Raw genomic sequence first — 144,179 nt, 5'->3', positions numbered from 1 at the left:
CACTCACAATCAGAGGCACAACGATAGCCACATTTCGGGGGTGGAAGGGGGCGGGGGAGGAGGTGAGGGCTATTACAAATTTCGGAGGCTTGATGGGGGGCTAATTCTTCCAGCAATAAGCAGGGAGTGTGGAGATGAAGGGGCGGAAAAAACAACAAAGCCTCGTTAACGCGTAATTGGTCTTTAAAAGACCTGTGAAGTACTCGGGTGTGGCTATGTGTGTGCTCAGAGAAGTGCGAGTCGCGCCACATCTGAGCTGAGGCTTCATGCAGGAAAACAGTGATGTTCCCCAAGCCAATGCCCAAAATTACGGACAAAAGGCGTCCGTAAAAGGGATTCTCACGGACAACGGACGTGAGATCCAAATTACGGACGGTACGTGAAATTTACGGATGGTTGGTCACCCTAAATCACACTTAGTATTCACATTCTCAAACAGAACCTGCAAACCGATCCCCTAATCAGTAGCGGTAGGCGACAATTGAAAGTGGTGGGGCAAGCAAACTTACTGGCAAACTGACAACAAGAGAAACCAGCAATGCCTTTGGGCTCAGTGCCAAAGTTTTCAATCGTGGTTCGTTGTAAACAGTGTTTATAACAAGCCATGACCGAGAGCTCTGGGGTTGAGGCTGAAGGCAGTGCGAGTGTCTTACAATGGGTCAAATGGTGTAGACTCGAAAAAAAAATAAACTGCTTGCATGCAATAAACACTAACTAAATCATTGACATGCATTACATTACCGTTTTAAAGTTAAAATGTTTGACTTTAAAACGTTAATATTCACGTTACCACTGGCTGCACGTCCTCTGGTCCTGGTGTTCTTGTCCAGTCGTCCAGCACAGGCCCCAGCCAACTCCCCTAACAAATCCAGACGCTGCTCTCATGCTATTAATCAGCATGAGAGAAGCATCAGGATTGGTTGGCGCCGGCTGGTTCAGCACTCAATCAGGCAATGGGGGCCTTTGCCTTCTTTCTATCAGGCTGCTAAGACAGCTAGGGTTGGAGAGGTTTAAAGTGCAAATGTCAGGCTAGAAGTCGCAAGACAACTGGCCAAAGTGATATGCACCTTTAAATGCCACCACTCCTCCCTATTGTCATTCAGAAGCAATAGCTCGCCCACCTGAACTTACAATCAGCTCAGGCCGACAAAGCTAAAAAAAATGGTAAAGTAATTTTATTACCATTTTATTTTTCACTTTTTCTGCACCCAGAGCAAGGAGAAGCCGCTGCTGCCCCTAATACCGTCACAGAACAATACAGTATAAGAGCAATACAGTTGGCAAAGTATTCTAAACTCTACAGCACTCATCACACCAACATACACCTAAGAACCATTCAGATTAAGTGAACAAACATACTAGATCCTTGTGCAAGAACAGCATCTAGGCTATTTATCTAGCCAACAAATATGTTGTGGAAGCAATCAGCATAGGTTGGGCAAAGGGCAACTGACCACCTGCTCACTGAAAAATAGCAAAGCCATTTGGCACAACCACCCACACACGCAACACACTACAAAGATCTTAAGCAGAATTTAACACATCTTACTTCCACAATAATCAACATACACAATTACTATACTAGAGCAATAACAAAGCATTACATTTTCGAGCAATTTTTTATTATCATTTCCAAATTACAATGGAATGTTAAGAGTGAAGAGACAGAACATTACTACCTGAAACTAAAAGAAAACTCTACTAATTTTGCACAATCAAAACAACCAAACATCCATAGATAAACGCTCAAATGTAATTCTAGAGCCTCATAAAGGGGGAGCCAGATTAAGAAATGTCAACGGTGTCATATTTATATTAGAAGGGGCTATACACATGCTTTAAATATTACATCATGGACAGTTTCTTCACAACCAATTAACATCCCATTCAGGGAAAAAGAGAATTGGCTGTTGGAAATTTTACAGACCTAAGATTTCTTTTCTAAATATATATTTGTGGGACTTTCCCTTTTTGAAGTGTTATCTCTTTGTTATTTATTGACTCAACTTACTTTTGGGTGTGTGCAAGGAAACAGGCATTTTGCAGGTTTCCCCCACACTTTTTTCTCTAGTGCTGATGGTTTTGACTCTGAAAGTACATTGGAGCCTGCTAACCAGGCCCCAGCGTCAGTGCTCTCTTCCCAAAATATGATGCATGTGAACTGGTAACCCCAATTGGTTAGGACTTTAACCCCCTTATATGTCCCTGGTAAGTGGTTCCAGTGCTAACCAGCAGCAGCGGCCCGTGCAGGTAAGAGCAGTGGGGCTGGGTGGGGGGTAATTTCGACAGACAACGATGAGGGAAAATCAATTATTTATTTAATTTCCCCTTATAGTCTGTCAAATCCCCCCACCCACACTGCTCTTACCTACACGGACGCTGTTGGTAACCAGTGCATGGAGTTAAAGGGGTCACCTGCACCTGCTGCACTGATTGTGCCACCCTGAGTGCTCCAAGTAAAAAGGTGACAGCAGGCCTGTCACTGCATTCTGTAGGAATAATGCAAACTGCTCAAACTCAACTTTGCCCTCATCATGAGTGGCAAGATCATAGAGCTATTTTAATATGTGTCGGTCACCACTAAGGTAGGCCTCCTGAGGCTTATATTAAAAGGTTTGCATATATACGTGCAAGCTTATATATCCCTATAGTAGCCTGTTTCCTTTAGGAGCTACTAGAAGTGTTCAGTTGGCCAAAGGATAACATGGGGTCAAACATGGGCATTCCCAGATTGCCAACTTGGTTATGGTCCCACTGAAAAGTGTCATGTTTGGTATCAAATAACTTGCCTCATCAAACCAGACTTTTTTCCAAAGTCGTATTTACGGTGGCATGCATCCATGTGGCTACTTAGAGGTTGCCCACCTGGTTGCCCAGCCTTTCCTGTGCACTGGCTGACATCCTGCAGGCCCTCAGCTGCTTCCGCCAGGACAGGAATATGACCCTCTGCCCGGAGGTGTTAACACGTCAAGGAGTCAGAAATACAAGCCTGCCTGAGGGGTGGAGGAGTCACCTCCCTCCCTGACAGGATGGCTAGTGAAGTGGCACATCAAGGCAGTGATCTTCAAAGCTCCTACCACCTCTAATTGCTATTTAGAAACGTTGCAACTTATGATCAGCAAGTAACAAAGGATAGCTGCAATAAAAACAGTTGCCCACTGAGCTATTTACATAAAATACAATTCTGTGAGCTGCATGTTACACTATGTGCTTTGCAGCAAGTACTTAAACCCTCAATCCTATCTTATTGGTATTTATTCATATTTATTTTGCATTTTAGAATAAATGGAATTGTAAAATAATACTTTTCCACATTTATTTAACTGATAAACATGCATTCATACTTAGATAGCTTTCGTGTTTTAGTACATTAGCCAGTCAAATATAACAAAATACTACACCCACAGGTAAATATTAGCATTATACTGCAAATATATGTTCACATATGTCCATATTTACGTTAATTTAATCTTGTTTTTAACTCCCCGTGCTGTCTATCTGCTCAGTTGTTGGCCTGGAATTCAGACTGCATGAAGAGTGATTCACAAAAAGCACAATTTTCAGTATTTTTCTGCATTTAAAATTAAATACTGACAGGAAACACATTGTTCTCTGTCTGTATTTATCAGTAAAAATCAGTAAAAGCAGAAAACTGTGAGCTTTACTGATGAGTAAAAATTGTGGCTAGCTCCGGGTGTTTTGTGCACAAACCTATACTGATAAGCCTACTTTGAAACTGAAGCGCCGAACCTTGGTCAGCCACATTTTCTGTTTTCTATAATTAAAAATTGGGACTAGACAATACACTGATCACTCCAGCAAGGGCACTGACCACCAGAGTTATCTAACCTTTATTGTTATACTTTGAAAGTTGCTGGACACACAAAAGATCTCTGCAGCAAGTGCCTTAAACCTGAAACATATTGTAAAATGCAGCCTCTCTGTGAACTGATTTATTATCATTTTTGTCCTTTATGCCAATTTCTTGGAAGATAAGTTTTTTTTAAATTAATGTATAAATTGACTGTCAGACTCTGCTTTTCATGACCCCACTCCTGTTGCCACACTTCTACCCCAATTTATGGGTTTCCGGATTAATTTGTAACAATTTACACCCTACTCCTTAGAAGCCTGCAAAGTCATCTGTGAAGTGCCTCAAGCTTCATCGCTCACACACACCCTCATAAATGAATACATGATTTCTCTGCCCAACATCATCAGCATATGCCACATCAACATCCTCTCCTATGGCAAAGAAATGCATCTCATACTCACCCCCTCGGACAAGTCCCCCAACACAAGAAACAAGTTTACCGCCTGTATGACCAAAGTCGCTAACTAGATGAAAGCCAACTGTCTCAAGTTCAAAACAGACACCATACAGAAGTAGTGACCTTTGGCAAGAACACCTCCCCCAGGGACTCCAAATGGTGGCCGGCTGAACTCAGACCCACACCCAGCACCCATGCCAGGAATATCGGAATGCTCATCAACAGCAAAGTGGGAATAACCGCACAAGTCAACATCGTCACTGCATCCTGCTTCCACACCCTGAAGACACTGAGGAAGATCTTCAAATGACTCTCAGGCAACACTAGAAAATTGTCACTCACGCCATAGTCCCCAGCCAGTTGGACTATGGGAACACCCTTTTCACCACTATAAAGTCCTTTCCGTGCTTTCCCTTCAGCAAGGAGAAGCAACAAAGGGGTGATCAAAAGTGGATGGGGTTCCTAAGTGTGTAGTGGTGATCCTCTCCAGAACAAAGTACTCAAGAGAAAATTGAAATATGACCAACCCGTTGTTATGGGAACACCCTCCATGCCGGATTCATCAAGCAACCCACTAGAAGACTACAAACCATCCAGACCTTAACAGTCAGACTCATCCTCACCCTTCCACACAGAGCTCACATCATACCACATCAGGAAGCTCTACTGGCTCTGGATACACAAATGTGCTAATATCAAACTCCTTATACACATTCAATGCACTATACAACTTAGGCTCTACCTACCTTAACAGTTGTATATCAAAGTCAAAGTCAAAAAGTACTTTATTCGGTTAAAAAGACAATAACTATAAAAGCAACAAATTAGGATTCCATTTACAGTGAATAATAAAACAGTTTTTGTCTAAGGAGAAGGAGACACAATTTTTCCCTAAAAGAGCAATTAAAATTCATCCATACAGATCGATTTTCGTAGTTTAAAAACATGTTTAAAAAATTCTGATAGTGATGCAACAATAAAAACAGTGTCCATTCTTTGTAATTCAAGAAACGCTGGGCGACATCTATTTAAATTCATCTCTTTGAGGATAGGGACAATAAATTTCCTACGAGGCAAAGTGTAAAATTTGCAAAAAAATAAAACATGAATATCGGATTGCAGGGACAATTCATCACATGGGCACTTACACAATTCATTCGACCAAGAGTTCATTTCTGGGAAGGTCAGTAACCTAAAAACAATATTAAATCTAAAACGTGTAAGAAGAAATCTATCATAATTGGACATAGGAAGGCTCAGGTATGGCTGTAATCTTTTTTCCCTCAGGTGTTCCATACACAGTTTTTTCAATAATTTTCTGGATATGTGTTCCATTGTAGGTGGGTCCTCATAATATTGTATACAATCAATTTCTGTCAAAAAAGTTTTAACGTAATTTAACCACTTAAGACCATTAACATTTTCAAGTTTTAACACATCCTGAAGTATGGCACGATTTACTACAAACTCATTTATAGTCCATACCCTATGCCACAGAAGAATGGGCTGGGTTCTAATTATATCTGAGATATACGGCTGCCCCAGCTCCGCGTGACAGATAAGGGTCGCAATACTTTCGGGTATGGACAGAATATACCGCATAAACTTGTTTTCAACTAATTGAATTGATTTTATGTTGGCATACCCCCAGAGTCCCGATCCATACAGAGCCACCGATAAACACGTTGCATTATAAATAGTTAAAATTTCCCTTATCGTTTTTTTTATGAAACTCTTTAAGGCCATTGTTGTCTTCGAGAACAAGAGAGTTCTTGCCTTTACCGCACTTGCCCAGGAACCAGTCTCATGAAACAGGATGCCTAAATAAGGAAAGGTGGACGTATTTTCTAGGGAAGCGTTATTTATGAACATCGTTTTCATTTGTTTCTTTGTTCGTGTCCCACAGTTCATGGAAAAAGTTTTGCTACAGTTTATTTTTAAATCCAAACTGAGCATGAACTTGTTGAAGGAAGTTATCAGGTTTTGCAGGACCACGGGGGTACGAGCCATTAAAACAGCGTCGTCTGCATACAAGAGTGCAGGGATAGATCTTTTACCAACCATGGGCATATCCCTGCACTCTTGTAGGAGACGAGGCTCCAGGCCATTTATATAGATCAGGAATAAGAAAGGCGCCAGGACGCACCCCTGGCGTACTCCACGCCCTATCCCAAATGATCTACTACATTCCCCCCCCTTTTCCATAACGAACAATAGCAGTGGCCCCTGAATACAATTCCCTTAGGAAGCGAATGATCGGTTCTTCCACGCCCAGCCTTAGCAGCAGTTCCCATAGTTGTATATCCTTTCACCAGCCACCCAGACACCACTGCTCCGCAGGATTCCTAATCACACATATTCCACGAAATACACAAAACCAGATCAGAGCCGCCTCCTCTCTTCTTGAAATCCGCAAGAAGCTGAAGACCTGCCTTTTCGATAAACCAACCTACCAGAGGCAGGGCTAGGCACACACACCTGCTCAGCGTCAGAATACCCGTGGGTTAATCACTCAAATTCTCTTTATTTCTGTTAATAAAAACCATAAAAGTTACAGCCACACAAGTCATAATTGAAACATTCTGAGCTAAAAGGAACGTTTAAATGGTGAATGGGAAATTGGAAGGTAAAAAATGGCTCTGATTAACATAACAATACAACGTGGAAAAAAGCATTAGGGTTACAATTCCCAAGTGGGTTCATAACTAAGTTGTCTCCGGCACTACAAGGCGGGGCAATAAAGCCACGTCTAAAGTGCTAATGCGTTTACATATATTATATAAAACAGTCACCAAGTTTATAGCCCAAACAAAAGATGACAGTACATAAATGTCCCTTTTCCCCTTGTTAACGCCCTTACTCGTAATCAAGCAAATGACAAGATTAAAATGCATAAAATGGTACCATAAAAACAACTATTTAACAATATAAAAAGTAGCAACATTGGGAATTCAACCTCACTTGTCTGGGCATCAGAATTTCCATTTTGTCTAACAGGGCCAGACAAGGGTGTTAGCAGCGCCCTCCTACTGATCGCCCAAAAGTGGCCTAGAAATTTCGCAGTTGCGCAAGCAAATAAAGGTCTAGGGTCTGATTTTAATATGCGCAAGGCCTCTTTAGAGTTTCGGGTCCCTAGTTGTCTGCACATTGGAGCTAACCATTTGCTCCTTGGTTTCGCATAAGCTGTGCAGGCAAAAAAGACATGGCCTATTGATTCATATGGGCAGGGACAGGAAGGACAGCCCTTGGGTTGGGATTTATTAATTAGCCAGGAATTAGTAAAAGCATTGAATGGTAAGCTACCATGCCTGGACTGGGTATACAATTTCCTGTCGGCTGGGACCTTAAAAATATCAAAATAGCTTTCCAAAAGATAATTGTTTTTCAAGTCTATGAAAGCATCTGTTAGCCTGCCCTGTTGAATTTTCAGAAGTTTATTCTGCTCAACCCATGCCCAGTACAATAGCTTTGCTTAGCCTCAAGTATATGTTGGTGGGTGACCGGTGACTTGTTTTGGCAAGCCAATGCTTGATCTAAGACTATCTACACGTTTGATCCAGCTAATCTTTTTGGTGGTATCCAAAGCAGAGACCTTGCTGAAAGCTGCAGCGTACGGTGCCAGATCAGGAGTGGTGACCAATCTATGCCAAAACAGCAGTGGGTGACGCCTTGCAGGGTCATTAATAGGCTTAATGCCCAGATCAGGTTTAAGTGGGAGGAGAGAGGTACATTGAGAAAGGGATACTAAGTTTCTGAGGAACTTGTTCTCCACTGCTGAGAGATCACTTACATTTGCTGTGGCCCAAAACTCTGCCCCATAAAGAGCACTGCTCACAGCCTTGCAGCTATACAATTTAAGAGCAGGTGCTACTGGCTTAGAATATGATAGACGATGCTCCTGCCTCAGAGCCCCAGTTAGCTGGGAGAATTTCAGAGATGCCTTCTTCATATGGTTCTTCCAGGCCATTCCCTCAGACAGCTTGATGCCCAGATAGTCAAATGAGCTGACCCTCTCAAGCAGGGCCGGACTGGGAACCGAAACCGGCCCTGGCAAAGTGCTCGGGGGGTTGGGGGGTGCGACCGCGCTCTTTGCTAGGGCCGGTTTTCGGCCGATTTTGTTACAGTGCCGTTTTTGCAGCTATGCTGCAAAAAACGACCCTGTAACGAAACCGTCCCCCTGGGGCCCAAAACCAGCCCCCACCCTCGCAGCCGACCGGGGGATTGCCCGGTGCCTGCAACGGCCAGTCCGGGCCTGCTCTCAAGCGGAACATTGTCCAGGAGCAACCTTCCCTTGGAGGACTTGTGAGGGTTCAGCATCATTAACACCATCCGCGCTAAGCGTTTTCCCGCTGTGCGCTAAAGATTCGCAAAACCCGCGGTTCATGACGAGCTCAGCTCGTCATGAGCGTACGACAGGCGTACCTCATGACGAGCTGAGCTCGTCATGAGCGCCGAAGGGGTTAACTTGGTTTTAGTGGTGTTAATAACAAACTCCTCTCATCACAGAAAGCCTTAAATTGATTCAATAATTTTTGGAGGCCCATGGGAGTTTTAGAAATCAGGAGGGTATCATTGGCGAGGAATAGTGTGGAGATTGTGTGATTCACCAAAGGCGTGGCATCAGCTGGGATGGACCACAGGAGATCTGCTAATTGGATAACATACAAGGAGAAAGGGGTTGGGGCTAAACACACCCCACGCTGCATCAGAATACCCGTGGGTGTGATAGTGCACATTACAAAAACATATTACATAACAGCACTGCATATAAGTAGGTTTGCCACCCAGACAGTTTTCTACCGGCACCCACTAGTATTTTAATGTCCGGCCGGTACAAAAAAAACAAATCATCAAAAGCTGGTATTTTTAGCGCCTATCTGTATATACTTCAACAACAAATAGAATTAGAATACACTTTTAAAGCTGTTCTAGACCAGCGTTAATGATCCCTGACTAATACAGTAAATACAGACAGAAAAGTCATGTTGCATAATAAATACGTTCGATTTTATTTATAGTTCTATTTAGCATTGTGTCTTTGCACACTCTAAACCTACAACAAATGGCCGGTATTTCTCTTTTGGAAAGGTGGCAACCATCCTTTTAAGAGGCTCAAAGGTGGTAAGAATTAGACCATGCTTGAATTGTTTCTTGTGGACATGATGTGAGACAATAACCCTAATTATGTATAAGTATGTTTTGGAGGACGCCGCAGACCTTTAAAGGGGGGGGGGCTAAAGCAACATTCTAACCATACACCCTGAACTGTTTGTGTGTATGCGTAGTCAGTTTCCATAATTTATTCATGTCAGCTAGTTGTTTTTAGGTCTCGCCTGACCCAGCGCTTTGCACTGGTCTGGCCAGACCTTAAGTAAGAAGGGCTTGAAAAAATGCTACCGCCGGCTACAGGTTGCAGTGCATGTGCGCGGGCGCGCGCTTGAGCAGAGTCGCAATATGGTGTGATTACTGCTGCGCGCGCGCCAGTCGCGTACATGCACTGCAAGCTATGGCCGGCGGTAACATTTTTCCCCCGCGTACGTTTTACCTTTTGGTTTATGGCGCTGATTGGTGTATGCAGTCGCAGAAGCCTGAGGTTGCATTCTATCTAAGTAATGATGCGACTAAAGCGGTCATTTAAACGAATTTTACAAGCCACGCGTAGGTATCAACGACCATAAAAATACACTGAAATCGTGTAACACACGGTTGTAGTGATTATTTTTAACCCATCCACCTTTCTTCATAGTATAAGAATCACTCTACATGTACACAGGATTTCATATAAAAAGTGCATCTTTTTTTCATAGATACCTTGTCATGTGGTTTAGCGTGGGAAGCATCTCCTGAGTGGAGGTCTCAAAAATATCAGAATCTATTGAGTGGAGGTCTAAAGAAATATCAGAATCTCTTGAGTGGTGGTCTAAAAAAAAATCAGAATTCTTTGAGTGGAAGTCTCAAAAAAATATCAGAATTTCTTGAGTGGAGGTCTCAAAAAATATCAGAATCCAACTTGTGCAGTATTTAGGACTTCATATATGCACAACGCGTACAAGAGTCTAACATCAAATTCCCTCTCATTTATAAATTAAGGGCCCATACGGGTTTTTTTCTTTACTGATCGTCAGAACGCCTTATTTCATACATAAACTCACACAACAAATGTGTGCATGTTTTAAAATGTGATACATGTCTGTGAATTCCTCGACGCACACTTTGGGGCCGATTAGGATGGCGGACGGAAATGGGTACTGTCCGCCATGGTGGGGGAAATTTTACTCCCGGCTGCGCCGCGGAGAAACCGCGGTTGGGATTAGGATATTCATGTCACGAAACTCCGACCGCGGCGGACGGATCACAACCAACACCGTCCGCGGTGGACGGAACACAACCAAGTCCGTCCGCGGCAGACGGAGTCCAATGAACAACCACTGCCGCGGACGGAAATGACCGCGGAAAATAAAACATGTACCGCCATCCCTGAGAATACTCCGCGGCCGCAATTAGGATAAATCCGCCCGTACAACGGAACTCACAGCCATCCACGTCCGCGGCGGAAACAATGCAACGAGAACCACAGCATCAGGGCGGAAGGCCAACACGCACAACATCCCTAGCGCCTAACAAATGTATGAAAGTGCACCGCAAGTCATAAGCAAACATACGAACATTGACAAGGCCCCCCCCCCCCCAGCCCAAGCCACCATGACACGTCCCAATTATCCAATAATGCACACAAGTCAACACGCCCACCTACCACCTGACTCGCAACAACCATTGAGACACGACTACAAAAAGACACCCCCACACAACCACAATCCCTTGCACCACAGCATTGCTGCCAGCAAGAGGGCCATTCGAGACACTGCTAACTCACATAAAATCACATAGAAGACACCCACCCACCACCCTACCACACAAACACCCACCACACAAATCCTACACATCACACACCACACACCTGCACCTCCCAACTCACTCAACTCACACACTGAGCACCACACACCATGGCACCCAAAAAAAACCCCAAATTCACGGAGACAGAGTTGCGGGTAATGGTAGATGAAATTATCCGTGTGGAGCCCAACATCTTCGGGGCCCAAGTCCAGCAGACGACCGTGGCGCAAAAGAACCACATGTGGGACAGGATCGTCACTCGTGTGAATGCGTCGGGGACTGTGCCGAGGACCAAGCACGACATTCAGAGGCGGTGGCATGACCTTAAGACCAGGGTCAAGGGCATCCGAGCGAAAAACCACGCCAGAGCCAATCTTACTGGCGGTGGCACACCCCCGGAGCCCATACCCTACACCGATTGGGAGGAGAAGGTGCTGGTGATACTACACCCAGAGAGCCTAGACGGCCTTGACGAAGGAGAAGAGACTGGTGAGTACAAACCAAGCACCACGATCAGCACGACATGGTCAGGCTCACACAACTGAGATTAAACATCCCCCACGCCCCAAACCATGCACGTCGGACACCAACACACTAACATGTCCATGGCTCCCAACAGGCCCCCATGTGCACGGGGAGGGTGGTGGTGGTGGTGGCGGTGGTGGAGGGTGGGGTGTGTGAGAGGCCCAAACTACAACTCCCAACAGGCCCCCATGTGCACGGGGAGGGTGGTGGTGGTGGAGGGTGGGGTGTGTGAGAGGCCCAAACTACAACTCCCAACAGGCCCCCATGTGCACGGGGAGGGTGGTGGTGGTGGAGGGTGGGGTGTGTGAGAGGCCCAAACTACAACTCCCAACAGGCCCCCATGTGCACGGGGAGGGTGGTGGTGGTGGAGGGTGGGGTGTGTGAGAGGCCCAAACTATAACTCCCAACAGGCCCCCATGTGCACGGGGAGGGTGGTGGTGGTGGAGGGTGGGGTGTGTGAGAGGCCCAAACTACAACTCCCAACAGACCCCCATGTGCACGGGGAGGGTGGTGGTGGTGGTGGAGGGTGGGGTGTGTGCGACAGGAAACAGAAATGTCTACAAATCAATGTAACCATGTACTGTCCACATTACTGACCAGCTCGATCTTGTCCCTCAGGTGATCGTCAACTGACTGGGGAAAGCAGTACCCGGCCGCCAGCCTCGCCTCCCACACCTACAGGACTCTCTGCCGACGACGACACAGGCAGCTCCGGGGCGGAGGATGGAGCGGGACCAAGCACGCAGCCAGGGCCATCTGGCTCACAGGGACTCCCGGGACCGACCAACGTCGCATGTGTGACTCCCGCGGCACCCGTCTCTGTGATCTGCACAGTCCCCACCACCACCAGTACCACCAGTACCACCAGTACCACCACTACCACCAGCACCACGACTCCTGCCGGTGCCACCCAGCATGACCCAGCGCGCAACGCTGGACCAACGGCCCCACACACAAGCAGGGTGAGTGGGCCACAAACACAGGCAACGGGACAACTGCCAATCAGGCGACCCACACACCGCCGGTCAGAGGAGGGACAGCTACCCGAGCCAGTGGCACAGTCCCTACAAGCTCTTGCCAGGTGCCAGGCCTCATACGACCGGTCCCAGGCAAACGCTGATCGTGTTCACCAGGACTCAGTGGACAACACCAACAGCCTGCGCGAGATCTCTGGCATCCTTGGCCAGATGTTGGTGATCATGGGCCAGCAGGCAACGATGTGGAGGGAATGGGTTGCCCGGAACAACCCCCCCCCCCTCCACCATGTGTGTCAGCGCCACCGCCACCGTCACCTCCGCCTCCCCCGTCACCTCCGCCTCCGCCTCCACCGCCGCCACCACCACCTGAGCCCCTGGCGACGGATGTGGCCCATCACCAACCTGCCCTCCCAGCTGCCTCTGTACCACCTCCGAGACGGAGGGGGCGGCCGAGGCAGGAAGTTGCTGAGAGCAGTGTTGGAGCGCCAGGCACACGCTCCAAGAGGGGACGACCTTGACAATGCCACTGCCTGTGCCAGACATTCACCCTGCAAACCATCCTGTCCCACATAGACAATCATTGCCACTGGTCTGCTGGACTAGCCTGACACCCCCCAATGTGGTGTCAGCACGGACATTTCATCTGCCATTACCTTCAACTCCAACTCCCTCCCCCCCACTTACTTGTAAATATTCACCAGCACAAAAGCACAACCTGTCAATAAATTGCATTTACTCACACAATGATGTTTTGCCTCCATGTTTATTCACATGATTGCCATCAGATACAGATGTAAACAGGTACAGGGATCATAGTCGCACATGATCATGGCGCTGCGGGAGTGACCTAGAGAAAACCAGAGACAGCAAACACACGTCAGTAAAGAGATTCACACACATCACAACACAATGCACAGCAACATTACACAAACGACAACCATCACACAAGCATGGGATGGGAGCACACACATCATGGACACTCCTATGTCCAAAGACATGAAGACACACATGTGCAACCATCACAAACCACACCCAGCTGATTAACCCCATATCCACACAACACCAGAAAACATACATGAGGCATTGTCATCCGCCACTAGAGGTAGATACTCACATTCAAGGGAAGTAGCGATCAATGAGCTGGCGCCTCTGGTCCACACCTTCCTCCTCACCACTATCCTCATCAGTCGACATGGGTGGGATGGGAGGCCGAGGAACTCCTTCGTCTTCAGGGTCCAACAGCAGTTCAATGTTATTGCGTACTGCCAGGTTGTGGAGCATGCAGCAGGCAATCACGATCTTGCATACTTTTCCTGGTGAGTAAGGCAGGGCCCCTCCGGTCTTATCGAGGCACCGAAACCTAGACTTGAGCAGTCCAAAGGTACGTTCGATGACTCTCCGTGTCCTTCCATGTGCCTCATTGTACCGCATTTCACCCGCCGTCCTCGGATTACGTAGGGGACTGAGGAGCCAGGGCCGGTTTGGGTAAGCCGAGTCGCCTATGTAGGGGGATGACAGAGACAAACATCAGAACAAGATATGGTGGGTACCCCATGCAACACAGAGATCACAAGAGTCCCCACTGCACACTCACCAACAAGCCACGCTTGACCGGGTGGCAGATTTGCCATGAGTCGTGGGACATTGCTGGTTCGCATGATGTGGGCGTCATGTGCGGATCCAGGAAATCTTGCACACACATGGGAGATGATGTTGCTCGCCAGGCACACCACCTGCACGTTCAGCGAATGAAAGTGTTTGCGATTCCTGAACACTTGTTCGCGTGCCCGTGGTGGAATGAGCGCGATGTGCGTGCCATCAATTGAGCCCACAACGTGAGGTATGTGGCCCAGTGCATAGAAACCAGCTTTGACAGCTGGCAACTCTTCCGGACGTGGGAAATGTATGTACTCATCCTTGTACAGCATCATAGCTGTTAACACATCCCGAAGAACCGTGCTGAACATTGCCTGTGACATACCCCCGGCACCTCCAACTGTATACTGAAATGTGCCAGTAGCGAAGAAATGTAGTACCGCCATGACCTTTGCAGTGGGTGTAAACGAGCCAGGATACGTTCTACGTGGCTGCAGATGAGGAGACAATTGAGCCACAAGCTCCAGCAACCGACGTCGATCCAGCCTGAATTTCCGAATCACCTCCTCGTCTACCATATCCTCCAGCTGAGTGTATGGGCGATGCACATTTGGAGCCCTCCTGTGTGGGAGAGAGATGTAACTTAGGTCAACGTACAAACGACGCATACGTGTACAACTCCATCACATGTGTACCTTACTGACAAAACTCCAGTCGTCACCCTAATGTATCGTAGACACATCACAGACACTCATGCAACTGCATGCACACAAACGATAAGTTTACACACGCCATGTCATCAAGCACAAATGCCACCACCAATGATGATGTGCATACGGTAATGACATGCATGGTGACAGAACGTATAAATCACATACACGGAATGCATGTGTACCACCACCACTGTAGTCACCTCGACACAACAAGAAACTGACAACAGATGCATTAATTGGCCACACAGCCGTGATGTACTGTGTAGTTGTGAAGATGTAACAACGTCTGTTGGGTCAAACCCGACGTCAACACGTACGAATGCACATCTGTTGGCCATTGTGTGCCGACCGATGTCCATTGTATGGACACACATGCTATATTGTATGACATATGACCTTTCACAATCACGCTCACATCCCTCATGACGCAACTGCACACAACACATCACGGTGCAGCGTCTGACAAGATCACATATTTGGCGCCGCCATGGCGGTGCTCAACTTCCGCTACTTCCCAAAGGCCGAATGCGGCCTGCGTCCCTCTTCCCATTGGCTGAATGTGCAGGGACCGTCACGGGCACACATCGGCAACCGCACGTGCAAGCTTCAGGCACGGATGCTTCAGTTGCAACAATGTACTATCACTGGCGCCTCCATGGCGGGGCACGTACACAGCGGGGGAGGTGCAGGCCTATACACCCTGCAGATGTACTCAATGGACATGCCAGTTCATGACCCCCCTTACAGTCACCTTGCATCATCCACCGTACACCGGCCGGAGCGGCCGGCCCATGAACAACCGCCGTGCCCGGCCATGAACAACCGCCGTGCCCGGCCATGAACAACCGCCGTGCCCGGCCATGAACAACCGCCGTGCCCGGCCATGAACAACCGCCGTGCCCGGCCATGAACAACCGCCGTGCCCGGCCATGAACAACCGCCGTGCCCGGCCATGAACAACCGCCGTGCCCGGCCATGGACAACCGCCGTGCCCGGCCATGAACAACCGCCGTGCCCGGCCATGAACAACCGCCGTGCCCGGCCATGAACAACCGCCGTGCCCGGCCATGAACAACCGCCGTGCCCGGCCATGAACAACCGCCGGTCCCGGCCATGAACAACCGCCGTGCCCGGCCATGAACAACCGCCGTGCCCGGCCATGAACAACCGCCGTGCCCGGCCATGAACAACCGCCGTGCCCGGCCATGGCGGTTGTGTTCATGGCCGGGCACGGCGGTTGTTCATGGGCCGGCCGCTCCGGCCGGTGTACGGTGGATGATGCAAGGTGACTGTAAGGGGGGTCATGAACTGGCATGTCCATTGAGTACATCTGCAGGGTGTATAGGCCTGCACCTCCCCCGCTGTGTACGTGCCCCGCCATGGAGGCGCCAGTGATAGTACATTGTTGCAACTGAAGCATCCGTGCCTGAAGCTTGCACGTGCGGTTGCCGATGTGTGCCCGTGACGGTCCCTGCACATGCAGCCAATGGGAAGAGGGACGCTGGCCGCATACGGCCAATCGCAAGTAGCGGAAGCTGTGCACCGCAACAACAGGGCCAGTCATTGGCCCATTTCACGATCACGCTTCCAGGGCTGACCAATTGCTGGCGACGTATGCCACTGACACGTGCTGAGGGCCCTATATATGTGTCTTGGCCAAAATGAAACTTCCTACCCTGGGGACCAGTGCTGCCTGTGACCATCACCTCGACCTGCTGCTGCTGCTGCTGAGCTGACCACCGACTGCTGCCTGTGACCATCACCTCGACCTGCTGCTGCTGCTGCTGAGCTGACCACCGACTGCTGCCTGTGACCATCACCTCGACCTGCTGCTGCTGCTGCTGAGCTGACCACCGACTGCTGCTCTAGTGCCATACTCCGTGATCTTGCCATGTCGAGTGGCAAAGAGATCCGGTCTCGACCCTTCACCGCCGCGGAGCTTGATGTCCTCGTGGACGGTGTACTACGCAACTATGGACGCCTCTACGGCGCACCGGGACGGGTGGTAAGTGCAGTGTGGGACATGTTGGTGTGCATGAGGGGGCCAAATGATCAGGCCTATTTATATCTTAGCTGTGTAGTGTGGGCTAGACATATGTTCCTGATTGTGCATGGCTGCTGACAGTAACGTCTTGCCCCTATGTGTGTGACAGGCCACCTGTCCACTGACTTAAACCCTTTTGTCTCCCATCATGGTAGGTCAAGCTGCACCTTCGCAAGGACCTGTGGAGGACCATAGCACGGGAAGTACGGGCATTGGGGGTGTGCAACAGACGACATACACACTGCCACAAACGCTGGGACGACATTTCCAGGCTGAGCAAGAATGTAGCGGAAGTAACACTGGGCCTGATTCCAAGGACGCCCCGTCTGGCCCGACGCTCCATGACCCCTCTCATGCACCGTATCATTGCAGTGACGCATCCTGAACTGGCCGAACGTCTGAGTGCCGATCAACAGCAAACTAGCGGTGAGCATACTGTCTGTGTAGGATACTTGTGAGTGCTATGCATGTATTGGTGCACAGACACACTATTGAGTTCCGTGTTGCGTATGTATGCCTGTGATGGCATTTTGGTCCCATTGGGTGGTACTCATTTGACATCCAGGTCCGCCATGTTGACACGCCACTTGCTTAGTAGTTGAGTGTTAAAGCACATCCCCTAGTGGTCCATGTCCCCATGGCAGAAAATGTGAGGATGACTGGTAGGGGTGGGCCATGTGCAGGATGAGGGCTCATGAACCTTTGTCTGCTATGTGATTTGGCTATCCTGTTCCTTCTGTACGTGAGTGTGCCCATGACTCACACATCTTTTCTGTGCATTTCAGCTTTGACAGAGGACACTCAGCCACAGACGGTGGAGAGTAGCCGAGGAAATGAGTCCGGCTCAGACTTCGCACACACGCAGACTGACACGGAGGAGGCCAGCGCCGAAGAGGGGGACAGGACCGTCCCTGAGGACTCGCATGTGGAGACACCATCGTCCTCCTCGTCGGACACTCTTGGTGAGCCTGCACTGTTGTCACTGACTGGGAGTGGGCACTCATCACCTTCTGTCGGAAGACAGCACACAGGGCCCACACTTCCGCCAACTGCACCATGTATTGTTCGTGGCCGAAGGAGTAGGGGGAGCAGAGTGGCGTTCGGTGCAGGCACCGCTGCCCCTGCCACGGTGAGCCAAAATGCACTGTGTGCTGAGGCCGTTGATCTGCTGCGACAGCTGTGTGTGGGTCAGACCAATATGACAAATGCTTTCCTGGATCATGATAGGAAGTTGGGGCAGGTGGTGGCATTCATGGAAGGGATGCATGGCGATCTTGCAGGTCTACACAGGACAGTGCAGTCATTGGCAAGCAGTGTGTCGTCTGCAATAGTACAGTCGAATGAACAGGGTGCTACTTCTGTTTCCCCATCTACACCGCTGGATGTCTCAGGGGGTAGTGATTATTCAGAGCAGGACTCAAATACAGGTTATTGCACTAGAAGCAGCGTCAGACAGCACGTCAGGGCACGCAGGGCACAGACCCCATCCCCTAGATCAGCTAAATCTGTTCACGTAGACGACGTCAGATGCACTGGAGTACACACACAGGATCCACAAGTGTTGTTGGGGGACATGCCTTCCAGAGCTACACAGGCATTCAACACGAAAGGTACTCCGAAGGCAAGGGATACTCACATGTCCATGGACTGTTCCTTGGACAAGGCCAGTCAGAAGACAAAGGCACCTACTAAGAGCAGGGAGACTCCCAAGAGCAGGCCCACAGCAGAGGTAAGGGACACTCCCAAGGACAGTGAGAAGACTAAGGCACCTACTGAGAGCAGGGAGACTCCCAAGAGCAGGCCCACAGCAGAGGTAAGGGACACTCCCAAGGACAGTGAGAAGACTAAGGCACCTACTGAGAGCAGGGAGACTCCCAAGAGCAGGCCCACAGCAGTGGATAGGAACACTCCCAAGGACAGTGAGAAGACTAAGGCACCTACTAAGAGCAGGGAGACTCCCAAGAGCAGGCCCACAGCAGTGGATAGGAACACTCCCAAGGACAGTGAGAAGACTAAGGCACCTACTAAGAGCAGGGAGACTCCCAAGAGCAGGCCCACAGCAGTGGATAGGAACACTCCCAAGGACAGTGAGAAGACTAAGGCACCTACTAAGAGCAGGGAGACTCCCAAGAGCAGGCCCACAGCAGTGGATAGGAACACTCCCAAGGGCAGGGACACACACAGGGAGCAGGTGTCTGCTGGAGGCAGGTGCACCACAGACGACAAGTCTGCTGGCAGGAACAGGGCGGCGAGCAGGGCACAGGCTACATCCAGAGACAACACTCCACCTAAGGATAAGGCACATCCTACGGACAAGGCATCTAGCATGGACAATGGCGCAATCAAGGACAGGCATACTTCACCCCTGGGTGCACTGAGGCTGATGTTTTCTACTAAACGCCAAACTGATGTCTCCGCGGCGGAGTCCCCCCATACCTCCACTCCCATCCAGGCCAGTCAGAAGCAGAGGAGGGTGTCCCCTGTTGTTGCATCCCCCATTACACATCATTCCGAGTCCAGGCGGCAGGCACAGAGCAAACGACAAGCAGGCTCCAGCACGTCCCCCGAAACCAGATCCCCGGCAGCAGTTGCTCCACCTATGCTGGGTGGTGATTCTTTGGAGTCCCCACCACTTGGCAGTCCTGTCCTGTCCAGGGTGCACTCACACCTCCCTAAGAAACGCAGACACACACCATTGACACCTGCAAACCCCGATTTGGCTCTAGGTGAGCTATCCCCAGCTCCCAGGCCCACCCTGCCTCCTGGCCCATACAGCCCTGTGGCTCATCATTTCAGTTGTCCCAGTGGCGCTGGTGCAGTTGACTCTCATGTATCAGATGGTGGCACAGTGTCAGTTGTGCCCTCTCCTGTTGCAGGTCCTGGCAGTATATCTGGGTCTATGGCTCACGTGTCAGTTAGAAGATCTGTGGCTGTGTTGCACACTCCTGTTTCTGGTGCTGGCAGTCTGTCTGGGTCAGTGGCTCACGTGTCAGTGACTACATCTGTGGCTGTGTCTCACACTCCTGTTGCTGGTGCTGCCAGTGTGTCTGGGTCCGTGGCCCATGTGTGTGTCACTCGGGCTGTGGCTGTGTCTCACACTCCTGTTGCTGGTGCTGCCAGTGTGTCTGGGTCCGTGGCCCATGTGTGTGTCACTCGGGCTGTGGCTGTGTCTCACACTCCTGTTGCTGGTGCTGCCAGTGTGTCTGGGTCCGTGGCCCATGTGTGTGTCACTCGGGCTGTGGCTGTGTCTCACACTCCTGTTGCTGGTGCTGCCAGTGTGTCTGGGTCCGTGGCCCATGTGTGTGTCACTCGGGCTGTGGCTGTGTCTCACACTCCTGTTGCTGGTGCTGCCAGTGTGTCCGAGGCAGGTAGTTCACGCAGTCCCCCTGAATCTGTGATGTGAGGTGCTGTACACTTCACTCAAATGTTAATTCACATGGTGTGTCCATTGAGAACTGCGTGGCACTCTTGTGGTCCCTGTGACGGGTTGGTAGGGACGCGTAGTTGTGCTGCCTCTGATGTACCTGCTCTGTAATGCACAATGCCCTGTTGATGCTCTGATACTGCATGCTGCCCTCTCGTTACCTGCCTCTGATGTACCTGCTCTGTAATGCACAATGCCCTGTTGATGCTCTGATACTGCATGCTGCCCTCTCGTTACCTGCCTCTGATGTACCTGCTCTGTAATGCACAATGCCCTGTTGATGCTCTGATACTGCATACTGCCCCTCTCACGTGCTGCCTCTGATGGGCCTGTTCTGTGCAATGGACTGTTGATGCACTTTGCCCCTCTCACGTGCTGGCTATGATGTACCTGCTCTGTACTCTACAATGCCCTGTTGATGCTCTGATACTGCATGCTGCCCTCTCGTTACCTGCCTATGATGTACCTGCTCTGTAATGCACAATGCCCTGTTGATGCTCTGATACTGCATACTGCCCCTCTCACGTGCTGCCTCTGATGGGCCTGTTCTGTGCAATGGACTGTTGATGCACTTTGCCCCTCTCACGTGCTGACTCTGATGGGCCTGTTCTGTGCAATGGACTGTTGATGCACTTTGCCCCTCTCACGTGCTGCCTCTGATGGGCCTGTTCTGTGCAATGGACTGTTGATGCACTTTGCCCCTCTCACGTGCTGACTCTGATGGGCCTGTTCTGTGCAATGGACTGTTGATGCACTTTGCCCCTCTCACGTGCTGCCTCTGATGGGCCTGTTCTGTGCAATGGACTGTTGATGCACTTTGCCCCTCTCACGTGCTGCCTATGATGGGCCTGTTCTGTGCAATGGACTGTTGATGCACTTTGCCCCTCTCACGTGCTGCCTATGATGTACCTGCTCTGTACTCTACAATGCCCTGTTGATGCTCTGATACTGCATGCTGCCCTCTCGTTACCTGCCTCTGATGTACCTGCTCTGTAATGCACAATGCCCTGTTGATGCTCTGATACTGCATGCTGCCCTCTCGTTACCTGCCTCTGATGTACCTGCTCTGTAATGCACAATGCCCTGTTGATGCTCTGATACTGCATGCTGCCCTCTCGTTACCTGCCTCTGATGTACCTGCTCTGTAATGCACAATGCCCTGTTGATGCTCTGATACTGCATGCTGCCCTCTCGTTACCTGCCTCTGATGTACCTGCTCTGTAATGCACAATGCCCTGTTGTTGCTCTGATACTGCATGCTGCCCTCTCGTTGCCTGCTATGTTGTACCTGCTCTGGTGCCCACTTTGCCCATGCTCACGCATACACTGTGATTTGACCCCTATTTTGGACAATAAAGGTAGTCTATCAAGTCTCGTGGTCTGTCGTTGTCATTCCTGCTTGCGTACTGCAAATGTGTATTCGTATATGCTTCTCATCAGTGGTTTCGGTAACATGACACTCCCCCTCCCTACGTCACGTCCCTTGCTGGTATTCCCCTCCAGACAGCCAATGGTTTGTACCTTACCTGCGTCGTCGTCCATAGTAGGCCATGACTAGGACGTGGTGGATCGCGAAGAGCATCGGGAAAGCGTGTAGCGCCGGGTCCATGGTGGTGGTCAGCTTGCGGTGGGTATCTCGGCTGTGTCACCTATGTTCGCTGTGGGGATTCCGCCGTGTTAAGACAGGTTGTTTTTCCGCTGCGTTTTTATGTGTGTTTTCCGCCATCTTGATTTGGGGGACGGTCTTCGACGTCAGTGCGTACGGCGGAGCGTCCGGATGTGTTCCGTCCGCCGCGTGGTCGTGTGTAGTTGGCCGGCGGAGCGTGTTTTTCCGTCGCGGACGGAAATTTGACACGTTTTCCTATCCTGATATGGCGGACGGAGTATCCGCGGCAGGCGGACACGGAAAAGGCTTTTTCCGCCTACTCCAGGGCCGCGGTGGCTCTTCCGTCCGCCATCCTGATCGACCCCTGTGTCTGCCCCTAGTACAAAATGTGCAGCCTTAGGTGGGCCAAGGGCTGTAGCAGGTACACATCTGGGTACATACACACAACCACACACACACATAACCACACACACACAACCACACACACAATCACAACCACACACAACCACACCCACACAACCAAACACCCACACACCACACTCAACCACACACACACAACCACACCCACAACCACACCCACACAACACCACACACACACAAACACACAACAACACACAACAACACACAACCACACACACAACCACACACAACCATACACACAACCACACACACACAACCACACACACAACCATGCACACACAACCAAACACACACAACCACACACACACAACTACACACACAACTACACACACAACCACACACAACTACAACCACACACACAACCACAACCACACACAACCACAACCACACACAACCAAACACACACCTCAGCCACACCCACAACCACACCCAAACTCACAACCACACATACAACCAAACACCTAACCACATACACACACACAACCACACACACACATGCGCAACCACAACCACACACAACCAAACCCACACACAACCACACACACAACCACACATACACAACCACACACACACCCACAACCACACACACACAACCACACACACAACCACACATACAATCACAACCACACACAACCACAACCGCACACACAACCACACACACTAACACAACCACACCCACAACCACACACAAAAACACACACACACCACACCACCCACACCCACACCCACAACCACACCCAAACCCACAACCACACACACACAACCACACCCACACACAAACCACATACACTCAACCACACATACAACCACACACAAACACACACACACACGCACACACACTAACACAACCACACACACAAGCACCCACAACCACACACACACACAACCATGCACACACACACACCACAGCCACACATAACCACAGCCACACACACAACCACACACACAACCACACACAAAACCACATACACAACCACACACACACACATCCAGACTCACACAACCACACACACACAACCACACACACACACAACCACACACAAAACCACCAGACACACACACAACCACAACCAGACACACACACAATCTCAACCACACACACAACCACACACACAATCACAACCCCAACCACACACACACAACCACACAAACCACACCCACAAAAACACAAAAACACCCACAAACACACACAACATCCACAACCACACACACAACTACACACAACCGCAACAAAAAGTTTTATGAAAAATTGACTCTTTTAAAAATTCTGATTCCACCAGAATCCGTGTCCTCCACAACACCCTGTTTTTTTGGCTGTCAGCTAAGAAAAGGAGACCAATATTGCCCCCATTTTTATTATTTTGTATCCTCTGTATCCTCTGTTCAATTCTGGGGTGTTTTTTTTAACTTGTCTCTAGTTCACTGCGAAACTTACCATTACTAATTCAAATTGTGTTAGCTTTGGCTTATTTGCAATGCAAACTTTATCTCAATAAGTTGCTGTAACAAGCTGCAAGTCTGCTACGGAAGCCCATTCATTTGCTAATTATTTTCTACATAAGGTTGCAAGACCATAAAGTGAAGTATTCAGGATTTTGAATAGTTTCTTGTTAGAAGATGTCACTCTCTCCTGCGCACCCCACTCCTGTACTAAGGTTACGACAGCCCCGGTGCGTCCATTGGGGCATAGGGGCGTAGCCCCACTTGCCCACATGGACCTGCGGCTGCAAAGGAAATGTTGTACTTTTCTTTAAAAAAAATAATCGCCACCTGAGTATTTTATTAAGCGCCGCCGCCGAGCCCCGCCTGGAATCCGGACAGCTTCCGAGTTTTCCGGGAGTGCGCTGTGCGCAGGGGGGCTGTCCTGCACAGCTTGAGTGACAGGCTGGGCTGCAGCAGCGGAGACAGGTACCCCTAGCGCGCAAGTCAAGCTTGGGGCTGAAACTAGCCCGAGCATGCGTAGTTAGGTCCCCCCCATAGAGAGTGACCAAGGGGGTGCTGGTTTAGCCGGGCAGCAGCCCCCAGCGTTAGGAAGGGCAAGAGGGTGAGCAGTGAGTGTGCCCCCCTAGCCAATCTTGGCGCTGCAGCAGCGCCAGGATTGGCCGGTCACCGGGCAGCAGGGCAGGGCAATCCATTATTGGATGCCCCGCGTGGGTGGTGCACTGCTGCTCCGCCGCACTACATAATGGCCAATCACTGTGTTTGACTTGAATGTAGTCATGCAGTGATTGGCCATTTCGTGGTGCACGGCGCTGCTCAGGCTGCTGACGTCGGATGGCAGGCAGGCTGCAGGATCCGGTTCTAGTCGCCTCGTGGACCTGGTGTGTGAGGTGAGCTGCAATGCGGTTGGAGAGTGGACAAGAACTCTAGGGTGAGTGCCGCCCGCATACCTCCTGAACCAGAGCGCTGACTGGAGAGCTTTCCCTGTGCGTCCGCAGTTGTGAGGGCCCAGAGGTCGGCTTGGGCCTAGCCCATTTGACGCGCAGGCCGGGTGGTGGCGGCGACCCTCTTGCCACAATCTGTGTTGGGCCCCTAGTTTGGGCGGGAGTGATCGGACAAGCCTAGGGGCTGGATCAGGCCTAGGCTGTGTGACGCCGTGCTCAGTTAATTGTTTTTCATTATGGAATCGTCCTTTGAATATTAGCATTTGCATCATTTAAGAAGCTATTTACGATAGAAAACCCAACCGTGAGCCTGTCACGCTGCCTTTGGTTTGACAGTTGGTTGTTTTTACAAGGTTTAAACAATGGAAGACGTTTGTACAAGAGACTCTGGCAAATTAAAGGCACGGTTTTTGTTATCAATAATTAATTATATTACATTGTCTACCCTGCTTTGATCCATTGGACTTTCCTTCTTAATTGAGCTTATGAATGTATTTATCTAGTTTGAACCCAAATGTTTGACTCTTTCAGTGCAGCAATTCACAGCACAAATCTTAAATTGTGTTTAAGTAATCCAAAATCCTACGTTTTTCAACTAATATTTTTAGCAATACTCTCATATTGTGTATCTTTAGTTGTAAAATACACTAACATGTCACAACAAATGGCACGATTTTTGAGCGACACAGAGGGGCTTATTTACAAGTCCCTTGAGCTGCTGGGGAGTCACTTTTAAACTGGGAAAAAGTGAGGTACAAGGAGCTTGTAAATGAGCACCAGAATTATTTCTGCGGTTTAATTTACCTGGCTTTGGCGAATTTTAGTAGTTATTAGTTCTGCAAAATGACCCTGCAGGCTATGACCTGATTCAGGGGAACCGTTGAGTAGATCATAGCCTGCATCCAGGTGAGTATTAAGACTTGCACTGATGCCTTAAAGCCTGTTCTGGCGAGGTAGAGTTTCATGTTTTTTTCAGTAGTGAAAACTGATGCCATGCATTTTCTAGGTGATGTGCTTTTTAAAGGAGTTCTTTCTGGAGAGTGTATCAATCTAAGTGATTTTACATTGAGTGTTAGCTTGGCAGGAAAGCTCTCAAAGTTGATGTCCAATACCCATGTTGGGGTCTGTGGTTGTTTGATTTTGCTGGTGAGCAAGAGTAATTATATCTCTGTCGGGATGAGCTCTTTAGGCAGATCTTTCTGTCCACATACTTAGTAGCAGAGACGTAAAACTTTTGATGTAGCTTGTGAACACCTAAAAGTAGTAAACTTACACAAAAGTGTAAGAGTTGCTTTGAGAATCCGGGCCTGGCTTTATAGAGCCAGTAAGCTGTTGTTGTCTGGACTTGTGGCGATGCATTTATCTTCAGTCCACGGAAGTGAGGTGCAGTTCCTAATACCGTTTACAGCTTTATTACAGCAACTAAACAATTGGGAGAGTTAAGAGTAGTTTCTACAGAAATACAAGATGATCCTTAAACCTAATAAGTGAATAAGTGAATATTATGTGAATATGTGGCTTGTGATTTGAGTTGATGCGTTGTAAACTTTTAAAAATGAGAGAGAGAAAAAGAGAATGATGTGAGGTCTGGTAATGATGTGAGGTCTGGTAAAAGAGAAAGTTGGAGATGTATTACAATACTGCACAAGATATATGTATTTATATTTTTATGTATTTATACTGTATTTATACTGAAATTTGATATTATTGCACTGTACTGAATTCAGCACCTGAGCGTAATAGGACGGAATGTATGAAGCTCTGTGGTTATACTGAATAAAGCAGCCACCTATGTTATGCCATCTATTATAAGCAGCTACCTATGTTATGCCATCTATTAATGTAATAACTGCACTTTCACAATTGCTTTATTAACCTTCCTGCTTTCTCAAATTTGCTTGAAAATGCACGATTTTTCTTCTTTTTTTCAAAATTTTCTTGGGGGTGGTAACCCCCCAAATCCTCCTTTTGGGGTTCGGGCTCGCTCGCTGCGCTCGCTCGCTATGGTGCTGTATGCAAATCACTTTGCGCCCCACCACTTTCAAATGTCACCCACCGCCCCTGGGTTACGAGCGACATGCAGCTGCCTTTCAGAGGTTCTTGCATCCACCCAAGTCTGTATAGACAAATCTCGAAATGTGGTATTAATCCTAGGTTATTTGCGCTTACGGGTGGAATTTACACACATGTATTTAGTTAAGATACTTATATGGGACGGTGCTGAAAGGTATAGAGAACCACCAAACTCTATAAACCTTGAGCCTAAACTCAAAATACAAATTATTACACTCCCCAGCACACGTCAAATTTACCTAAAGGTTTCCCTATTATGGTTGAAAACAGTTCAAATAATCATGGTTAAACAGGCAATTTTTTTTGACAATTTCAATCAGTTATTCGTTGTTTTATTCCATCATTCTTGTCTTTAAAGTAGTCAAAACAGCCAACACGCGTTTCGTCGCATTTGGGGGTCTGTCCCGCGACTTCCTCAAGGCTAATGCTTCAAATCCGTAATTTTTTAAATGTGGTGATGTTAAAAGCAAAACGACAATTATGCACCATCTTGTCTGGCGAAAGTTCTTTCTTTCGTTAACATAAGCCGCAGTCATTTTGATCAACCGCAGCCATTTTGTATTCTGATGGTCACCTCTTTCTCACCTTGCCCTCACTAGCACCCATCTGGCCCTCTGACCAAACCGGTTATGTGTGCTGAGGCCATAGCTAACAGGCATGCCTTTGATGGTATCTTCAAAGAGACATTCTATTGCCACAACAACCCTTAGCGCCCTTTGGCTAAACCACCACCTCTTCCTGTCCTCGATAACTAATGAACTTATGAACTTTTGCATTCTTCTCCCCTCCCCACACTTGTGTACTAACCAAAGATTTCAGATACTAAGATGACCCTTGCAGACATGATTTGTTGCACCGCAAACAGCAAGACTTGTTTTCACCAACAATGGAACCTGTTTTATCAACGGAACAGACTCTTAGATCTGGCCGGTCTCACATGTTTTAGACCCTGAAGTAAGGCCCTGTTATACCATAATATTGTCTGTTTGACCCGGGTGGGAGGAGAATAAAAGTGGGGCTTGTATGACAACATGCTCGGAGCGGGGACTCGAATCTTGTATAAACATGTTGATATAACAAACGTGGGCTGACATGACAACAATGCATTGTGTAAAATCTGTATAAAAGGAAGAGCCAAAATGAGATGCAGTTAGAGCACCTCCTGACGATAGCCCCGGTGGCTGAAATGATGTGTTCTCCTCTAGAGCAATAAACTTGTTCTTCGCCTTCCAACTCCCAGCGCCTGCCTCGTTATTTTGATCGCTAATCTTAAGGTGAATTAAGAGGTGGTTTGCACCAAGCGGCATCGAAAGTCTTGGGAGTCTCGCTGCTTTTCATCAATTGGCACACCAACGTCGGGCCCATCAGCGACACGTTGGTCCGGTGAGAGAGGTCCTAACGACGGAGTGAACATCTAAACGATCGGGAAGTGCACCTGCCTGAAAGAGACCCTTGTCTGGCGGCCGATCAACTGAACTTCACCGGTTCCGAACGGACCTCTCTCGAGTGACCTGCGGTCCTGACTGGGACCTTACAGGAACGCCGCATTTTTGGAGTGAGAGGACAAATGGGCGGTGGAAGGGGACGACGAAGAAACTGTCCATAACGGTCCAGGTAAGGTCGTGATATACGACAAAACTGATTGTATTGAAATTGTTTGCTCGAATACTAGTATTCCGTTCTTTGAAGTTATTGGTAGTAATTGAGGTATTCCCTGCTTGCAAACAAGCGTAGAATAGAAATATTCCCTCTTTGCAGGCAGCGAAGGACAGGTAGTGCGGACCTTTGTCCACGATCTATTGAGATATTTATTTTGACCGTTTGTACGTCATGCCTGTCTTCTCAAAATTGTTTGATTGTTTTGGACCGGACCGTTTGTTAGAGGTCAGTCATCCAGCACCGCCGGAAGGCACCCCATAACAAGGACATGTATGTCAAATATGGAGTAGCCATCGTTGCTTACAGCAAACTATGGCACAAATATACTAGAAAGGACCGGGTAAATCAGTGGCCACTGACGGGATATTTCGATCCCGCTAAAATAGAAGCGCTAGAAATAGCTCTCCACAAAAAGAAAACTACGCCAGCCATGCTTGATAGTTTTGGCCGATGGCAAAAAGAGGCAGCTCAACGAAAGAAAAGAGACGAAGCTAGACAAGATAAAGAAATGCGAAAAACAGATTACCAAGCCTGTAAAATGTTAGAAGAAGAAATTTTAAAAAAAGAAACCGAAAAAAAAGGAACAGGAATCAAAAATATCAGGTCAATACCCTGTTAGAGCACCCTCGACTCTTTACCCCGAGTTACCGGCGAAACAAAGAATAGATGATGATTTATTATTAGGGCCCCCAATTATATACATGCCACCCCCTTACGCCCCTACTCATCCCGTAGTGCAATGCCAGGAACCCCAAAATATAGCTGGAGATTGTACAATTGTCTCGGTCTCCACCGCCTCTGCACCAACCGAGTCTTTTGCACCAAATGCCTCATCAAAAGATACAGTAATAGAAGTAGGATCAAAGGAAAAAGGGTTGCCTAGGGTCCTGCGGTTAAGTAAAAACGAACGAGCAGGCATTGACAAAATAGTTAAAACCCTCATGGATAGAAAAGAGACAGAAGAATATGTAACTGACATTATTCTACTGTTGCTTGTACTATGGCTACTGCTCCCACTGATTGCTTAACCTTGATGCATTGATACACTTGTCCTTACTTTTCCTTCCTTTTATTTTTCCTTCCTTTGGTTTTCTGTAGGCGTCATTTATTACTACGACTGTATTAATCTATGTATTGGAAGACTTACTGTATTGTCTTTGCTTTCTGTTTTTCAATCTTCAATAAAAAAGATTTGAAATAAAAAAAAGAATATGTAACTAACATATGCAACTCCTATGTCAAAAACCACAAACGATACTTTATTGTGCGCCTCTGTTACCACACTCTTACTGCGTATGAAGAGAAATACCAGGATGTAGGGCCCGAGCGACTAGTGGCTCTTTATAGGAAAGTAGACACTGGAGATGAAGGTGACAACGACGTAACAGAACTCTTTTCATCCACACTAGAAGTATTCTGTCATCTCATAGAACAAGGACGGATAGATAAGGACAGGACATCTAAAATGACAGGATCCCCAATAGAACAAGCATTTGCAATGCAGTAGGTCTCGCATTATTAAAGGTAGAGCTATTGGCATTGTAAATGCCAATGCCTTTTATTTATGTTTTTGTTTTCAAAACATAAATAAAAGGCATTGTCATTTACAATGCTAATAGCTTAAACTCTCGCAAAAGTGAGACCTATTGCATTGCAAATAAACTCACAGAGGCACCCAATGCCGGTCAGGTGCCATGCTGCGTAAAGCACAAGATTTCAGTTTACATGTTTAAGCTACGCTCTCTTTGAAGAAATTGCTAGTTACACTTCTTTTGCCATGCCCCTTTTAGAGACCCTTTTTCATCCTATCTGAAGCACTAGGTCTAACCTAAATCGAAATATATGAAGTAATTAATCCAACAACGTACAGTTTCAGCCTTCATTGATAAATGCAGCAAGCTGAACTCACTTACTGTATTGTCATCAGGCTTATTGTTGTGTGACAGGACCTTCTTGCAAAATTTAGGGTCATCAGTCATGTGATGTCACACCTGTGATGTCATTAAGGTCAAACGGCGTATGATGTCCCTTCTGCTACCCCTAGCATTTTGGTGAATCACGTGCATGGAGCCAAATAAAATTATCATGACCTCAAATTAAATGTAACCTCCGTGCATGTTAACAACCCCAACCCGAAATCCTGCACCTACTTAAATGACATTGATAAATCAACGTTTTCAAACAATCCTACACACCATTACAGATCGTGTATGTCTAGGTGAAAAAGACTTGCTCTCAGACTAGCACCTTACATGTTGCATTCTTAGGTATGTTCTTAATAAACGTATCGGATTCGGACAGTGCTCGAAATAAAATATAAAAGAGCAGGTACTCACTATCCCTTAGCATCTGTTTTATACTGAGAAGTGCCAGTATGCTGCCGTTAAAAAGTATTGCACCCCTGCTGAGAAGTGCCTTGCAAATTAAATAGTGCAGGTACCCCGTGCCCGCCCACTATAAGCACTGGATTCCGGGAATTCTTTCGCCAGGCTCCGCGATCCTCACTCTCACTATGTAGACTGTTACAGTTCTCCACACTTGGGCACACTGAAGAGCTGGGGGATTACAACCCATTTAAAAATACTAATGAGTTCCCTGCAAACTTATTCGCGACTCTGCAGAGTCGATCTACGAAACAGAGACACATGCATCGAGTGAGTGCTCCTGCCCGAGTCTTGGTGCAGGGCCATGCTGCCTGCACTCCCAGCAGCTGATCTGCCATGGAAATAGCAGCGGTTACTTATAGCACGGGCAGCACCATGCACACTGAAAGGAAGCAAGCACCACCAGCACTTTATTTCCCCAGCACTGTATACATAAGGCGCCTTTATGGAGCAAGGCAGAGCAGAGCCTGCCTCAGGGGAATACACACGGGTAACTTCCCACCGCCCTCCTACCTGCAAGCGCAGCTGACAGGAGGCTGCTAAGCGCCAGAGAAACTGAGGCAAATCTTATGAAAGTCCACATAACTCCCGGCTTCCGTTGCTCGCCGAGGGTCCGAGAGATTGCCCCTTCCCTAGGGATCTGCTTCACCTTCCGGCCGCCATCCCTGTTCCCACCCTGACCCACAGCTGGTGCCCCACCCACTGCTGGGTGCCCCTCCACGCACGGAGCGCCCTGCGTCAGAAACCCCCTCCCATGGGTAACAAAGTAACTTTAAAGAATGGCAACATCAACATGGCCGCCTCTGTCATCCACGCCTGGTGCCATGTTGGAGTTGGCAACTCCTATGCATACATTTATATGCCCTTTCATGTGCCGCAGTAATGATATACACGTTGAATAGGGTTACTACGTTTTACAGAGAGCGAACCAATTGTCCCTTGTTTGCGGGCGTTTCAAGATCATGTGTGTTCAGGCACTTGAATCAATGTAATTTTGATTTTTACAGCCAATGCCTATATTAAGTATAAAATGTGGTAGGTTATCCAATTCAGGCAAATAGCGCTAGAGAAGTATTACTACCTCACCTGCAATGTATGAAGCCCAGAGCATGGCATAGGAAGATTCAGACGAGCGCCTTGGGATTGGGTCGCGTCGTGAGCTGTTTACGTTACAAGCTCACGCGCGCAACCCAATCTGAAGGCGCGCGTCGAAAGCCGCCTCCTCCATAGACAATGCTGCGCGCGCCAGAAGCCCCTACCCACTGTGCTACGTCAGAGGCTCGCGCTCCTGCCGGGCTGGTATCGTCGACCGAGGCTGGAGACGTAGGTGCTTCCTCCTGCCATGATGCCTGATGACACGCAGCTTTTTGACCCCCGGCTGCTGCTCGACTGCTGCTGCTCAACTGCTGCTGCTGGAATGGAGCCTAAACACGGTGTCCTTACGGCGCTTGAAGGAGGTGGGGGTGAGCGACGAGTGCCGCGGCCGCCAGCTGGGCAAGGGTGTGTGTGTGTGTGCGCGGCGGCGGCGGGGGTGTTCTTTATGTGTGTGTGTGCGCGGCGGCGGGGGGTTTCTGTATGTGTGTGTGTGCGTGCGTGCATGTGTGTCTGCTTGCAACGAGCCATGGGAGACAGGAAGCGCGCGCGACCTGATCCGTTTACGCGCGCGTGCACATCTCTTGTCTCCTGTCTCCCTTGGCTCATTGAAAGCAGAAATTATTGCAATAGAGTCTCGCAGCGACGATCGCTTTGCGATCGGGTCGCAGGTGCGAGACCTAAAAAACAGATAACATGATGCCGATAAAAGAAGCTGCCCCTTATTGGGTTCCTCCTCGAGGACAAGGGACTAATGACGATATAAACCATCAAGACGCTAGAGGAAGGGTGGTCTACAATTGGGTGTATCAGCCATGGGACAGACAGGACATCTTGACATTCCGTAAATCTTTGCCAGATTTACGAAAGAACCCCACCGCCTTTTACACCGAGCTAGGTACCGCTTTGGGATCAACAATAATGACACTTGCCGACATAGACTTGTTTTTTGGGTTATGTTTGCCAGCAGATGTGTGGAAACAGATTAGGAAAGTAGACCAATCAGAACCGTTCGGTTATACCTGGGAACAACTCAGCACACTAGATAAACAGAGGAACCCTGGTCAAAAACCGGTTAAAGCAATATTGGACCTCCCCGACAAAATAGTGCAGAAGGTAAAAACGCTGATCCCAGAGAAAAAGATAGACTGGTCCATAGTAACCGCGTGCCGCCAGAAACCACAAGAGGACGTCTCAGAGTATATCTCAAGATTCGAAACTGTGTTCTCCGATTACAGTGGACAAGACATGTCCACCGCAACCGGACACCACTTATTTGTGCAGAACTACGTCAAAGGACTACTGCCAGAGGTATCCCAAAAATTACAGACCAGCGAAAGTAGTTGGGCAGCATCTAAACCAGCGGCCATCCTCCAAATGGCCCAGTACTATGAGCATCAGAAAAACGAAAATGACAGGGTTACAGAAAAGAAAAAGAAGGACTTGAAGGAAAGGGTAATGATAGCACAACTCCAGGGGGTGAATAAAGGAAGGGAGCAATATAAGGGAGGATACCAGCAGAATACCCCTAGAGTACAGCCACCTAGAAACAATTCATCAACATCATATGTAGGACGCCAAGACCTAAGACAGGATCAATACGCATTTTGCAAGGAATATGGACACTGGAAATTCCGATGCCCAGCTTTATTAGGAGCTGGTAGGGGCAGAGGGGGAGGGATATAGCAAGTGGGCAGAGAGGAAGAGGACGTGGGAGAGGGTACATGAGTGAAGCGAGCGAGGAAAGGCCAGAAAGAGTGAACGCATTTGACCATCCCAGACAGAATCAGTTTCAACAGACAGATTACGACAATACGTATGACTTTGCATAGGACAGCCAGGGGCAAGGGAGGGATCCAGTCAAGCTCTATGTTGATCAGCAAGGCCCTTATGTTACCGCAAAGGTCCTGGGCACAAAGTCGCCATCTTTGGTAGACACGGGAGCAACACTTAGTGCACTATCCAAACGACTGATTCCAAGGGCACCCTTGTCTGGCTCACATGTGACCTCAATAAGATTTGTTGGTACGCCCTCCACCAACCCTTTGTCCAGACCAATCCCTTTTAACCTTGACAACAATATCATTAAAACAACATTCCTTCTCTCTGCTAACACCCCAGACGCCATTATGGGTCTCGACCTTTTGAAACACTTCCATGCGACTATCAGATGCTCACCGGACAGAGTGCGTGTCATCCTGTATGACAACCACAAGAACCATAGAAATAACCCCTCTCAGCACATGTATCCTATCTCTGAGACTGACGCATCCCTACTGGACACTTTGCCATCACACTTATGGGCAAGTGCTGATTCAGACGTAGGACGAATGATGATTGACCCCAGTACACGTAACAATACGACAAGACGCAACCCTACCGAAAGTACCGCAGTACAAAATTTCGCCAGAGGGTGAGAGGGCACTGACAGAGATCATACATTCTTTGGTAGAAGCAGGGGTGGTAGAGGAAGTAGCGAGCAACATTTGTAACAGTCCCATACTACCGATTGTAAAGAGACAGGGAGAGGGAGACGGGAAAGCCTACCGCTTCATCATTGACCTGCGGGAGGTAAACAAAATTGTAGTGCCACAATACCCAGTAGTTTCCGACATCACAATAATTTTGACTTTAATCCCCTCCACTGCCACCACCTTCACCGTGATCGACCTCAAGTATGCCTTTTTTTCCATAGCTATACACGAGGACAGCCGCTATCTTTTTGGATTTACCCTAAATTCTCGTTCGTATAGATTTTGTAGAGCACCCCAGGGGTACACAGAGAGCCCGAGCATCTACAGCCAGTCGCTTAAAAGACACTTGGACGGCATACAATTGCCAGACGGAGTGGCGCTAATACAATATGTAGATGACATCCTTCTAGCAGCAGACACCATACCAATAGCCGTCACAGCCACCATCAAACTACTTCATTTCCTTGCTGAGAATGGTCACAAAGGGCCGATGTAGGTAATCCCAGATTACCGATTCTTAAATACCGAATCATACCGATTCGGTATTTAAGAACTGGCAATCGGGATGTAGGTATTTTTACCGATTCAATTACCGAATCGGTAAAAATCGGTAATTACCGAATCGGTATTTACAGATTCGGTAATTGCCATTGATTCCTATGGGCCTTGAGGCCCATTGGAATCAATGGCAAATACTGAATCAGTAAATACCGATTCGGTAAAATTACCGAATTTACAAGGGGGACAGGGTGTCACTTTGACACCCTGTTGCACCCCAGATTCTGGCTTGTGTGCAATGTGACACACATACATGCCCTTAGGGCATGTATGGGTGCCACATGGCACCGGTGTACATGCACAGATGTGCATGTACACAGAAATTCATAATTTACCACCAAATATTATTTGGTGGTAAATTATGAATCGGTAATGGCCCGTGGCACTGTTTAAAGTGCCACCTACATCTTGATTTACTGATTTGGTAACTGTACCGATTCGGTATTTTACCGAATCGGTAAATTTACTGATTCGGTACAATTCAGGCCACCTACATGGCCAATCCCAAATACTGGTCGGTAACGGCCGAAATCGGCCGTTACCGACCGGTATTTGGCCACCTACATCGGGCCCAAAGTCTCCCGAAAGAAATTGCAGTTCAGTAAATCACAAGTGACCTATTTAGGTCACCTTTTATCAAAGGAAGGGAGGAAAATCACGCCTGACAGGATTCAGACAATTCTAGACACCCCTGCCCCCAAAAATCAGAAGCAAGTCCGCTCTTTGATAGGCCTCACCTCGTTTTGCAGACAGTGGTTACCAAACTTTAGCCTCATTGTCAAACCCCTTCTCTCCCTCCTAGCTAAAGACATCCCCTCACCTCTTCCCTGGACCCCTGAATGCCAATCAGCCTTCAAAGAACTTCGCAATGCCCTTTGTTCAGCACCTGTCCTAGGAACCCCAGATTACTCCAAACCATTCTTCCATTACACACACGAAAGAGAGGGATGTGCATTGTCTGTCCTAACACAATCAATTGGTCACAAACAACGCCCTTGTGCATATTTCTCTGCCACCCTCGATCCAGTAGCCAGAGCACTGCCAGCGTGCTTTCGCGCTGTAGCAGCTGCAGCAGTTTCAATACGCCAGAGCGAAGGAATAGTGCTCTCCAATCCAATCACTGTATTGGTGCCTCATGCAGTGGACACGCTACTAAACCAGACCAAACCCCAACACTTGACTAGCGCCCGACTGACAGGTTATGAGTTGACCCTGCTAGCACCACACATTACCCTAAAGCGATGCACCACCCTCAATCCAGCCACACTGTTACCCGTACCAGAAAATGATCCCAATGTGACTCCACTACACGACTGTGTGACATTAACTGATGAGCAAACAAAGAGTAGAGTAGACCTCTGAGACACCGCCCTTCTAGAGCCAGATGGAGAACTATGGGTGGATGGTTCGTGCATCAAACTCCCCGACGGCACCACCTCAGCTGCATACGCTGTCACCACAGCCCGAACCATTCTAGAAACAGCCCGTATTGCCCAACGTTCCGCCCAGGCAGCAGAACTCATTGCCCTCACACGAGCATGTATTTTGGCAGCTGGCACGACTGTTAACATATACACCGACAGCCAGTACGCCTACGGGGTGGTTCACCATTTCGGGATTCTATGGAAACAAAGAGGGTTCCTGACTTCACACGGTACACCCATCCTGCATGGAGATCTAGTCTCCGCCTTGACAGAAGCAGTCCTCCTCCCCAAAAAGCTAGCAGTGATAAAATGAAAAGCACATAGGAAAGTGACAGATCTAATTGGACAGGGAAATGCGCTGGCAGATGTTACTGCCCGAGCCACGGCAGAAGACAGAACTACGACAAGAATGTATGTGACCAGGTCACAAGCTGAACAATGGACCACTGTAAGGGACATACAGACGACAGGCACACAAGACGAATTGACCGAGTGGGAAAGGGTGGGACTAAAAGACGAGGAAAATTGCTGGAGAACTAAAGACGGGAATAAATGGCTGTTACCCAATGCCTATCTAATTCCCATTTTGACCATGGCACATTTACCAGCACACTAACAGCCTGATTCATCAACGGGCCGGTATTCATGTAGGAATTGCTAAATAAATAGCGCTTCCTACACATTCCTTATTTGCGAGTAGCAAATTGCTAATCGCAAATAAGGAATAACTCCCCATTCATTCCTATGGGCCAAAAGGCCCATAGGAATGAATGGGGAGTATTCCTTATTTGCGATTAGCAATTTGCTACTCGCAAATAAGATAGCGATTTAAAGGGTGCCAGGGGTGTCCAAAGGACACCCTGTAGCACCCCTTAAATGCAAATTGAAACTGGTGTTGCGCACACACATGTCCAAAGGACATGTGTGTGTGCAACATGCAACTTAGAAAAATGCTTTTAAAAGCATTTTTCTAAGTTTTTGCTATTTACCGAGAGGTCTGACCTCTCGGTAAATAGCGGCCCGAAATTGCGAATTAGCAATTTAAAAATGGTTGATGAATTGCATTTAAGGAATCTCAAATAGAGATTCCTTAAGTAATTCCTCGCAATTTAGCGAATTAGCAATTACCGATTTTTGCCTTTGGGATGATGAATCCCAAATGCAAAAATTGCGCTCGCAATGGGCCAGATTCTCAGAATCTGGCCCTTTGCGAGCGCAATTCGGCTTGATGAATCAGGCTGATAGTCTCCACCCCCATGATTGAACTAATCACCAGAGTATGGCATAATGTCAAGATAACAGAATCTGCAAAGCGCCTAGGACAACAATGTATAGTCTGCCTACAACACAACAGGGAAGGGGACAGTAGTACCACGGGGAGGGTTTGGAGTCCCTGACCACCCCTTTGAAGTCCTTCAAATGGATTACATCCAACTAGAGAGATGCCATGGTCTAAAATATGTTCTGGTGGTTGTGTGCGCTTTTAGCAAATGGGTGGAGGCATACCCACCCGCGACAATACCGCCTTAGCAACTGCAAAAGTATTGCTGAAAGAATTCTTCCCCTGGTATGGCCTTTGTAGAATTTTATGGAGCGACAACGGCCCCCACTTCGTAGCCGAGGTTATACAGAACATAATGAAAGGGTTTGGGGTAAAACAAAAGTTCCATGCCGTCTTCCACCCCCAATCAGCGGGCCTGGTAGAAAGACACAATGCAACATTAAAGTTAAAACTGGCCAAAATAGTTGCAACGACTGGGTTGAAATGGCCCGACGCCCTCCCATTAGCATTGCTATCAATGCGCTCCACCCCAACCAAACACAGACTGACCCCATATGAGGTGGTCTTCGGCAGGCCTATGAGCATTTGGGCGGCGCCAAAACCAATCTCCATTAACAATGTCCCGAACATATTAATGTCAGATTACTTGTATAAATTGACAAACGAGCTAACGATTATCCACCAACAGGTGCAGCAAGCCTTACCAGATGGATCCAGGGGCCCGGGACACGAGATAAGGCCTGGTGACTACGTCCTCGTCAGAAATTTCCAGAGGACGAAGAGTCTGGAGCCCAGGTGGACGGGCCCCTGGCATTCTTGATCACAACTCGAACTGCCCTCCGAGTGGGAGGAAAACGAAACTGGCTGCACGCCCATCACTGCAAGAAAATCCCTCCAACGCTGGCAACCTGTTAAGAGGTGGAGGTGCAAGAGGAAGTACTCGCAAAGGACCAACCAGCTCTGAGTTGCTACCCACAAGAAGACACCCTCCAACGGTCTGAATTTCCCGACCCCATGATGCCATCCAAGGAAGGGTACAACCTAAGATCGATGAAAAGGGAGAGCTCCAACAACCAGGCCACTAACTGAGCCAGAGTCTCAGATAGGTAGCACAGACAAACAACGCTATCAGGAAAAGCACCAGACACAATTCTGTGGTCCTGACAGTTGGTGAGCTCCTCGAAGATGATGGAAGAAACGGAACACCTGCAAAGCCACCGCAAAGATACCAAGACTGTTGAACTGCACAGTACAAAGACAATTGCACTTGTAGCCGCATTTCTCACCTGCCTCCTGCTAATGGTCACACTCTGGATCATTGAAGAGAATGCACCTGCATACAGAACATTGTCACCAACCATGCAACCAATCACCAAGAAAGAACACTACCTGGTATCACTGTCACCACATCTCCGAGAACGACGCAAAGAATTCTGGAATAATTCTTTCGTGCAGATGCTGCACCAGCACAATCTTGCCACCAAAGCCACTAACTGTTGGGTCTGTGGGCTGCTACCACATGCCACTGAACACTCCATCCCTTTCATCCCTTCACCCTTTTCTGTTCACGGATCTTGCCTTGCCTGGATGATGCTCCTACAAGAAAGCTACAAAGACAATGCCAATTCCGATGGCACAATTGCTCAATTCTACAGCGAGTTCTGGCTAAACAAAACAGGAAGAACAGCCGCTCCCTTCTGTCCTAACACCTCCAATGCGACATTCCCAATGAATGTCCCCTCCAAAGAACGAGTGGAAATGCAAGTGTTTAATAATCCTAACAGAGCCACATTTTCCTACTTAAAGAAAAGAACTGCTGTAACACTGTCTGTGGCCCTATCTGTGGTGAACGTCTCTGGCCTTGTCTGCATTGAAGGCCGTGGGACTAAGAATGTGGGTCACAGCACTTGTAACATTGTAAAGACTTTGAACACTGCCAACCCTCCAGCATTTGTTGCATCACCCAATATGTACTTGGTCTGTGGAACCAAAGCCTACAACTGGCTCCCAAGAAACTGGGGGGGCACGTGCTACATCGCCTTTGTTTTGCCACCAACCTACATAGCTCCTGCAGAGCACCATCGAGAAAAATGTTCCAAAGACATTGATCAAGCAGACTCTGCTGCATCTCAGTTCCTCGACGCAGCAAAAGGACTCGTCCCGCTATGGGGTCCGATGGCAAACAGCCGAGCCATCAGACATCTGTCTCAAGCAGTAGAAACCGCCCTGAACGTCACAGCTGGCATCCTCACCAACAACACTGCTGAGCTCCAAGCGGTCCGTCTGGTTGCTTTTCAGCTCCAAGCGGTCCGTCTGGTTGCTCTTCAGAATCATATGGTCCTAGACGTGGTACTAGCGGATCTTGGAGGAGCATGCCGCATCATCGGTGCCAGCTGCTGTATATACATACCGGATAATTCACCTTCTGTCTATGAAGCAATCAAGCATCTCCATAGACTGTCTTCAGAAATCCATCAAGGAACAGAGACTTGGACAATTGGAAGTTGGCTTTGGGGCATCTTGAAGGAGTGGGGTTGGAAAATATCAATGATTCTCTTGGTCCCTGTATTAGCAATATGTGGTTGTTGTTTGGGTGTACACTGTATACCACCTTTGTGTTCTCTGTGCATAAGTTCCTTGCGCCCTAAGACTATGGACACTCAGCTAACAAAAATAAGAGTAATGTACGAGCAAGAGGTACAGAACATTATGGAGATCCAAATAGACTGACAAGCTGGCTAGTTATGTTCAAAGGGGCAACTGTTAAAAGCAAAACGACAATTATGAACATTACCTGCGCCATCTTGTCTGGCGAAAGTTCTTTCGTTAACATAAGCCTCAGTCATTTTGATCAACCGCAGCCATTTTGTATTCTGATGGTCACCTCTTTCTCACCTTGCCCTCACTAGCACCCATCTGGCCCTCTGACCAAACCGGTTATGTGTGCTGAGGCCATAGCTAACAGGCATGCCTTTGATGGTATCTTCAAAGAGACATTCTATTGCCACAACAACCCTTAGCGCCCACCACCACCTCTTCTTGTCCTCGATAACTAATGAACTTATGAACTTTTGCATTCTTCTCCCCTCCCCACACTTGTGTACTAACCAAAGATTTCAGATACTAAGATGACCCTTGCAGACATGATTTATTGCACCCCAAACAGCAAGACTTGTTATCACCAACAATGGAACCTGTTTTATCAAGGGAACAGACTCTTAGATCTGGCCGGTCTCACATGTTTTAGACCCTGAAGTAAGGCCCTGTTATACCATAATATTGTCTGTGTGACCCGGTGGGAGGAGAATAACAGTGGGGCTTGTATGACAATATGCTCGGAGCGGGGACTCAAATCTTGTATAAACATGTTGATATAACAAAGGTGGGCTGACATGAAAACAATGCATTGTGTAAAATTTGTATAAAAGGAAGAGCCAAAATGAGATGCAGTTAGAGCACCTCCTGACGATAGCCCTGGTGTCTGAAGTGATGTGTTCTCCTCTAGAGCAATAAACGTGTTCTTCGCCTTCCAACACCCAGTGCCTGCCTCGTTATTTTGATCGCTAATCTTAAGGTGAATTAAGAGGTGGTTTGCACCAAGCGGCATCGAAAGTCTTGGGAGTCTCGCTGCTTTTCATCAGTGATAATTCCAACCCACATTGGGGTTCCAATTCTTGCGACGCGCCAACTTGATTCGTTCAAATATCTCCTTCTTTTATCTTTAGTGCAGGTATCTGTCATAAATGTCTCCTTGTGTCCAGCGCGTCGCTCCACGTTGCTCCCGAGTTCGGTTTACAACAAGTCTGGCCTGGCACTGGTGCATCCCAACCTGGCACACACCGGGTGATGAACTCTGCACCTCCTTCTAGACCCCAGCTACTGTTTGCAGTCTGTCACTCACCCCTCACCTCCCTGGCACTCACCCATCACCCCTAAAGCCTGGCAGTCACTCCTCGCACCTGGCACCCACCCTTCTCACCTCTCTGACACTCAGCATCAATCAATCATTTGTAAAGCGCACTACATACCCGCGAGGGTCTCAAGGTGCTGGGGAGGGGGGCGCTACTGATGAACAGCCAGGTCTTGAGTATCCTCCTGAAGGCCAACGGGTCTTGGGTCTGTCGTAGGCTCAGTCGGAGGGTGTTCCATGTCTTGGCGGCGAGGTGGGAGAAGGATCTCCTGCCGGTGGTTGTTCATCGGATGCGCGGGGCGGTGGCGAGTGAGAGGTCGGCGGAGAGTAGTTGGCGGTTTGGGATGTAGAAGGAGAGCCGTCTGTTGAGGTAGGCTGGGCCGGTCTTGTGGAGTGCTTTGTGTGCGTGGATGAGGATCTTGAAGGATATCCTCTTGTTGACGGGGAGCCAGTGAAGGTTTCTCAAGTGGGTGGTGATGTGGCTGAGTCGTGGTACGTCGAGGATTAGTCGTGCTGAGGCGTTTTGGATGCGTTGTAGTCGTTTGATGAGCTTGGTCGAGGCTCCCGCGTAGAGGGCGTTTCCGTAATCGAGTCTCCTGCTGACGAGGGCCTGGGTGACTGTCTTTCTTGTATCTGTCAGGATCCATCTGTAGATCTTGCGGAGCATGCAGAGGGTGTTAAAGCAGGAGGAGGATACGGCGTTGACTTGCTTGGTCATTGAGCGCGTTGGGTCGAGGATGATTCCAACGTTGCGTGCGTGGTCGGTGGGTGTCGGGGCTGCCCCCAGTGCCATCGGCCACCAGGAGTCGTCCCAGGCTGAAAGGTTGGAGCCGGGGATGAGGACCTCTGTCTTGTCCGAGTTCAGCTTCAGACGGCTGATCTTCATCCAGTCAGCGACGGCCTTCATTCCTTCGTGGAGGTTGGCTTTGGCGGTGATGGGGTCCTTGGTAAGGGAGAGGATCAGTTGAGTGTCGTCCGCGTAGGAGATTATGTTGAGGTCGTGCTGTCAGACGACGTGTGCAAGCGGGGCCATGTAAATGTTAAACAGTGTCGGGCTGAGGGAGGATCCCTGGGGTACGCCGCAGATGATCTCGGAGGCTTTGGAACGGAATGGGGGAGGCTGACGCTCTGGGTTCTGCCGGACAGGAAGGAGGTGGTCCATTCCAGAGCCTTGTCTCGGATCCCTGCGGCGTGGAGGCATGCGTGTAGAGTGCGGTGGCAGACGGTGTCGAAGACGGCTGAGAGGTCTAGGAGGATGAGTGCTGCGGTCTCACTGTTGTCCCGCAGGGTCCTGATGTCGTCTGTGGCGGCGATGAGTGCAGTCTTGGTCCTGTGATTGCTGTGGAACCCTGACTGGGAAGGGTCCGGGATTCTGTTTTCTTCGAGGTATCGGGTTAGCGGTCTGTTGACTTTGTGTGACACTCAACTGTCACCTCCCTGACATTCACCCATTTCCCTCATGGCATTCACTACTCGCCCCCTTGGCACTTACCCTTCACCTCCATGGCACGAGCCCTTCATCCCCCTGGCCTGGCAGCTACCCTTCACCCCTTACACTCACCCTTCCCCTCCCTGGCACTCACCCTGGACCCGTCCTGACTGTTACGTCTCACCTCAATGGCACTCAACCTTCATCTCCCTGGCACTCACCCTTCATCCCCCTGACCAGGCACTCAACCTTCACCTCCGTGGCACTAGCCCTTCACCCCCCTGGCCTGGCAGCTACCCCTCACCCCTGGCACTCATACTTTCCCCTTCTCTACACTCACCCTTGACCCTCCTGACTCTTACATCTCATCTCCCTGGCACTCACTCCTCACCTCTTTGGCACTCACCCTTCAGCCCCATGGCCTGACAGTTACCCTTGTCCCTCCTGGCATTCACTCCTCACCTCCCTGCAGGCGGGCAACTAGAGCCAAATTTCGTTGGGGGTGCACAAAAATATTTCGGGGGGCTAATTCTTCCAACCATAGACAGAGTGGCTGTAAGAAGGGGTGAAAACACAAGAAAAGCCTAATTTACAAGTAAATGGTCTTTTAACCCCTCCCATGCTTGTGACGGAACCGCTCCGTCACGAGCCTCGGTGGGCTGTGCTGGTGACGGAGCGGTTCCATCATGGCCCGCTCGGCGCGCCTGCGCGGCGCGTTCTATCAAGCGGGCGGGGCCGTGACGGAACCGCTCCGTCACAAGCACAGCCCACCCGAGGCTTGTGACGGAGCGGTTCCGTCACAAGCTTGTGAGCGCGGCGTGGCCCTCCTAGCGCTGCGGCGGAATTGCCGCCGCAGCAAAGGGGTTAACCCGTTCCTTGCTGATGACGGCTCCCGGTCGTCATGAGTTACGGTGGGCGTGTGCTGATGACGGCCGGGAGCCGTCATGACCACGCCCGTGATCGGAATGTCCCTCACAGGCGCGGAATTCCGGCCGCAGCCAGGGGGTTAAAGACCTGTTAAGTACTCGGGTGCGGCTGCAATTAGATAGTCGCCAGCCCGGGCTGACACACACGACGGAGGCTGAAGGCCTGTGAGCCCAATGGGTGTTGCACGCCTGCCTCCCTGCCACTCACCCTTGACCCTCTTGGCAGTAGCCCAGTTTACCCCAAGCCAAGAACAAAAAATAACGAGCATTGGTATAGCCAATAGGTCTCTCCTTTGGGACCTTATAAGTGTTTAGCCATACAACAGTTGATGTTGCACCAAGGATGTTGTGCTGCATAACTAAGTACTTAGAAGGTCCCAAAGCGAGACCTATGGGCTATGCCAATGCTTGTTGTTTCTACGGAAGCTGGGCTTAGCTAAAAAATAACTAAGTACGACATACGTAAACAGACTAACACGACACATATGCGGACTGTGAGTGAGTTCCAGTCAACTTGCAATCAGGCAGCACACCGCCGTGGCCAGTTATCTTGTTCGCAGACAGCATACCGTCGCACGTCGTCTAGCCTGACTCTGACATGGCTGACACTACAGACGAGTTAGACATATACATGCGCAGCATTGGAATTGGCACTTTCATGAGTAGTGGTGACGTCTAGGACAGCGCCCCCTTTCTTACTGCCATTAACCTTCTCCTTTCTTGCAGGTTCGCTCTCAGGCCACACCATTTTTTGGGGCGGGGAGGCCTACCACACCCCCAAGGCGTCACAGACCACGTCCCCACGCGTTTGGTCGTGAACATGGTTCGACAGAGACCGCCCCCCGCGCACACCTCCTCCGGCGTCAGAGGCCACGCCTCTCCCGACTGACGTTTTAGTTGATGCTGGAAAGAGCCGGTTCCGCACTGAGGGAAAACGGCAAGAAGAGGCAGCGGAAACCCCAAGGAGCGAGGCGCGAGCACCCGGAGGAGACCGAGGAGGAGCACGAGCCGCCAGAGGCCAGCCGAAGGAGCCGAGAGCAACCATGAGCCAGCGGGATACCTTGCTGCACCTGTTCGCTGGAGGGTGAGGATGACCCCCTGTTCCCACACACACTGCTGCCCAGAGCAGCCCCTGTTCACCGCGCGCCAAAACGATGCCACATCGATGGTACCTGCTCCCCCAAGGACCATGCCTCTAAGACTGTCGCCCTCCGCTTCTGATAATTGTGTCTTCTCCTCAATGTCTGTCCCCCCAAGCGCGCCTCTCCACTGCCCCCCGGACGAACCTGCCTCCCCTCCCGTACGAACCTGCCTCCCCCGCATGAGCCTGCCTACCCTCGTCGCGCACAATTCTACGGTACCCCCCCCCCGTGATTGACACCCCCTCACACCAGAATCTGCGGCCCCCAAGTCTGCCTCCCCCTCTCACCACCCGTGAGGCAGCCCCACCACCCGTGAGGCTGCTTTTACTCCAAACCCCCAGTGAGTCAGATTGCGCCACCCACGGGCCACGACCCCCTCAAGACTGCCAGCTTCCTTCCCTGGCGACCGCCCTCTCCAGTGACTAACCATCCCAGGGGCTGACAAAATGCCCCCCCTTTATACAGCTTCCCTCCTAAGGAATCCATCCGTCGTCCCAAATCCATTACCCCCTACCATTCACCGAGACTGCATCCGTGTTGGATGTAAGGCTCATGTTTTCATGCTGTTTGTTAACTTCATCCTGATGCTAATTGAAGCATACAATGCTTTTTTGTTGTGGCTGTCTCGTAATTTAGAGCCGATTAGCTAACTATTTTGGCAAACCTAGTTTCAACCCGGGTGTGCGGACATAAGCAATTTGCATACGTAAATTCTCAATCCCTGATTCTCACAATCAGAATTTCTATTGAATGTGGACAATTTGGCAGTATGTACTAACGGCTAGTCTACTTTGAAGGGGGGGGAACCCGGGTTCGAGTCTCGGCAGGGACGCTAATTATCCTTTGATTCTGGGCAAATCATATAATCTCCCTGTGCCTGTCAATAAGTCAACTGGTATTCATGTAAAGTCACTGATACATTCGGGTCGAGTTCGCGCTATATAAACAGCCCCCCCTCCTTAAAAAAAAAAACAACGCACACTTGGGGTTATGGATGTGGTTGTGTTCATTATGGCTGGGTCTGCCTGTAAAATGTGGTGTATACCCTCGACCCCGTTTACTGGCACAGCATGTACAGCTAATTCATATGCATGCCTTTCCTTCACTGAGGTACTTAAGAAAATCTAAACTTTTGGTAGGCTGCATTGAAGTCACTTGAGATATTTCATGAATTCCATTAAAGAAAGGAATTTGATCTAAACTGCAGAAAAATTCGAAGTGAATAACTTACTGACTTGTTAATCTGGCCGCTATGTTCATTAGATGGTGCCAGATTGTTTTTTTTTTTATTGTAAATGTTGGAGGCAAAACACTGTTTATTTAAGCAATTCATTAGGAGTACAGTGAAGATCTTTTATGTGGTTCTGTGTAGAATACCCTTTCGGTCTTGTACAAATCATTGCTGAGGAGGGAACATTTTCCTATTTAATTTATCTTACCACAGAAACGATTGCTGGTCCTACTTTTAGAGCAGCTCCTCTGTAACGATATGGGTCGAGGGCGTTCTTGTCTGTGTACATTTTAGATTTAGATTGAGCATTTCTTCCTGAGTCTCTTGACTGTGCCTTCTGTGAAACTTCATGTTTTTGGAATTCACCTCTTGTTTCAATTTGTTTGGTCTGTCTCAAAGTGATCTGCAGTGATAGCTTTGCGTAACCATATAGTGACACCAAACCACCAGTAATTTTCTTCAATAGAATTTTGTCTGACCGCATCAGTCTCTCTCCAAGTCTGTTGGATGATGCTCTAACTTATGAACCTTGAGTTGTTTTGTGGCTAGTAAGTTCAGATTTCGAGATGTGAATGGAAATTTAAATGGATAAAAACAGCTTCTCAAGATTAACCAGTTGGAGTATTGAAGCAAGTAGTATGGGCGAGTCCTGAGTTCTTTCCTGAAGTTCAGCAGTTTTGGGTATTTGGGTCCGGTGGGTCTTTTTTTTTGTGTGTGTGAAGGTTTTAGGTTTGATTTCTTGAGGAAGACTTAAAAAAGAATCATTCCTCAGGAATGTGGACACCACCATTCAACCCATATAGAGAATGCTTTACTTTTTCATGGTTGCAACTGTTCTCTCAGTGTGTGTGTGTGTGTGTGGTTTTTTTCCCCTGTATGCAGCATAACCAGTTCACCACTTACAATGCAAACTTCAGTTTCTGACTCCTTTTCATAGAGCACTTAATTAATTAGTAGTATGCTCTATAAATTTAATGGACAGTAGAGTTCAACTCATCTAATGTAGTTTGTTCGGCAAAGGGCCTAACTCCCAGCAGCCACATTATTATAGACCAAGATTGTTGCTTTAATATGGGATCTTGTGGCCCGACTATTACCAAGCACTTCCACTAGCAAAAAGCCAGCACCTGGGTTTTGCCAATGCTTCTTTTTCTTCTTTTGTGTGTATCATGCAGCTGTGCTGTACAGCATGACTTAAAAACTCGACGAGGCAAACCTTCAAGTTTTTGTCTTTGTGCCAGCGCTAGGAGTTCCTTCTATGAATAATAGAACGTGTCCTGAAAGAAGCGGGCTAATTAAACAGTGAAGTAATTTATGCGCGTGAGCAAGAGGTAACAGTGTGTTTCCTTACTTTCTTCAAGGCTGCGTAAGTTGATTGCATTGTAAGACCTGGATTTCTGCCCCCACCACTCTCCTCCCTACAAGGCAAGGGGATAGGCAGCTTAGTGATATTCAGGCCCAAGACGTGGAGGCTGCACACAGATCACAGAACAAGCATGCAAACCACTAACCTGCATCCCTAATTGACCCCAATCATGTCCGAAAGTAACCTTCTGCCCATCTTACTCCTGGTATTACTTTCTCCTTCCTCTCCAGTCTGTTCCCTTTTTATTTTTTACAAGCATTTGCATCATGCTTCAATCTGAGCTCGCACCATTTTTAGCCTTTGTTTAATCCTGTTCCTGTAATTCTGGCATTATCTTCCATCTGGTTGCTGATCCGCTGCATTAACCTCACCTGGCACTTTTGATGCACAGTCTGCATTACCTTCATTGGCGATATCAGCCTGGGGACACTGAAGATGACGCTACGTTTTCTGATGGTTTGTGTCACTCACTTCTCATTCTAATTCTAGGTGTTTGCTTTTTTTCTACTTCAGACTCGACTAAGCTTTTAGTTGTGTATGAAGGGAAGAGGTAGACTGGGCTGTAGGGAAATTGGGGTAGATTGTGACCACAGCATAACTGGCCTTTTGAGAAAATCTGATTGGCTAGTCCGACTCTAGGATTACTTTTCAGGAGCGAAGCAGGCTGGGCCTGTCTCCGAGGTGTTTAATTCTTTACCTGGGGTTTTATCTATATACCTGAGCGAGGGACAGCAGAAGGGGAGTGGAGTAGTGAAGGCAGAAGTGACCACAGGGAACACTCCAGAGGAAGCAAGCCATCTGAAGCAGTGGCTTGCTAGGAGGGCAGGTTTACTGTCCTGACCTAATGTGAAAGGCCTTGATAGCCCAGAGGGGCTGCTTGCCCTCCTCTTCTTAGCAGACAAGCTTCTGCCTTGATGCTATCAACATAGGGCCTGTGACAACCCCGGTGGGCTTGTTATCAAGTTCCAGCACACACGTTTACCATCAGATCAAATTGGGACTTCTAGTGTCTCCTTATTAGAGAAAATCTGTTTTCAGGGGCAGTCCAAACTCCGTACTGAAGGCCCAGGCATTTTGATTTCCGAGTATCAGACTGTTAAAACCAAGGAGGCCATTGAGGCGGGATTAGCATGGGGCTGCTCTATGGTGTGACCTGCACCCAACGAGTGACACATGACTGAAGTGTCTCACTTGATATCCGAAATGGAGGAAAGAGTTAGTGGCATTTCAGCAATGCTGCCATGGTCCACAGTGGAATCTACGTGTAAAATGGCCCCTCGCATGTCACAAGGCATGGCCCCTCTGGGACGAAACTCCTTGTTCTGCAAAGGAAATGACCTGGTTTAAAGACGTTCAATGCAATTTGAGATCTAGCTGTGCTGTTCGTGTCAGTTAGATTTTAGGAAATTATATGCATGTGAGGTGAACCAACACGGACTGGCATCCGCCGCTGTCAGTCCGTGTTTCTAAATAGGCCTGTTTGCTCTTGACAACCATGAACAGCACAGTGCTGAGGCTCACTCCATTCAGGTTTTACTCACTGATTCCATAGAGTCCAGAAATTGGGTATTAATCTGCTGAAGGTCTTCAGCAGATGAAAGGAGTTTGAATATAAAGCACCACTCCGGGAAAGAGCCGGCATAGGCGTGGTATTGTTTTACACTGATTTCCAAGAAGTAAAATAAAATGACTCCTTTCGGCGACTTGTCCGACCTTGAAAGTTTGGCTCTAGAAGAGTTTTGACGCTGTTCCGGCCTCCGGTAGATTCCAAGGCGCTGGCTGTCCCTCCAGGTACGGACGCCGCCTCTCACCTGTTTCAGGTGGACGGGGGCAGAGGAGGTTGGTGCAAACGCGGCTCCGGTATATTACAAGACCTTGGCGGCTCCCGCCAGGTACGGGCGCCGCATCTCTCCTGTTTCAGCCGCGGAGGGTGGTGCAACATGTGACTGGAATTTGCTTCCCTCTCGGTGTTTGCATCAGACACGAAACCCTGCACAAGGAAGTGATTTCCCTGCCTCGTCAGTAAATAGTATTTCCCCGAACAGCTGCTGCACACGTATAGGGAAAACGCCCACGGTTGCAAGACTGTTTTCCGGCGACTTTCTCGAGTTAAGGGCTTCTCACACCACGCCACTTTGCCGTCCTTGATATGACATTCGCCGGTATGTTGTTAACTGCTTTCTCAAAGGACAACATTGAACCACCTGTTTCGGTTGTGTGACGGGATGTTTTCACGTAAATCACATGACTATTTACATGCAGACATGCATTTTTAGGTCGAGCTGGCGTTGGAGCGCGAAGCGCTCCCGCCAGCGAGACTATAGTCACCTTCCTCCCTGTCAAGGGAGTAACAGCTGTGAACGAGCCCGATACAGACCTGGGCACGAGCCGACCCAGGTCTGTGAACGTGCTTCAAGGTTGAGCAGCTTGTGCACGTTTGTTGGACGTCAGGCGCTGCAAGCCCGCCAGACCAATTATCCCAGCATGAAACTCTACTTCCTGAGGCGCCACAAGACCAATTATCCCAGCAGGAGTCTCCACTTCCTCAGGCGCCGCAACAATTATCACAGCATGAGACCCACTTATCACAGCATGTCAACAGGCGCCCCAGGCTGCTGGAGCACTCAACTATAATTAATGTGCAGTTGAGTACTCCAGCAGCGTGGGGTGGCTCTCTGCATGCTGTGATAATTATATCTTTGGGGCCTCATGCTGTGATAATTAGGGCGGCATGCTCTATTTGCAGCACTGAACATTTTCAAAGAAGGCCAAGCAGTGACATTCATTGGAGACACTCGCCCTCACGCCCTCACCCCCTCACACACCTCCTCACCCTCACACACCTCCTCACCCTCACACCCTCACACACACCCTCACATACCCTTATCAGCACAGCACAACACAACACAACACAGCACAACACAACACAGCACAACACAGCACAGCAAAACACAACACAGCACAGCAAAACACAACACACCACAGCAAAACACAACACAGCACAGCACAGCAAAACAAAACACAGCACAACACAGCACAGCACAACACAGCACAGCACAGCACAGCACAACACAGCACAGCACAGCAAAGCACAGCACAGCACTGCAAAACACAGCACAGCACAGCAAAACACAGCACAGCACAGCACAGCAAAACACAGCACAGCACAGCAAAACACAGCACAGCACAGCAAAACACAGCACAGCACAGCAAAGCACAGCACAGCACAGCAAAACACAGCACAGCAAAACACAGCACAGCAAAACACAGCACAGCAAAACACAGCACAGCACAGCAAAGCACAGCACAGCAAAGCACAGCACTGCAAAACACAACACAGCACAGCAAAACACAACACAGCACAGCACAGCAAAACATAGCACAGCACAGCAAAACATAGCACAGCACAGCAAAACATAGCACAGCACAGCACAGCACAGCACAGCACAGCAAAACACAGCACAGCATAGCAAAACACAGCAAAACACAGCACAGCAAAACAGCACAGCAAAACACAGCACAGCAAAGCACATCACAGCAAAACACATCACAGCAAAGCACATCACAGCAAAGCACAGCACAGCAAAACACAGCACAGCAAAACACAGCACACAAAACACAGCACAGCAAACCACAGCACACAAAACACAGCACAGCAAAACACAGCACAGCAAAACACAGCACAGCAAAACACAGCACAGCAAAACACAGCACAGCAAAACACAGCACAGCAAAGCACAGCACAACCAAGCACAGCACAACCGAGCACAGCATAACCGAGCACAGCATAACCGAGCACAGCATAACCGAGCACAGCATAACCGAGCACAGCATAACCAAGCACAGCATAACCAAGCACAGCATAACCTAGCGTAATAAAGCACAACAAAACATAGCATAACAAGAAAATGGCATAACAAAACACAACAAAACATAGCATAGCATAACAAAACAAAGCATAGCATAACACAACACAACATAGCATAACAAAACATAGCATAGCATAACAAAACATAGCATAGCATAACAAAACATAGCATAGCATAACAAAACATAGCATAGCATAACAAAACATAGCATAGCATAACAAAACATAGCATAGCATAACAAAACACAACATAGCATAGCATAACAAAACACAACACAGCATAGCATAGCATAACAAAACACAACATAGCATAGGATAGCAAAACTAAACAGAGCATAGCATAACAAAACAAAGCATAGGATAGCAAAACAAAACATGGCATAACAAAACATGGCATAACAAAACATGGCATAACAAAACATGGCATAACAAAACATGGCATAACAAAACATGGCATAACAAAACATGGCATAACAAAACATGGCATAACAAAACATGGCATAACAAAACATGGCATAACAAAACATGGCATAACAAAACATGGCATAACAAAACATGGCATAACAAAACATGGCATAACAAAACATGGCATAACAAAACATGGCATAACAAAACATGGCATAACAAAACATGGCATAACAAAACATAGCATATCAAACAACAAAACATAGCATAGCAAAACAAAGCATAGCATAGCAAAGCATAGCATAACAAAGCATAGCAAAACAAAGCATAGCAAAGCATAGCATAGCATAGCAAAGCATAGCATAGCATAACAAAGCATAGCATAACAAAGCATAGCATAACAAAACATAGCATAACAAAACATAGCATAACAAAGCATAGCACAACACAACACAACACAACACAGCATAGCATAACAAAGCATAGCATAACAAACACAACAAAGCATTGCATAGCATAACAAAACAAAGCATAGGATAGCAAAAAAACATAGCATAGCATAACAAAACAAAGCATAGAATAGCAAAACAATACATTGCATAGCCTAGCAAAACATAACATACCAAACACAACAAAACATAGCATAACATAACATAGAAAAACAAAGCATAACACACACAACCACACACACACAACCACGCACACATAACCACAACCACACACACAACCACAACCACACACAACCACACACACAACTATCTATCTATCGATCTATCGCCCTCACTCTGTCTATCTATCGCCCTCACTCTGTCTATCTATCGCCCTCACTCTGTCTATCTATCGCCCTCACTCTGTCTATCTATCGCCCTCACTCTATCTAATCGCCCTCACTCTATCTAATCGCCCTCACTCTATCTAATCGCCCTCACTCTATCTAATCGCCCTCACTCTATCTAATCGCCCTCACTCTATCTAATCGCCCTCACTCTATCTAATCGCCCTCACTCTATCTATCTATCGCCCTCACTCTATCTATCTTTCTATCGATCTATCGCCCTCATTCTATCTATTTATTTAGATACTGATCGCCATCACTCTATCTATCGCCCTCACTCTATCTATCTATCGCCCTCACTCTATCTATCTTTCTATCGATCTATCGCCCTCATTCTATCTATTTATTTAGATACTGATCGCCATCACTCTATCTATCTGTCTATCTATCGCCCTCACTCTATCTATCTATCCCACTCACTCTATCTATCGCATCACTCAGCACCACCACAGCATCACTAAGGGGCACAACAACATCACTATGCGCTACCACAGGATCATTGAATGCCACAGCATCACTAGTCGCCACCACAACCTCTTTCAGCCCCACCACAGCATCAATCTGTGCAACCATTTACCAACAATTGGGTCAAATATGATCTCTCAATGTTTCAAGCTTTATTACAAATGTCACAAAAAGAGGTTAGTATTTCACTTCTGTTCTTGGATTTTCGTCACAATAAAATACACTGAACATATTCTTCACAAAAGTTATTTACAAAAGTTTAAGCTATTGCCATTATAAATTACAATAACTTTTATTTAAGTATTAATTATTAAAAAAATTCACATATTGCATTACAAATGCTATAGGTGTCACAAGTTATAACTATTGGCATTGTAAATGACAAAGCTATTATTTTTGCTATTTTCAAAACCAACACATATATAAAAAATGTGTCATTTACAATACCAATAGCTCAAACTTTCCTAATGCGAGACCTTATGCATTGCAAATGCTTGTGATTATAGATTCTAAGTTGGTTTTGCCGTCTCTTGGATGCAAGTTACATAGGACAAATTACATGAAAGTTTGATTCTCTTTTTATTATGCTCTGGCAAGTGTGATGCTGTGGATTCATCCAAAGAATAAAACACATTCTGGTGGTCTCTTAACGTCATTGCTGGAATTGTCCTACATTATTTCATGTCTTTGGGCCATTATTTAGTTGTTGATCTGCATTTACAAATGCCGTTCGTGTGGTTGATGTAATTTCACATAACAATGAAAAACGAGGCACTTGTCAGGAGCATACACTTAGCAACCTGAAAAGACTCTGTTTCACAATAGGAGAATGTATCTGGTCCTTATTAACTTCTATACGACCAGAATTGTGCAAAATTACTTGCAGTGCTTGCATATCCAGTTAACTGATGCCTTTTTTCAACACAAATTATTTATAACTTCCACCATTAATTTCCCACAAACTTTGATATCGTTGATGGCTAATGTAATAGGTAATACACTGCATTGGTAAACACTTATAAGGTCCCAAAGGCGAGACCTATTGGCTATACCAATGCTTGTTCCTAGATAGTGTTTATTGAAATATGTTACCTTTTTGAGTTTCTTACTGTTTCAATGTGGGTTTAGCAGTGGCTTAGTTGCTGTTGACGCGGCAGGCCAAGTGCACGGGGTGTACAGTTCCGAGGGCACCCTGATAATTGCTGTGTTTTGCTACCTCAGCAGCAAACAAAGGGGCAATTTTCCCTGCTGGCATCCGGGCCACTGGCATCCTTGCTACTCTGCTGTACAAAAGTAGCCACGGTGATCCAAGTGTGGAGAGACTCGGACTTTAAATAAACGTATAGAGGTTTCCATATTACTTTCCAGTGGCATTCAGGCTTTGGTGAGGGCGCAATGCCTGGTCTACGATAGAGGAGGAGGGGAGGTGGAGTCTGGGATGAGCGGGTAGAGGGCTTAGTCTCTGCTTGAAATCCACAGGGGGGGTTGGGAGGGGGCATTTCAGTGAAGTTTCGAATGACGCAAAGTCTTTGCACCATGAGGAAGTTTGGCAAACACCTATGTCATACCCTGTTTTCAAAAAAATCACTAATCTACTAAAAAAAATATCGTTACAAACCGATAAAGCCTTACTTGGCGGCAAAAGTCATGCATGGTCTGTGATGCCAACTTACAAGCAAATTAAACCACAACTCTACCTGCAAGAATGCTTCGGAGACCATTACAGGTGGAAATTAACCTTACTGAGATTGGGTTATTTTTCAAATAAAGATCTTACTCCAAAATGGCTACAGACTTGGCCATCCCTGACTGCCGTTTTTGTGGTAACGGAGCGGACCTCTATATTACATCTATTATGCATCTGCCCGGAATTACATAATTTAAGGACGCCACTCTTAAGCCAATCTTAAGAGAAACTCAAATCTGGATTTGCAGAGTGGCCGTCATAAAATGCCTCCTTGGTTCATCAGTCCAACTGTCTTGCAGGACTGTCAAATTCTTGTCACTAGCAGCACAAGAATTGGGAAAGAAAGATCCAGCACTAGAACTTGGAAGGAAAGAAACACTGAAACAGGAATCTTGGAAGAAGGCCATAAAGTAGACGGCCTAACTCTTTTTTTTAGATTTTTCTTTTTGTACTCCCTTTCTTTCAAAGCTCCTTTCTAGGACAAGCCTTAGGCATAAATACGCTCATACCAGTAAATGTTCCGGGATAGAAAGCCCTAGTGACTTAAGAAACTGGAAAGAAGGTAATTCGTAGCAGTTTTGCACTTTTCTCCTTCCCCATTTTTCGTTGGCATTAGCACTTTACTTACAATGGAAAGCACAGACATGTTTACATTGCTGTTACAATAATCTATTGCACCTTGGTACCATACCACGTTAGGCTTACGACAACTAAAAATGTTTTATTGCAATTTTTATTCTGCATCTGAATTATGTTTTCATCATGGTGGTATGTTCCACTCATTTTATGATTTTAACAAATCAAATAAAGGTATCGTTATCTTTGCACCATGAGGTAGAACATGGTGTGAGGGCAACGGGCCCGTGGATGCTGTGGAGAGGTCAGGAAGAAAGGTGGTTGTTGGAGCAGAGATGACCTGTGAATGGGTGATTTTTTTTTTTTTTACATTTTTTTATTGTTTAGTTAATTAAAACAAAAACAACGTTCCAATATGACCAAGTTAGAGCGAGGGCCATTTTCGAAGAGGTGGTAAAGGACTTCTGCAATGGGCTGAGTAGGTTGAAAATGGGGTAGGTGGCAGGTGTGCTTCAAGGCTTTTGGAAAAGAGTAGCTGATACCTGGTGGAAACTAGGGGGACTTAAAAAAAAAATATACTTTGTTTTTAGCAAAGGAGTGACATCTGCAACTCTGAAGTGTTAACTGGATGGGCGTATTTAGAGGGATGGCACACTTATCATACACTAGCTGTGAGTCTAGCGCTTTAATTTGGGGTGTGGGTAGGGTGTAAGATGGAGCGCTGAGAGACACCCACGCTGACTTGACCCTGGAGATCATTTTCAAAGAAAAGGTTTTAGTGGAGGAGTTGAGTAGGGAAAGAGATTCCATTACAAATTGGGATTGAAACGTTGCACTGTAACCACCAACAAAAGAAGATATAAACTGCAATTGAGTACATGTTCATAAACCTCTTTGGAGAGTAGTCTGTACGTTTACGACTCAGTTGGGTTAAGCTGTTGCGCGCCTGATTGTTGGTCTCTCATGTGGTTAGTGTTTTGGTTGTTTAACTATGATAAATAACACTTTCCCATGTTCACTAATAACAGCAACCCCAAGAACCAGCAAAATGGGTAGTCGATTTAAGCAATGCCAGACATATCCTGTACCTACCATACTAAGCTGTTGCAGTGCCAAAAGCCTCACTTGGCGCTCTGCTTGGGTGTCGAGTGCCTTTATTTTTTTCCACAGTTTTAGATTTTCAATAGATTGCCTGCTAGACCTGTACACCCCTTAGTGGAGCAGTGAGTGCCCAGTGCAATTCAGGTTCTGGTACCCTTCAGGACTTATGTGCTTAAAGTCCATTGGTTGTGATGGTCCTTTTCTAGATATGGAGGGTCAGAGCAAAAACATACTGGGCTTTCCTGTCTTAGAATCCAGCAGTCACAAGCAGCTTTGCGATGGTAATCACAGAGGTGGCTGATGCCAAGTCATGCTGACACTGCTGGTTACTCTAGCTTTTTGCACAGTCGTGAAATGTCCCTCACCCCCCCCCCCCCCCCTTCATGGTGTTGCTTCTGACCCAGGGTGGCTGCAGCTGCTCCTCTGAAGAGGTAGCTGGGACGTGCTGGTCGTAATGATTACATGATTGCATTTCTAAAAAACAAAAAAACGAAGGCTGCTGTTTTCTAGCCATGTTTGTATGCCACCTGCTCTTGGAGGCAAACATCCTAAGTTAAGTCTTGAACTGAAACCTTTTATACAAGTTATCAATGTGTTGTAGGTACGCTGGTCTTTTTTTATATAATCAAAGGAGAAACTACAAAGATGACATCGTTTTTTTGAGGCCACAATCACCCTACTCAAACAGGCCTTGGTGGAATCTAGGTAACCACATTCTTGGAGTTAAATGACTGGGTTCGACAACTTTCTTTCTTATATATATATATATATATATATATATATATATATATATATATATATATATTTTTTTTAGTACGATATGTTATTCTATAACCAAAATTACAACACGTGTAGGTTTTTACTCTGAAATATTAAGAAGATGATAAAGAAAAACGCATGGTTTGTGCTTGTGGCCTACATTGACATTTGTCTGGTTCTGTTTGTACTCTGCCTCTTCCATAGATTAGAATGGTCCAATGCTAATTCATACGAGTTCAGAACCCTAGACCGCTTTAGTTTTTTAGTCAAGCCTAATAGGCATCGCATGCACCGTTTGTTGCAAGGTGTATTGTGGCTTACCAAAAACCGAAAGACTTAGTCTGCCCATTCTCCACCATTGGTTGGATCTTTGTCACTCATTTGCTTTCTTATTGGTGTTCCGGCTTGTCAATTTTGTCTTTCTCTCATGGTGCATTCTCTTTACAATCTGTTTGGCTAGCATTACTTCTTCCACTACTTGCTTTTCAAGTACTACTTTTTTCTTTTACGTGAAGCACTCAATCACAGTGCGTGTTTTCAGACTGTTTCCTTTGTGTACATTTCTCCTTCTGCACTAAGTATTTCTCTGTTCTCTGACTGCTTCTCCCTGCCCCTTCCATCTTGCACTCACCTGTATGCTTCTGACCATTCCACGCCCATCGTGGTGCTTGCCCTCACCACTCGTGTTGCATTTGCGTCCCCTCCAGCCTTCCTTTTGCTGTTACAGAGCCTCCTGTGTTGCATCGGCCTTTCGCCTCCCTATCCGCCTCCATGTTGCCTCTGCTCTCTCCTGCCCGGCTTCTAAATACAAGTTTTTGTGCATTTTATTTTATTTTTAGTTACTAATCCAACTTGGATTGATCCAACTTGGATTGGTAACCAAAAAGAAAAAAGTGCCTTGGTCATTTTATAGGCATGTGTGACATGCTCCTACAAAATGAGGTAAAAAGGGCAAGACCTATTGGCTTTGCCATTGCTTGTTAATGCAGAATTTCCCAGAGGTTTCAGCAGCACACTGCAACATAAAATCTCTGCATTTTCCCGGATCCATGTGTGGAATAGGTCGTCTAATCACAGTTTTCGCTTTGCATTCTGAGACCTATCGTCCCGTTTTCCCATTATAAAGCCAGGACTACAAGTCACAGAATGAAAATCCTGTAGGTCCCAATTTTCCAGTTTGCCTCTCGCTGAACCCCAGCATTACTGTAGCCCCACTGTGTACATTACGCATACTCCTGGCTCTCTGGTCACCTTCTCACCAGTTTGCTAATTTTGTAGTCTGTAGATGGTATAATCCCAAACGTACTTTCGTGTGGAGATCTCTAGCTCCCTCTTCCTCCATCTTGTACTGTTCATGTATCCACCTTGAACACAATGCTTCTTTCTAGGTGCTTAGCAAAGATTTAGCAGGCCTGTCTGGGACAGCGTGGTAGCATTAGTTTCCTTCTTTTTACCTATTCAGATTTTAAACACTCACCACTCGTAGATAATCCTGATCTATGTTCATATCCACGTGTATCCCTTCCTTTCATCGTTTGTTCGTGTCTCACACTACAGACTGGTTGTTATTTCCGTAACTACTGTACTTTCTTGGCCTTGAGTCACACATACAGTGTGCGGTAGTGCCACTTTGGAAGGCTGATGTAAAGTTGCATCATGTCTGGCAAGCTTTGAGCTCCGACAGCTGCTTCTAAACAAGCCACTTTACTTCCACGCAACAGTCAATATTATTAGACCAGATGACTCCTGCATTCCCAGGTGCACCTTGGTCAATTCTGTCCTGAGCAAGCTCTAGAAAGTGACGCCAACACAAAAGCACTAATTAGAGTCTGGCTTATCCAGCAGACTGAGTAATCCAAATAGTTTGAGTAGAGCAGTGCTGTGGTATAGGGTGTGGGGGATGGGGCACGGGTGAATGTGTGGAAAGACTGTGCCAACACTGAGTGACCCGAAGGTTAGGCTGCTGATTATTGTTAACTGTATGGTACCAAGATGGCTGTTTGGGCTCCTGACACCCTACATCTTTAGGTCCATGTACCTGGAAGCTGCAAGCTGCTAAGGATCTTGGTTATTTGAATGTGTATGCTAGCATACCTGCTTGGTTCTGGATCAAGATAAAATCATGTGTGGTAGGAACCAGCTGCTTGGGTCCAGAGTGACCTGGCTATAAGGTGCCTTAACTGAAGTGACTTGTCCAGGCTGTGCTACATCTGTTTGGTACATCAACAGGGGAGGAGCAGCGGCGTGGGCCTGGGGTTCCAGAAGCCCGCTTGTGCTTTGATACTCTTTTGTCTCAAAGGTGGCATGTCTGTCAGACTTATTGTTATGGTCTTGGGTTACTTCTGTCTGTAAGATAGGATTCCTGAAAAAGAAATGCAAGTTTTGCCATGAATTCAAAGTATTTGTTATGTCTGAGAAGGAAGAGGCTGGTTGGGCTATAGGTAGCCCTTGTCTGTATGATACGATGACTGTCAGGGAGCAGATGGTTTTGACCGAGGTGCCATGTGTCTGTACTATAGTATCCCTGTGAGGAGATGGCCTGTTGGGTGCTGGGATCCCTTTGTCTGCATGGTAGGATTTCAATAAGGGAAGGCTGGTTTGGCTCTGGGTACCACAAGTCTGTACAGTAGGATGCTTAGAAGCTAGTTGGTGATGTGGCACTTGGTGCCATGTGTCTGTACGTTATGATTTTATATGAGGGGAAGCATATTTGGCCCTAGGTTCGCTGAGTGTTTGCGGTAGGATGTCTGGGAGGTTGCGGCTGGTTGGGTTCCAGATTCCCTGTGTTTGTATAGGAGCATGCATGCCTACAAGGGACTGACTAGTTTGCTCTCAATTTACTAGTGTTGGCTGATCTTGGGGGCCCTGTATTTTCTGCAGATATGCAAAACAAATGGTAAAAGGTCATTAAGGCATGTACATCATGCATGTGTCTTCAAGGATATTCGTCCTCCAGTGTTGCCTATGCCTCTTTGCCAACTATGATTGAAGAGGGGCCCATGTAGGCTTCCAGGCTAAGCACGTCTACCTTTTGCAGTACTTGCCATTGGATGGTCAGAACAATGCAAACCCCACGATTTCCTGGCAGAGGAGTGCAATCTCAACTATACGTCCGTTATGCAATGCAACTCCAGACTTCTGGCTGGTCAGAACAGTGATTGGCTGTTTATTACTGCTCTGAGAAGTAGTGCTTCTCTGTTACTGGATGGTCAGTGGTGTTCCCCGTGCCTGACTTTTATTTTGTTCTTCAAATTCTTCATTTCGGTCAGTTTAGATAATAAAAGCACGTGTATTAAAACATCAATAAAATGAATTGCAAAAATATAAAAGCGGTACAAAATGCTATATGCAAAACAAAAATGACAACTATCATATGGAGAACAAAAGCAGTTATCGGGTAGACTCAGCAGCATATGCCCACTAAATTCACTGGGGGTATTCAAGGGCACATCAAATTTCAGTTGTCGTCATGATCAATACTCATCATCCTAAGCATGCTAATCCTAAGCATGTAGACCAGTACACAGATGGTTACATCTCGCTTTAAGGAAACCCCAAGGAAAAGGGATGAATTGCAATCTGGTGTAGCAAATATAAACCGACATTGGCAATAGGGAAAGCCAAGGTGAGGGCTGAACACTGGGCAAACTTAGTCTATGCTTCCTTGACCAAGATACTAGGACCTTTTGGAAAATGGTTAGCAATAATTCCTCACCTAAGACTGCACTGAATTGTAATATTGCCCAGAGGCATGGGTGACGAGCTTCAGTAGAATATAGTGCTCCGCTGATAGTGCGTCAGTATGGATAGATCCTGACCCACTCCAATTAATCTAATTTTCTCTGACAGAGGTAATTACAGCTATTGTGATGCGTCCATCTAATAACGCACCTGGCCCCAATGGCATCCATATGGACCGTCGCACGGTCTGGGCACCTTTCTTAACTAATTTTGTTTGTTCATGCCTGGGAGGTTGGCTTTCCAAATTCCTGGAAGTCAAGGTTTATTGAACAGGTGTTCAAAAAGGGGAAGCATCAGGAGCCATCCTGTTATCGTCCTATTTCCTTCTTGGACCTAGTTGAATTAGTGGGGCGAATCATCTTGGATAGGCTGGTAACTTGGCACAGACAATAACATCTTCTCCAAGGAACGGTACGGCTTTCGCTCTGGACTTAGGACGTAACACAGTATCTTAAACTGCATCTCTTGATTCGAAAGAATAAATTGGCCAACCGCAGTTCCATTCATCTTGTTTGTATGGACCTATCAAGCATGTATGTAGATCAAAGCTTTGTGCTCTGGTGAATTTTATGGGGGTCGAGGAGGGGTTGGTGTCCTTATTGCGGGTACTGTATTTCGATCTTTCTACCTCTGAAAATTGTGGATCAGGTATAATGTACTGAGGCTAACACGCAGAGATCGCTAGCGCTGTATCTTGGCCTCTAGTTTATTAATGTACAATAGAAATAAAATAAACACTGTCCTTCTGGAAGTAAGGATGTATCTACCAGTTGTGAAAAACAGTCCGTTGCCTGTGCTCCGTTACACCGATGATTCATTCCTGCCAGCCAGAACCCCTAACTGACTTAAGACCCTTAGAGCTGGGTTCGTGAGTTGTTTTTTGTATTATTTATTTTTTATTTAATTTTTATTTTTATTAAGGAGAACTTGAATTTAGAGACATGCAAACCCATTCTGTTATAATTCTGGGAAAGTGCATGGTGACAGTTATTTTTTCCACCCTATTCGGGCGTAACATTTGAGCAAAACAATACCTGGGCTTCTTGTTTGTTGAGCAGGAATCGTGTTTTTCACGGGCTCTATTTTTAGTTTTCCTCCAGGCTTGGGAATAAGCCCATTTGCCCGCTTGTGGAGATTTATAAACAAGTGTATTCCCGTTCTCATATATGGTGCAGGGGCTACTGTAATGTTAAAGATTTCCAGACTGAAGAAAAGTGGGTGCTTAGAATGATCCTAGGGGTTCCAGTAAGCGGACCCAATTTTATGGTGCACGAAGAACTAGGTCTAAATTATGTAGAGTAGCATATTAAACTGGCAGCTTTGTTTTATGGGGCTCTATTTGGACTAATGGCCAGGCCACTCTTAACAGGGACACTACTGTGGATTGCCTGTCTTGTGCTCTAGGCCCCTCGACACATTGCTTCAAATATATTCAGTCTAAGTTTTTAAAATTGAGTAAACCCTTTCTCTTCCTAAATACGAAGATCCTTAGACGGGAAGCTAAAGTTTGGGTCACAAATACTTTTTGGGTGAGTAGGGTACAGAACAGAGACCCGTCTGAGTCTGTAAAGTACTCCTTTAAAGAGTACGCACTGATTCAAACGAGCCCTGGGCTGAAGCCAGATCTGGAATGGGTTAGTCACCCCAAGGAAAGGATGTTACTCACCCGGTTTCGACTGGGATCAATTAGATGGAAACTTTTCTTCCCTCTAGGTCAGTACGATGTAGCTAGCATATGCTGTTGCCTCTGTGACTAAACTTCTCATCAAGCCCCTCTTCATTTTGTTTTCTTCTGTAAATATTACACGCCTTTTTATCCCAAGTTGTAAAAATTTACAGTTCAAAAAATATAGAGCAGCATTGATTTTGTGGTCTCTGTCACAGAGTTGGTTGCTTTTTAAAATCTGCTATTATACATCCCCTGGCTAGTCAAAGCAGTGGATGACATCAGCAGCACCCACACGTTGCCCTACAGCACAAGACTTTATTCTCTCTTCTTGCTATGGGTCCTCTGTTTTATAGATTATTGTGGACTGTTCTTGCATTCCCTGATCCTGCTGTGACGCAGAGTGAAGACTATGCTGGCCCTACTTGCTTCTCTTGTAACCTCTCACAATGCGAAACACATGGTAGTGATGTCCCAGGAGGGGGAGTTGGTGGTGCCGGTGCCCCTCTGTAAATATCCTAAACAGACACTGCCTATGATGATGAGGTTTTTTTTTTAAACCATTTTTTCCCCCTTTAATAACATTACAGGCATATCACATCATTTCAGAGCACATGTTGCGTCTCCATTGCATTACATGTGACAACCGTGACATTACGACAATATCAGTAAGAGTTTCTGGTTCAGCCTGTTTAACCAGCATAATGCCAAAAGAAAAACACTTTTAAACCAACAAACCTGTGCAGTGACCGCTCCTCATTTGGTGGTAGCCAATTGTAGCAATGACATAGTGCAACCTTTCCTGTGCATATCAAGGGAAAGCCCTCAAGGCTTGCAATAAGACTATCGCGGCAACTAAGCATGACTAGATAAAGCAGCATGGTGCCTGCATAGCAATTACTGGGGTTGGTAGCATAGGTCCAATAAAGATGTACGCAGCAGCAACAGTACCACAGAACAGCCGATATGGAGGTGGAGGTACCTGAAGCAGGTTTAAGTGCTAGGAGGAAATCCCAGACATCTCAAGTGTTCCAGAAGCACTCCACTGTGAGCGGAGCAATAGTGAAACACGTCAGCCAGACACTTGCTATGTGTATATAAATCAGTCAGTAGGGTTTCCCAGTCCACTGCAATAGGATAGTTACGCAGCCCATGAGCCTCTTCTCGCCTACACGGCCTATGACGTTCATGTTTACATTGCACTTACTCTTGCAATCCCTGAGAGTATTTGCTTTTTCCTGAATAGTGTGAATAGAGTAGCTTCCGTGTAGCTGAGAGTTCATATTCTGGATGGGAAACTTGAACATGATTGGCAGGTGTGGAGTTCAGGCATGTTCGTATTGTACATTTTTTTTTTTTTTTTTTTCTTTTTTCAGAGTGCCTGGTTAGTGGATATTTAAAGGGTTCAGAATCCATGCTTGTGTAATCCTTGGCCTCTGCGGAGCGCACAGACCAATGATCAGGTGTGCTAAATGTGATTATATGTGTAATGTGAAATTAACACGAGGCAAGCAAATTTGTGCAGGAGAATGGGAAAATGGTGCTGTAGATGGAAGAAATGAGGTGTGAGATATACAGATTGAGTGCTTCAGAAAGAGATGGATAAAAAGAGCATAATTGTCTAACAGTCTGCAGAAGAGAGTGGTGCGAAGAGCATGGGAGTGACTGAGCCACTGAAGACCCTGCCCCTTCGACAGACCACAATTATGTTTAATTCAGCCTGCTTAAAAAGTGTGTGTGCGTGGTAGATATATATATATTCTACATGATCACCCATTGTAAGGGGCTCTGACTATTGACATACCTACCCCACCCCCCAAAAAAAGAATCCCACCCAGAGACGCCACTGCACCTGGACTAATTCCTCGATATATCAACTGAGCGGGGTCTGGTGTTCTGTCTGTAGTAATCTTCAGTCCTTCTAGTAGGCCTAATATTTAAAAGACAAACTGGAGACCTTAGTTCAAATCTAGGCTTTGTTCCTTGAGGAAAATATAAAATGCAGTTGTGGGCCAGCCAATTGATCCACGTGCTTCAGATAGTATAGGATTACAAAACCACAATCTTTCCACATACTGTTCAGTATGGAATGCTGTCCCAATGACATGATTGTAATATGCACTGAGGATGGATTAAAACTAAGCAAGATGTAAATATTTAGTTCTAATAAATACAGAGCCCAACAGCTCAAGTCCTGCAACCCCAGCCTCCAACTGCCACAACAGTCCGTGTTTCGGAACCAGAACTCTGGAACAACAAAACCGAGACACAGCTGGAGCCAATAAACAAGAATGCTAAAAATAACTATAGATGGATCAAGGCAATATCCTTTCAGGCTTAGAGTGCCACATCAATTTTGCAAAAAATAAGAAGAAAACACTGGGTGGTTCCCAAGTTTAGGTGGAGAGGAGCTTCTGTGTGCGGCACTCAAAGCCTGAGAAGATATGGTCTTGACTTTTACTGGGTGTTTCTTTGTGTCTGGTCAAGACTATGGCTCTCCGATGACATCTAACTAGAGTGAAACACGTCTGGGGTTGCTTTTATTCCATCCAGGTTGGTTTGGATGGTATTTTACCAATCTAAAGCTGTAAAACTGTGCCTGGAGTGGTAAAAGGCGTTTTGTCATTTTTCAGCTCCGTTTGGAGGCACTATGCTAATCCTGTGCCTAAAGACTGCTGTAAAAATGGAAAAAGGCTTTGTCCCTCTAACTCGGTGTGGATGCCACTGTGTTAATCCTATGCTTAAACTCTGCTAGAGAAACAGACATTTGAGCTCAGCTGATACGGAGTGTCGGTGGTGGGGTGGGTGTAATATATAGTAAGAATGCAGCATCTCCTTTCCCTAACCAAGAACAGCCAAAGCTTACCAGACATCAATTCGTTAATACCCATGCTTATGTTACATAATCTTGTAGTATTCTTTGTTTTCTTTGTTTTCTTATCAAAATGGTACTGCTGCTAGTCTGAACCTCGCTGGTTATATTTGAAGTTTGTATAACTCCTTGTCCATCACTACTATTGCTTCCACCAACCTCCTCGTGCTCATTGCTATGCATCCATGGGGAGTACACGCGCCAGAGCTCCCAGAAGAACCTGCCTTCTAAGCCTCGTCCGACCTTGCAACCTGGGAACATTCAGTCGCTCCCTCCTCCCCCCGCGCTGCATGCTTTCCGTGATGTGGTCTGGGCAGCGCGCCACAGACGACAGACGAGCTGTTTGCACAGCAACTCGTGTTAAAGACCGCATGTTGCATAAACTGTCCTCTGTGTCGCTCGCTGCTGCTTCGAGCCGGGCCCAAAAAATAAAGCCCAGGTCATCGAATACGGCCTGAAGGTGGAAATAGGCTGCTTTTAGTCCAGTCTGCCGGTCCTATTGAGCTCACAACCCACGTGTTCTATTGTACAGGCCTCTGTGCACATTCTAGACGGTACCTTTTGTTAAAAGCGTGCGTGGGTGATGGAAAGGGGGACATGTTTTGTGAGGGTGCAGGGCAATGGCTGTTGCAGATTTTGGGTGCGTGTTGCCGGTTATGCAGTAAGTATTCCCTCGCTTGGAGTCTGTCGACCATCAATCTATCTTTTTTTTTTTTTTTTTTGGTTAAAGACGTTTATTGAGGTCTGCATCACATACACAGCATTTGCCTACAACCCTGAGGCCGGCTGCCATATACTTCAATACTTGTCAAAAGTAAGCAAACAATCGTCCCATCTGACAATCTCGGCCAATAACCTGTTAATGACCGTGTAGCAGGAAGTCCATTTCTCATTCTCGAAGAGATCCGTGTGCGTCTTTCTTTTACATTTTATAACCACAAACAAACATGTGACTCAATAGGTTCGGCAGGTGACATATTTTGCAACGTGCCCCCTTCCCATCTTGCAGATTGGTAGAGCAACCGGTACACACAACCCAAGTCCGTTAATGACCATCAATCTATCTTCATGCATGCAACACACCGGCCACAGGATGTCCTCGATTGGCCTGTGTTCTCCAAATTCTGCATTGGGAGCACATAGTGGCCCCCTGTCTCCATGGCTGCCTTCTGTGACCTGGGAGACTTCATTGCTTGCTGGCTTGTATTCGGGTGACCATTGCAGAATGGGAGGCAGTTTCCTTGCCTTTGTACTGAGTGAGCTCTTCTCCTACCAGGGAATTAAGTCACAGGGAACGTCTGGACTGTTGCTGTCTTTTTGCAGCGTGTCCTCCCACAAGTGACAAATGTGTGAAGAGCTCTACACTGTTTTTCAAGCTCTGTTTGCTGGTAGTAGTGTTCTTCGTGGTAGAAACAAATAAGTTGTAAGGTCGGCAGAGTTGCAATCTGGAGGCTCCAGGATATTGGGGGTTCCTTCTACACCCCCTCCTTGCTTAAATGTGCATGAGCCGACAAGGAAACCTGGCACGTAGACATGCAGCGTCATGGAAAGTGGCTCCTGATGCAGATTGGTGCCACTGCTGAGGCCTTCCCTGGTGGCCTTAAACCACTGTTGGTTTGAAGATCTGTAGACACCAAAGTTCTCACAAATTTTTAATTACAGTTGGTGCCACCTTAATTGGTCGCTTCAGAAGCTGCTCTAGATGGAAAAATAAATTGCCAGTTTAGGTGAATGTATCTTGAAGGAAAATTACAACCTCTTCAATTAAAAAAAAATAATAATTTTTTAGGAAAATTATTATATATGGAAAAACACATGCTATGACTCTTATGAAAGCTTCCCCTGCCCGAAACGTTTTTTGGGGATCCTTTCTCAGCTTCGTAGCTCCTCTGTAATGTGCTGAAAGACAGTCCATCATAAGCGTTGTGGTTTAGTTCAGATCGTTTTTTTTTTTATTAGAAAGTTCAGACTGCACCAAGCAGTAATGGCATTATTTACTCTTTGCTAGAGTACTTTGACCCTCTCTCCGAGCAACAGTTCTTCTTACCCACCAGAGCAACTACTTGTGATCACTCCTAGATACATGCAGGCAGCAGTATTCAAATATTGTTTGTGGCAAGACTTATTCCGAAACGAAGATGGGTAGCTGTGGTGAAACTATGTCTAAAGAGTCTCATGGGTGTAGCTATCAATAGTGCAACAAGTGCTGGTTTGTGAAGGTGGGCCTGAGCACACCAATTGTAGATATTCTTACTACCAGACTATGGTAGAGGGGCTTATTCTCCTTGTGTGCATTAGGACCCCAGGTACCCTTGTTACACCACTTGAAAGCCCCTAGTAGATGCTGTTTGTTTATTTTGTCAGGATGCCTCCCTGCTTCAAACCAGTCCAAACTCAGGAAAACGCGGCCACTGCAGCAACTTTACAGCCATATAGCAATTCCTAGGACGCTCAGCCCATTTCACAAAGGATCCCATCCTATGCCAGTACACCAAATCCGCAGTGATGGCCTATTTGGATCATTTCAAATGCGAAGTGCGTCTGGGGGCCATATCTGGGCCTTACTATTGGATAAGTTGATATCCTTTGACACTGTCAAACAAGAACATATGATGGTTGTGGACTGGCTGTCGGAGGTTGATGTCTGTCACCTTTCTTTGTTGTGGATTGTCTTTCACACTGCCATGTGGTGGGCAACATTATCTTCCATTTTACTGCTTTTTAAAGTAGAAAGCACTTTGTTGAACATGGCTCGGTCTTTTTTCCCATGTTTTTTTTATGTTTATCAGCTGCGTTTAATCACACTATGCAATAAGATGGATGTGTTTTGTGCAGTTTGCCTCTACCCAACACTGAGCCCTCATGTCACCCTCCCCTCCTTTTACTTCTACCCCCCCAAGCCCTCAAACTTGAAATCACCCTTGCCTTCATTTATCTCTACCCACCCAGAAACCCTAACGCCACTTTTTTTTAAATGACATAAAAAGTATTCTATTTAAAAACAATACTTGGCTGCGTGGTAAAGGTATGAATTCCTGCGTACTAAAGACTGTGGTAAAGTTGTTTCACCTCAGGCTGGACACAGCCCCGTCTTTTCTTAAACACTCTCCTGCCTTTACCCTAGCACTCCCAAATGTTTTAGAGGCTCTGTTTGTTGTTGTATGCCCTACAGTATGTTTTCCTGTCACCTTCACCTCTTTGTCTGTGTGCCTCCCCCTTGCACCCTCACACCCTATGCTTTAGATCTCACCAGAGACTGTGCATGCACTGTCACTTGCTAGATATTTTACCCACCCATTGCTTACCATTGATTGGCTTCAATGCCCCTCTCATTTCCTTGCTTCTCTTCTGTCAGTAAGTGCTGGCTTCACTTCTTTTTCCTCCCTGGAGCATGGCCTAAGTACAACCTAACTTGCCTGGTGTCCTTGTAATGTTTGCTGCTTTCAGGGGTATTTTTTTAGGTTTTGCCTAGCAATGCGTACGAAGTACGCATGCGCTAGCAAAACCTCTTGAGTTCTATGTCGGGTGATGACCCGCCTCTGTCTATCATTGGCTAGCTCCATAAATGGAGGCTAGCCATTGGGAGACAGAGGCTGTCAATCACGCTTTCCCCGTGAAAACGCGATTCGGGGGCGTTTCCGTGTTTTTTTAAGTCCCGCCCTCTCCTCTTCCCATTGGCTGGAATTTTACCTTCCAGCCAATGGGAAGGGGAGAGGGCGAAAAACACGCCCACAAGGAGTTGTTGTGCCTTCTTTATCCCCCGCCCTCCCTCCCGTTGTCCGTGCCTTCGCCGAGTGCTTGTTTTCTCTGTGAATTGGAAGTACAACATTGCACTTAATATCTGCAAGCAAATGCAAAGTATGAAGTCGTGTTGCTTTTCCTCAAGCATAAGTAATGGACATCTGTCATTCATGTTGGGTAATCTTTAAGCATTTAGCCAGCGCGTTGAGTTGTAACTGTTGTTCCCTGTTCCACCAGTGAGGTAGAGCGGGTTTTGGAAGTGTGGTCAGGCTCGTGTGCCCCACTGAACGGTGCAAGTGTTCTGCCATCTGCGCACCCTACGGAGCCTTCTGTTTCCCAGCAGAAGCACTGCTCTGATCTGTGCCACAAGGCCACTTATTAGCCCGCCGGCAAGTGAACGTGATGCGTTTAATGTTGTAGTCCGTGTGCAGGGCACGCACGTTTTGCCACAAGGGCCACTTTCATGCTGGGTGCAGAGGGGCAGCTTGCTTGACTCCCTAACTTCTCCACTGCCGGAGGAGGGCACGCAGACGGAAGCTTGGGGTAAAATGCGTCAGGGCTCACTCACACTCTCATCTTCACGAGTACTTGTTGGTACGAACGGTAAGTGCTGTGAGGCATTTTCGTGGTAGATGTAAATTGTGAGTTTCAAAATGACTGTGTTTTGGGGGTGACATTGCTGCGATGTTTTTGAATAGGTGGCATTTCAGCCGTTTTAAACTATTTTGTGTCGTCGCCCTTTTTGCACTAGTGTTGGTTATGTTCCTACACTGATAAGTCGCCTTCATGCCGTGTAAAGTTTCCTGGATGTTTACATGTTGGTGTGTGTTCTGCGTGGAGAGTTAAAGTGAGTGTGTGTGGGGGGGCTCCTGCCTCGTGCTCCACGTTCCTGTTGCCGTGACAACGGACCTCCGAAGGGAGCAGGTGACCTGCGGCTGGAGGCGAGGCAGGGGCTGCGCTGGCATTTCATTATTTTACGTGGAAGCCGCTTCCCAGCTGGCTCTCCTCAGCCCTGGCACCGCTGCCCTTCCTGTCACCAGACTCTGCCCTCCCAAGCGCAGCTCATTTGTTTCCGTAACCGGGTCACTCGCCCCAGCAGCCTGACTGCGAGGGAAGCCCCGGCTGCCTTGACTGCTCCTTACTTACTTGTAGTGTCTTGGTTGTGCCTCTTAAGCCGGTCAGGCAGTGAGGAGAGTCATCTCAGTTCTGCGGGGAAGTGTTGGCCTTTTTTACACGATATGATCTGTGGGGAAAACCCAGAAATCTGCCGAGACTACAGTAATGTACGTTTCTAATAACTGCCCATGAAACACTACAAAATACAGGACACACATTGACTTCTTTTCAACTTGGCTGTCATGTTCCTCCGGTTGCCTTGTGGGACACTCGCTCCTTAATGCATGTTACTGCTGTGTAACTGAAGAGACTGAGTGTGTGATGCTGGAATTATCAGTTGGAAGCCCCTTTCTTCTTCTAGTTACATCTTCATTTCAAGTTACTTGCATGGGGCAGTGCAGATCACCTGTTATTTTGTGTGCCTTTGTGTGTAATGTTCCTCAGTGAGAGGTTTACACCAGCGGTTCTTAACCTTTGATCCGGAGACGCCTGGGGGGTCTGCAAAGCCTACACTAAGGGTCCGTGACCACTTAGAAGATTACTTTATAATAACACATTAATAAAGTGTATGTTAATAAAGAAGCAAAATATACAATTGAACATTTTAAAACGTTCTCTAAATGGGAAACAATTGGGGGCTACAAATCAAGTTGGTATCCTCCGATTGATTTGTGGGAGCACTGCAAGTGCATCAGACAGAATATACTATGGACAATGAGTCCCCTCATTTGATTTAAGCAGAACAACATCCTTCCTGCTAAAGGTTTGATTCTCTTTTTAATATTTGTGAATAGCTCTAACTTTTCCAAAGGCGAAACCATTGCATTGTAAATGCTTGTTTCTTCTTGTACCCTCTTCTGCCCCCCACTCCCCCCATTTTTTAGGTTTTGCCTGGCGAACAGCTGCGCAAGCAGCGTTTCGCCCAGGCGAAATCTTATGTCTTACGCTGTGTGGCTTTGTTCCGCCTCTCTGTTCCATTGGCTAGCTCCATAAATGGAGGCTAGCCATTGGAACAGGGATCTGTCCGTCATTGCCGGAGTAGATTTGTGGGCGTTCCTGCCATTTTTACTCATCCCGCCCCTTTTTTGCCGTCACGAAGAGGTGGGCCCATTGTGGGTGTTTACTTTTTTTTTTTTTTTTTTGCCTGATGTTTGCGGCCGCCATTTTTTCATGGAGCTGTGGCTGAGCGGATGCTCGAGATGTTCCGTTCTCCCCAGGAAACTGTCTTTTGCGGCATCCATATGGCTTCCTTCTTCCTGCTGAGAGGCACAAACCACACAGCCGCGGAACACCAGAGTCTCCACAGCATCAAAATCGGCCGTCGGGACATTGCTGGCCAGAGCTGCTATCGCAGTGAGTCTGCACCCCCCCTCTCCCACCGGCACCAAGCAGTGCGGAGCTCGCTTGCACCCGATCCTCTGCCCCCCCCCCACCCCCCTCTCCTACCAGCACCAAGCAGTGCGGAGCTCGCTTGCACCCGATCCTCTCCCCCCTCCCCCCCCCCACCCCCCTCTCCTACAGGCACCAAGCAGTGCGGAGCTCGCTTGCACCCGATCCTCTGCCCCCCATCCCCCTCTCCTACCGGCACCAAGCAGTGCGGAGCTCGCTTGCACCCGATCCTCTGCCCACCCCCCTCTCCTACCGGCACCCCACGGCCGTATTTGGGCTGGTGTCTGCCGGAGGGGAAGGGGGGTCATGCAGCTCCTCCGGCGGCTGTGCGGGCCTCTGGGCCGGAGTGGCGGGAGGTCCTCAACAGAGAGGAGTTGCCGCATCAGAGCGTTGGCCCACTTGTAAATGTTTGTTATTCCATTCTCTTCTTGATATTGCCTTCCTGTAGTACTCTCTAAAATGTTTCCCATGTCGAGAGGGTTGATTAGACTTAGCCCCCATTTTCTGTCAATGAATTTTCTGCCGATCAACAAGCCCTCTAGTTTTCCCTATTTCTCCCAGACATCTAATCCCGCCGCCCCTACCCCCTCACCCCCCCCCAACTAATTTTCTCTTTTTAGGTTCCACTCTTCTCAGTAATGGTGAGTGGTCTGATAAATTCCTAGAGAGGAATTCTGAATCTCTAAGGCCTGAATAATCGCTCTTGGGAGTTAATACATAGTCTAATCTTGAAAATGAATTATGCGCTTTCGAATAGAGTGAATATTGTCCGTCATCCTGATGCATCTCCCTCCATACATTGAATAGGCCTAGAGCCTCTTCGGACTTAGCCAGGCATATCTGTCTCCTTTGGTGAACTCCCTGTCCTTTCTATGTTTGTGCTCATGACTAAGTTAAAGTCTCCTCCTACAGTTGGGACTGCTGAGCGTTCCCAGTCTTTCTCAAGTGGTGTCTTGGAGTTTGGGGGTTAGATATCCTCCTTTTACTTTTATTCCCAAATGTTTAAACATTCCAGGATAGTGTCTTTACACTACCCCCTTTGCTTTTCATTAAGATGCCACTGCCACCTTTTGTTTTGTTATGTGACCAAATCCCTATTCTTAACTGCGTAACGCCTATCGCTGTTTAGAATACTGTCCCCCCTGCCCTACGAACTTGCTCGGTAACATTTGTATGTAAGTGGGGATGATGTATTCCTCCGTAGTAAGTAGCACATATCCACGGTGGAGCTCTTTACTTAACAAATTATGTACTTATTGCCCATCATGTCGTACTGCAGTGCTGAAAGGCTTGACTAATGGAAAAATAATCCATTCCCGCCTCCTAAATCCCCCCTCGCCTCGAGTCATCAAGAGACAGATGAAGCCCTGCTTAAAATCAGAAATACATTTACAGTATAGGTTCTCTGGTCTGATCTTAGGTACACCCCATGCTTTCATCAATGTTTTAATTAGCATCTGCGATCTGTGAGTCTTGGTAGGTTTCCCATTTCAGAAGAAAGCGGTCATAAATGATGCATCAAAGGCTAGATGTGTAACAACGTCATTGTTTTCCCCTTTCAAACATATATTCCCACATTATTGTTTAAGTGCGACACATAAACTGTTTTAAATGTCCTCAAAAGAACCATGGTTCGTATGACCTTTTTAGTTGCAAAAGTTTCAAAGAAGATTGCTTTTAAAGCGGAAGACTTTTCACTCATATTAAAATAGAATGTATTAAACGTGTACATAATTCATCAAGAATGTGTATGATTTATCAACTCTTTTGATTTTACATGTGTTGCACTTTTTAAATTTGAAGTTGATTTTGAGCCGATGTACATCTAGCTCTTTTGTTTCACCTTCACACAGTCACTGGCCGCTTTGTAGAAGGCTGAGAACATTTTTGTTCTGCTGGCATAATCTGACATACTTTTGATAAACTCATGTTGCACCTGTTATGAAATTTCCGAAGTTATGCAATTACGCCACATTGCTCAATATGCCCCTTGATTTTACCTAAAATTTGTAGTAAGGGCCCTAGATGAATATTTATCCCTTGGTATAATGTATACTTTGAGTTTCTTACCCCCAAACATAGGCCTTTATAGTAGAAGACATGGCATGATTTATGTGCCTTATTTATAGGTTTTGGTGCATTGATGTTGTTACGTTTATGTACAATGTTTAGAGTTCAGAAATCGATCTAGTGTTTTAGCCCTTTGCATGCTGATGACGGAACAGCTCCGTCATCAGCTGCGGGTGCGCTGTGCTGATGACGGAGCGGTTCCGTCATAGCCCGCTCGCCGCTCATGCGCGGCGCGAATTCTGCGCCTGCGCTGAGCGTTCTATTGAGCGGGGCGGGCCATGACGGAACCGCTCCGTCACAAGCACAGCGCAACCGACGCTGGTGACGGAGCGGTTCCGTCACCAGCATGCGCCCGCCGCATTTCCGCCCCGCCCCCTTAGCACTGCGGCGGAATAGCCGCCGCAGTGAAGGGGTTAATAAGGCCAATATAGATTTTTTTTTTTTTTTTTTTCTTCAGTAAGTGTGCAGCATGATTCGGTTTTAGTTTTCCTATTTGCATGCAACAAATTATTTAGGAGTTTATGTTGAGCATAATTGTGTTTTGGCCCTGCACGACCGTTCACTCTTACCTTTTTTTTTTTAAGCTTTCTGAAGCTATTGGCATTGTAAATGACAATGCCTTTTAATTATTTATTTTCAAAACAAACACATAAATATAAATGTTGTCATTTACAATGCCAATAGCTCAAACTTTTCAAAAGGCGAAACCATTGCATTGTAAATGCTTGTTTTTATTGGTGCTTGTTCGTTTCCACCACACTTCTTGCATTGTTGCTTGACCCTTCTCATTCCTCAAGAAAAACAGTCTAAAAGTTGCACCATTGGGTATCAAGATGCTACAAAGATGCAGGTGGTGCTACACTGCCCATCCTGCATGGCTCATTTGGTGCTGTGTTCATGCTGGATCAACACTGCTAACTCCAGTGCGGATGCAAGTTAATGAACGTTTTTTTTTTTTATTCGAAGGCAGAGAATGGTCTCGGAGTAAGAAAAAGGATCGCTGCTGCTCGCTGTGAGTGCTGGCCGCGTCCTAGCACTTTTTATGACGTATCAGCAATATATACACAACATGGCTAGAAGAAATTAAAAAATCCAATAGGTCTCCCATATACAAGACCTATTGGCTTTGTCAGTGCTTGTTCAAAAGGTGAAACGATTTGGTGAGCGGGGTTGTGGCGTTTGACTCAAACTACCTACTCCAATGTTCCAGCGATGTGAAACCCCATGACTCCTGAACCAAACAGGCTCAGAGTTTTACTGTTGCTATAATACAGGTTAACGGCATGTGGAGATCCGTCGGGAACAATGGTCTTTCCCAACACTAGGAGATAGCCGGCTGAGCTCGAATCCAATACCATAATAGCGCACAGCCAGGTTTGCTGTGATGCCCGTGAAAGGGAACACACATCCGTGTTCCCTCCGTCCTCCTGGCAGCAGAGAGCAGGAAGGATGACACTGCTGAGGCTCGAGGACACCCTCTTCTGCAGTCTTCCTGGAGGCGCACGCGCCACCTTTTCTTGGAATACCGCTGAGGTAATTAATACCGGGGCGTTTTCTTCGTCATACCCGCCTACTGGCGCTGAACCGTGAAGGAGGACGTGCTGTCCAACATGTGTGGTAGGACTCCGGTGCCTCCAGGGTCTTGGGGGTAGGCAGCGAGCCAGCAAGGCGGCTCAGTTGGTTAACGCGCCTGCCGCTCCGTTCTTTCTAACCTGAAAAAGCTGGGTGACCGTTTACAAGGCGGCCTCTGTGTGCTGCAGTTTATGGGGCACGCACCGAGGCGGGCTTGTCAGTGCTCCCCGAAATGCTTATGGTTTCAAAGAATGAAATTTAGGGGTGGGGGGGGGGTGGAGGGGGGGGGACATTTGGACCGCCGGCTTAAAAAACGTGAGCTACAACATTCGAGATTGTTCTGGCATTAGTTATATTTTGTGTAGGCTACGTCACTAGCGCCTATGGTGGACTCCCCCAGTTTATTGTAACGATTCCGAGCCCAATCGAGAATCTTTTTTTAGGCCCTATTTATGATTCCTCACACCTTTTACGAGGACTTCCTGTACAGCTAAGTTTAAAAGTAGCCAGGTGGGTGGGGGGTCCTTGATTATTCATCACTTGATCTACGGAATACATTTCGGTAGCATTTATTTATTTATTTATTTATTTATTTGATGGGATTTTGTCTGTTTGCCCGAATTTGGCCCAAGGGGTGTTAACGCAATTTACCAGAAGTGGATAGTTAAGAATTTTAGCAGAAACTGTTTGCCAGAAATATCACAAGTTACACTGGTTATGTCATGCGAAGTGCAAGGAATGAAAATATAAATAGTTACACACGTACGCATATTTTAGTGATGCAAGTGCAACAGGAAGATAGACTGAAACCAAATAATAAAAGGAAAACCGAAGAGAAAAAAAGCGCTAGAGAAAATAATAAAAGGAAAACCGAAGAGAAAAAAAGCGCTAGAGCAAACTGCAGTGAGAGAAATAAGATGCACATGACACATATCGTGTGTGTGTATATATAATATATTGTTTGTGTATCTATATATACACACACACCCAATGCATAGACATGCAAAACCTGCAGATTTGGTACAATTTCTAGGATGCCTCATATACGTGATTAGAGTGTGGTGCAACAGCAGCATAAAAGGAAAGTAAGTAAATGACGTTCAAATCGTACTTCAAAGAATCGCTGGAAGAGAAGATATTTAAGGTGTTTTTGAAAGTAAAGCAGGAGTAATAGTATGGATAGCATTCCAGATTTTAGGAGTGCTGACTGCCTCACGTCCTTCTTCCAGTGAAGTTGTTTGCAGCTGCAATGAGTTGTTTTCAGCACCATGTAGCCTTTTCACCTTTTTGAGCGTGTTTCAAAACACTGAATAATAACTTCGACATCATACCTGAGTTCACGGTGAACGGTATGTTCCCGGAGAGTACCTGTAAATGTTTTCACAAATGAACAAAGGTCGGGGATCTTCTTACCTGTTGTGATCATTCTTACCGTGCCTGTATGCGCAGGTAGGGACACACCCGCCCTCAGCCCCCCTCCCCCGCCTGATACGCCTGCTTTCTTGAGTGTCCTCCGTGTGAATGCTTTTTGTGACTGGCTGCCACCTAGCCGCACCGCTCTGAACACCCTGGCGGGCACCTACCGTCTGAACATCATGGTACCCATACATCTCATTGATGAAGATGCAGTTTAATTTTCATGACCAAGGCCTGACTCTTGGGTTTGCATCTCTCATGTTTGCTTACAGCAAATTAAAACTCTACGAATGTGCAATAAAGTTACCTGGATACATAGATATTGGTGGCTGATAAGACCAGCCTGGCCCTTCTGGTCTTGTAAAATATTAAACTACAGTCGATGGTGCAGAACTAGAAGTTACTACACTTAAAAAAAAAAAAAAATGTAAACTCTTGCTCCGTGATTCTACGAGTCCTACGGCAGCTATGCCCAGGGATGCTTCCTGCAATATCCCCTGCTCATCAACCCTGGTTCCTGGGTCGATAGTGTCAGGTGGCTACCAGACCAAGACGGTATTGAGACCCCACTCGTTTCCTGACTCAAAGTCTTGTACACTAGGGGGGGGGGGGGGGATACAAAGTGTCCTCTGGTGCCTGGTGAGTGTTGCAATCAGTGTGGATAGTTCAGGACAGCTGCTGCTAAATTTTGGACAAAAAGTCCAGTCCGTATACCCAACCGAGAAAGGGGGAAAAAATGTAAATGCCCAGGGTTTCAATGTGTGGTACATGTGTATTGGAAACTATTGTCTTGGCAATACATTTGCACCCTCTCTAGAACCACTCTCCATTCACTCGATATGTTTATTGTCTTATGCTTAATAGATAATTAGTGTTTTGTTTCTGTTTTTAACGCATTTAGAAGGGCACTATTAGTTCGTGCATATTAATTATATTGTATCATTCATATGGGGCTTCTTACCATTATGTGGTGCACAGAAATGCCATTTTTGTAAACTATTGGCTTTATCTGCTGAAGTGTCCATAGCTGCTAAATGGTTGATGTCTTTCCATAAAATATATCCCGCCCCCCCCCCTTTTTGGGCATCTTTTTGAAGATTGGCAGACGACAATAGCAGTACCAGGAGGAGATAACCAACATTGACAAAGCCAATAGTTCTTGCCTATGTAAGAGCTGTTGGCTTGGCCCAGGTCTTTTAGCGACGTACAGCAGTGTGGCTGCATTTCAGCATGGCTAACAGTTAGTGCTGTGGTGTAGAGTGGGTGGCATTGTGTGGAGTAGAGCGACATAGTACAGTTGTGGGTGTAAATAATAATGCATCAACCAAGATGGTAGGTAGAATGAAAGTCAAAGCACAAATGGTACAAAATATAGTACAATTCGATATTTAGGCAATATATAGTGTGTGCCACCCTGGAGTGCACTCCGTCAGTGCAAATAAAGGAATCGTAAGGGAAGCTGGAGCCTCGTTGGGTAGGATAAATGCGTTGTACGCCTGTGTAGAAAGTAGGAAAGCACATTGCACTGTCAGGAATACTGAAATGCTTAGAACCTGAAGAAGAAAAAAATAGTGCGTTACCAAAAGCCAAGGAAGAACACTTGCTTGGTCCAAGCTCCAGGGAGGAGCTTACACAAAAAAAGAAGGAAATCATAAAGGAGTTAAGAAATCGAAAGAAAGCAAATGAGTGACAATGAAAATAACTAATGGTATGCTTTGGGTGGTTTGTAAGCCCACTAAATTGTAAACCTACATCTTGCAGCACAGCGCATGTTCTGTGTAGGGTGAGACCTAAAATGGCGTCCAGAGAGGAAGCCTTGAACTGGGTCAGATTTACAGGATAGTTGCATCAAATATATTTTGAAATCCTGTATCTCAGTGGTGGGCAAAGAGAAAACACAAAAGTATAAATTACCTCGGGAGTATTCCAGGAAAAAGAGGGTGCATGCGTCTCCAGAAAGAATGCAATACCGTTTGAGATCGGACCGCAGCATACTCTTCCTTTCGGGTCTCTGGTGCTAGGAGGTTTTTAGCTTTGTCATTGTTTTGTTAGGGTTTTTGGAAGCTGTCACACTTTTTATTATGAAAATAAATCATTGACTGAAATTATTTTTTGGTCCCAGAGCACAGATTGCCATAGTAGTCCCTGATACTGAAGGGAACTACTTTGTTTTAGTTGTGCTCTGTTGCCAAAGGGTAGAATGTGGCCCCTCAAGGTGAAGTTTGCTGATAACTGAAAAGGGATGTCCCATTGTGCCATGCTGTTTGCTGTAGTGAGCAGAAGACAAATGTGAATGATAAAAATAAAAGATCAATGGATGATGGGGGCTTACTGAAAGCCTGCATACTTAAGTATATTTTATATATCATTTTAGTAAAATCAAAAGGTGTTTGTTTAACTTTTTTTTTTGGAATGCATTAGCAATGAGGCAGTGGCAGCCAGCAACACATAAGCAGACTGCGCAAGCCAAAAGATTTATTTCCAGCACACTGCCTAACCTCAGGACACAATGACCTGCACCTAGTTAACCTGACTGTGCTGTTGTCCAAGTTTCCTCCCGGTAACTTAAATTATCCTTAGTCCATCTCGCCCTTGTTACAGAATGAGTTGGACTAAAAATTTTGAGGTGGATACCATCTCGTGAGGAGGGGGGGGGGGAGACAGGAAGTAGGAAGACATTATCCACACCCATTCATCTGGGTACCCTAAAGCTGTAACCTTTTCAGAATTCTTCATGACTTAGCAAGCTGAAAATGGCCAGCAGTCCAGGGAGGGTGAATGAGTCCTACTGACTAAGATGAGGCTGAGTTAGACTAAGGAGAATGAAGGTTACCGTGAAATAACTGGCACATTATCCCTGTGTTTCTTGTCCTCATTGCAGTCATTACTTTTGAGGAATACCAAAGCCCTGGCCGTTAATCATTCAATTAAAAATAAAAATGACACCCTTTCCCCAGTAATGCCCAAACCTTCCACTCCCAGTTCCTCAATCCTGTAATGGTTCAGAAATGTGTATGATGAAGCCTAAGTGGCAGCTCTGCAAATCTGGCAAAGAAACTTCTTGAACTGCAGCCCATGAAGCTGCAACACCTAGAGCTGGTCTACCATGGATACCCTCTGAAAGAGGAGTGTCAGATAAAAAGTACAGCACAGGAACCGTGAAGCAAATCCATCTACTGATAGAAATATTAGACGCCTTCCAACCATGACCTGAACCTGTAAAATTAACCAAGATTATCAATTTCCTATTGGATCTAGTACGATCCGAATAGACAACAAAAACTATTAACATCTAGCAAATTTAGAAAACTCTCTTCCTCAGAAGGGGCTAAAAAAATGCTGCTAGAATACACTGCTGGCCAATGAGCTACAATGAGAATTACAAATGGGATCTGTCTTTGAAATTATTGCAGTTTACAACTCTCAAATTGGGGCACCTCGATTATCCATTCTTCCTGACAAAGATTGCTACTAAAAAAGAATTCCTTAGTGGTTAAAAACTCTAGCTGCAAAGCAGTATCCCCGATCTTCGCTAAAGGAAATCTCACACAAACCATCCCCAAAAAGAACTTTAAAAATGGGTAAAACCAGGTTTCATTGTTCGTGTCCTCCATAGATTTTTCCTATTCATTCTCATTATCTATCTCCCTCTCTCCATTGACACGTACACAGCATGACCACCAGTGGCGGTTCCTTTATATGAGTGCCAGGGCTCTGCCAGACTCCTATTTTTTTTTTTTTACCTTTCATTTTTTTAAAATAAAGAATTCTGAAATGCATACTTCATGGGATCACTCGGCTCCTTTCTAAGGTCAGTGTTCAGCCAGTGTGAGTGTGGTGTGGAATGTTGGTACATGAAAATGTTGATGCATGGAATGTTGGACGTCTGAGAGTCAGATGGAAAATGGTCTGGGAGGCTGCTCCTGGTGGGGCTCTTTACTATTGCTCTTCATTGAAGCTACTTCATAAACCATCGTATCTAATCTACACCTGGACTACTGGACATCATTTATATTACAACACTCAGGCAGTCAAGACTGTTTTAAGTCGCATGCGCCGCTACGTACCTGCCAGACGTCGCAGGTTTAGCTGGGCCGACCAGCTTTCAGCACTGGCTTCTGAGGTCTGTTGGGCTGTAATGCCACACCCCCTGACGTAGGAAGACTTAGCAAATAAAATGGCGCTTAAGGCTTAATTAAGCCTTTGCTCCCCATTACTGTATGTCCATCATCGAAGGGATTCCCATTTGCCAATGGGTCCCTGGAGATTGCTCTGTGAATGCCTGGGGAGCAGTGGGTGGGAGAGAGTGCACATAATTGGCATTATCGTCGGTGACTCTAATCACACACTGTAAACGGATTCACGGAGACTGCTTTAGCTAAACTGAAACACACGTGGTGTATCTGTACAACTTCGTGATCAGTGCTGCTGGCAGGATTGACATAAAAGTAAAGAGCAGGCTGTCCCAGGCAGGTGGTATGCTTGCAACGAGGGCTTCTGAGAGGGTGGTGATCTGAGTATTTCATTCACAGGCTCAGTTGCCTTATTAGCCTGTACTGTCTGCTCTGTGTCCTTTTGACCATCGTACTGCCACAGTGCCATCCAAGAAAACGTGTTGATTGTTGCTCCCTCCTTCTCCAGTCTAGCTGAAATGAATGAAGTACGTTTTTCATTGCTGGGATTGTCTGGCTGCCCTTGGTAAAACCCTCTGTGCGCATTCCATGATACCTGATACATGATATTTCAACTTTATTCTGTATGAAGGGTTGCCTCGCTCAGCAGCGCAAAGCTTAGAAGCCTCCGTTCCTGGAATTAGTAGAGGCTGGCAAGCCAACAAATCAACAGGGAGAGCCCAGACGAAGGTCTGGATTGGCCCTCCCGTCCAAAGCACGAGCCCAGCCTTCAAAATATGTATATGTAAAATGCGCAAAATACGTATAGAAAACATTTTAACTTCGAAAAATTGCCATTTAATATTTAGAATTGTTTCAATCTGGTATGTTTAGTCAATTAAATGAAATTTACGAGAGGGTGTAAAGGGCCCACTGACCTGAATCCCTTACTTACGACGATTCACAGTGAACTACAGTGATATGACTAAGATCACAGAATGTGGTCAAATGTGTGTGGTTTGACCCCAGGTTTCTTAGTCTCTCAATGTGCAACTTACCTACTGGACATATCGTCTTCTCTATCCTGTTTAAATGCAAAGGCCAGTGCTTTTGTTCATTTCTATGGTAACTAAATAGTAGACTATTTTAAATACAAGCAGTTTTTTTCCACAACAAAGTGTGGAGTTAAGTGAGTGCAAGACACTATTTGTATGTTTTACAGAAAAACACAATTTTAAGTTTCATTGGGAAAATCTTACTCCTCACCGGTTAGCTGCACTGGTCAGGGTGGGTAAGCCTTGCTTGGCAAACAGGGAAATCTTTAATACTATATACATGTCATTTTAAAAAATGGCTATAAAAGTTTTTTTTATTTTTGCCAGGCCTTTAATGGAAATGTGCTGGAAACCTGCACTATTTTACATCCTTTTTTTTAAACCTTTTCCCTGGGGAGACACTAACTTGTTGAACCCTTCTTGTTGTAGTCATACTTGCTTGCTGCTTGGGCCCCACCATGGTCAAAGGTCAGCAGCCGTCACTGATGGCAACATTACCTAACACTCCGCACATGCAGCCTTTCCTTATCACATGCTTATTTTTAGGTCTTGCATGGTGAATGCAGCGCATGCGCGTTGCTCGCCTTGGCGAAACCTATTGTTGTGGCTTTACTGTGCGAAGGGAGACCAACCATGTGTGCGCACGGACAGCCGATGTGCGCCCATGGCGTCTCTTTTCTGCCGTTTCGTCTGAAGGGGGACAGGAGATGTGCATGCGTAGGGAGTGCACATCTCCTGTCCTCGTGTAGGGCTTACATAGCGCCCACATCTCGCGCTTTCACTTTCCCTTTCCACGGCAACAACTTGTTTAGTTTCCAGTGGACTGAGAAGCTTGCAACTGTTAACAATACGAGATACGCATGCTTTTACAATGGAAAAACACGTGTGTGTGCGCCTTTTATTCAACTGCAGCAGGAGCATAACCTCAATTCATGTCTCCTTGTAACTCTGCTGCACACCAGCTTCGCTCTACAAACTGGCGAGGAAGTGGCAAGGCTACACCTATTCAAAGAAAGGGATATTTGAACTGTTCTTCCTCAGCACTTGTTTTTTTTTCTTTTCGCCTAAAGAAGACTATAAGAAAGGGTGGGTTGTTTTGAGCATGCCTTTGGAGGACGGAGACAGGAACTTTACATTCACCCCTACTGGAAAGTGTCACAAGAACAAACACACAGAAGGGTGTCAGTCCGGACCCACGTAGGGTCAGAGAGAGGCCAGAGAGTCACAGAAAGGTCAGAGGGTGGTTACAGACCGGTCAGAGCAGGGTCAATGGTCTACTGTAAAAACTGCTGAGGAATTTTTGGTATAGCTTATCTGACGCTTATGAACCAGCGTGTCACAATTACCTAAGCATTTGTCGAAGAAAAGCACTCTTTTGAGGAGTTTGGCAGCTGCAGTTGTAGGTGAAATTAAGCCAGGCTGCATCAATGCGTCAAACTTCTATGGAAGGCATTAAAATGACGTTTCTTACTTGGTCTAACCTCGGTAAAGGCAGAGCACCTTTGGGACAGGAGCTAGCCTACCCCGGGAAAAGCAGGACTCCCCTGAGACTAGGGTTAGCCGCTCGAGGAAAGGCATCGCTTCTCTGGACCGGGGTGCTCCTCCCTCGGGAGAGGCAGGGTCCCCCAGACAGAGGGAGTTGCCTCCCTCCCTGGTTGGAAAAGACAGTACTATCTAGATCCCCTCAAAAAGGTCAGGACTCATAAAAAATAACACAGCCTCTCTACACGACTGTGTCTTCTTTCAATATGTGGGTGGGGGGTGAGTGTGTGTGTGTGTGTGTATAAGTTGAATGACATGACAAAACATCTTCAGACCTATCCTCAGAGCATCACCTATCTCAGAGGGGAGCCTTGGAGTGGACACCGCTGCTAGTGAACATCGCTGCTGAATTCCAGCATAGTTTACAGCACATCCCGCATGTCCAAGGCCATTTACAAAGTAGAGCCACACACTCCCAAGCCTGCTGGATTTTTGTGCAGTGGTTTTAGTAAAGCACCCAGTACTCCTTTAGTGTCTAGGAATTAGAGATGATGTACCAGTACCTCCCCAACCAAGAGTTAGGAGTTGAATCTCCAAAAGTAGCTACGCCCACAAAAGAGGAGTAGTTTACACGAGTAACAACGCACCCGATTCACAAAATAAAATAGGATGGAAACTGCAAGATAATGGGGATCTATACTTCAGGCCTAAATGAAGGCAAAGCGGGGGGTGGTCGTGGCAGGCAATGCATATGACAGCCACAGCTACAAAGGGGGAACTTTTCAATCAAAAAGATCAAGGCAAGAGAAACAGTAGAAAAGTTAGTTTATTCTACTCTTGAAAAGTGGACTTTTGAAATGGGATAGGAAATCATCTTTTAGAAAAGAAACAAAATAATCCAAAGAAGTTTCTTTAGACATGTGGAGCTTTGGACTTCCAGAGGTACCTCTTGGAAACCAGCCAAACAAGTATTTGCAATGCAACCGGTCTAGCATTTACGCAAATTTGAGCTATTGGCATTGTAAATGATAATGCCTTTTATTTATGTTTATGTTTTTGAAACATAAATAAAAGGCATTGTCATTTACAATGCCAGTAGCTTAAACTTGCGTAAATGCGAGACCTATTGCGAATGCTTGTTTCATAGGGGAGAACAGCTACAGTACCAGCAGCAGTGCATTCCTTCCCGCCCCCTTGACAAAAGCACACGCTAACAGCAATACACACTACCCTGGCACACACCAAACAGGTCCAGAACAAGTTCCAACAAGATTTCAGCTGATGGACATCTTTTCAGTACCAGGACAGGTGGACACTGAAATAATGGAGTAAACTTTTATTGGTTTGTTTGTTCCGTATGCCAATAAGGCAGCATGAATTGTACTTGCAGTGCACATAACACGGTCATAAGTCAATGTGCAACGGCCAAGCTCACAAAAAAAAGTTCACGGATGTCAATGTTAGTGAAAAATATGACGCGTCTGTGTATTTTTGTTGTTTTAAGTTACCAGTCTGAGTTTGGTTAGTAACCGTGAAAATAAAACTCCTGGACAAATAAAGCCTTGACAAAAAAGTAGATTCTGCCTAGGCAAAACCTATTAGCTTTGCCAATACTTTTTTTTCCAATGTGTAAAATATAACCGACTGAAACCAAAATCCTCCGAAACCTATTTGAAGCAAGCAAGACCGGCAAAATGAATCCAGCTGCACCTGACCAATAAAAGCAAGAACAAGCTTTGGTAATGCCAGTAGATCTTGATTTAAAAGGATTATGTATAGTAATATGAAGCATTGCAAGTAAATAGCACAGGAATACATATGTATTTAAGTTGAAGCAAACTAGAAGAATAATGGTTGGTAGGTTAAACGGTCAAGTGACTGTTTCACTGTCAGCTAGACCTAAAAATCCATGTAGGTTAAAAACTTCCCTCCTACTGTCTGTGCTCCTAACAGAGAAATACAACGTAAAGGATCCCGGTATCTAAGACTCTTTGATAGCATTCCAGTGTTTGCCCCTGATAATTCAAGCTCAGGCTGCTGGATAAATAAACAAAATGAATACAGCTGCATGGAGGACAAGCACATTGTTTGTGGAAGCATACAACTTCTGCCCAATGAAAACATGCACTGCTTGCTTCTAACATGTGGGAGGAGCCAAAGCTCTCTCCATGCCCTTATGTGATGCTCACATAATTGAATATTCTGGTGACAGCTGCGCTGTCAAGCCAGAAGATAACAAGCATTTGCAATGCAATAGGTCTCGCATTTTGCAAGAGTTTGAGCTATTGGCAATGCGATAGCTTAAACTCTCGCAAATGCGAGACCTATTGGATTGCAAATTACTAGTGCCCATGCAGCGCTTTCACATTCATAGAGGCTGCGTCCCTTTCTTTAGACCAGCCGCATCCAAAGAAAGGGGTGTGGCCGCTGTTAAAGTGAAACCACAGCATGGGAGCATTCACAAAAAAAAGCATCTGTTTGTCAAGTTGACAAACAGATGTTTTTTTTTTTTGTAAAAGTGTCCATGCTGCGCTTTCACTTTAATAGAGGGCGCACGACTTTCTTTAGACGCGGCTTGTCTAAAGAAAGGGGCGCGGCCTCCGTGAATGAGAGAGCGCCGCAAGGGTGCTATTAAACAAACAATAAATAAGTAAATAGATAAGCGCAGCCGCTATAGTTCAAGCGGACCGCCATTAGTAAATAAAATAAAAGCGGGCGGTGTGCTGCGACCTAGTGGGTGGTATAGGGACAAATCATTAAACAAAATAGTGCTCATAGCCAAGATAAAGCAGACCGTGTAACAAGACCAGTAAAAGATCCAGTCGTTCTGGGAAGTAACAAATGCAGACAAGGCGGTACCAAGGCAGGACTAACAAGACTCGGAAGCCAGCGTTTAAGAAGGACAATGACACAAGCCAATTAAAAATGAGGGCGGGGATTCAAAGTCATACTCCAATACTTCATGCCTCGCAGCAGTGCATGCGCTGCCCAGGCTCGACTTAAAAAGGAGAGCAATGACCAAGCCTACCAATGGTAAGTAAGAAAAGAGTGACAAGCAAGCACAGTGGTACGTAATGGGTGGACTCTAAGCCCCCCTTTTTAAAATGTATTTACTTATTTTAAAGAACACTAGACTCCCGAGAAACCATGCGTGTGCAGTCAGGCGAGACCTAAAAATGAACCTTGTTCCTGGCTCCTTCTTGGCTAATGTTTATTTGCAGCTGGAGGGGGAATACTGCTTACACTTGGTATTGACTGCGAACACAAGGAAGCACTGCTGAGTTTCTCTGCACTGTCTTCTGTGCCTTGACAATCCTACCAAATGGGAATTCAAAAGAGCCTGCTGGACCACTTGCAGAGTAATAGTAATGTGCAGTTAGTTTTGAACCCTGACTCCTTTTCAAAGTACTGCACAGGACCAGTTTATGTTGCTTGCCATGTGATAACAATCAACCTATTTTCCTGGTGATCAGAATGTATAATCTGGTACAATCGAACTGTTAAAACCAAGAGGAAGATCATTTAATCAGACTCTACTTTTTAGTTCACAGTGATGAGATTGTATTTCCCAGGATCTGTGATTGCATTGAAATCAACTGTGCTACTCTAATTGTAAGACCTCCATAGAGTGCTGCGAGGACCTCCTATGTTTTCCCTTCATTATCCCTGATGCAACATCAGTTGTACGTGCCCTTCCTGAAGGTATAGAGTCACAGTTTTTTTCCCTCCACTGCAGTATTGATTATTAATTGGCTTGATCTGCTAGCGTCGCAATATAAATCCTATTTCACTCGCACAGATTATTATCACTTTCCTTAAACTGTCCGTGGGGTCTTTCTTCCTGCAGCCAATTTGAAACGATTTTTTTTTCTGTTTACTTCAAAACGGGGCTGCAGACTTCGCCCCAAATATGTGCCCAAACAGATGAAGGACTATGTGTGGGAGCAGTTCTTGTTTAGTTATGTCTTGAAACGTGAGAGGTTGATTTGCAAAGCTTGCCAACAATAAGGCAGTTAACAATAATTCTTCGCAGACCTCCATAAATACCAGTTTGGAATCTAAAGAGTAAGATCATAGCTGTGTCTTGTGATTAGACTTCGGTTAAATTTGGGTTGTGCTGATGTAATAAGTGTAATTGTTTATTATCTCTTTGTTTCTTGCGAGTACCAAAATTACAATATTGTGCCACCCCATGTAATTACGCACCATTTACTGTAAAAATGTACAGAGTGTACAGGTTGCGGTAAAAAATTTACTGCAAACACGGGACACAACACAAATGACATGGAAGCAGCTTTTCAATGTGTGTGTAGCAATTATTTATTTTTTTAAAGCTTAAAAAAAATGCACCTTTGCTTCCAAATTGGAAGCATGAATACATTTTTCACTAAAATACAGTGCCAAAGGCCAGTTTGCATTTCACATAAATATGCATTCTTTTGCGCAGGCTTGCAGACCGTATGAGAGAAAAAATTACACTAATTTCACACACATCTACTTGTGATATGTTTGGGATAGTTTAGGTTCTCCGTCTGAAAATGCTGTCTGGCTGCTATACGAAATGGGGGGGGGGGGACTAGCAGTATGGAATAACTGACAAACTGGGAACCTCTTATGAGGGTTACTTGAAGCATGCGACTTGGATGCATTACGAATCCTGTCCCAAGTATTGACATTCATGGTGCGGGGATCTCCCTGCTTGGAACCATGAGCTCCGGCTGTCTAGTTACAAGTGTATGCGAACCATGTGTCATTGTTTTGGAGAGACCACTCCTTCACGTGTGGTCTCTGAATATGGGCTCTTCTGCCTGGTAGGATTTTGCAGCTTGACCTCTGGAGCATGGAGCTCTAGGGACCTAATCTTCATATCTTCTCATCTCTTTATGGATATAAAGACCTCTCCCAGGCTGGTTTCCCAAGTGTGATCTATGGACATCAGCTCTTACAGCATGACCTTTGGACTACTGAGCTCTAGCAACCCAGTTTGAAATACTGATGTTGGCTGTGGAGGCCTGTTTAGAATGAGTTATCTCATTTGTGTATTTCTTTTGGCTTGTGATGTCTGAACATTGATTCTGCTGGATGTTTGCACGCGCCCATGTGACTGACCTCTTCTATTCATGGATTTGTGGCTGGGGTGGAGGGGGCAGGGGGGGTCAAGGTAGCGTGGCACGAAAAGTAGGGTTATGTGCACAAAACAGTAGTTTTCCATGAAGCTGCGCCATATCACGAGGAGTGGCTTTGGTCATGGAGTTCTACCTGAGCCAGTTATCGATTTTGGCTCCATCCTGGTGGCTTCAGGCTCTTGCTTAAGGGCAGAGTGAATAGCAGCCCACTGTGTTCTGTTACTACTATTGAAGAGCAGCCAATGTCCATGGTAGCTGCTTTCTGGTGGGTCACGCGCAGACCTTGAGCGAGGGTCTTGCTTCTGCCAGGTGTCCTCTGTGCACGTGCTGTGCATGTGGCCCTTCACTGCATGTGACTGTCTTTGGCGAGGAGGCCCAATGACCTCAACAAAGCTGCTGTCCTCTTGTGTAAATATTTCCTAATGGAACTTTTGAGACGTGAGCTCCTTTCCTTATTCGGCTATTTGTGTGATCCGGGGTATAGCACTGCATCTTCCTGTTCCTGACTTAGTTTAGTGATTGTCGGTCTGGGATAGCCCCCATATTAAACGGTATATAATGGGTCTTGGCCCTCCAGTTAAGGTGAAGTAACTAGAATATGCAAGGGCACTACTGTCACGATCAAGTGATTTAGAAATTGGGCGTTAGAGACTTGTTGATGACCTGGTCGCAGGCTTCTCTGCATAAATGATCTTCAGCCCTGCTAGGTGCTATGTTTCCAAGCTCTATATCTCTGTCTCCTGCTATTCCTTTAGTCCTGCCTCATACCTGCTCTACCTGCCCTGTCTGCGCTTTCATTGCGGTCTGATCTTTTACCTGCCGTATCTGCTCCTTCAGTGCTGTCTCTGCCCTATCTGCCCATTTTGTGCTCTCCATGTCTCTTACCTGATCGGTCTGCCACTTCTCTGGTGTCACTGTGATTTATGTACCTGGTCCACCCCTTCTTTGCTGCCTCACTTGCCATGCTAGGGCCCTTATTGCCCTCCCTCTTACCTGTCCCGTCACTGCTGTTCTGTCCTCTAACCTGGTTTGTCTGCCCTTCACTGCTATCCTACTACATATCTGCTCTGCCTACTTGCTTCCTTGCTGTCTGTATGGCATCTACCCCATCAATGCTGTCCCTGCCTCTTCCCTACTCTGTGCTCCTACACTGCTGTCCCTGCCTCTTCACTACCCTGTGCTCCTACACTGCTGTCCCTGCCTCTTCCCTACTCTGTGCTCTCTACACTGCTGTCCCTGCCTCTTCCCTACTCAGTGCTCCTACACTGCTGTCCCTGCCTCTTCCCTACTCTGTGCTCCTACACTGCTGTCCCTGCCTCTTCACTACTCTGTGCTCCTACGCTGCTGTCCTTGCCTCTTCCCTACTCTGTTCCTTCACTGCTGTCCCTGCCTCTTCCCTACCCTCCTACACTGCTGTCCCTGCCTCTTCCCTACCCTGTGCTCCTACACTGCTGTCCCTGCCTCTTCACTACCCTGTGCTCCTACACTGCTGTCCCTGCCTCTTCCCTACTCTGTGCTCTCTACACTGCTGTCCCTGCCTCTTCACTACCCTGTGCTCCTACACTGCTGTCCCTGCCTCTTCCCTACTCTGTGCTCTCTACACTGCTGTCCCTGCCTCTTCCCTACCCTGTGCTCCTACACTGCTGCCCCTGCCTCTTCCCTACTCTGTGCTCCTACGCTGCTGTCCTTGCCTCTTCCCTACTCTGTTCCTTCACTGCTGTCCCTGCCTCTTCCCTACCCTCCTACACTGCTGTCCCTGCCTCTTCCCTACCCTGTGCTCCTACACTGCTGTCCCTGCCTCTTCACTACCCTGTGCTCCTACACTGCTGTCCCTGCCTCTTCCCTACTCTGTGCTCTCTACACTGCTGTCCCTGCCTCTTCACTACCCTGTGCTCCTACACTGCTGTCCCTGCCTCTTCCCTACTCTGTGCTCTCTACACTGCTGTCCCTGCCTCTTCCCTACCCTGTGCTCCTACACTGCTGTCCCTGCCTCTTCCCTACTCTGTGCTCCTACACTGCTGTCCCTGCCCCTTCCCTACTCTGTGCTCCTACACTGCTGTCCCTGCCTCTTCCCTACTCTGTGCTCCTACGCTGCTGTCCTTGCCTCTTCCCTACTCTGTGCTCCTACGCTGCTGTCCTTGCCTCTTCCCTACCCTGTGCACCTACACTGCTGTCCCTGCCTCTTCCCTACTCTGTGCTCCTACGCTGCTGTCCCTGCCTCTTCCCTACCCTCCTACACTGCTGTCCCTGCCTCTTCCCTACCCTGTGCTCCTACACTGCTGTCCCTGCCTCTTCACTACCCTGTGCTCCTACACTGCTGTCCCTGCCTCTTCCCTACTCTGTGCTCTCTACACTGCTGTCCCTGCCTCTTCACTACCCTGTGCACCTACACTGCTGTCCCTGCCTCTTCCCTACCCTGTGCACCTACACTGCTGTCCCTGCCTCTTCACTACCCTGTGCTCCTACACTGCTGTCCCTGCCTCTTCACTACCCTGTGCTCCTACACTGCTGTCCCTGCCTCTTCACTACCCTGTGCTCCTACACTGCTGTCCCTGCCTCTTCACTACCCTGTGCTCCTACACTGCTGTCCCTGCCTCTTCCCTAATCTGTGCTCCTACACTGCTGTCCCTGCCTCTTCCCTACTCTGTGCTCCTACACTGCTGTCCTTGCCTCTTCCCTACTCTGTTCCTTCACTGCTGTCCCTGCCTCTTCCCTACTCTGTGCTCCTACACTGCTGTCCTTGCCTCTTCCCTACTCTGTTCCTTCACTGCTGTCCCTGCCTCTTCCCTACTCTGTGCTCCTACACTGCTGTCCCTGCCTCTTCACTACCCTGTGCTCCTACACTGCTGTCCCTGCCTCTTCCCTACTCTGTGCTCCTACACTGCTGTCCCTGCCTCTTCACTACCCTGTGCTCCTACACTGCTGCCCTTGCCTCTTCCCTACTCTGTTCCTTCACTGCTGTCCCTGCTTCTTCCCTACTCTGTTCCTTCACTGCTGTCCCTGCCTCTCCCCTACTCTGTGCTCCTACACTGCTGTCCCTGCCTCTCCCCTACCCTGTGCTCCTACACTGCTGTCCCTGCCTCTTCCCTACTCTGTGCTCCTACACTGCTGTCCCTGCCTCTTCCCTACTCTGTGCTCCTACACTGCTGCCCCTGCCTCTTCACTACCCTGTGCTCCTACACTGCTGCCCTTGCCTCTTCCCTACTCTGTTCCTTCACTGCTGTCCCTGCTTCTTCCCTACTCTGTTCCTTCACTGCTGTCCCTGCCTCTTCCCTACTCTGTTCCTTCACTGCTGTCCCTGCTTCTTCCCTACTCTGTTCCTTCACTGCTGTCCCTGCCTCTTCCCTACTCTGTGCTCCTACACTGCTGTCCCTGCCTCTTCCCTACTCTGTGCTCCTACACTGCTGTCCCTGCCTCTTCACTACCCTGTGCTCCTACACTGCTGCCCCTGCCTCTTCACTACCCTGTGCTCCTACACTGCTGCCCTTGCCTCTTCACTACCCTGTGCTCCTACACTGCTGTCCCTGCCTCTTCACTACCCTGTGCTCCTACACTGCTGTCCCAGCCTCTTCACTACTCTGTGCTCCTACCCTGCTGCTTCTACCTCTTTCCTACTCTTGTTTTCTGTCACTGCTGTCCCTGCCTCGTGCCTGCTCTGTCTGCCCTTTCACTGCTCCTCCCGCCTCATACCCGAGGCCCTGCCTGCCTCTTCACTACCCTGCCTGCCCATCTCTGCCCTCCCTCGCACCACTGCCATGTGCTGTCTTGCTCGATGCTTAACATGGCCCGGCCACCCAGGGTGGATTATCCCCCAATTCCGTCCGCTCGGGCATCGCAGATTAGTGTTCTCGGCTCCACCGGTCGGATCTAGGTCAGGGCTGTGTAACCAACCCATTTAGTGACGTGTGCTCCCTGGAGACACAGGAGTTCCTTCTAATCTTGGGCCTCTTCGCGCTCCCTCACTCGCCTGTGACTCCATGGGTGCAGACTGTGTTTGTTTTACTGAAAGTGGTTTCCCCAAAGCGTCATCCATTTAGACCCACAGTTAAATGTTATAGATTTTGGTAGGACGCATACATCTGCTGGTAGGACGCATACATCTGGGGGTTTGACTTTGAGAGTGCGGTGAAGGTTGTCCTCTGGTCACAAGCTTCCCCAAACGTGGCTGCTAAAAAAATCTGAGATATGATCGAGAGATAAAGTTAATATTTTCGCTACTACTGTGCCACCACATAATCTCCCTGGTTCAATCATTATTTACAGTATTTATGGGCCCAGCTCAGGCTGGTAACTCCCTGCACCCCCACCACAAAAAACACGTTTCCTTCCCGTCCAACAGTATGGCGCCCATGGGTGAAAAGGTGTGCTGAATATAGGTATATTTCAGATTATGCAGGGCACTACAGCACATTTACGGGAGCATTATTCCGCAATCAGGTCCTTTTAACACACGTTGCAAGGACAAATGTTTAACCTCATTAGTAACAGGTTAACACATGGATACACCAATTGAACTTGAAAGTTAGTCCTCCAGTAAATCTTGGAACCCTGTTTTAATTAACTTTTGATCCAATTGAGTTTGAATTAGCATTTTTTGTTGTTGAAATCTGCAGATTATGCGTCATGTGTGGTAAATCGATTATTGGGTGGTAAAACCATACTTGTGTGGAAAACAATGATGCTGCAGAAAGACCTGGAGTGTAGATTTATTCAGATGCATGGATGTCATTTTGGAAATACAAAAAGGCAAACCAGGGACAGCAGCCGCCACGCCCTTGCCTACCCCTCAGACTGCTCTTGCTACCTCTGGCCTTGGGATGATTAAGGCAGTAGCAGGAAGAGGTTAAAAGGTTACATTCTGTAGTTTCAACTGTTCACCCTTTTCAGAATACTGATGGAGGTGGGAGAAGGGGGTCAACCCTGTGAGTTAATGAGTGGTCAGATGGGCGTGATGTCACTTCCGGTGCTCATGCTATGGTTTTATGTTCGGAAGTAACAGGGATACAGGTATATCCGGGACACCCTCGTGTGTGGGACAGCGAAAAAATGTCGTGCCTCGTGTAATAATTTTTTTTTTATTTATATATAGCGTGAACTCGACCCGAAGCCGTGCGCTTTCCATGAGTATTAGTTATTTTAGGACACTTTCGTTTTTTTTTTTTTTTTTTTTTTGGTAGGCACTGTGAGAGTAGTTGATTGCCCCGAATCACAGGGTGTTGAGCTGACGCCGAGACTTGAGCCTGTTCCCCAGTTCCAAAGTCGGCAGCTCTGGTCGTTGCGCTACATCCTCGTCTTCCGTGAGCCTCGCGCTGCTGCTGCACCCGTCTTGAGGGCGGAGCTTCGCTCCCTTTAGTGGGTGGCAGGGGTGGCCTGCTTGCGGGTTCCCTCATTAGGAGGGAGGGAAGCTGAGAAGCGATTCTCCTGTTCCGTGTCCTTTGCCTCACATTGGGGCCACCTCCCTCTGTCGGCACAGACAGTCTGCGGGATTTCTCAGCCAGCCTTGGCAGGGGAGAGGGTTCTTGGCAGTGACTCGTTGGCAAGCGGATGGGCACTCTTTTTGGCTGTATTCCTGCGGCTGGGGCCATGTGAATAAAGAGGGCATTGTCTGCAGACTCTGCAAGGAAAACTGAATAACTTGCTTTGCCATTGCCATTCCACTGCTGTGCCCCCGTACCTTACAAGCCTGATTTAATTCCCATTTCGTAGCATGTGGCACCGCGGCACGCATGGCTCATGATTGGGACTTCCGCTGGCATTCGTTAGAGAGGTCGAGCATGTATGGTCGTGCAGTCTGTACTTCCTGTACTCGCCGGGGCAGGCCAGCTACACACCTGCGTACCTTGGGGGATGCTTGCTCTGTGGTATCCGTTTCCAGAGCTATCACTAGTGGCAACGTGGAGGGTTTACTTTGGTGAGCAGGTTGTGATGGAGGTGATGGGCACTGAAAGGGCTGACATCCGTGACAAATGTGACGTTGTGGTGTATGAGAAACTGATATAGGTGGACAGGTTGTGATCAAAGCGATGAACCATCTAAGAGATGGATGACATTGGTGAGCAATGTGAGAGGCTGGCATTGGTGGTCAGTACCAGGAGCTTTGCACTTGTGGGCAGCTTGAGGGATGGGCACTGCTCTCCACCGGGTACCTTCTCTGAGCGCCAAAGATACAACCTGTATTTGACCTGGTGCTTAAGCGATTTATATTTGCAATGTAATACAAAGTCGTTTTTTGTAGAGCGCTGCTGTGTAACCTGTGAGGGGTATCCAGGTACTGAGTAGGTGAGTATAGGCATGTGATGAGGCTGAGCCTGAATACAAGCAGTCTCAATGGTCCAGCAAGAAGACTAATTGAATAGCCAGGTCTTCAGCTTCTTGTGGAATTCAAGAAGCGAGAAGGAGGCCCTGGTGTGTTGGGTAAAGTCGTCCCAGGATTTGGCAGCTTGGTTGGAGAATGATCGACCTCCCGTTCGGCTTTTATGGATGCGGGGGGGGGGGGGGGTGTCAGAGTGTCAACGCTTCTGGATGGGGAGCCAGTGGAGCGGGAGGGTGAGGGCTGGGTCTAGCAGCAGCATTTTGGATGGTTTGAAGTCTGTGGAGGAGAATAGTTGGGATGCCGCATAGTGCGTTGCCCTAGTCCAATATGCTTGTGATTAAGGCTTGTGTGAAGGTACATCTGATGTCCAGTGGGAGCCACTCGACCATTTTCCGTAACATGCAGAGGAGTATGTGGAAGCATGAGGAGGCAGTGGCGTTGGCTTGAGACTTCATGGTGAGGTTGGTGTCCAGGATGAGGCCTAAGTTCCTAGCGTGGTCTGCTGGGGTGAGTCCACCATGAAGTGTCAGGCCAAGGCCGCTCCCTCCTCATGCTTCCACATACTCCTCTGCATGTTACGTAAAAAGCCCTAGATTTGAACTCTTCCAACTTCCTAGTTTGGGGAAGAGGCAGTACATTTTACCTCTGACAAACTAGGTTGTGAAGAAGGCATACATTGTCTCTACTGTCCTATGTTGTGGAGAAAACTACTACTACTCTAATTTATGAATAGGCTTGCCCATCAACTCTACCAACCTAGTTTGTTATAAACCATAGGCTGAAACCAACACTCCTGTGCTCCCTCTACCCTGGGCTGGTATTAAGTTGGTCTGCTGCCTCTACTAACGAAGACTGAAAAAGTGGTCCATTGTCTCTGGTGTCCTAGGTTTAGGTGTATGATCTACTGGCTTTATTTAATTGAGGCTGAGACCTATTGTCTCTTGCTTTGACTACCCTATGGTGAGATATGCGGTCGAAAACGTCATGCTTAAGAAAGGGGACTAGGTGAAAACTTTGGAAATGTTTTCAATTGAAATGTATAGCCTTGCTTATAGTTCGTGGAAGAGCAGTTAAAGTTCATAGTCCATTGAATGCACACATTTTATTTAAAGCAACTGCACTGCAATCCCACACACACACCCTTTGCTTTATTGCTTGGTGTGAAGTCCAGTGCAATGAATGACTGTTTTGATAAGTCTTTAATGTTTTATGCAAATCCTCTTGACTCATTGTTTTCCTTATCGTCTGTGTTTCAGATGCGGAGGTACAGTGGGGGCCATAGTCACCTGCCCTCTTGAAGTGATAAAGACAAGGTTGCAGTCCTCAGGCCTAGCCCTCCGGACGGTGTACTTCCAGCAGGTGCAGCTGGGCATCAGTGGAGCAGGCATGATGCGACCAGCAGCATCTGTGTCTCCAGGGCTTCTCCAGGTGCTCAAGTAAGTGGCCAGGACTCTTCCTGGTTGTATAACATATATCCTATCCTGAAAAACTAAATAAGTAGAAAAGGAACAAGTAATGGCTACTCTATTAACCATATAGTACATTCCAGAAATAACATTTGTAAAATGTTGTACTTTTGTGTTTTCGAAAAGATATTCCTATACAACTCAATAGTACGCTTGATGGTACCCATCTAAAGATGGAGCATACCTGGCAGCACAAGCAGTCTGGTGGCTTAACACCTATTGTGAACTTAGTTTGGCCTTCTGTCCACCAGTTGCTTATGGTTAGCTTTATTGCCACTCATTTACTTGCTTTCCTTACTCTTATATTTTTCCCTCCCCTGGAGCTAAACCATTTTACGATCCTTTTGATTGACTAACTTGTATCCTTCTGCTGCTCACATTTAGGGGACAACTTGTTTTTCTTTTTCTTTCAGTACTCTACATTAAGGGCTGTTTTTGTTGTATTCCTTATATTCCACATATTACATGAAAGCATACGTTTTGGCACATAGAGGCTTTTATGACGCATGTGGAAGCACCATCTGCTGCACTTACTTAGCTGGCATCTAAGGCAGAAGGTGCACTAGCATGACACGGCTCCTGGAGGCCCTCAAATCTCTTTCGTAGACTACTGTGAGACCCCAAATGGCTGAATTTTTTAGAAACTAAATTAGGCCTTGTCAATTGTTTTCCATTATATTCTGCCACTTTCCTGAGTGAAAAGGCTTTAAAAAATAAGTTGTACCATTTCTAAAGTTTGAAAACCTAATGTACAGCTTTGAGATCTCGTAAGATAAGTGTTTGCTTTTCCTCTAGTATTTTGATTTTTATTTTACTTTTTTCTCCAAACAACACTTTACGGATAAACCCTAGCAAAGTGAGCAGCTCAGCATTTGTATTATAAAAGTGTGACTGATTGGCTTTGCCTATGCTTGTTCTGTCTGGATTGTTAATGCTTGTTTGGTCTAGATGGCAGCACACCTTTTTTCGTAACAGTTTTTTAAATTAACAAAGAGTGTGCTTTGGCTTCACCCAGAGGAATATGCCCCTCTTACCTCATGCTATTGGTTTTTGCTCCATCATTCTGCTTCCAAGGGAGTGCTTGCATGGATACTTCTATTTTGCATCTGAAAAATACACAAAACATCACACGTTAAATTATTATCTTGTAGATGCGTTCTATGCCAAAATCCATGTTCTTCGCTTTTTTAATGTATTTAGTCTAAACATGCATCTTCATAATGGAATGCATGAAGGAAGCAATCTTTTCGTTATGTTTTCAGGTCAGGTGTTCCAAAGACCTTTTGATTTATAGTAAAATGTGTGTATATATATTTTTTCAAACCAGTTTCCTTGCACAATGGATTAGTCTGCACCGGACCATGCAGTTAATAAGCGGCGCTTGTTGCTATTTCACGTGCCTCACTATTCGTCCATTCATTCCCACCCTGCCAACGGCCCGGGTCTTTCTCTAGACCGGTTTACATAGTGCGGGAGCACAAGAGCAACGTAAAGAACCCGGCCATGATCAGCTGATGTTCGCAGCACTTCTATTTTCTGAGTTACTTCTTTTTTAGCACGAAATGTTCCCTTTTGTCCCAAATCGATACGAGGACGCTTTTCATAGCGCTTAATGCCGATTTTAGAGTTTGTGGTTTTACACAATTATGCGCAGTTATGTAAAGGCAAATCATACGAATTTAGCACATGGCCACTAAAAATGCAAAAGCGACCCATTGCCGTTGCCAATGCTTGTTTAATCTAGGTGGTAGTCGAGGTCGTCTCCTTGGGAGCGGTCTGTGCTCCGCAGCGCCCGTGTTCAGGGCCCCTGCGGCAGCTGGCTCGGCAGCAGAAGGCCGCAGTCCAGCAGCGACTCTGCAGGCAGGAGGGGTGGCTGGCGGTAATCAGAGCACCTTATGTAAGATGGAGTTGGCCGGCGTCCCAGACTGTGCTCCGTTAAGAGTTAGAGGTGCCGCGTGGGTACAGATGGCAGGTGCAAGGAGGAGGGAGGGGTGTTCTGCGCAAAGTGCAGTCAGTGCAAGTGGAAATCCAGGGGCAGAGTGTGGGTCAGAAATGTGGACCGCAGTGGATCCTTAACATGGGTATGAGCGGAATTGAGGCATTGTGCGTTCTTGCAGGAGCCCTGATGAACTGAGGCACAATGCCTTCCGATTGTGGGCCTGGTACAGAGTGGAGGCATTGTTTTCATACATCAAGCCTCAGCACAAGTGAGGCACAATGCATTCTTACAGAAAGTGGGCCTGGGCACAAGTGAGGCACAATGCATTCTTACAGTAAGTAGGCCTAGGCAGAAGTGAGGCACAATGCATTCTTACAGTAGGCCTCAACAGAACCGAGGCACAATGCATTCTTACAGTAAGTAGGCCTAGGCAGAAGTGAGGCACAATGCATTCTTACCGTAAGTAGGCCTAGGCAGAAGTGAGGCACAATGCATTCTTACAGTAGGCCTCAACAGAACCGAGGCACAATGCATTCTTACAGTAAGTAGGCCTAGGCAGAAGTGAGGCACAATGCATTCTTACCGTAAGTAGGCCTAGGCAGAAGTGAGGCACAATGCATTCTTACCGTAAGTAGGCCTAGGCAGAAGTGAGGCACAATGCATTCTTACCGTAAGTAGGCCTAGGCAGAAGTGAGGCACAATGCATTCTTACCGTAAGTAGGCCTAGGCAGAAGTGAGGCACAATGCATTCTTACAGTAAGTGGGCCTGGGCCGAAGTGAGGCACAATGCATTCTTATAGTAAATAGGCCTAGGCAGAAGTGAGGCACAATGCATTCTTACAGTAAGTGGGCCTGGGCAGAAGTGAGGCACTATGCATTCTTATAGTAAATAGGCCTAGGCAGAACCGAGGCACAATGCATTCTTATAGTAAATAGGCCTAGGCAGAAGTGAGGCACAATGCATTCTTACCGTAAGTAGGACTAGGCAGAAGTGAGGCACAATGCATTCTTACAGTAAGTGGGCCTGGGCAGAAGTGAGGCACAATGCATTCTTACCGTAAGTAGGCCTAGGCAGAAGTGAGGCACAATGCATTCTTACCGTAAGTAGGACTAGGCAGAAGTGAGGCACAATGCATTCTTACAGTAAGTGGGCCTGGGCAGAAGTGAGGCACAATGCATTCTTACCGTAAGTAGGCCTAGGCAGAAGTGAGGCACAATGCATTCTTACAGTAAGTGGGCCTGGCAGAAGTGAGGCACAATGCATTCTTACAGTAAGTGGGCCTGGACAGAAGTGAGGCACAATGCATTCTTACAGTAAGTGGGCCTGGCAGAAGTGAGGCACAATGCATTCTTACAGTAAGTGGGCCTGGGCAGAAGTGAGGCACAATGCATTCTTACCGTAAGTAGGCCTAGGCAGAAGTGAGGCACAATGCATTCTTACCGTAAGTAGGACTAGGCAGAAGTGAGGCACAATGCATTCTTACAGTAAGTGGGCCTGGGCAGAAGTGAGGCACAATGCATTCTTACCGTAAGTAGGCCTAGGCAGAAGTGAGGCACAATGCATTCTTACAGTAAGTGGGCCTGGCAGAAGTGAGGCACAATGCATTCTTACAGTAAGTGGGCCTGGACAGAAGTGAGGCACAATGCATTCTTACAGTAAGTGGGCCTGGGCCGAAGTGAGGCACAATGCATTCTTATAGTAAATAGGCCTAGGCAGAAGTGAGGCACAATGCATTCTTACAGTAAGTGGGCCTGGGCAGAAGTGAGGCACAATGCATTCTTATAGTAAATAGGCCTAGGCAGAACCGAGGCACAATGCATTCTTATAGTAAATAGGCCTAGGCAGAAGTGAGGCACAATGCATTCTTACCGTAAGTAGGACTAGGCAGAAGTGAGGCACAATGCATTCTTACAGTAAGTGGGCCTGGGCAGAAGTGAGGCACAATGCATTCTTACCGTAAGTAGGCCTAGGCAGAAGTGAGGCACAATGCATTCTTACCGTAAGTAGGACTAGGCAGAAGTGAGGCACAATGCATTCTTACAGTAAGTGGGCCTGGGCAGAAGTGAGGCACAATGCATTCTTACCGTAAGTAGGCCTAGGCAGAAGTGAGGCACAATGCATTCTTACAGTAAGTGGGCCTGGCAGAAGTGAGGCACAATGCATTCTTACAGTAAGTGGGCCTGGACAGAAGTGAGGCACAATGCATTCTTACAGTAAGTGGGCCTGGGCCGAAGTGAGGCACAATGCATTCTTATAGTAAATAGGCCTAGGCAGAAGTGAGGCACAATGCATTCTTACAGTAAGTGGGCCTGGGCAGAAGTGAGGCACAATGCATTCTTATAGTAAATAGGCCTAGGCAGAACCGAGGCACAATGCATTCTTATAGTAAATAGGCCTAGGCAGAAGTGAGGCACAATGCATTCTTACCGTAAGTAGGACTAGGCAGAAGTGAGGCACAATGCATTCTTACAGTAAGTGGGCCTGGGCAGAAGTGAGGCACAATGCATTCTTACCGTAAGTAGGCCTAGGCAGAAGTGAGGCACAATGCATTCTTACCGTAAGTAGGACTAGGCAGAAGTGAGGCACAATGCATTCTTACAGTAAGTGGGCCTGGGCAGAAGTGAGGCACAATGCATTCTTACCGTAAGTAGGCCTAGGCAGAAGTGAGGCACAATGCATTCTTACAGTAAGTGGGCCTGGCAGAAGTGAGGCACAATGCATTCTTACAGTAAGTGGGCCTGGACAGAAGTGAGGCACAATGCATTCTTACAGTAAGTGGGCCTGGCAGAAGTGAGGCACAATGCATTCTTACAGTAAGTGGGCCTGGGCAGAAGTGAGGCACAATGCATTCTTACCGTAAGTAGGCCTAGGCAGAAGTGAGGCACAATGCATTCTTACCGTAAGTAGGACTAGGCAGAAGTGAGGCACAATGCATTCTTACAGTAAGTGGGCCTGGGCAGAAGTGAGGCACAATGCATTCTTACCGTAAGTAGGCCTAGGCAGAAGTGAGGCACAATGCATTCTTACAGTAAGTGGGCCTGGCAGAAGTGAGGCACAATGCATTCTTACAGTAAGTGGGCCTGGACAGAAGTGAGGCACAATGCATTCTTACAGTAAGTGGGCCTGGCAGAAGTGAGGCACAATGCATTCTTACAGTAAGTGGGCCTGGACAGAAGTGAGGCACAATGCATTCTTATAGTAAGTGGGCCTGGGCAGAAGTGAGGCACAATGCATTCTTACAGTAAGTGGGCCTGGGCAGAAGTGAGGCACAATGCATTCTTACAGTAGGCCTCCGCAGAACCGAGGCACAATGCATTATTATAGTTAATAGGCCTAGGCAGAAGTGAGGCACAATGCATTCTTACAGTAAGTGGGCCTGGGCAGAAGTGAGGCACAATGCATTCTTACAGTAAGTGGGCCTGGCAGAAGTGAGGCACAATGCATTCTTACAGTAAGTGGGCCTGGACAGAAGTGAGGCACAATGCATTCTTATAGTAAGTGGGCCTGGGCAGAAGTGAGGCACAATGCATTCTTACAGTAAGTGGGCCTGGGCAGAAGTGAGGCACAATGCATTCTTACAGTAGGCCTCAGCAGAACCGAGGCACAATGCATTCTTATAGTAAATAGGCCAAGGCAGAAGTGAGGCATAATGCATTCTTGCAGTAAGTTTGGCTAGAACTGAGGAATAATGCATTCTGATTGTGGGCTTGATACAGCGCTAAGGAATACATTCAGTACGCCCCGGCAGTACTGCGCACAATACATTCCTACAGTAGGCCTATCTAGAAGTAAGGTACAATGTAAGTCTGGCTAGAAGCGAGGCACAATGCATTCTTATAGTAGGCCTGGCTAGAAGTGAGTCCCCCTGTAAGTCTGGCTAGAAGTGAGGCACAATGTAAGCCTTGCTAGAAGCGAGGCAGAATGCATTCTTATAGTAGGCCTGGCTAGAAGTGAGTCCCCCTGTAAGTCTGGCTAGAAGTGAGGCACAATGTAAGCCTTGCTAGAAGCGAGGCAGAATGCATTCTTATAGTAGGCCTGGCTAGAAGTGAGTCCCCCTTGAAGTCTGGCTAGAAGTGAGGCACAATGCGTTCCACAGTAGTCCTGGCTAGAAGTAAGGCACAATGGATTCTGACAGTAGGCCTATCTAGAAGTAAGGCTTGCTTGAATCCTGATGGTGCAATGAGCAAGGGACTCACATCTGAGTATACCCTTCCACGCTTAGGGTGGACAAAAATATTTACAACAAGGGGTGGTGATGGACAGAGTCTCTGAATTAAGCAGAATACTCTCACCCAGTCAAGAGATCAGGGCTAGATCCAACACCGTTTTTTAGCTCATTGCACCATCCCAGTTTCAGAACCTGGCTGTATGCAAACTAGTCTGTCCCTGGCCCAGTGCATCATGGGAACAGGGCAGACCAGACTACAAAAGCCAATTCTTACACTGGGAAGGAAACAAGCCTCCGGGGACCGGTTTCTGGCATTTCAGCCGTCTTCGGCCCGGCTTGCTTGAATCCTGATGGTGCAATGAGCAAGGGACTCACATCTGAGTATACCCTTCCACGCTTAGGGTGGACAAAAATATTTACAACAAGGGGTGGTGATGGGCAGAGTCTCTGAATTAAGCAGAATACTCTCACCCAGTCAAGAGATCAGGGCTAGATCCAACACCGTTTTTTAGCTCATTGGGGCAGAGTTGAGGCATTGATGCTTTCTAATATTTGGCTTTGGGAAAGCTTGGACAAAGTCCTTTCTTAAGTAGACCTGGGGCAGAGATGCTCTTAATGGTTTCTTACATTAGATCTGTTCCACCCCAGGTCTTCCGTAATGCCTCTTTAAAGAAGGCTTTGGGCAGGACAGGCAGTCTGGTAAACTGCATCCCCTGCGGTGACAGAACTTGCTCCAGCGATTCTTTTTATGAAGAGACAGAAAGGGGATGAGGCCTTTTTCTTGTTTTTCACCATTGCTCCACAAAAAACATTGTAGAGTTGCAGATTGTTCCATTCTTAAACCATCACTCTTGGCCCTGAACAGATAACACTCAAGCGCACTCTTGCATTCTTGAACAAGTTACTTGTCTTTGGTAACGCCTTATCTGGTAAAACTTCAATCTAGATGTAGATTCCTTACCCAGGTGCCAGACTGGATCTAGACATTTTTATTGAGTAGTACCCCTGTGCGCCGGTAGGTGCTTTCGTCTGACTCCACTTGGCGTCATCCGCACTGGAAATGACGTGCGCAGTACTATATAGGCACCACCTCAGCATTCTGTCTGTTACTTTTTGCGACTTTATATCTGTGAGGCACAGAGCCACAAAGTACACTAAGCACTGATGTGGAATATTGGGGAACTGAAAGGGGAAAGCCCTGTCCTTAGAAATCCGTTCAGAGTGGGGAGGGTGGGTGGGTCAGTAAGGAATCTGCAGCTAGATAGTCTTTTAACTTGTTTGTTTGATAGACCTCCAGCCGCAGATTCCTTACCTCAGAATAGATACCCATGCAATACCTCCATGCAGTGGGTCTTTGGACCAATTTCACACATGGAAGCCCTGCAGGACTCCAAAAACAAAATGCTCATTCCTACATACCTTACTGTCCAGGGAGTAGCACTTGGTAAACTTATGCAGGGAAGCTCACATTGCTGCCCTGGCAGATGACCAGTACCAGAACTTTGCGTGCTAACGCAGAGGTTGCAGCTTTAGCTCTGGTGGAATGGGCCCGCAGACCCTTTGGGGTTGCTTCTTGGCCAATGCATAGTAGATTTTGATACAGAGCACAATCCATAATGGGATCGTACTCGTACGGCCCGTCCTTTCTTCGTTCTGACATACCCCACAAAGAGTTGGTTGTCCACCTGGAACTCTAGTGTGTGGTCCCGGTACAGTGACAAAGTTCTTTTTGGGTCCAGACGATGAAGTCTCACTTCTTTCTTGCAGGGATGAGGCGGAGCATAAAATGTAGTCTGAATGATGGATTGACTTCTGGGAAAGGGAGTCACCATTTTTGGTTGAAGGGAAGCTCTCGTACACCAGTTTGTCTGGGCAGATGTTTGGATAAGGAGACTTTGATGACCATGCCTGAACCACGTTGTAGCCACGAGAAAGGCCGTCTTGATGGTAAGGAGCCTGAGTGCACAGTTGTGCAGGGGGTTCAAAGGGAGCGCACATAAGGAAAGTGAAGACCAGATTAAGGCCCTACTGGGAGATAATAAATTGATATAGGGGAACAAATGTTGTAAACTTTTCAGAAACCTATTTACAATAGTGGATTTTAAGAGAGAAGACTTGTCGGGAAAGCTGAAATTGCAGAAATATAGCCCTTTAGAGTGCCTAGCGCCCTGCTGGGCAAGAGAAAAAGGAGAACCTGAGAAAAGGGGCCAGAGAGGGGATGGATTTGTTTTTCTGGACATCATGCCATACATTTTCCCCAACAGCAGGCTTAGACCGCCTTGGTGGAGGGGCGCCTGACTGCCAAGATCACATTGCAAACTTTGGGAGGAAGGTCAAAAGCTTTCAAATGTCGCAGGTTAGTCTTGACAGGGTCAAGTGTAGAACCCTCCCCCCGCTGCTGCAACTGAAGATCCTCAATTGGCAGCCTGATTGGAGGACCGATGGCCATGCTCAACAGCTCAGGGTATCAGACTCTCTGTACCCAATCCGGAGCCCCAGGGATGACTTGGGCCTGGTTGTACCTGATCTTGAGCACTCTGGGCATGAGTGGTATGGGCAGAAAGGCCTGCGCTCTACTCGAGACAAAAAGCTTCTCCGAGCAAGCACCACCATGGAAACACCAGTGCGCAGAACTGCTGACATTACGCGTCCCCGGCGGTGGCAAACAGATTTAACCAAGGCTCTCTTCACCTTGCACCTCCTCCAGATGGAGGCTAATTCGTGTCCTGCTAGGCATCTGCGGAGTTCATCTAATCTAGCGTTCAGAGTGCCTGCAGGATCTTGAAACACCAGGGAAATGTCCTTGTGTTCCAGCGGTGTCTAGCGACGCAGGGCCTTTTGACTTCGTTTTCACTACCCCACCCTGCCCTATTTGTTGCAGTACCACATGGTGGTAGTGTCGTCTGTGAACACCTGCACTAGCCTTTCCTTGATGTATCCTGCTCCCTCTTGGTGCCCATGTTGGTAAGCGGGGAGACAGTAACGGCTTGGAGGCTGCGGCTGCTAGGGAGTGGTGGACTTCCCGATACACGAAGTCTGTGGGTCTTGCGTCATCCGCACGCAGAGACTTGGAAGCTTGCACGCTGTGGTGGCAGCTGGGTAAAGACATGCCTGGAAGCCCATTCCGTGGCCGCGAAAGGCTGATTTGGGGTGATATGGGGCCATGGAAAGGCCCAAGTACCTGCCGGTAGCCCTACTGTCCTTAAAGCGCTCCATCGCTGAATCTGCCTGCTCTCCAGAGAGACTGGAGCCATCAAAGAGTATGTCCATAAGTGAATTTGGACAGCCCGAGAAAAGCCAGTAGTCCTCAATCGGGTTTGGTGCCGTAGGGCCACTGTCCATGAAACTGCTCTGCCTAGTTAGTTGGTGGTATCCAATTCACATCAAATTTTGAACTTGGCTGCATACCTCGTGTGGGCAAAAGCCTGGGAGAGCATTGCTCTGTTCTCCTCCGGAACCGTTGGCAGCACCCGTGCAATCGTATTCCACAGAGCATGAGCGTAGTGGCCCAAAAAGCATGCAGTGTTCACGGAACACAATGCAGGTGGAAGAAAACCTTTTCTTCCATCAGTTGTCCAGCCTCTTGGTTATCTGATCTGGCGGTGTGGTTTGGAATGCATCAGGATTTACATGGGAAGTGGAGTCTTGTCCACCAAGCTCTACGGTGTAGAGTGTTCTGTGAGGAATTTGGGATTCCCTGGAACAGGGCGTTGACCCCAGGCTATTGTCCTGTTCACAGGAGCCCCAGTGTTTGGCTTTGGCCAGGTCCCAAGAAGGACATCAAGAAGAAGTACTGAGAGGACACTCCCAGCTGAAGCACTTCTGTCAAGACATTAGTCTTGACTGCCACTGAGGGCAAGCTAAGATCCAGGACTTCAGCCATCCTCCTCACCACTAATGCGGATGAAGCTCCCTCTTCTGTAGCTAAGTTAACGGGAGAAAGCATGCCAGTATCTGGAGAAGTATCCAGTCTGCTGGCATCGGCCAAGTCCTCTCATCAGTCCATGTTGGTATCATATGGCTGGTATTCTTCGTGGTCCAGCGGCCCCTTCCATTCTTTCCAGAGTTCTAGCCCACAAGATTAGGGTTCAGTCTACGGCCAGGAAGGCATGGCTCCAGTCAGCGCTGAAGTCTGCACTGGCTGATGACCCTCCTGCTCCATGTCGGAGTCTGGATATAAAAGGGATGACGCTGCTGCCGGGGCTGGAAGCCTCTGCCTTGGGAGTGGCCCTAGAGAAAGACTAAATGACACGACCAGCGTCGATCCAGATCCATCTGTGAATCCCTGGGGCCCGACTAGTGCCGCAGCTGCAGGTGTGGATCCAGTAGGGGTCCCTCCTGAACCTTAACTGCCCAGAGGCATGCCGGCAGGAACAGGCCGCCCAAATATGAGATGCATAGCCTCATAAAAGTATTTTAATTGGGCAAGGGTCACTCCGGCTCCCGGAAATTCGAGGAACTGCAAAGACTGTCGAGGTGCTGGCTCAATGCAGTGCCAGGCCTAGAGTGACCACGGTCCCTCGTCTCATCAGCCGACGGACGAGGTGAAGTCAAAGCACACTTTGATGACTTCTTCTTGTGGGAACAAGACTTCACTTGAATGGTCCGACAACTTCAAGTGTGATGTGAATCTCGGATTCTGCTACATCTCTCCGGGACCTTCCTCTCGACCCGTATCTTAATCATCGCACGTTGAGCTACCAGTAACTTGAGGGATTGCTTCCACAAAGCCTTCAGGTGGATGGCACGACAATCTCAGCAGGCCTTTGGGTTGTTGCGCTTGGGGTACCAAAGGTAAACAAAAAGCTGGTCTGTCATCATAGAGCTGTGACAGTCCGCGCTTAGGCCGTGCGGGACGCTGCGGGTAGGAGGACTGTGGCAGGTGAGACATCTGTCTTCGAGCCACGATGCTGACATACTCTAGAGATAGTCTATATTCCATCGGACAGGTTAGTCAGAGGTGTAGCCTCCCGCCTGTTCACCCGCTCTGTGGCCCGTACCGTTGCCGCTGCAACGGTTGGGCGCTTGACCCTCCGGGGACCATCCTCCGGAAGGGTTCGTTAGTTGCCCACCGTATTAAGGGCCCTCCGCCCTTTCTGCGGGTTCTAAACCTGAATGTTAGATCAGCATTGAGACACCATCAAGACATCCACGATCTAATCGAGGATGAAGCCCCCGATGTCTTTGCCATCACTGAAACCTGGCTCCAGGATGCGGATGCGGCTATTTCCAATCTAGCATGCCCCCCTGACTATTCGATGTTTACTCTCAATAGATCTTCTAGAGGCGGTGGTATAGCTCTCATAGTGAGGTCCTGTTTTTCCTGCGTGTGGAGCGGCCTTAACATTGCCGGGTGTGAAAGTGCATCTTTTAAGATCTCAGTCAGTCCTCAGTTTACGTTCTCTGGGATGGTTGTGTATCGTCCGCCGGGCAGCGATGTGGTGTTCAGAAATTCATTCCCCGATGCTGTTGGCACACTTGTTATAGATTGTGCCAACTATTCCATCTTGGGTGATTTGAACCTACATTTTGATACTCCTTCCAACTTGACGGTACGCAACATCTCTGCTGACTTAGAGGCCTTTCAGCTCTCCCAGCTGGTTTCTCAGCCTACCCATATGGGGGGGACATATCCTCGACCCCTTTTTTACTAATCTGCCGGAGACTAAAATCATATCTATTTCTCCATTAGCGTGGACCGACCATTCCCTGGTGACCATTCAATGTCCCATACCTGTGACCCCTTCCATCCCTTCGGGCAGACGGGTATCCAGGAGACTCTGGAACAAACTCAGGCTAGAAGACTTTCATCGCCTTCTAGTTGAAGATCCGCTGGACCCATTGAATGGCGTGGAAGAGGGCTATGACCACTTTTGCTCTTGGATTACCAGGGCTCTGGACACTCTGATTCCCATCGTATCGAGTAAAATCAGTACTAGAGTCGAGTCCCTGGTATGACAGCGGCTTACGTGCCTTGAAGGGAGCCTGTAGACGGTCAGAGAGAGCATGGCGGAAGACGTATGAGGCTGATTTAAAAGCTGCGTATGCTGCTTCCGTCAAGATCTATCACCGGGCCATCTGTCGAGCCCGTGCGGCATTTTATGCTGCAGAAATTCGCAACAGCTCAAACCCGTTGAAGACCATCTTCAAGGCCGTGAAAGATCTTTTGGCAAAGCGGACTTCTTCTGTGACTGTGGGTTCCATCTCCCACTGCGAATCCCTTCCTTCTTACTTTCTGGGAAAAGTCCAAGCTATCTATCGAGCATTCCCCAGCATAGGGATCGGCCTGGGAAGTTCCAACGGGGCACTATGTCATACTACCCTGCTTTCATTTCCCCCTCTTTCTCTGGAGGGGTTTGACAAACTTGCTTTGCAAGTTAAATCTGGCTCTCCATCGGATCCAGTAAGACCTGCTCTTTTTAGAGACCAGGCCTTTATGGGACGCTTAGTTGTACGCTCCCTAGTCAACCTCTCACTGGAGTCGGGTGTGGTTCCAACTAAGTGGAAGCAGGCGGTTGTGTCCCCAATCATCAAGAAGCCCTCCTTGGACCCATTGAAGCCCGAAAGTTATCGTCCCATTTCACTGTTACCCTGGCCGGCGAAGATAACGGAGGCTCATGTCAGCTTGGCTCTATCAGAACATCTCGCCCGGACCAACGCCCTTGATCCCACACAGAATGGTTTCCGTGCTGGTCACAGCACGGAGACTGCTCTCCTCGTGATGGTAGAGCATCTACAGGCGGTGCTGGATGCCGGTCAGACGGCAGCGCTGATATTGTTAGACCTCAGCGCCGCCTTTGACACGGTCTCTCACGATATCCTTCTGTGTCGGCTCGAGGAGATTGGTGTCGGGGGCCAGGCGCTACAGTGGTTCCGCTCCTTCCTCAGCAATCGTTCCTTCTGTGTTGCCATCCCTCCCTTCAAGTCCAATTTCCAGCCATTGGCCATGGGGGTTCCGCAGGGATCCTCGCTGAGTCCCACATTGTTCAATCTGTACGTGAGACCGCTGGCTGTGGTCGCCAGGCAGTGGGGCCTAACTTTGGTCTCATATGCCGACGACACTCAGCTGGCGGTTACTCTCAGCGGGGATGCGGAACAAGATGCCCCCAGGTTTCAGGATGGACTGAAGGCGGTGGCTAGCTGGTTGACGGGGAACTGTCTCCAGGTCAATGCCACTAAGACAGAAGTTATGTTTGTCGGAAGGGGAGTGGAACTATGGGGTGACCAATGGTGGCCACCAGAGTTGGGACCAACCCCGACGCCGGTGTCAGAGTTAAAAAATCTGGGAGTCTGGTTGGACGCTGGCCTTACCTTTGTAGGACACACCAAAAAAACAGCTGCCTGTTGTTTTGGCCTGCTGAGAGGCTTAAGACCAGTCCTCAAATATTTTGATGCCCCAACCAGGCAGCTGGTAATCCAGGCCACTATCATCTCTCGACTGGATTACGCTAGCTCTCTCCTGGTTGGGGCTAATCAGGCTGAGCTTACCCGCCTGCAACGGGTACAAAATGCTGCGGCCAGAGCGATTGTTGGCCTGCCCAGATTTTGCTCGGTGTCAAGTGTCCTTCGCTCCTTACACTGGCTTCCAGTGAGGAAGCGTATCCTTTTTACGGTCCTTTGTTTGACCTTTAAGATTCTGAGAGGCATAGGCCCTGAAATTATGTCCAGCTTTTTTTCTTTCTATGTCCCAACACGCACTCTCCGTTCCCTAGGCCAGGCCTTTGCTGTAGTTCCTAGATACAGGCTTTGCCGCGTGGGGGGGGACGTTCCTTCAGCGTTAAAGCTGCACTAACTTGGAACTCTCTTCCGGTTGAAATCCGCCTGCTGGAGGACCTCACGGCTTTCCGGAAAGCCATAAAAACCTTTCTGTTTTAGTTGCCCCCTTTTAGTTTTCTGTTAGCACCTGTTGTGTTATGCCTTACCTTGTCAAATGCGCCAGGACGCTCCTTAGCTGGAGTAGCTGTGCGCACAACAAATAACAATAACATAACATAACAGGCTCCGCAGGCTTTCTTCACTAGCATTTCTGCCACACCAGGAGTAAAAAAAAAACCTCAACAAAACGTTGCAAAAAAAGTTTGCCAAAAATTGACTAATGGGGTAGTTCCTCCCGGATCTGCACTGACTGACACGGAAAGAAAAGAACTGATGTCAGCACGCTTGGGTGGTGCCCTTACAGGCTTCAATCTTCTACATAATTTCTGGCAGAGATGATGACCTGCGAAGCCAAACTATGTCGCCTACCACACACTGGGGCACTGCTCAAGAAACCGTTCTGGATCCAGTTTGACGCCTTAGGTTAATTCTAATGTAAGGAATCTGCAGCTAGAAGTCTCTATTCGATGCATCTTTCACAACATGCCACAGTATGACCTTCCTGGATCTTTGAGCATGAGGAATTTGGCTAACGAAGAGATAGAAGAACATAAAGATGCCACAGATCTGTACAGTTTGTGATGGCAGGTTGTGGAAGTGGGATCTGATGACCCTGCAGTACGATCTGCCCATTGACTCCTAACTCTGTGGCAATTGCAATGGACCCCATAGGAACCTCAAATGGTTGTATTCAAGTCTGAATAACGTCTTCTCACTAAACCCTCTATCGCATATTATTACTGGATCTGAGCAGTCAATGTTTTACCGAGCCAATGACCCAAGCCCGCCCTTGTAATGCAAATATATACATTTTATATATTTTACAATCCACCCAAAATATTCACCCAGAAACACCAAGACCCGAAAATGAACAATTAAATAGTTGTATCAAGTACCTTCAAATGCCCTGAATGCGGCAGGGCGAGATGTGAATCAAGGCTTACCTAAGCTCTGGCCCCATAAAATAGATTTGTGCAGAAATGTTTCCCTCCATTCTCTGTAGTAACCTAGCTACTCCAATGTGGGCATCTGTCCCATAAATGGACAACCCTTGTGCAGAGCCTTTAGTCTCCTGAGTACCTCAGTAGATATGTCCCTAGTATGCTGTGTGCAGAATTGCAAAGATGGGGTGGTGGTGTCACCTTTACACTGTTACTCACCCCCGCCCACCTTGTGCAGGGACAACCTGTGCCCCACACACAAATCCTCAATTCCCACGATTTTTTGTACCAAAAGGACGAGGTGATCTCTTTGATCCTTGTAGCCCCCAATGACCTCGATATGCCCAAATATGATTTGTCCCATGTCTACTTGTGTCTGACATTTCCCGTCTGCCCATGATCGAAACTGAAGAATGTGAAATGGTGATGGATGGAATGCTTGAATTAATCTCAGCCACTGATAATTAATTACCCGGAGTCACATGCCAATCCATATTTGTGCTCACTATGCTACCTCTGATTCGACCCAGCCATATGTAGACCAGCCTTGATCCTGCTCCAATGCAAATATTCCAGCCCAAATGGACCGTCCAGGTTCTCCGAATCGACACACAAGGAACCTACGACTGATTTCAGCTTATTTGGGCTGAGCACAATAAAAGCTGATTGCATTCTTCATGTCTTCCACATTCTCCGTGTTGGTCACCGAATCAAATGAAGAGCTGGAGCCTACAAAGGGCCCGTTCTCCATGCCTTAGCAATTTAGGGCAAGAGACTGTTTCACCTCTATGTACTCCGAAGCATAGTTAAATAGCTGTCTTCGTGGAAATTGAACATAAACTGTTAAATTTAGTTGATCTCTTTTTATTCCTGATACAAGTCACCTAAAACAGTTTTACTCTGGACTATTCATGGCAAGATGAATTGAACAACATAGTGAACACCCATTCAGCGTCAAATTCCCTCCCAAAAACCGTGTGACTCTAATTATGTTACACTTAAGGAACTCTCCATAGATGCTGAACAGTCTACTGCCAACTCTAGGGGAAAAAAGACTCAGATAATGAACATAAACATTTTTGGGAGGCTTTTTTTCTTGGTAATTTCGGCTTACCTAGACTGGTGTCGTGGGATGGATGGCGGTAACCCAAAGTGCTTATTTTCATCAGGTGAGCAAGCTCACTGATTGTCTGTGGGCAGACAACTTAGTTGGTGGAAGTCTATTAAGCTTTATTATGTCTACTAAGGTTTGGATTTAACAGCCGCCATGAGAACTGCATCTGATCCAATGCGTGATAACCCTGCCTTGGAAACTCACCCTGTACACTCGAGCAATGGGAACTTTTAACCCTTATTGGCACATCCCCCACACCTGACTTTCTTTTCTGGATCCCACAGCATCAGATTGCTACCACACTGGATTGAGCTATGGCGGAGAGTGGCCCACCATGCATTTGTGATTGCACACTAACACAGTGTGGTTGTCACTGCAGTGTGAAGTTCCAGCACCATTCATCTGGCAGTGTCCATAACCACTATGCAGAACTCTAGGGCCGTAGCCCACCAGCACCACTTCCAGACCTCAATGAGGAACGCTGGTGCAGTAATCTCAATCGGTGGTCCTTGCCACCAGCACCTGACCCCAACTGGAAGATACTAGGAACCTGTAAAGCCATGGTGAGCCTGAAGATATTCTCAATGCAACCATCAGCTACCCAGAATACTGGGTTGCTTTCCCTCCCGATGGCCCTGATTCTAACACCAAGGCACTTCTCCTGACATTTGTCTCGAGGGACTTTGAAAATCCTGCTCATGTCTGCAGGAACCACGCTAGGGGATTCTTTTGTGATCCATTTGATGTACTCCTAACTGAGACTACCCTTAACCTTCTTGCCTCAGTCATTAAAATTGAGGATTAGGCAGCAAGAAAAGCCAGGGAAATGCCTTTTGGGGGAAAAACTGAGGTTGTCTTTGAAAAGCTTGTGTCTAGAAATATTTTATCTTGGTGTGATTAAGATAAAACGTTATAATCCTAAATCTACTGTGTATTTAAAGAGCTCTTTAATAAAAAATAAAAAAAATTGTCTAGCCGGAGGCATCACATTTTTTTAACCTTTGGTGACTTTTGTGTTTGATTTATGAAGTACCACGAACCACATTCTAGACTGGTGATACTCCAAAGTGCACCCCACCCCCATCAACGCCTGATCGCCCCCCTGCTGGGATCAGGCCTTCAGTCATATCACAGGCCAAACGTTGTGGCCCCTGGGAGAATGTGTGCGAGTGGTCTAGACCTTGACCTACTTGACAGCAGCTCCCTCTGCAGTGTCAGAGTCTGCAAGACCCGGTCTTACTTACCACTGTGGTCTTCGAATCCAGAATCCTGGGCAAGGCGGAAGAAACTGCTGTATCTCCTTTGAAACTACCAGGTGCTTCCTTCAACTAGCATGACCTGGAAAAAAGGCCTGACTGAGATCCGGTGCAGTGCTTTGAGCGGTTAGCCATTTCCACTGGCATAAAAAGCCATTGGGAATGGGCGCTGGGAACGACATGCTGTGCAAGGACAGGGCATTCGAAACTGGGAGGGCATTTGGAGTGGACGGTCGTTGAGAGACACTGAACATGGGGAGCCCATGGTGGGCTAGAATGGACTGCTCTTAGAAGGGAGGACCATGTGCCAAACACATGTCCTAAGTCCCGAGGGTCCGGATACGACCCCCCTCCCCTCTTAAGAAATCAAAAAGCGTCCTTTTGTCCGAGCAGTGTAGGGCTTGCGTTAGAAAGTTGAATTACCTTGCCCTAGAATATTTGTGGGGGGGGCGGGGGTGGATGGGTACTACCACTTCTGTCCACTCTGCATTTTGCCTGTTTGTCAGGGTTAAGCACTTTAAAAATGGAGAGCCTTTGCTCCAAGGGATTAGAGCGAGGAAACGGACGGTATTATTGGCAGCGTTGCAGGGCTTTGGAAATTGAAAGCCAATGCTGCAGGATAACCGGAACAAGCAGGCTGTCCTCTCTGGCGTCAATAGGCGGGCATCGGGTGCCGCGGGCACAACAGCCCTGATATCAACTGCAATGTAAATCCTGCCGCATGCGCCATGGCAGGCACCGCTCGGCTGCCCCCGGGAGCAGGCACGGCGGAAAGGACCGATATGTTCTTTTGTCAAAGAGTCGGTGACGCAGTCCTCGCGCAGTGACACCCGGGCTCCTGTCACGCTCCACGTTCTTAGTGTACCACCGAGGGTCAAGGTGTGCTATTATTTATTTATTCCTGAGCGATATCCTGCGGCCGCTCTCTGGCCGCTTATTCTGCACCTTGTCTCTGGTCCTTTGGTGACGCACTGAAGGCTTCCTTGCTCCCTGGGTGGTGCCCTAATAGTGCCCTTTTTTGCCCCTCAGTGACACACCGAGACTGCCCCTCGGGGGCAGCCCGAGACCTCGCCTTGTGCCTCGGAGACCTCCTGAGACCGCTCCTGCCGACGCTCTGGCCGCTTATTCTGCACCTTGTCTCAGGGGTCCCTTGGTGACGCACTTCCTTGCTCCCTCGGTGGTGCCCTAAAAGCGCCTCTTTTCGCCCCTCCGTGACAGACCGAGACTGCTCCTCGGCGGCAGCTCGAGACTTCGCCTTGTTCTGCCTCAGAGACATCCTGAGAGCACTCTTGTCTCTTAGTGACGTGCACAAAGCTCACCACCGCGGCACATCTCTCGGCTCCAGACAGCGAGTCGTCCGCGTGTACCCGGCGTGAATCCTGCTGAGTCACCGCCGCCTGCGGCGATGAGAGCCGCGCCGGCGTCTGCAGCGACCGCCCTGCTGTCACCGAGGCGCGTCCATGCTCAGGGTGGACTGCCGCTGTCCCTTGGGTGTCACGAGTGAAGGCTAGCGACCTCGTTGCCAGTGGCTACTCAGTCTCGATGGCTTGGGTAACGGCAGCCCCAGGTCCCTTTGGACTTACAAAATCCGCCGCAGCACTGCGGATCTCTTTACTTTCAGCTGCAGCCAACATTGCTGATAAAGTCTGGGCCAAAATAAGGGATTACTAGAGTAATGAGACCGAGAATTACAGAATCCTAATTACTCATTTCTTAGACGATCCTGAAGGGCAAACTCTTAGAGCGAAGATTTCCCCCACCCTCGGAGGTAATTAAAGCCATCGATAACTCTGGGAATTGGGAAATGCCACAAACCAAGGTAAAACACCTCTAATAAACTAGACACGGAGTGAAATACGTATAGGCAGCTGCATTGAAGCATAACGCGTGCCAATGTTTACCATATACAACTACATTTACCATAATGCTTTTTTTTGGCATGATAATGTGGGTTATTTATCGTGCCATTACGATGCAGCATGAACTGTGAACTATAAATGTGCTCTACTCACAACTCATGGGGAACCAAAATTAGAGAAATGTCTATTGGAGACAAAATAGACTCTGGAGAGATGTTGATGCTTGTTTGTTGGGTTCCACACATGTTGGATCCTACCTAGTGGTGTCCTTGAATGACCAGCTATGCCTGGGTGTCCCCAGGGATTGGCCATCTATTCTTGGCGATTTCTACCCTTGGTAGTTCCTGGAGATTAGTGCTCCCTGTCCTCGGATGTTGTCTTGCCGAGGTGCTCTCCGTACTCTCTTGATTCATTCATTCTTTTCGTCCTCTGGTGTGGTCGTTATTTGATGCGGGTGATCGCTGGCGTGTGATGTCCTAAGAAGTGAACACGTGTTTCCTTGGACCAGATGTCTCTGGTTAGGTCTCGCGACCTATCGATGCGCGCATGCGCATCGAGCGGAGCGAGAATTCAAGCGGCGAAAACATCATGAAACCACCAGCTTTTTGCTGGCGTTTTCATGAAGTTCATGTGAACCACGTGTTCAAACATGAACGCGCATCAGCCTCCCTCCATTTGCCGCACAGCACATCAAAGGGCTTCGCCCAGCGTGCGCTCTGCGGCTTCTCGGCTTCTCCTCCCCTAATTACAGCCTTCCTTGCATTTCTCCTCCCCCTCCCCAGCCAGCTTCCCCCAGGCCATGTCCCCTCATCCCTCGCACCCCCCTCCTCCTTCAGCTTGAGCTGCATGAACACGAGGGGCACTATATTGTTTTGACTTGTTGGTGAAATTGGTGAAAACTAAAACTTGTTACTTGCTCGTCACTCCCGTGGGCCGTGCTGTGAGTACTCTGCAGCTTATCCCCTTTCACAACAAAATATCCCTTTCTTACCCGTCTGTTTCTCCCCCACTCCACCTGTGATGCCGTCTCACTCATGTGCTTTCTTTCTCAGCAGAAAGACATTACATGTCAGACAAATACTCCATAGCCAGGGTTTCAATTAGCTGTTGATGTTTGGAACAGCATGGCATCACAAGCGACAGCAGCTTTCTCTTTTCACAAAAACGTACTTGGCTGCAGCAAGAGTACAAACGTATTGCATTTTTAAACGTTCCTTGGTGGATCACTTCCCCCTCCTTCGCTCCCCTTCTCAATGAACCCCTCCTATCCCTGCATCCTTCTCTGACTCCGTCTCCCCATTCGATCACACTCATCTCTCTCCTTCCTCCCCTTTTTGACCAGCCCTTTCCGTCATCAGCCAGGGTAGCAGCCGGGTACAATATGTCCTCTTTGACACCCTGCCGTGCAAGTCGTAGGGACTTGCATAACATACGTTACTTTGCTGCACATATATTGTCAAACTCCTAGAAGAAGATAGTGCAGTATCATTTAATTTTTATATATTGCTGATAACCATATAGACAGTGCAGCACACAGAAGGACTAAACTATTTAGCAGATATCAAGGCAAACGTATTTTAAATTATTTTTAAAAAGCAGCAAAAAAAAACAAGCATTGGCATTGCCAATAGGTCTCGCTTGTGGGACCTTCTAAGTATTTAGTTTTGCAGCACAATATCCGATTATGCAACAAGGATATTGTGCTGCAAAACTAAATACTTCTAAGGTCCCACAAGCGGGACCTATTGGCAATGCCAATGCTTGTTTTAGAGTAGGGATGTCCCTATCCCCGGTGTCCTCTGTAATGAACGTCCCTGTCCTTTGGGACCGGCTGTCTCGAGCCTCTGGCTTTAGCAGAGTTCGATTGTCTCATCGGGAGCAGCTGTCTATGCATTGGGTGTGGTCAGTCAGGCTTTTATAGAAACGATGGGTAAGGGGGAACAGAAAAATAAGGAACACTATGATGGAAAGAAGGAGCGTTGAGAAATTAATCGTGTTCCCCAAAATGCGTATAGCTAACTGCAGGGAGTAATGGTGAGATGTGGGTAGGCATAGTTAGACGCCTGAACTGCAGGTGGGGAAGACTGGAACAGGAGGAGGATGGAGATGGAGGCAAGGAGGGACCAGGTTATGGGAGATACTATAGAAGGCCAGACCCTAACACATGTTTGGTAGTTATGGTACACTAACAGAAATAAGGGGGCAGAACACATGGAGCTCCTGAGAGCCGAGATTGATTCTTCTTCCTCTTCCCCATAATGTCTACCCTAGATGAGACATTTACTGGTGTAACCACAGCTTAAGTGTGATGGAGAGCTTGGATGCAAATAGGCGCTCTCCTCCTCCGCACCCGAGTGTAGAGGGGATTCTGGAAGAACTGGGGCTTCACATTGTAAGTGAAAGAGGCCTCTAAATACCCTGAAGGCTCTGTCCTGATCATCATTTCAACAAGGGAGCCTTGGAATGGTCTCCCGAGTCTCAAGACCTCATTTTGGGCTGCCAGGCTGGCTGCTGCAATGAGGTCCTCTATGCTCCTGGTGGGGAGTGCTTGATTCTAATGAGAATTCGATCCCATCAAGGACTCCGACCTTCATTTGGGATGAGCAGAGAAAGTGAGGAGCAGAACCCTAGCCAGTTGGCTCTGTATTTCTGAGCAAGTAGATGGGCCGCAATACCTGAAACGTTTCACTAGAGGGCTTGTACCCTATAGCAGAAAAGCCTAGGTTTATTACACACTACAACACACATTTTTTGTTGGCCTGATTAGACCAATGTGTGTCGCCAGTGTTAGTGGGCGGAAAAGCTAGTGATGCCGAGACTGTTTTGAATCTCCTCTGCTTCCATAGCCTCCAAAATATAGAAGATCAACATCTGGACCGTGTGCACATATATCAATACATAACCTCTAAATCCAGCCAAATTCACTTACTACTTATTTGAGCTCCCGGTTAATGTACTGTTTTAGCACCAGTCCTGGCCTATGCAGAGGGCAAGTGCTAGAGTGGAAGAAGGTGCAAGGGGTACATTTTGTGTGGAGATGTTTATGGAAGATAAAGATTTTTGTAGTGTCTTGGAGACCATTTCTTAAAAAGGTGTTTGTGGTCTGTTTTCACACATTTTCAAATGTAGGTGCTCTGTGGCAGGGAGGCGCAGGAACTTTCCTAGGGATGCTGAGTGTTAGATCATGAAGTTGGGCTAGACTGGTTGCGGATTTCCATCATAGGATTCATTGTCATGGCAGACTCCTGAGAATGAGGAAATTCCTGGTCGTTCTGAGGAAGTAGTTGTGCCCACAGACGTTGTACATAGTTCTGCACTATGTTATCTGTGTACTAATAGGAATTGAAGTGTAGAGGCCTTGCAGGGTACGGCATGTGCTTCCCTAGCAGTCACTTGGAAGAGTGAGTGGTGGTGGTGCTAGATTCAGGAGGATAGCAGTGACCAAAGCAAGCCCAGAGACATTGAGCTGCCTAAAGTGCCTCTTTATGTTACAATCTATTTCAGGGGGCTTTCTAATAACATAATAGTGCATATGAGAGAGATCCTTGGCTATTTTAAAAGGAGGGTTGCTTATGTTGGAGGGATCTCGCTATAAAAAGAGAGATGCTGACTAAATTAGAGGGCTCTGCATGAAAAGAGTGCGGTTTGTAGAGGAGAGAACACTATGCTGTGTAGTGGGTGCCTGCTCCATGGACGGTGGGTTGCCTCCTTTGATTGTGCCAGTAGACGGTTGGCGAGAGGCCATCTCTGCTTTCCTGGGAGCCCAGTGCAACTTATGGCTGTATCTTTTCAGTCCAGATCAGGAATTACATTTTTGCATTTCATCATTATCTCCAAATGTTCTTTATAGTTTGTGGCGCCATGTTTTAGATGTCACTTTTTTTGCATGTTGATTTTTTTGTTCTGGCTTTGGCTGTCGATTTTTAGGCTCTCCTTTGTGCTCTACGTGCCTCGCACGCTATGGTGGTCCTTGCTTCTGCACGACTTACCTCACACAGCTAATGATGCAGAAAGTAAACTCTGAATGAGAGGCGCTGAGGATGACCCAACACAGATAGCAGTGTGTTTCCAAACATGGTTATTATCCACGGAAGCTGAGCTTGCTTGCACAATTCCATTGGAAGCCATTCGTGTTTACCCATTATGAACACTTTTACAGTGGAAGCTGCGAGTACCAATCATGGGCTTTAAGAGTGCAATCTGCATGTCCAATGTGAGCAGGGATTGGGGTCAACCATTTGGCCTTAACACTGGTAACTTCCAATGGCAATGGTGACAACCTGTCTGCAGGAAGCAATTGGATTTTCATACCTTTTTTAGATTCGCTACCCTTTCTCCTGTGCTTCAACAGTCTTGAGACCTGTGCCCTGAGTATCTTCATTATGTCAATAAGGAGTTCTTATGCTCCCTTGTCTCTTTCATTGGCTTACTGAGCCCCTGTTCCATGCAGGTGTTGCAATTGACTTTCCACTGGGACTACTGATGTGTCTGGCTACTGGATGCAATAATGCACCTTTGTCTGACCAACCCCTGCGTCTTCCTTGTCTGCATCAATCACCATAACCCCTTCGGGCCTCTGTCTGCATCCAGAATGCTTCAGTCTTGGAGGTCATTTGTTTCAGTAAAAAACACGGGATCTCGCCTCTCGTTTGCGATTTGGTGAGGGACAATGCCATACTCCTGCAGGGAGAGGCCTTCAGGGTGCTGGTGATGGTGACAAAGTACCTTCTTCTACCAGTAGTGGTGGTAATGGGGTAGAAGAAGATATATTACACACAAACCCGTCCAGCATCACTAACCCTACGTTGTTTAGAACGTTCCTTTGATGGCTGCTCAGGTTTTGAAACCTATTGTGACTTCTTTCAACCGACGGCCTCTTTGCTACAGGGGATTCTGGCCCCAATTTTGAATTCACATGTTTGTGGGTTGGTCTTCCACTGCTGTAGGTGGTGAGATACAGAATTTCTACTCTTAAGGCGGAGGGCAGGGCTGCTCCTGCTGTGGGTGCAGGATATGGTCCTGTAGAGGGGCTACAAACCTCTCCATGATATGAAGGTCTGCTGATGCTGGCTTAACTTGGCCCTCCCTGCAGCGGGGGGGGCTGCGGATGCTGGTGTGGAATCTTGTCTTGATCCTGCCACGGGTGACTGGGCCTGCAGTATCCTGGGAGGGGGAGGAGGGAGAGATGCTGAGGCTGCAGGTCCAGGGTTTGCAGAGCATTCATCTTGGGCCGCTCTGTGGCCTGGACAAGGGATCGATTTGAAGAGCGAAGGAAGCCATCATGTGGCCAATTTATAAATGACGGCGTGGCGAGCAACTCTCTTCCCTATTGCTTTTTTTTATAGATGAACCTTGTTGAGAAGTCCGAAGCCCCCTTCCACACCTTTTGCTGCAACGCTAGGGGGGCAGAAGTGGTAAACCATTGCCAAAAACGGACTCTGCTCAGACTGTAATCTAAACAAGTGGAACACTCATTGATTTGGACAAAAATCTGGAGATAAACTTTACAACAGAGACAATAGCCCCTTTGAAAATGAATTAGCCCTTCTACTTAAAGGAGAGCAAGGCCGGAGTCTCACCAGGGCCCGAGTGCAATCCGCCGGGGGAGGGGGGGGGCACAGGGAGGGCCAAATTATTTTGCATCTGGGTGATATGGTGAGCAGCTAGTAAATAATTGTAAGCACGTAAACCCACTAGATAGTGCTTACCTGGGTGCAGTCAAAGAAAAAAAATCTGGCCCATTCTACATTGTATGGTTGCTTTTTCTATTGCTATTAGCCATCCTAAGTATATATTAATCATTCCGCTTTCCCCATTGGAAGATCGGATGTTTTCCCAACTGATTTGTTTATATATTCGTTCATATAATTGGTACTAATGCTGGTATTGTGATGCTGGCATAATATCGATGTCTGAGACTTATAGATCAACTGCTCTACTTTCTTGTCATTGTCAACTTGGATTTGTGCTCACTCTGTCTCCTTACTTCCCTTTCTTTGCATTATTAATCCTCTTACACCCCTTCTCTTTAGCTCACATCCCCAGGCCCCACTGTGACCCAATCGCCATTTTCTGCACCATGGGCTCGCATGCAGTACCCCTCTTTCTCTGAAAGATCTGAGATGGCGGCTCCTACATTTTCCACCGGTACTTTTTATGACGCACTTCAACAAGCACCCCATTGATTTCTCCCTGCTTTGCACCCAGTGGTCCGATGCAACTTCAGGCCGTACTCCAATTGAATATTTTCCTCCAACGTAGAACTGATCCCCCCCCCCCTTTTTTTTTTTTTTTTTTTTTTTTTTATCAGTTCACATTCCTCTGCTGTATGCATTTACATCTAACCTTGCATTTGTCCTTGGCCTTTCAACCTGCTTTTTGGCGCTTATCTTGTTTTCGAACACGTTTTTCCTGTTTTCTGACTTTTTTTATGTCACCACAAACCATAAAGTATTTTTTCCCCTCCGACTCATAATTTTTCATGTGTCAACTTAAAAAAGTTCTCTTCCTTTAAATGAAAGGAATTAGGCCTTGGACCAAGACATTTTTGTAAGTCCCCTCTTGCCTGCCAGTGCTGGCAATGCCGTTTCTATCTGGTGCTATGTATTTCTTTTCCGCTTCCTTCAGAAACTATAATCACCGGTCCTGATGATGTCCTTTTATGAGCTTGGGTCGAAACATCAACATCACTCCATATGTGCAATGCAATGACTAATCCTTTGAAATTACAATGTTTTCGGATCCTGGACTTTTTATATGGTGCTTTGTTTTTCTAATGCAACCTAGCTCACTGCTAGATCTTATGAATCACTCTGAACACTGAGCAGCATCTTGCACTTATCAGGATTTGCTGTTTTCAACCTTTTAGCATTTTTGATAAATGTCAATTGTTAGTGCTGTGTATACTTCTATTGAGGGATTTCACTCTCGTGGTATTCTCTCATGATAGTCCCATAGTATTCCAATGTTGATTGTCCTTTCATTGCAATTGATAACTCTATTAAATATAAGCGTTCATTATTTTTCTCAAGGATGGTGGTTTATTTTGTACATAAACTTCAAAGCATTCTCCAACATGTAGCTGAACAACAGAGTTGCCAGACTTCCCTGTTCTGTTGCAACAACTGAGGCACTACCCACGTTTTCGTGCAAACTAGTGGTTAGACCTGGCAAGGCAAACCGGGACTTGTGGAACTCATAGGTTCACCTTGGGTAACTGGGTAAGGAGACAGGCCCAGAATCTGCCTGAGGCGATAAGAGTCAGTGTAAAAGGCACTGTGCCGAAGAACGCTGGAGAATTTCCCAGCCCTTCGACTTGATCTAAAAATAAACTCCTTTTTTTTTTTTTTTTTTTTTTTTTTTTTTGCTGCAGTTTTTATATAGCGCAAACGCGACCCGAAGATATTGGACCGCTTTACACGACCACTAGTTACATTACACAAGGACACATACATTTTTGGTAGGGACGGGGAGATAAGTGATTTGCCCAGAATCACAGAATGTTGACCCGAGACGGAAACTGGGTTCCCTAGTCAGCAGCTCCAGCCACTACGCCACATCCTCATTAATCACCAGCATGAGAGCGCACAGTATAAGCAACGCAAGTTCAAAAGCTGATCTCAGTGCAACTAACTGCTCATTAGAGGCGACCTGAAATATTGAAGTAATGAGACAAGGAAGACTTTGAATCACAGGCACTAAAGAACCAAATGGTATCCCGCACAACAATGTTAGACTGTTCTGGGGGCACAGAATCGTGTGGTTCTGTCAGTGGTGTTAGTCTTTCTGAGGACAGGCTGCCATGTCAGTGTTCTGTCGGTCTTTCTGTAGACCTCCTGTAATTGCAGTATTTTGTAGTTCATTCGGTTCTGTTAGTCTTTCTGTGGACTGCAGGTGTGTTGATATCATGTGGGTCTTCTGGTTGTTTTAGTCGTTCTGTGGATCTGCTGTGGTGAGTACCTTTTGGTCCTGTCAGTGGTGTTAGTCTCTCTGTGGCCCGGTTGCGGTTATATACAATACGATATCCTGTTGGTGGTGTTGGTCACTCTGAGGACAGGCTGCCATGACCGTGTTGTCTGTCTTACTGTATCCCTCCTGCAGTGATAGTATTCTACGGTTCCGTTTCTGTGCACCTACTGTAGCAACTGTGTAGTTTAGTTGGTGGTGTTGGTCTTTCTGTGGACCGGTTGCAGTTCTATACAGTACCCGGAGTCTGTTGGTGGTGTTAGCCTTTCTGTGGACTGGAGATGTGCTGGTATCATCCGAGTCTGCTGGTGTTTTTAGTCATTCTGTGGATCTGCTGCAGTGAGTACCTTTGGTCCTGTCAGTAGCGTTAGTCTCTCTGTTAAACGGCCTCGGTGACCGTACCACGTGGTTTTGTCCAAAGTACTGAAATTCGGTTCTGACCCACAACCCTGGCACAGCGATTAAAGGCTTGTGTTTTATAGTGCCTCTAGTTCTCAACCCGCTGGAAAGGCTACATGCCGTCTTTGAGATACGGCTAATGTGGCTTCCTCTGTCTTCTGGAGTACACATCCCTTTGTCCAGTTCATGCCTCTACTTTCCATCTGGAAATACCCAGGCAGAAGTCTTCTGCTGTTTTACCCACTGAAGATTACTGACTCAAGCCATGTAAAAAAAAAGCTTTAAATACGCTCCTGGGTTAATGTGGACACCATCTGGAGTCTGTGCACAGACCAGAGAAAGGGAGGAAAGCAGCCTTGTATTGTAGCTCTCCCAGTGACGCCTTATTATGGACATGTAGTCGCACTGTGTGTTCTATAATAGGCCATCCATCATGTCAGCAATGCCAAAAAGAACAAAGTGGACCACCCCCGCCCCGTCAACCCACTGCCACAGACAAATATTGTGCAAGTCTTTGCATGAAAATGGCAGGTTTTAGTGATGACGGAGCCCCTTGGTTGAAAGTAAGGCGCTAAACCGTGACCGTCTCCGCAAAACAGTAAACCCAGGTATTGAATCCGCATGCACGGTGTAATTACAAAGGTTATGTAACTAAATACCACCACCTCAATCTGTGTGGACTTAATCCCCTCCTGAAGTAAAACCCAAGCAAACCTAGCTCCTTTGCATCTCTCGATGCACAACTCCCTTCCCCAGGTGGATGAGTTGGCAGAGCCTAGCTTACAACTAATGACCACCAGATAACACACCCGGCTCTCTAGGGCTGCTCGTCACCTGCCCTCTGCCATGAGCTTGTGTTGATACACAGGCCTCACAGGTGTGCTCTTTGTGTCAGGGGCCCTCACTGTTTGCTTTTCTTGTGACTGTGACTGAGTTGGTGAATCATTTACCTGTCCAGGCTGCTCTCATGTGCTTAGCTGACCTCTCTCTCCCTGGCAACAGAATCTGAGCATTACATGTCCTCATGAGCTTTTCTTTTTCTCTCGTTTTAGGTCCATTCTGGAAAAGGAGGGCCCAAGGTCACTATTTCGAGGGTTGGGTCCGAACCTGGTGGGAGTCGCACCGTCAAGGTAAGCCACCTTTCACCATGACCTATGCCAAAGTAGCTTGAGGTGGAGGATGGTGGACAAGGACTGATTGAACTGTATGAAATGTGCCTCTGTACTCTTGGTAGCTGGCGGTGTCCCAGATGTGGAGGGTTTTGCTAACGTGGTTTATATTAAACAAATACTTTTTTATTCCTCACCAGGGCCCTCTACTTTGCATCCTACTCCAGAGCCAAGGAGTTCTACAATGGGGTCTTCGTGCCCAACAGTAACATTGTGCACATGTTCTCGGCGGGTTCTGCAGGTAAGTTAGACTCTGCTTCCCGCATTTGTGCATCCTTGTTGTGCTTCCTCTTTAACCGTCCTTGCCTGCTCTGCCCTCTGTACCCTCTCCAGTACCTTTTTAGCACCGCTTTTGTCCCCCTCTCGCAGCTTGTGCCCTTCTATGCACCTCTGGTGCAGTCGCTAAATTACTAAGGTGTCTCTTAGCCCTCAAACAGTGATGCTGGAACAATTTTCACAGTGGGGAGGGGCTGCTATGAATGTTATATGACAAAAAATCCTAGCTATACATAAGGAATAAGTAAAGCAAATGAGCCACACCCACTCAGCAGGAGAGTGGGAAGGGTGTGGTATGTAGCTGGTAGTGCATTTTCGAGCAGTCACTCGTATATTACTAAAGCATGGTGCGGTAGCACACTCATTTTTAAGATGGCACATTTTCCCTTGAAATGGCCACTAAATTTCCACAGACTGTATATAAAACTTTATAGCGTGCTGAAGTTAATGTGTGGAAATTGGGTTCCAGCAAATATTTATAATTTGCGACATCACCAAGAAAAGTGACTTGATTTTGTTTGGTCCCATTAAAATCTGTTTCCGTCACACTTCAGAATTACAAAAAATGGGTTCATTTGTGCTTTTTTACTTGCTGATCTATTTTGAAATATTTGTACTGTTCCTTTATATGTACTTAAATGTTACTGTTAAATTGATATTCTCCAGCCTATGCTTTCACACTCCCTGTACCCCTGCAATATTGTCACATAATGGAGTTTAGAAAAGCCTTTCCATTTGCAGAAGCCGCCACTTGTCAGAATACATAGCCTGTCATTTGCCCAGGAAATGAGACGAGATCAAAACGCATCTCTACTGCTCCTTCACCTTCGGAACCCCAGCATGGTTCGTTTGGGGGTGCTGAAGCACCCCTACTACCGGCGCCTATGATCATAAAGGGCTTGCTGTCCCAGTGCTATCTCTGCTCTTCCCTAGTCCGTGCCTACTGTGCCCCATCAATGCCGGTTGTGCTGTCCCTCCTCAGCCCCCACAGGTCTTGGTCGTGGCTCTGCTGTTTCCCTTCTGCCCGTATAAACCATGCTTGGTGCCTCCGTGGCCCACTCTGCCCCTCCGTGCCTTTCGCCCCCCTAGTATGGATAAAGAACCCATTAAATAACCTATAAAAGGACAGCCAGGACTCTGCGCCCCCCCCCCCCCCCTCCTCCCCAAAGGCAATGTTCACATTCCGTGCTGAGGAGGGGGCGGCTATGCCTGCATTTATTGCAGACCGCGTCCATGTACAAGCTTGTTATTGCTTAACTTCTCAGAACCGCTTTTAGTCGGGTGCCTTCAGCATCCATTGAGGGGTTGTCCTGGTCCCTCAATACTTCTGCTCTCCGTCCGGCGCAGACCTGTCCTCCGCCTCTGTGGATCCGTGCCAGGGCTCCTGCAGCTCTCGTGGCGGCTGTACCCACTCTGCCCCTCGGTGTCCTCTTTAGAGCCTCAAGTGTATCTTTCCTGCACCCCCCCCCCTCTTTTCCTTCCTCGCATCCTTTGCTCTCTTTACCTGCTGAGCTGAGATGGCCCCGGCTGTGCATCAGAGGCCCTGACTGCGCACGTGTCTGAACCTTGAACCAAGGAAACCATGAATGGACGCCCAGCCAGCCCTGCGCGCCCTCTCTCCGGCCAGCAGCACCAGGCCCAGGCCTGGCCCTGTGATACCGCAGCGCTTAGCCTCCTCACTTTCATTCTGGACAATCTGAAGGATGGCTTGACTCCTGCGTGGGGGCGCGGTCCCTTCTAAGCGCCCAGTCTCCGCATGCACCCTTCCATAAACCCCCCTTCACTCCCGAGTACACCAGGGACCTCGTGCACTGACTCGCGAGGCAGGGATTTAGAAACCCAGGCTCTGCTGTCGCCATCTTCACTACAAATGAACCAGCCGCAGCAGCTCCCTTCCCTCATCGCTTCTGTTTACTCTACGTTTGCCTTATGCACACTATTACATTTCGTTGCTTCTAGGCACAGTGAATTGATTTTTATAGTTCAGGTCGCATTGTTAATTAGGGCCCCGGGTCTTTTAGGGCCCCCGGTCTGTTAGGGCCCCGGGTCTGTTAGGGCCCCGGGTCTGTTAGGGCCCATGATTATCTAGGCTCCATTGTGGTTGTTTAGTTCACACAGTGCGGTGTCAAGGCTGGGCGGCCATGTTTACAACAGCCATTTCCAGTGGACATCTGTGTGGCCTGAAATCCATTCCGCAGGTCGGATTATAGACGAGGACAGAGTGCACTGTGCCATTAAATAAACAAGGAACAAAATGCATGGGCAATGCAAACCAAAAGCGTGTGCTGCCAGAACGTCTCGCGTCAGGCCTTGGACAGCTTGAGAGTTATTTATTTATTTAATGCGCTTTTATATAGCGCGAACTTTATCCGAAGGTGTCAGAGCGCTTTATATAAGAACCAGTTTCAAAACATAAGGACTTAGTATTACGTGCGTTACATAAAAGATGCAAGCAGATTTTTTTTGCAAATGTACAAGTTGTAAAGTCACTCAAGGAAGCGATACAAATGGATAAACTGTAAGCGTCACATAGGAATGGTAGATGCTGTAAGAAGGTGGTGAGGGGCTGTGCTTTGGTACCTGGACTAGTAATGTGGATACACTCACTCACCCAAACCCACTCACCCACCCACCCACTCTTTCTCCCTCCTAGGAACCTGCACGCAGCATAGACCTTACTCCGTCTAGAGCCGTCTATGCTCTTACTAATGCCCACTCCCGTCCGTAGCTGAATGTAAAACCACAACTGTGGAGATAGTGCCACAACTTCTCAAGGTGTGAGGGGACAAGACCAGTACCAGGAGGGACGTTGGGACCTTTCTTCTACACAAGGAAGTGGGCATACCTACTACAGACTCGGGACGGTGCCAAGCACGCAGTGGGCATTCAGCTGCTGCGGCATGGGCGCAGTGAAGATCCCCTAGGCCTCAATTCAAGCACCACAGTGCCCCTAATTTATAGCGACTACTCCCCTGGATGAGCAGATGGGCTACGGCCAAGGTTTGCGTACTAGAGCGGGTGCTGCGCCTAATCTAAGAACTTGTGGGCCAAGGGGGCCCCCTGGTGTCCTCTTTGAGCAAGTTCCCTGTTCAGTTTTCCATGGCTGTACAGGCTGTATAAACAGGCCGCAGAGTAGGTTTTTCGCTGATCTTTTTGTTTGACCCTCTGCCAGACAACACTGTCCTTAATTTGTTAGAAAAAATATGTGAAGGGCCCAAGTTTGCCTTAGTAGCCCACTGGTGGCGCTGTCGAGATGCTGAATATCAATGCTGCCTAATTTATATATTCCACTTCTCCCCACCACCCCTTATTCTTGCTGTCTTTAAATCTCTTGCAAGTTCTTTTCAATCACTTCGGTCTCATTGTCACTATTTTCCTACCTTTCTCGTCCTCGCTTTTCTGCTTTTTCCCCTTGCTCTGGACCAAAGTATGATAATGAAAAATAAGTCCTGAACCCAGAAAATGAGTGCCAGTGCCCACCACCTGCAACCACTGGTACAAATTGAGCATTGAGCAGAGGGAAAGGTACTCCTAACACTAGGTATAAATGTCTTCTACTTTGGGACATCTCCGCTTCTCGTCAGATCTCGGCATGGAGAGGAGATGGTTATAATAAACTATATATATATATGTATATGGGAGATACCTACACCGCAGACCTAGTGCGATGGGCTCATATCTCGGCATTCTTCTTAATGTGAATAATCACTCTGTTTAGCAGATAATTCCCCAGTGAGAGCCTGCCTTTGAGGACTGAATGCTGTTTTTTGTTGTCTACAGCCTCTGATTCCTCGGAAGATCTTATTCTGGAAAAACGAACGTTACTTATCTGTATTATTAGTTGACTGGTGTGGGATCTTACATGTATTTATATCATTTGCAAACACTTTCCATATTATTGGAGGTGTCTAACAGTAGGGAAGGCATTCTGCGGGCTTATGATTGAAGGTGTTACTGGAAAGTATGCTCCTTCCCATTGAGGGTATCTGCCCCTCCTTCAGCTCCCGATACAAAAGGGGATGATGGACGGAGCGTTTGAGCAAATCAAACACTCACCCCCAGTCAACTGATCTGGGTTTAATCCATCACCATTCTTTAGCCCACTCAGCCACCCCATTTCAGACATGGCTATATGCAAATCAGTCTGACCCTGTGCCTCATGGGAACAGTCCAGCCCGAACTGCCAAGCCATGTCTTCCATGGACCGGAAACAAGCATCCTGGGACCGGTTTCGGATTCATAATCCTCATCAGCCAGGCTATCTTGAATCCAGTGGCCAAGTGAGCAAGGGACTCGCGTCTGAGCATACCCTGCCACACTTAGGGCGAACAAAGCGATACAAAAGGGGATGATGGACGGAGCGTTTGAGCAAATCAAACACTCACCCCAGTGGATTCAAGCAAGCCGGGCTGAAGACGGCTGTAATGCCAGAAACCGGTCCTCGGAAGCTTGTTTCCGGTCCAGGGAAGGCATGGCTTGGCAGTTCGGGCTGGACTGTTCCCATGAGGCACAGGGTCAGACTGATTTGCATATAGCCATGTCTGAACTGGGGTGGCAGAGTGGGCTAAAGAACGGTGATGGATTAAACCCAGATCTTTTGACTGGGTGTGAGTGTTTGATTGGTTCAGATGCTTCGCCCATCACCACCCCCTTTTTGTACCCCTCCTACAGCTCCCACCACACCTCCTTTCAGGATGGGCTGCTGGATCGCTCTGTGCAGATAGGATACTCTAGGCCTATGCACAAAGGGCCTCCGCACTGGTGGTGAAGGCCCCAGAGTAGTAGTGGATCCTCCGAATTGCAGTTACTCGTTGCGGAGGTCCCACGCCACGAGTGCTGGGCCTCCACACTCGTGGTCGACGCCCTGTAGTTTGGCGGTTCCTCCGAACTGTAGTTACTCTTTGCGGAGATCCCGCCACGATTAAGGCCCCATGCCACGACTGTGGGGCCTCTACCACGAGTGCGGAGGCCATTTTGTGAATCAGGCCCTCTATTTTCAGTAGTTATCGTTCTCTACAAATGAAGCAGTTGGGCTAGCACATCCAGTCAGAGGTTTGTAACTGAAAAGGCGAGGGAAGGAGCATGGTGTCAGAGATAGAGCGCGACCTGGCAGCCTAAGCGTCTGATGAGGGATAATATACCACATACTGTCCATCTGTGAAGGAGCACACCTTCAGGTCGACACCCTTTTCTCACTATAAGCTGGTGACTTTTTACTATTGTGGGGCAGAGGAACCGCTCCCTCAATTGTAACTTTCTCCCCTAGCTTTCATCACTAACTCCTTGATGAACCCGATCTGGATGGTGAAAACCAGGATGCAGCTCGATCGCAGGTAAGGGTCAGGTGGTAGCTGCGTGTTCGCGCCGGGGTTTGCGGTTGATGCAGTAATGGAGGGGTTGGGGGTCGGTGGCTACGTTCAGAGTACATTTGGGGTGAGTTCAAAGCAATCCTCACCTGCTCATTGGTACGATCTTGTTCCTCAATGGTGTGATGACGTGAGTGGTTTACTTGGTAACATGCCTTGTGTCTTATGTTGAATTGGTCATGATTTTATGTTTGGATCCTGGGATCTCTTCTTTGTGGTTGTACTCTATGGTTTCCTAAGATTGTGGATTGTCCACATGACGTCTACTTGTCGCAGTAGACCAGATCACCAGCTGAGGTTTAAGCTCTGTAGGGTGTGAACTCTGCTAAGATAACCCTTTAGTTGATGATGAACAAGGTTGCTCAATGAGAGCACTTTACGAAGAAACCGTGGGCACAGAATAAAAATATAAAGTTTAAACATTAGTTCAGAAGTCCAGTTATGAACAGGAAAGTGATTAATTCCATGGAGGAAAATATTAGAAAAAAACAAGTTAAAAAAACCAAGTAATTAAAGCCTATCTTTACACAACACATGAAGCGATGATATCTGGTTAAATAAACACCCATGACACATGGTTATTTCCCGCTGAAAGGATGCTAGCTACATGTGTCGGTAACTGGGCCAGTACACTAATAAGGAGGCTTAAATGCAAGAAACCCTCATAGAAAACCCTCAGCAAGACAGGCAGACGAGATAGAAGCATGTGTTTTGGCAAAAAATCCCCTGTTCAATACTGAGCGCCAGTGGGTGACTGGAAAACCGTATATCCGTGATTTCAACTTATGGGAACGAGGGGTGAGATAGCCAAATATTGAGATTGCTGGGGTGGTGTAGTATTGATGAGTTTGGTAAACCCAATGGAGGATGGACACTAGAGCAGTTCCACCGTGAGAGCTTGCTGAGGACCTGCTGAGCTGTGCATATTAAGTGCGAAGTAAGCCAGTTGTCCTCCTCCTTCCTCCTGCAGCTTGACCTTGGGAAGACCCATGTGAGAAATCATGGATTCTTCCATGGAAACAGTGCTTAGGACCAGCACAAGAAGAATACTAGGGGAGGGTGCGTCTGTGAGCTGGGGGTTCCTGGCACTTCCATCGGAGGTGAAACTGAGGCAGATTGTGCCCCTACTCTGGTAGTAGAAACTCAGATTCTAAACAGAAAATCCTTGCTGTGAACTTTAAACCCGAATTACTAGCTTCCTTGTACACATCACCCGCAAGAGGAGCAGGGAGCAGCCAGTGCAAAAGCTGCAGAGCCACTGGCATGTATCCCTAAAAAAGGGCCATGAACAGTGTGGATTCGGATAGGCCTGTTCTCCAGACCCAGTTCACCTGCCGATGCTCCATCATATGGCCGCTGTTTGACATGTGGTTCATAAGATGCAAGTTATTGAAAACCCAGTCAAAGCACGCTGTAATGAAACAATAGTGGCTGGTTAAAAAAATTTCCACCTAACTGCATAACAACCAAATAAAGAGCAGCTATTAGCAGGTAAAGCAGCAAAGCAAAATGCAGCACAAGAAAAGTGAGGAAGAGCGAGCAGCTGTAAAAATTCCCTCAATCCATGGGCTGGAAATGTTTACTTTTTACCTTGTACCACAGCAGCTAGAGTGTGTTTGTCTCTTCTTAGTTTTGGATCTTGCTAGGGATAACGGCTGAAATAGACGCTGTCTGTTGCTGTCTTGTTTGACAGAGTAGATGAGCTCGGGCGCTAGTTGCCAGTTGCTGTACCTTGTTTGATGCGGTAGTTGGAATGTTCCCCCATTTGTTACTTTTTTTGATATTAAAGCTTGAGTGATTGTTGTCTCGGTGTTGATGCATATTTTTAGTATAACCAGTGAAGTCCTTATTTTCTCTCGTGGTAAAGCTTTGTACACGTAAGCTCTGGAATGCTTATCTTTATAAATGGGTTAATTTTGATCTGATAGCGGCGAGTGCCTTTTTGTGATTCGCCGAACCTCTAAGACTTCATATTTGTGGCACCTAAAGCATGTCTGACCTTACCTCACCTGACGGAAGATTTCCCTAAGTATAAAGGGTACGCTGCCAAACTGCATGGAAGGCCCTGGACACCCTCTTCCTAGTCTTGGTTATGATATGACTTGCTGTGGCCATGTGATTTTTCTTCCTTAACCGACCGTCTTAGTTAATTGTTTGTGTTCCTTTCAATGGACATAGGAGTTTTTTGCTGCACTAACTTTCATTTATCCTTTTTATTTTTTTAGGGTGCGTGGTTTGAAGCCAAGGAATGCCCTGCAATGTGCCCGTTATGTGTATCATACAGAGGGCGTGCGAGGGTTCTACAGGGGTCTGACTGCCTCCTATGCTGGAATCTCGGAGACCATCATCTGTTTTGTCATCTATGAGGCCTTAAGAAAGCAAGTGAAGGCAGGGCACCTCTCTTCATCGCCAGCCCCCTCCAACAACAAGGGATCCACCAACTTCATGGGGCTAATGTTGGCTGCAGCATTCTCCAAGGGCTGTGCCTCTTGCATCGCTTACCCACACGGTATGTTTTAATCTCCTCAGGCAAAGAGTTTGGTATACTGCTCTTCACTGCTTATGTTCTATTTGCTAACTTTCATGTCAAATATCAGGCCATTTTCTGGACAAAATGAGAACGGGTGAGCTACAAATCCGGAGCCATTCCAAAAAAGAGTATTGCTTGGCAGCCCAGTAGGCTTTGCCAATGGTTTTGGCTGATGTGCCGTATTGGCAAAAAATTTAATAAAAATAATGCGCCATCACGCAGGCATGTTGTGACGCTACATCAGCCCAATGTGATAACTTATATGCATGCGTGCATCATTACACAGGTGCCCTTTTTTTCTATAGCTTACCATTCCAAGATGGTGGAAAAAAGGTGAAAGTGAAGGGGAGAACGAGGTCGTGAGGCGGTAGCAGCACTGTGTATGATTCGAGGAGTGGTTATTTGAAAAGGGAGAGAGCAAGAAAATGCATGCACTCAAATAAGAGTGCTGAAAGAGAGAAAAAAGAAAGTGGTTTCCTGTACTGGCTCAGTGGAAGGGTACAATCAGGCAGTCCAAAGGATAATAAAGAAGCTATGCTCCAGGGGAGGGCAAGCACAAGACTAGGAAGAGAATTCCATAACAATAAACAAGCAAATGAGACGGTCAAAAAAGCCAGCAGTGTGTTGGTCCAAAGCCTAGTGTAAGTATTGGTACTGTCCACAGTAAGTAAGCTAAAAGCTGCCTGTAATTCAGAACTAAAAAAAGCTGGGATCCTCTTCTGTAAATCAAGATACGGAGATTATCTGTTCCTTTTCCTCCAAGGGAATCGGTGGTCACCATTGAATAATGCAAAAGTGAAAAACAGTGTATCACTTTAATAAACCAAGTAAATATGAAGATGGATTAAAGATTATGGAATAAGAACCTTCGGGTCTGAAAGCAGGAAACTGTACCTACAGTTCACAAAGGTCCCAGATGCAAAGTTAGAAATGTATTCTATCAATATATGGCATACAACTCTGCCATTCCTGCAACTCACCAAAAGTGAAAGGAGAGCAAATGGGAATCTGTGGCAAATTACAAAAAGTACTAGTATGCATAAACATTTACACATTTGCAAAATGGTGCAAGTATTTATTTTCACATGTGCAGAAGAAACACAAACTTTTTTTGGTTCTCCATGAGAAAATGCCCCAGTTTTCATGGAGAAATCCATTCTCTCTACACCGCTGCTATTTTTTGAGGACCCCCGCTCCCCCCACAGACCTGTCCCAGCCTAGAGAAGGACTTCATTATAATCATTACAAAAATATCTCTTTGACAGTATCCATGGAGGGAATGTGCTTGCCGAAAATGTATCTGTGCCTTGGAGGTTATGGGTGTTCACCTGCTTTGACAGGTTACACCGCCCTGGAACTCCTTCAGCCCACCCCTGTGAGTAGATTTACAGAAAATTCCACCACACCATTGGAATGTCAAGTGAGAAAAATCGATTTGCTAGTTCTAGTTCTAATCTTACACTCACAATTGGTGGTATTCACGCACCTGTCACACCTCCAAACATATTTTGCAAGTAGCTGCAGACATGATCTTTAAATGTTTATTGCTTGTTATACATTTCATATAACGTGTTATTAGTTTGGAAATTAGGATTAAAAACATCCTGAAATGAGTCCGAGGGGTCATACTGGCTCTCTACAAAACATTTAAATAAATGAGTGTAAAAGGAGGATTTTCCGGTGTGAGGCCTTCTAATGCTTCCCAGGTTTAGAATAATCCTACTATTGGAAAATCGTGTTGGTACGATTTTGAGTTATTTCAATAGCTCGGCGGCTTTTCTCCTGGAAAAGTCCTTTTTTAATGGTCTTGCCCCGAACACCATTTTTGTAAACATTTCGGATATCAAAGGAGGCTACGCTGTCATTGTTAAAAGTCTGCACAATGAATACTTTATCTAAAGAAATATTTAAATAAGTTACAACTAAGATCAACGTCCCTTATGTTCGATTGCAGAAACCGATGGTCATACACTGTTTTTAAATGTATGTCGTAACAAACTACTAGATGGTTGATGTATGTAAATTGGGTCAGTCCGTCAACACCAAGATGGAATCTGTGTTAGATACACAACTTCCTGTTTTGTGAAGTTCCTTGCTGCTACTTCTGACCATGCCTTTTCTTACTTCTAGAGGTGATCCGGACCAGGTTACGGGAGGAAGGCACCAAATACAAGACCTTCTGCCAGACGGCGCGCTTGGTGGCCCGTGAGGAGGGATATGCCGCTTTCTACAGAGGACTTTCAGCACAGCTGGTGCGACAGATTCCAAACACAGCAATCGTGCTGTCCACTTATGAGCTCATAGTCTACCTTCTGGAAGACCACACAAAAAGACCTTTGTAAGGGTGGACCACACCAACTGACCACCCAAAGGAGGGGGCGGGGGGCCCTCCAAAGACTTGCGGTCAGATGCACTGCTGACAGTGCTGAGGGGCTGGCCCAGTACTGGACACTGGTTCAGGTCTCTCGGCACGATGGACATTGCCTTTTGGATTGTTTCTTTCTAAAAGGATTGGACTATTATTAACGTTAATAGTTAATTAAATATATATAAAATATTTTATTTGAAACGTGCAGGGTCATGATTAAGGTTTAAGCTGCTAGTGAATAAAATCACTCTGTGAAATGAGCATTGGGCCTGCATCTTAAGACTGTTCTTGAGCCGGAGTAAAACCGAAGCAAAACTGGGTCAACTCCGTGAGGATTTAAACATGACGTGCTGATTAGATACTCTCTGGGGCCTGTGTTCAAACCTCTAGGTTGCTTGTCCATCCTGTTCTGTATCTCTTGAGTGTTTGATACTGCCCGAGCTGTACCTACTACATGTGTGTGTGAGCCTTACACTTTGTTGGTAGGATAGCTAACTATGAAAACCTGTCTCTGAGGCAAAACGGCTGGATGAGTTTGTGTCTCGCTAGACTTCTAGATTTCAGACCTTCCAAAATGTATTCTCCATCAATAGACCCTCTCCAAGTGTATGACATTTAGATTAATTCATCAAGCTTTAACTTGAAAACAGCCCACATTTTTTATTTTTAACATGTTATTCAACAGAGTTCTGTTTTTCTCCCCATTTCGTAAACCTTTTCTTACAAATAATAAAGAAAAGACCACTTCAGCTGTAAACTCTAGAGGGGGAAAAAGTGACTACTGCTTTAAGTCTCTTGTTTTTAAGATGAGCGTGACTACTGTTCAGAAAGCACAGCCCTTTCAGCAATTTTACTACCATATTATTTTGTGTGCTCTTTCAGTTTAACGCCCCAAAGGACCCCCCTCCGCCCCCGGTCCTCTTTTTAAGACCAGGTTTTATGTTTATTTTTTTACACTGATGGGCACAAAAGCATTCATATCTAAAATGAGAAATAAAAGGTGACCTGCATAAATCGTTCCAATTTACTAACCCTAAGTTGCTTCCATTAGGTGGCGCTCTTTCTGGTGGATAATCTAAGTGCAGATTCTTCACATTTAGAACATACCCCGAGAATCTTCATCAGTGCTCTCAGGTGCTGGTAGGTGGTGCCATGTAGTTTCGCTGTGATTCTGTACTGCCACGGTAGTAACAGAACAGAGCTGCATATAAGCCGCTCCCTGTGTACTGATGACAGTTTCATGTATGTTTCTCCTTTCACGCCCTCAGACACAGAGCATAGAACAAATTGTCTGAGCCAGTGTGCTGATTTTTAATGTGGGGCCTTTTTAGATGGTAAAGAGGCCACTCTACAAAGCAGGGTAATCCACCAGAAAGTGCTTTACGGAAGATGAGTAACTTGTTCTTCTTAAGGTACTTCTATCTATACATTTCTCACTATTAGTATGGAGACCGTAGTAGTGCCCCCGAATGATAGAGAGCCTGGGGAATGGACTAAGTCCAATACGCCCTGCAGAGTCAAGCAGTTAAAGTGACAATTCCATCAGACCTTACTGTTAAGTTAATAGTGTTTTGTGAACATAGGCACCGAGTCCCACGTGTCAGGCTGGCACATGTCTAGAACGGGCACCCCTCTCACCACAGCCTTTGTAGCGTCTTTGCCCTAGTGGAATGAACATGCAAGACCTCAGAGTTATTTTTGGCCAGGGCATAGCATATATTAATACAAAGTACTAGCCACCTTGTCAGGGTCCTCTTCTGCACTGCCTTCCTTTTCTTTGACCCCCCCCCCCTTAGAAACAGTGCTGAATTTGTGCAGGAGCTTTCAGGTGCTAAGCACCAGCACTTTTTTAACGGGGCCGAGGCTATTTGATTTTTCTCCCCAGTGAGATGAGCCCAATGTTTATTAAAAAGAAATGTACCTACCTGTCCTGTGTCATGTGTTGTCCTCCTTCCTGCAGGATGGCCCACCCAGGTCCAGGCATGATTACTGCATCACGTTAGTGATGTCAGTAGTGCACGCCTGCCTTCCAAGGAACATTTCCTTTCGCATTGGTTAATGATTACAGTTGAGGGCGAGCTGATGGGTGAGCTACGGGCAAGGCAGACTGGGTCCTGGAAAGTTCCGGTCTCTAGCAATAACCTTAATACGACATGGTTGAAGTAATAAAAAAAGTGCGTAGCTGCTTTCTGTTAACAACTCGCATGAACTGAAATGAAAACCCAGCAGAAGCAGGCCATGAATTATTCCTTTTGACTTGTCATTTGCATTGCATGCTGATGCTCTTGGCCTGGGCCGGGGGCCCACCAAAACACATTATTTGCCAGCTCTAATGGAGCCAGTGCCAAGGAGACTGCAGGTCACAGGTAAGAGAGTAATAGATAGTACTACAACAAGTTGATTCATCTGGTACAGATTTACTATTGTGTGTCCTATTCACCAATTTCTTTGCAGAAAATAAATGTATGTTAACTGTAAACTCTGCTTTTTCAAGCTCAGCACCTCATGACTCAACAGCCCATTTCCTCTACCACACCTGACCTCCCAACTTATGGTTTACCAGAGTAAATTGCCAGTGCCAGTGTTTTTCCGCATAAGTAAACCGGTATGTTTTTCTTATTGCATAATCTGCAAATGAAATGGGGCAGGTTACAGCACTTGTCTGCAGCTGCAGTACAAGTTTTAGGCAGAACCCAGTGACACACGTATGGACAGAAGTTCCTGCAGGTTATCTGCGTTTGTGTTTTTAGCGCAAATTGGTCCACTGTAGGACCCCTGGCTCTAGCATCTCCATTCTTATAGTAACCTTAGATGTAAATCACGCAGTTGAATGATTATCAGACAGGTCTTGTGTGTGAACACTCAGATATTTTAAATGTGCGCATTCATCTCAAAGGCCCGGACTGTGCCACTTTTGATGTGGCAGTTTCCATCTGCACTGCTTCCCCGCCAACACAAGGCAACATCAAATGAATACTACACTCTTCAGGCAAGATGCTAGGAGAACCTCCAGGCTCCATGGCTCATGGCGACTGATGGCGTTAAAACTAGATTGACTTTTTCCCAAAACAAGGGTTAGTTTCACATTGAAAAATTTTTCTTTTGAGCTTGAAACTAATTAAAACAGCAGAATGTAAACCATGCACGCTATATTTGTGTTTTGGCCCAATAAAAAAATACCACTATCCCTCTCGCACACACTTTGTGCCCCTTTCACGTAATGTACACTAGCGCACCCACAGTTATCTTCTGGCAGCCTGGCCACTTCATCGTTTGGCAAAGGATGAATTAGCACTGTTTCTGTTTTGAAGTAATTTGTAGCTGCTTAACTTGGAATTTCTCAGGAGGCTGGAAGGGGGGGGGGGGGAGGTTGGTTGGTTGGTTGGTTGGTTGGTTGGTTGGTTGGTTGGTTGGTTTGTTGGTTTGTTGTTGCCTTGAACATTCATCTCAACTTTTTCCTCACAGTTTACGATTTGAAGCTTGGAATGGTTAGAGGAGAATGGAATCTTTTCTTTATGTCCATATGGATTAATGCTAAACAAAACCGGACATTGCATGGTGACAAACAACTTAGAGGACCTTATTAAGCTGGAAATTAAATATGAACAGCAATTACAAAAAGAGCTCACCTGCAACTTTTGTCTATGAAGTATTGGTGTGGCTCATCTAAAAATCAAAGATTGTATAAATATTATATATAATATCACAATGAATCCAGTCTTGTTCTCTGTGGTAGGGCCAAGGCTGCTGCTGTATTTAGGGTGCAGCGGTTGCGATACAATACGTTATGATTGGATATTACAACTGTGAGCCTGCGTTCCTACAAGTGCATTGCATTGATTGATGCTTCTGTTTTGGAGGGTCAGGTCCGGTTGCAGCTAGGGAGAAGGGGTGGGGTAATCTGGTATGAATAAGTGACATTCCAGAATAAGCATCATCAGAAAGGAACAGCAGGGCTTTAATTTCAGAGTTTACCTGTGTCTGCTCGCTGTAACACTGGACTCCAGACAGGAGCTCTGTCCTTCGCATGGCTCTCTACCCACTGCCGATCACCTGCAGGGGTTCTTCAAGTCAGATCCTGTAGGCCTGTGTATACAGGAGCTAATGGGGCCTTGATGGGCTTCCTGTGGGCTAGGGATGTGGAGGTGAAATGTCATGGGTGTGTGGTGCTCAGTCTTCCACCTCTCTGGGTGAATGTGTGGTGTTTTCAGACTTACACCCCTGTAGGAGACAGGCACCTCCTCAGGATCTTGCTGTGCCACAGCTTCGCCCATCTGTGCTTCAATGACATGTAGCTAGTGAGTGACCCTCAGCCACAGGTGCACAGAACAGGATATAGACTGTCCTGTAGTGCATCCTTATGGCGAGGCGCATGGCTCATTTCCTGACCTTTCAACCTGTGGATTTTAGTCTAACCCTTGTTATGGCACATTCAGCAATACTAGTTCTGGGTGTGGGTGGGTGGAGCCAATAGAGGAAGTGGGTGGAGTGAGTAGAGCCAGGGGTGTGGGTGTGGCTTCCCTAAAGAATTTGAGCACCGGCACTTAATATTTTACAAATTAAGCACTGCTAGAAACCCACAAACAGCTGATCATTTAACCAATGGTATTTTGTGCAGTTGACTTAAAAAGCTCAGTGTTAGGCGAAGACTATTAAGTCTCTTTTCCTTTTGAGGAAAACACTGCTAGAGTAATAGTTGGCCAACGCGGTAGGGAGTCACCAACTATGGAAGGAAGGCCCCCCCAGTCCTTGGTACCTGTGTATCTGGAAAGAATGTGGTGTAGTGCGAATGGACCTAAAGCGTCTGCAGTTCAATCACATTGCATGCTGACATAACGGCAATGAAGAAGACTGTCTTTAGTGATAATAGCCTTAAAGAACAGCTATGCATAGGCTCAAGGAGGCGTGAACATTAGAAACAGTTCACGGCCCCCTGGGTTATAACAAATGGTTTGGGGGAAACATGACCAAAACATTTAATAAAACGCATCACAACTGGTGACCTAAGCAAATACTGGTGGTCTGGTATAAAAGAGAAGGACCTGAGGGGCTGACAAATAATCTTTCATTGTGCCTACTGCAAGTCCGTGCTAGGCTAATGAGAACAAATGAACATTAAAAAGCCTAACTTGCAATGAGTCAGTGGTTCAGGCACCACACAAGGCAAACAAATTGTTCCAGTGGGATGCATAAGAACGTATTTGTTGCACATCTTTATAGTCCTGCCAGGAGCCCAAGCACCACAGATATACTTTGTGCCTTCCGCTGTCTCAGAACTGTTTGAATCCTGCCGTTATTGGTCGGGAAAGTGTATTCTAGCACACCGCGAAAAGATTTTGAGTTGTTTTGAAAAACCAACAAAGTTGGGATCAGATCTTCACATCCACATTAAAGGGCACTGAAAGAAAGAAACTGACATTAGCATGCCAGGGTGGTAAATATATGCAGTCGTCCATCACTTTTGGGCGGTAATCATAAATTGAATTTCTATTATAGATGCAGGACAATGCAGGAATTCAAGTACTTGCTTCTATGCAATAACTACCTTCAGTGACTTGTAAATTAAATCTGGGCTCCGAATGATTTTTAATGTAACCACTAACATGGGAGCACGTTAGTATTGAATCTTCCTTTATGACGCAAGTAATTACTTTCCCACCAATGTCCACATCTTAAATCATCAAGTGCTTAATACCTTTATGACTTTGTCCCCACTGAAGTTATCCGGGACAAATTTGTGTCTCCACCCACCCCACGTTTAACTGAAAATACTTTATTTCTTGAAACTTCCCTTATGACACCAGTAATTACTTTCCCACCAGTGTCCACACCTTCAATCATCAAGCTCTTAAGCCTACATGACTTTCCCCCCACTGAAGTTATCCAGGACAAATTTCTGTCTCCCAACGTTTAACTGAAAATACTTTATTTAGACAATCATATCCATTAAAGTGTCAACAACATAATTTGAAAAAGTCCCCACGTTTGGTATTTGAAGGGTGCCAGGGTTTGTAGTCACCTGGATGGAACAAAGCAAGCAGCCAAAATGTAGCATTTAAATAAAATGTGGGAAAATATGCTGTACAGGAATGTTGTGGGGTTTTCTTTCTTTTCTAAAAATGACATCAGAAAGTTTTTTTGTGCAAGATTGCCCCCGTACAAACTTTTAGGAACAAAGCTGATTTAAAAAAACATGTTTTACCAGTTTTTGCAATTTTTCCTATTTTTTTGTTTTTTTACCTACTTAGTTTGTGACAGGAACAGGTGTGAGATCAATAGGTGAACCCAGAAAGCTATACATTGCTGAAAAATAGAGGCACTTCAGCAAGGGGTAATTTTGTAAAGATTGCTAAATGTTTTCACAAAAGAAAAAAAATGTTGAATCAAAAATTAATGAAAATAAGCAGGAAAAATAGAAATAGGTGACCATGTTTTGGGAATAATAGAAATGGGGGACAATGCTTATATCTGTAATTTGTTTGGATAGCGGGCCAACTTACAAAAGTAATATGCCCGTAAGTCTGTCAGACACTTGTGATTGTAGGGATACACAGTGTTTTGTTGGTGGTCTTAAAAAAAAAAAACACAGTACCTTGAGCCATCAACTGCCGTGGCATTTAATGATTTTTAATTCTGTTCCGACCATGTATCAGTCATATGGTAAAACCTAATGAAAAACTTAGGCATGAAGGAAATCTATACTTTTTTTTTTTCTTATCGTGCCAGAGAAAATGAGTTTAGGAATAGTGGTTATTTGTCATACTCTGAAATTGAAGTGACCTATAGTATCATACGATTTACAAGGCATTTTGCAAAATGTGCTCGCTCTTAAGCATTGGCTTACATTTAAAACCAAAAATGGAGAGCAATTCAGTTGATAACAAATATTCTACTTTTCTGTGTTCCTGGTGGCAATATTACCACAATTATGTAGGTAGATCTATGCCCATGACATGGAAGGCCCCAAAAAGCAACAAGAAAACCGATTTTCCCTTCAAATTCCCCTCATTCTGGCAATGTGGGTAGTTAAAATAGTTAGGCCTGGGCAACCAAGGAAACCTTCCAACCACACACATTTCTGGAACTTAGAGACACAAAGGAGTCCAGGGTGGTGTGACTTGTGTGCTTTCCACTGTTTTCTTAACCTAAATGCCCTGCAAATGTCAAACATTGGTTAAAATCACATATTTTCTTCATATTTCTGTGAGGGACAGTTTAATATCTTCCAGGGATCTACAAAATGTATACCACCTAGGATTCCCACACTTGTCTCAAATAAAAATGATACCCTACTTGTGTGGCCTTTTCACCGGCAACAGGAACCAGTCAACACTTTGACTGTGTCAAGTCAATGAGTTCTTTAGATGTTTGCTTTGGTCCATTACTATCACGTGTATTGTCTCTTTCCTCATGAGGGTAAGACTTTGGCCGCAGGCTGGAAGTTTTCTTTCATAAATGTGGAAAGCTAGTGTTTTTTTTTTTTTTTTTTTACCCATACTTGGATGTTTGTAGGACTTTATGGGTAAGAAAACATGCTGAATCTATGCAGGCCATACCACTATGGACTCCCCTAGATTTCTAGGTTTCAGAAATGCCCAGTATTGGTAGGGTTCCCTGGTTGCCCACTGACCCAGACAGTGGTGGCTGCCTGTGATGGAGAGTGGCGGGGTGGGCAAAACAGTAAACTAGATTAACTTCTTTCCTCTAGCAAGCCCCAGCCTACCCCCCCCCCCCCCATGCTGTATGAGAGCAGCACCAGGATTGGATGGAGAAGGCTCTCTCAGCGCTCCACGGAGCACTGGAGGCCTTTGCTCTGTCTCAACCCAGCAGTTTAACCCAGCAAATCCCCGTCATGAAATTTGGCTCGGGTGGGGGTTTGGGAGAGCCAATGAAAAATAAAATGGTAATAATGTTAATTACAATTTCATTTTTCACAGGGGGCATTTTAACAAGTGGAGCGACGCTACTCCGCCTTAGCGGCAGAGCTTCCTCTGGACTCCGGGCCCTAATTGTGCTGCCATTCACTATGGCAAGTGAACAAGAATGGGTTGGGGGAAGCAGGAAACAGAATGTAATGCAGAGCATGTACATCCCAGTACTACAATGTAGCCCCACCACTGCGAAACAGGCCTTCTTTCTTTCACTCCGGGAGGAAGAATTAGGCGGGGTTACCCCTCTCAGCAGATCTATATATTAAAAATAACATCCAAAAGAATCCGAATTTGCTCTTGCTTGCCATTGCCGCAGTATTTGGGCTCTAGGCCCAGGGAAAGAATGTTGGGGCTTTATGCCCGGGGTAATGACAGAACGGGCCAC

General features: G+C 46.9%; 1 protein-coding gene across 1 annotated transcript; it reads left to right on the top strand.

Moving 5' to 3' along the window:
- Positions 1 to 44,967: 44,967 nt before the first annotated feature.
- On the top strand, positions 44,968 to 136,124 carry SLC25A33 (solute carrier family 25 member 33). Its single transcript, XM_078642300.1, has 7 exons — positions 44,968 to 45,149; positions 96,428 to 96,607; positions 125,207 to 125,284; positions 125,464 to 125,564; positions 130,866 to 130,932; positions 133,191 to 133,474; positions 135,626 to 136,124. The coding sequence occupies exons 1-7, from the start codon at positions 45,109 to 45,111 to the stop codon at positions 135,835 to 135,837; spliced, it is 963 nt and encodes a 320-aa protein (XP_078498426.1). The 5' UTR covers positions 44,968 to 45,108; the 3' UTR covers positions 135,838 to 136,124.
- The last annotated feature ends 8,055 nt before the right edge of the window (positions 136,125 to 144,179 follow it).

Source organism: Lissotriton helveticus, chromosome 5_1 (assembly GCF_964261635.1).
Source record: "Lissotriton helveticus chromosome 5_1, aLisHel1.1, whole genome shotgun sequence".
NCBI classification, from domain to species: Eukaryota; Metazoa; Chordata; class Amphibia; order Caudata; family Salamandridae; genus Lissotriton; species Lissotriton helveticus.
The sequence above is the reverse complement of the archived record's forward strand: the minus strand, read 5'-3'. Positions and strand labels throughout refer to the sequence as shown.

Coding starts and splice junctions, on each gene's coding strand:
- SLC25A33 (XM_078642300.1), top strand. CDS start 45,109: ATGAGCCAGCGGGATACCTTGCTGCACCTGTTCGCTGGAGG. Junction 125,285..125,463: donor GTGGGAGTCGCACCGTCAAG/GTAAGCCACCTT, acceptor ATTCCTCACCAG/GGCCCTCTACTTTGCATCCT. Junction 125,565..130,865: donor GTTCTCGGCGGGTTCTGCAG/GTAAGTTAGACT, acceptor TTTCTCCCCTAG/CTTTCATCACTAACTCCTTG.